This window comes from Mercenaria mercenaria, chromosome 2 (assembly GCF_021730395.1).
Source record: "Mercenaria mercenaria strain notata chromosome 2, MADL_Memer_1, whole genome shotgun sequence".
In the NCBI taxonomy this organism is placed as follows: domain Eukaryota; kingdom Metazoa; phylum Mollusca; class Bivalvia; order Venerida; family Veneridae; genus Mercenaria; species Mercenaria mercenaria.
The window spans coordinates 12,501,946-12,610,967 of record NC_069362.1 but is presented as its reverse complement, the minus strand read 5'-3'; the positions used below and the strand labels follow the sequence as shown (position 1 = coordinate 12,610,967).

Genomic DNA, 109,022 nt, shown 5'->3' with positions numbered 1-109,022 from the left:
TCAAGGTCACAACTCTAGGTCAAAGGTTTGAATTTCCATTTTATGTCTGCTCTGTATCTAACCCCTTGAAGGACTTTAATATGACTTGGCTGTAATATTCCCCTTATCAAGACAATGTGCAGAATTCAAAATTCACCCCAGCCAGCTCAATGTCAAGGTCACAACTCGAATGTTTAATGGTTCCACCCAATACCATCAACCCTTCCACTACCCATAACAGTGGCGGGGGATATAGCTGTCTTTCAGACTGCCTTGTCATTCTATCTTCACCAAACTTGCTGACAATGTTTGTGGTCATAATATCTCGGCCAAGAGCGATAACGACCCAAATCGCCTCAGGCACTCTTGGATTATGGCCCTTGAATTACTCGAAAACTGCGAATTCAGCCTTGTCCGCCCTCCAAGTCGAACAGTTTTCATCCGATCTTCACCAAACTTGGTGACAATATCTGTGGGCATGATATCTCGGCCAAGTTCGATAACCACCCAAATCGACCCAGGCACTCTTGGATTACGGCCCATGAATTACTCGAAATCTGCGAAATTAGCCTTGTCCATTCAGACAATTTTGCCCCTATTGTCAATTTCATCACGCATGGAACCTCACAAATACCTTGATTCCTTCTTACTCTTTTTTTTTGTGGTTTTAGAGATCAGTATATGAAAGGTCAGTCACTTTTACACTAATGGTTTACAATCGGTAATGGTGAAAGCTTTGGCGAAGACTGACGAACTGAATTCTATGATTGCCTTTAGCCAGGAAATGACCCATATTGTTCTTGGCGTCGGAAGATCAAATTTACAGTCCAATTAATAATCAAATATGCTTTGGCCCAGTATGATCAGAAGTTCATCGAATGGTTGCCTAAATACTGAAGCCCCCCTGATATTTTGGTGACGAGTCACCTTTAAGGCCAATTCTGTAAAATTCTAAGCATGCTAGTCCGATAATCAGTAAAATACCTTAATTATAATGGGATCAAGGTCACAGTATACTTTTCATGACTGAAATTTCACACCCAAGTTGGCTCCGACATGACTTCAATAGGTGCATGCAGCTTTGTTGATGCATTAACTGTAATTCGTGCGATGCCAAATACTTATGACCTACTTTGAAGAACAACGAGAATGCAGTTGTGCACGTGTCCGTCTGCATGTCCGTGAAATCGGTAGACTATTTGGTCTGCGGGTCAAAGGTCAAGGTCACTAACAATGAGACTGAAAACAATTTCCATCAATAGATTGCAAAAGGCTTTTGTCACAAATTGACATACGGGCCTTATTTTATCTGTATTGTAAATGCAGGTATTGCATCATCTTTTTGTAAATTTTTGAGTTACTGAGGTAAATGTCAGATTTCACGCATAAAATACCTCTCATGTTTTTCTGTATTTCATAACTTAAATTTTCATGTAAATTTCATTAAATTCGGTTCAGTAATAAGAAAGTTGATATTTTATAAACTTCAGTAATTTATGTTTTTATCCCCAAAACCACTATAATGGGCCTCAAATTGTCAATTTCAATCCGCGCCAAAGTAGTTAGATTTCCCGGCTATATCGTGAATCCCGTGGAAACACAAATAGTCGGAGTCCACGGCTTAGCCGTGAATCCCATGAAATTTAGTATTTGGCGGGACATTACCCTTTAAATAGACCTTCCGACATTATAGACGAATCTATGTCTGAATTATTTTCTTGCTAGAAATTTATGCTCGATCGAGGTAAGAAATTTATTTGTTAGATTTTTGTATGATTTTTGCATTACGATTTTTTTTTTGGTAAATTTTTGGTGCATTCTACAGAAGTCTGTAACATTTACTTTTCGGCATATGATTTTGGCTTGTTTCGGTATATCATGATAATTTATTAAATTTTTCAGACTTTTGTAAATTATTTAGAAAGAGGAGTCTAAACATTTCGTTTATATAAGATGTTAGATTTATACTGAAATTTGTATCGTGATAATTGTAAAGCACTGTTTCAAAAACTTATGTCAAACATTTTGTTAATTATGGAACGCCATTACTGCATTGTATTGTTATGTATAAATTGTATATGGCAAGTCTAGCACCATGTATGTAATATATTATTGTAATTTGTAATTGTGTACCAGTCTATTGCATATACATACAATGTTCGTTTTAGTGTATGGCATTAGATATTATATAGATGCCAACTATGATATAACGTTTGATTTATATTGAATTTTGTTAATTTGTAGTTGTAAATAATAGCTGCAGTTTATCATTTCCGTATCTATAATGTTTCATCATAAAAGTTTCATATCTTTTTCATACTTTAACTTTAGTCTTTTAAGTAAGTAATTTTTGTAATAATGGAAGTAATTAGTGACGTATTTGAATCACGTGACGTATGAACTTAGTAGCACATATGTTTTGTATAAGTAGCACGTATTATTTATGGGGGCCTACGGAGGTATTGTGTACCCAAAGGAGCAGTTTTATGCCCTGACTTATTTGTTTTGCTATGGTGCTTACCATATGTTATATATTTTAGCTTCTTCCGCCAGACGATTTTCCTGGTGATGTCATAACCCGGAAGTACAATGCCCGAGGTTCACTTGTCTTCATTCGCCTGGATGTGATATTCCCAGCGCAGAGCTTTCGTCCCATGGTTGTGCCGTAAACCGCAAAGACGATGATTTTTGTTATCCTCTGAAGTCAGCTCAGGGATGCAATCACCTACCACCATAGGGAGCCAATACGGAATCAACGTATTCACGGTTTAAAGGGACTTTATTTCAAGATACGTTTTGAAATTGTTTGTGCTACTTAAAGTTCGCAATTAAATTAAAGAACTGTACCACGTCACATTAGAATGGAACTATACGAACTTTGTATCTGGTGATACTGAACTTTTATTTTTTTTTCTTATAATCAGTTTTTTTTTTCTTCATATCATCTATTCATTGTAAATAATCATCTTATGTTAATAAATTTGTAAATATTGTAAAGGGTGTTGATTTGTTCTGATGGTTACCGTCGCCGGTACGGCCTTTCCTGTCACAGCTTTCCTATACTACTGTAACACTGTAAAATTTATACTTCATTAAATGATAATGTGTGATAAAAACGCATTATGTTTAGACTTCTCGAAGTTCCCACGAACAGATCGGCGAGTATTTCAGTACTTAAGTGGCTAAATTATGAAATGCATGGCTAGCCGCATGTTACGGACACAGTATATGATACAGGGGACGGGGGCAACCCTAGTACATTTAGGGGAAAATGACATTGAAACCTTGGATTCTCTAATGTCCTAAGGTGTGGCTGTCCATGTTAAATATGGATGTCCAACTTCACTGTCATAACTTTGTGTCTCTGTTTCCAGTCTCGACAGGAAAAGCGCATTGCCTTGAATGCAATCACCAATCGATAAACTATTACCGTAGGAACATGACTCTCTTTAAAACAAATAGGCACGTAGCCTTTAAACACTCAACTTAGAAGAGCTGCAATATCGACCAACGCAACTGAAGGCCATACATGTCTTGCTTGGACTGGAATTATCATTTACATCTACATTTCGCAATCCAAAATACGGATACAGTAATGTAAATTTGTAAAATAATACAATGTATATAGAAAAGTGCTAAAGCATTAGTTGCGGTAGAAATGATATGCAAAAGGTACTTTTATTATATATTTTTAAACATTCCAACTTCAAACTTCAACGCGATTGATTTATAATTTTAGATAAAATTAAAATTATTTTGGTGATGCAAGCTTGTACACTGCAAGAACCGTGTCCGTAATTACACGTTTTATGTACTTCTCTCCGTGGATACCGTACTGGGTGTTTTCGATTTTTTTTTTTTTTTTTTTTTTTTTTGTAATCAATTTCGTGCGGAAACAAGAGACTTGGAAATTTTACCAGAACCCTGAACAGTAGGAATCGTACAGATCACAGGCTACCGAGATAAGAATCTTGTGACGCTATACGGCTAAATGCCAAAGTGCTTTCCAGTGAAGTAGATTTCAGCCAAAAGTTATCTATGACTGGTTGTGTAGGTTTTTTTATTGTGACCTTGGCCTAATAAAACAATCTTCTGGGCATATAGAAGCACTCTATCAAGTTCGGTGACCGCAGACCCAAATGCTCTCGAGCCATTCATCGAGCATCGACTCAAAAGATAATATAACCTAATGACTAGACACACCCTACTCAGTCGACAATCAGGCCCAAACACACTCTTATATCGACATGAAACCACTTTTGTGCCCCCCCCCCCCCCCCCCCCCCCCCCAATGAGTGGTGGGGGCATATAGATTTGGTCTTGTCCGTCCGTCCGTCCGAAGTTCGTGACACGCCTAGCTCGAAAAGTATTTGATATAGATTCATGAAACCTTGCATGAGTCTTTATCATGATATGAACTTGCGCACCTCCTATTTTTCGTCTGGCTCCGCCCCCTATTTTCAGAGTTATGGCCCCTGAAATAGTCAAAAATGCACATTTTTACCTTGTGACAGGCCTAGCTCAAAAAGTATTTGATATAGATTCATGAAACCTTGCATGAGTCTTAATCATGATATGAACTTGCGCACCTCCTATTTTGCATTTAAAAGTATTTGATATAGATTCATGAAACCTTGCATGAGTCTTAATCATGATATAAACTTGCGCACCTCCTATTTTTCATTTGGGTCCACCCCCCAATTTCAGAGTTATGGCCCCTGAAATAGTCAAAAATGCACATTTTCACCTTGTGACATGCCTAGCTCAAAAAGTATTTGATTTAGATTCATGAAACTTTGCACGAGTCTTAATCATGATATAAACTTGCGCACCTCCTATTTTTCATCTGGCTCCGCCCCTTTTTTTCAGAGTTATGGCCCCTGAAATAGTCAAAAATGCACATTTTCATCTTGTGACATGCCTAGCTCAAAAAGTATTTGATATAGATTTATGAAACCTTGCATGAGTCTTAATCATGATATGAACTTGCGCACCTACTATTTTTCATTTGGGTCCGCCCCCTATTTTTAGAGTTATGGCCCCTGAAATAGTAAAAAATGTACATTTTCACCTTGTGACGCACCTAGCTCAAAAAGTATTTAATATAAATGGTTGAAAACTTGCATAAGTCTTTATCATGATAAAAACTTGCACACCTCTATTTTTTTTTTGGCTGGTTCCACCCCCAATTTTTAAAGTTATGGCCCCTGAATTAGTAAAAATATGCACTTTTTCACCTAATTATGTGCCTAGCCTAGATGTAAATTCAGGAAACCTTGCAGGAGTCTTTATCATGATGTGGCCTTGCACACTTGGCATTCTTCTTGAGAATCTTACTCTTATTACAGGGTTATGGCCCTTGAAATAGCCAAAATAGTAGATTTTTTGTTTGTGATGCTCATAGCTCAAAAAGTATAGGGCCTAGAATAATGAACCCTTTTCATATAATGTTTGTTGAGGCTATACCCCATTAAGACTGCAAACATTTGAATTATTGCCCCTTATTTGTGACAAATGTACCAGTGGGGGGCACACCCTGTGTTCTACAGACACATTCTAGTTTAATATATTAATGCAAATATGATCTTGGCCTTTTCCTTACACCTTACAATAACATATAGGGAGCATCTATTGATCTGAGGTAAATAAGCATCCTTTGAAGTCTCAAGTATATTTCATTTCTTGTCCATAACCTATATTTTATCGCACACTACAATTCGAGGGTTGAACGCAATACTGTCGTAACTCCTTTATTTAATAGGAGTTACGGCAGCATTGCGCGCAACCCTCGTATTGTTTACTGATCAAAGGCTATCACTCATCATAGTCCAAGTGTTATTCAATTATTGCTTGGAAACTATTTTCAGCGATGACTTTCGAACAAATAAAGGCTTCTACATGTATCTACAGGTAGCCATGCATTGAAGGTCGATAACCAGTAGCCCGTACAAGCCTTCTTCAGATACTGAAATCATTTTCTGTCTCGATCGAGGTCACTCATGTGGTCTTGACCATTGTCTTACTGGCCCCGCGTAGACATAGGGTCATCTACTGACCAAATGTAATCATCCTAAGACTTGCATTCTCCAGAAACCATATTCAATATAAGGTTTTGTGACTTAATTACACCTACTGATCAAGAAAAAAAAAACAAGGCAGTCTGAAAGACAGCTATAACCCCGGCCGCTGTTGTGGAAAGTGAAAGGGTTGATGGCATTGGGTGGAAGCATTGACGTTGTTAAGTATATTTTATAGTCCATGTATATGGACATCAATGAATTTGAAAATCTTTCAAGGGGTTTAGGAGATACAGAGCAGACACAAAATAGAAGTCTCAAACCTTTGACCTCGAGTCGACATTGCAGACTATGAGTTCTGCACATCGTCTTGATGAAGTGACCATTTGACCAAAGTTTCATGAAAATCCTTCAAGGGGTTTAAGAGATACAGAGCGGACACAAAATGGAAGACTCAAAACCTTGACCTTGAGCCGACATGGCTGACTCGTAAGTTCTACACATAGTCTTGATGAGGTTATCAAGGGGTTAGAAGATACAGAGCGGACACAACATGGAAGGCTCAAACCTTTGAGCCGACATGGCTGACTCATGAGTTCTAATCATTTGACCAAAGTTTCATGAAAATCCTTCAAGGTTTTTAAGTTATATGGAGCGGACACAATTGTTACGGACAGAGACCATTCCTATTGTTAACCCCAAGGGATAGATAAGGTTATTTGTTTCAAATAATAACACCTTTCACACCCTATAAACGACTGTAGCCCCCCTCTTCCTCTTGCGAGTGATCAAAACAATAAACAGACACGCGAAAGGTAAGAATCGTCTTCAAATTCATTATTTTGCTTTACACTGTATGTGTATTAAAGTTTAACGATAAGTCTAACATAAATATGTGTATATGGTGATATAATAGATGAAACTGACAGGTAATGTTTACAAAATGTTGACTAATCACACTCATTGCATGAAAATTCACTCGACCAGTCACGAAAACTGATAAAGATTACGCCAAATTGATTTGTAATCCAATTATCCATGATGCTTTTGTAATATGTATGCATACTCCATAAATATATGTAATAAAATGTTTCGTATTTATTGCGTTTTTTGAATGAAATAATTTTTTATCTAGTCTGTGTAAAAACATTAACTGTATGCCGACTTGCCAATTTGATCTGAACGCGTATTTGCGAGTGATACTGTATTCCATCTTGCGAGTACAGTAGGCGATTTATGTCCTTTAAAGGCGTCAATGAAATTTTAAATGCAAACAAAATTGTCTCTTTTGATCAGTCGTCATGTTTATAATGTCATTTAATGTCTAACTCCTCGTGCGATACTTGTACTAATCCATTGGGGTGGGGATGGAGTGTCTGTGACTCGCTATCCTACTTAATTAAATAATTAATTGAATGCTTCAGCGTCGTTTACATGCAAGTATTCGGTGTTGGTTTTATACACATATGTCACAAACTGACATACGGGCCTCAATGTATCTGTAGTGAAAATACAGGTATTGCATCATCTTTTTGTAAATTTTTGAGTTGTTGAGGTAACTGTCAGATTTTACGCATAAAATACCTCTCATGTTTTTCTGTATTTCATAAGTTGAATTTCCATGTAAATTTTATTAAATTCGGTTCAGTAACAAGAAAGTTGGTATTTTATAAACTTCAGTAACTTATGTTTTTATCCCCAAAACCACTATAACGGGCCTTAAATAGTAACTTTCAATCCGCGCCAAAGTAGTCAGATTTCCCGGCTATAATGTGATTCCCGTGAAAATGCAAATAATCAGAGTACACGCATAAGCCTTGAGTCCCATGAAATTTAGTATTTGACGGGACATTACCCTACAAATAGACTGGACTAGATATGCCTAGTGCACACCACTTTCGACATTAGAAGAATTTACATCAAATTGATATTATATTCATGCTAGCTTTTGTATTACGTTTATTTCGCATTACATCGTATTAATTTGTGATTATAAATAATAGCTGCAGTTTATCATTTCCTTATCTATAATTTTTCATCATAAACTTTTCATATCTTTTCCATACTTTAACTTTAGACTTGTTAGTAATTTTAGAAATAATGGAAGTAATAAGTGACGTATTCTAATCACGTGACGTATGAACTTAGTAGCACATAATATTTTGTATAAGTAGCACGTATTATTTATGGGAGCCTATGGAGGTATGGTGTACCCAAAGGAGCAGTTTTATGCCCTTACTTATTTGTTTTGCTATGGTGCTTACCATATGTTATATATTTTAGCTTCTTCCACCAGACAACTTTTACCTGGTGATGCTGTCACGACCCGGAAGTACACTACCCGAGGTTCATTTGTCTTCACTCGCCTGGATGTGATTTTCCCAGCGCAGAGCTTTTGTCCCATGGTTGTGCCGTAAACTGCAAAGACGATGATTTTTGTGATCCACTGAAGTCAGCTCAGGGATGCAATCACCTACCATCATAGGGAGCCAAAACGGAGTCAACGAATTCACGGTTTAAAGGTACTTTATTTGAAGATATTTTGTATTCTTGTGCTACTTAATGTTCCAAGTTAACGGAAACATCTGTGTCAACGAACAGTCAGTGTTAGAACTTTACACTTCACAAAAGAGTTACTGAGCTCAGATTTTTTTCTTTCTTTCTTATAATAAGATTTTTGTTTCACTTTTCATTTATTCATTGTAAATAATCATTTTCTGTAAATAAATTTGTAAATATTGTAATGGGTGTTGATTTGTTCTGATAGTTATTGTCCCCGGTACGTCCATCCTGTCACAGCATATACTATCATAAAATACGAATTAGAAACTGAAAGTATAAACAGGGTCCCTACTATTTCATGCAAGAAATAAACCGTCGATTCCCTACGAAAATCACGGTTATCTGACGATTTTAAAATAAATATGAGATGAGACAGGAGGGGACTATAGGTTGACTCCCGTCTGTCTGTCCGTCTGCAACAAAATGATCCTCTGATTTTTAAAAAGAAACTATTTCACCCGCAAGTATCCTGCGAATAAACGTATAAATAGAAAAGGATAACGAAAACATTACCGGGAAAGTCGATTAAGTCCTTATTAGTAATTCAGAGTTTACTTCATGGTAAACCAGTCAACATGATTCAAAAGTAGTACAACTATTTTGTCACGGATGGCCTAATGGTTTACCTACCCGAGTCCCCCTTCCTCAATAATAACATAAACATGTTATCGTTATAAATACCGTGCGCGAGTAGTACAGCCGTCGTGATTACTACCTGTCAAGATTTACTGCTATTTCTCAGGTTAGAAATAATTTACATTTGATAGTGATAACACGTCAGGAGTCTGTCCTTGCGGATTTGACCTGGTGACCTAGTTTTTTGAGCCCTGATTACCCAATATCAAACTCGTCTAAGATTCATTGATGCATTATGACCAAGTTTCATTAAGATTGGACCAAAAGTGTGACCTCCTCAGTGTTAACAGTCAAATTGTTGACGACGGACGAGTACGACGCACACAGGTGATCACAAAAGCTCACCTTGAGCACTTCTTGCTCAGGTTAGGTTTTCCTCTAGTGCACTTCTGCTTGTAAAATGGGAACTTATTTCATTCGCAGAATGTATTTTCAGTAAAATAAGACAAGTTTCATGTTAAAGTTCGTGTGTTTATGGCAAATACAAAGACAAAACTAAAATAAATGCTGTTTACTGTGCGACGCTATCAAAAAAGCGATTCACAAAGGATTAGTAGATTCAGTCTGTCGCCGTTTCACTCCAAATCACCCCATTCACTGTTCATATTTTCACATCTTATCAATTGTAGTTGCGATTATATACTGGTTTCAATGGTTTGAAATTCTAGAAAGTATAGAATTGTATGCGACACATTGTCTAATTATGGTCTCATGATGGTGAACATTTGTGCCAAGTTACTTCAAAATCCCTTAATGCATAAAGAAGTTACGGCACTGACACAAAAAAAAAAGCAGACCATGTTTCACCTTTAGGTGTTACTTTAAAAAGAAAAAGGAAAATAATAAGATGGACATTAAGTACATATTGCCGATGTTTGTACGTAATCTTTGAGAGAGGTAGGTGTAATAGCATTGAAGTAATTGCACAACCAAATATATGAGGACACATATACAAACAGACCGAACAGACAGACCGCATGTTGACTGCTATATTCCACCCTCCTTCAAACTTTGTTTGCGGGTTATAATTATGAAGAAGTACTACAGGACCATAGGAAACGCCGATATTTTATAAAGAAGTCACTCACAAACAGGCATACAGTCTTTTTACGAAACTCGCAAGGACTTGTACAGTATTTAAGCAAGCACGCATACAATCAGGAAATAACACCGAATCTTCTTTCATTGACGGTATGAACATATTGGAGAATTTATCAATGATTTTATTTTATTTTAAACCAAACTAGTATTGTTTCTTCATCCATGAAACAGTGAAATTTACATGTAGGTCAGTCTTCAAGCAAGAAAATAAGTACTTTTGACGCCGACAATGTATAATTCTGGACAAAATCAGTGATCAATCAAGTTTTTTGCTATAATTCTACCTGTCATCAGACTAACACATTATATACAGAAACAAATCATGTTCAGCTTCCAATAAAATGTAAATATACATATCTTCAAAGCAAATCAGTCACTTTAAAATGTTATTTTTTAACTTTTAGCTGTCAGTTTATTGTTTTGATCACTCGCAAGAGGAAGAGGGTGCTACAGTCGTTTATAGGGCGTGCCTTTGCACAAAATGTAATTTTCACAAGAAAATATAATTAATAACATTTGTTTTCAAATCAGATCACGTGCATCTTTGCACAAAAATATAACTAAATAACATTGTTTCAAATGAGATCAGGCGCACTTTACACAAAAAGTAATTTGCGCAAGAAATATAACTAATAACATTTGTTTTCAAATAAGATCACGTGCACTCTTGCACAAGAAATCTAACTAAAATATTTGTTTTCATTTACGATCACGTGCACTTTTGCACAAGAAATATATCTAAAATATTTGTTTTCAAATACGATCACGTGCACGTTGCACAAGAATTCTAACTAAAACATTTGTTTTCAAATATGATCGTGTGCACTTTTGCGCAAGAAATATAACTAAAATATTTGTTTTCAAATACGATCACGTGCACTTTGCACAAGAATTCTAACTAAAACATTTGTTTTCAAATATGATCGCGTGCACTTTTGCACAAGAAATATAACTAATAACAATTTTTTTTAAATAAGATTGCGTGCACCTTTATGCAAAATGTATAACTAATAACATTTGTTTTCAAATACGATCACGTGTACTTTGTATAAGAATTCTACGAAAAACGTTTGTTTTCAAATATGATCGCGTGTACTCTGCACAAGTAATATAACTACTAACATTGTTCTTAAACAGATCACGTGCACTTTTGCACAAGAAATATAACTATAATATTTGTTTTCAAATACGATCACGTGCACTTTGCACAAGAATTCTAACTAAATGAGATCAGGCGCACTTTACACAAAAAGTAATTTGCGCAAGAAATATAACTAATAACATTTGTTTTCAAATAAGATCACGTGCACTCTTGCACAAGAAATCTAACTAAAATATTTGTTTTCATTTACGATCACGTGCACTTTTGCACAAGAAATATATCTAAAATATTTGTTTTCAAATAAGATCACGTGCACTTTTGCACAAGAAATATAACTATTAACATTGTTCTTAAATAAGATCGCGTGCACATTTACGCAAGAAATATAACAAATAACATTTGTTTTCAAATAAGATCACGTGCATTTTCGCACAAGAAATATATCTAATAACATTTATGTTCAAACAAGATCACGTGCACTTTTGCACAAGAAATCTAACTGTTAACATTTATTTTCAAATAAGATCACGCGCACCTTTGCACAAAAATAAATTTGCACAAGAAATGTAACTAATAACATTTGTTTTCAAATACGATCACGTGTACTTTGTGTAAGAATTCTAAGAAAAACGTTTGTTTTCAAATATGATCGCGTGTACTCTGCACAAGTAATATAACTACTAACATTGTTCTTAAATAAGATCACGTGCACTTTTGTACAAGAAATCTAACTAAAACATTTGTTTTCAAAAACGATCACTTGCATTGTGCACAAGAATTCTTACTAAAACATTTGTTTTCAAATATGATCGTGTGCACTATGCACAAGAAATATAACTAATGACATTTGTTTTTAAATAAGATCACGTGCACTTTTGCACAAGAAATATAACTACTAAGATTTTTTTAAGATAAGATCGCGTGCACTTTTACTTAAGAAATATAACTAATAACATTTGTTTTCAAATAATGGCAAATGCACTTTTGCACAAAAATATAACTAATAACAATTGTCTTCAAATAAGATCACGTGCATTTTCGCACAAGAAATATATCTATTAACATTTGTTTTCAAACAAGATCACGTGCATCTTTGCACAAGAACTATAACTAATACAATTATCTTCAAATAAGATCTTGTGCTCCTTTGTATAAGAAATCTAACTTAACATTTCTTTTTAAATAAGATCACGTGCATCTTTTGCACAAGAAATATATCAACTAACATTTACTTTCAAAAACAAATCACGAAAACGTTCCCACAAGAAAATAGCTAATAACATTTGTTTTCAAACAAGATAACGAGCACCTTTGTACAAGAAATATAACTGATAACATTTGTTTTTTTTTTAATAAGATCATGCGCATCTTTGCACAATAACTATAGCTAATAACGTTTGTTTTCAAACAAGATCACGTGCATCTTTGCACAAGACATGTAACTACTAGCATTTGTTCTCAAATAAAATTGTGTGTACCTTTGCATATAAAAAATAAAACTGTTATTAAATAAAAACACGTGCTCCTTTGTACAAGAAATCTAGCTAAAACATTTGTTTTCAAACAAGATCACGTGCACTTTTTGCACAAGAAATATATCTAATAACATTTGTTTTCATACAAGATCACGAGCACCTTTGTACAAGAAATATAACTATTAACATTTATTTTCAAATAAGATCACGTGCATTATTGCACAAGAAATGATAGGATCACGAAAACCATTGTACAAAATAATTAAGCAATGTTTGCCCCAAACAAAAGCAGGTATATATCAGTGCACTTGAAATTTGTTTTCAGAAAAGAAATGAACACGTACATCATAGCACAAGAAATTATGATCAGGCTCATCTTTGCCCAAGAAATGTAACTGAAAAACATTTGTATGAAAGTAAGATCACATGCAACACTGCACAATAAATTTGAAATTGATTTTTGTTGTTTTTGTTGTTTCGCAGATATGGCCACGTGCATCACTGCACAAAAAATTTCATGTGTACCATTACCCAAGAAATTTGCTACTACGGAATTAATTCGTATCTTCCTTTCTATGCAAACAGCTCTCCCTGAGTTATGTCATTAAGCTTTGATTTACTTGACCCTTGTTTGTTTATGCAAGTGGCTGTGACTGTATTATCTGTAAATATCAAGCATATCTTTACAAAAAGACTGTAATGCTATTAAAAACTGCCCTAAGCTCTAGGTGGTTCCTGTTTATATCCCATTGACCAATTCATTTACAGTACTCCAACCCTCTAGGGAAGATTCTGTGAAAAGTATGGGGTACTGCAGGGACAGCAAATGTTTCAGCAAAAACCCAACTCTTTTCTGCATTGTTCCGCCACATTTACGCTTTAATAAGCATCTTTAAGATTGCAGCTTTGCTAAGTATAAACATGGTTTCATCAGTAAAATAGCAGATTTGAGCGTTTCCATTTTAAAATGTTTCGAATCAATATATTCATTTAATCTTTAAGATCAATAGAACTAAACCGTCTTTTTTATGCCTGATAAACACATCTGAATATCTAAAATCCGGAGTTCTTTTGTTTTTTGTTTTTTTAATACATGATCATGTGCATCATTTCGCCAATATTCTGTCATTGATATACTTTTCCCTGCCAAATAAGATCTCATTGCACGAAAAAATATGATCACGTGCATTCTTGCACAAGAAATTTATAACTGAAAAACATCATTTTCCAAACGTGACCACACGTATAACTCACAAACATTAGTTCAGAAAGTTTATCTATTTCTTTTTTTATTTTCAAAAATTTCATCACGTGCGTAATTGCACAAAACATATGCTATTGAAATTTTATTCCTTTTAATACTTCCTATCACGTGTTTCCATGCTGACAAAACCATGCCACGGGATTTAATTGGTTTATTTTATCCTTTGCACCCATAACATAATATTTTTGGTATTTTGGCATCTTAGCACACAAAAAACTACAACAACACAACAAGCACTGTCAACAGTTTTGAGTCCTCAACAAAACACCTAAATGCACATGTCCCTACATCACTTTTACTTGAATATCCTTCACTTGCAACTGTAACACCGTCTTTCAGGCAAAGATTCAATTAAATACGTAAATCACCTCAGACTGCCAATAACATTATATACCACCAGTTACACGTGCGACAACACAAATAAACTTCACGGTTTTGATCGCCACATAGCATTCTTTATATTTCGTTGTTAAAAAAAATAATTAAAAAAAACCATCTACTTTCTGTACATAATAATACCATTTACCTGTGCCAGTAGCACTACCAACGTTCGTTACTCAAAACCTAATTCTAGTAGCATACTCTAGTAACATTTTGAACAATTTCTACTAGTTGCAGTGTACATTCAGACTATTTTCTAACATATAACAAATAATTTCTCAATTTGTTTATATTTCAGTAACAAAACAATGGCTACGCTTCCAGTAAATATAACAGAAACTATGAGGGAAAAACTCAAGTTGACAGTCTATCATGGCAACAGACTCTTTTTAATACATTGATCTACCAGTTATATGTGCTAGTTCATGAAATTGAATATACACGTATATTATATACATTATAACTTACATTCCCTACAACTGTGATTAAATCTCGTCGACACATTTTGTGCATTAGACTACTTTCAAAACACCAACTGAAAAACCAAACAATTTAGTTCTGACAAATAAAAGAAATATTTGATATCAGACCTCTCGTCAGTCACTTTACTCTCATATATTACAATTTTTAATCACTAATCTTTAGCATCTCATATTAGTCTAGTTGCAATAATGAAGAAAATAAACATACCGGTTCGATCCACTTTTCCTTATTCCTATCACCTGTCATCGTCTACCTTACCTTTTACTTTTCCATAGATATTTAATACATACATATTTAATTTCATCACTATGTTTATATTAGCCGGGGAGCCAAGGCATGAAATAATGGATTTACCTGTCCGGTCATGCTATAGTCAGTTTTTATACATAGTATGAAAGTACAAAGTCTCGCGGATCAGAAAAATTGGGCCTGCAAAACAAAAGTTCTTGCAAAATTTGAGAATATCAAGGGGAGATAACTCTGTATATTTGCAGTTTTTTAAGATTCAAATCGTGTTTTTACTAACAAAACATAGCACCATGTTTCTAAAATCAGTTCAGATATATATCTTTTAACATTGCTTTTACGCATAAGGCTTATGCTTGAAAAATACGCAAAATGTACTCATTTTATATACATTTTATTATAAGATTTGGCACCTAAAATACCAGAGAATAAAATGAAAACATTTAACCTAAAATTTACAGTAAGAAGAAGTAACCTTTAAAATGGTCTTATTTCTCAAAGTCATTTATTAATACCGCTGCGAAACAGTCTGCTAGAACAGAAAATCATCTAAATATTCTAGTTCAGGTCTGGCTAAGAAATACACAAATCCGGGGTATTTTATGTACCCCACCCACTTTATATAAGGCAAAAAATGTATAATAAAAATATTCGACCAACAACCAAGAATATATATTTTTGACCATATAAAGCTGGAAGAGGGGTATTTAAAAGATTTTAAACAGAAAAAGGGGGTAGAAAAAGCTAAGTATTTTACAACCGATAATTAGAATAAACAACCCGTTATTAAATAAGAGCAACACCAATGAAAGGCGATGAAACCTTTTCTTGTAAACTATTCATTTAGAAAGTAATTTATTTAAATACTCTTTCGTGCAATCTAGTTCGGGTTTGGCTAAGAAATACGCTTATACGGGGTTGTTTATGTACCCCACCCACTTTATATAATGCAAAAAATGTATGATAAAAATATTCGACCAACAACTAAGAAGATATATTCTTTTATAACGTATACAATATAATTTATATTTTTGACCATATAAAGCTGGATGAGGGGTATTTAAAAGATTTTAAATAGAAAAAGGGGGCAGGAAAACCTATGTATTTTACAACCAATAATTAGAATTAACAACCCGTTATTAAATAAGAGCAACACTAATTAAAGGCGATGAAACCTTTACTTACAAACTGTTCAGTTGGAAAGTACTTTAATTAAATACTCTTTCGTGCAATCTATATGTATATCCATTGCTACTCCTTTGAAATCAAGAAAAGAGAGACAAGGTATTATTGCCAAAGACAATTGTTATGTCTAACATTAACTTGTATCAGCTACATTTAAACGATGCTGCTGCACGCATGTCCAGTAAACAACCGACCAAGTGGCTTATCATAATCGGGACACATAGAGGGCACTTGAAATAGTTATACATGTATAAGTGACCGGTCAGTTTTATAACAGTGGTTCAGGTAGTTATTTAAGTACATGTACATGTCTGTATAGTTCTGTTATAAGTGATGGTAGATATTTATGTGCTGTATAACATTAATACCAAGAAAAGGCAGTCATCAATGCCGTAGGGTTAGTTCTTGCTTGGGATAAGTACCAGTGGCACAGATAACATTTGAGCCGCGCCATGAGAAAACCAACATAGTGCATAGAGCATAGCGCAGACTAGTCGGGATCCATAATGTTCGCTAACGGTTGGTCTAATTCCAATAGGCTTTGAAAGCGAACAGCTTGGATCCTGACCAGACTGCACCGATGCGCAGGCTGGTCTGGATCCATGCTAATCGCAAAGCCACTATTTTGGTTTTCTCATGGCACGGCTCATTTGGCTTAAACATATAATAAAATGTATCCGAAATGGCAGTTCTTTGTGGGGCTTGCCTAAGGAAGCGGTATTGGAAAAAGTTAAATCGGGATAAGCCTGACAACAACCAATATAAAGATAATGTTGTCTAATCAGGGCTGAAGTTGTTAGCAAAACACATTCAAAATGCAGGTCGCTGCATAAAAAATCCACCTGAAACTCGGCTGGACCTTTTAGTTCGTTTTCGCGTCTAGCCGTATTTATATATGCCATCTGCATTGAAAGCGACTTGACACATCACTTTCGTGGCATCACACTGAATGTGAAACCGTCACTGATATGACCTGCCATGAAGCTACTGTTCTTGACCTATGCATCACAGGCATATCAATGCCAAGCGTTATTTCTGTTGGATAGACTATAGTCAGGATCAGAGTAACTGCTGTGCACAGTGGAAATATTGCCTATTTTTTGTGGTATTTAGGCCTAGTCAGCCGCAAAGAACAGTCTTCAATTCATTTTTCACAGAAGGAAGAACATGAAGTGATGAATGCGTGTGACATTTAGTATGTGTCTAAAAGAAATAAATATAAACGCACAGAAGAAGATGAAAAAATAAAGAAATGAAAAGTATATTAAAAATACAAAAAATAATAAAAACAAAAAGGAAAACAAATTACATCCTCATCGCTAGTGGCATGCAGATTACCTGGTGTGTCGCAAGTATGTTAAAGCACATACTTGCCAATCTACTGCAACAAACAACCAGGATAAGCCAATAAATTAACCCAACGAATAATAATGAATTCACAGTATTTAGTTCTCTCACTACTATAAATGTATAACATGCTTATATGTACCCTTTCAAACATTTGTATAGTATCTGAGTTACAAACAGATGTAAAAATATGTGACTATCAATTTATTAAAAATGAATATAAAAAATATTGGTTACTTTACATTTGGGAACACCCTGTAGTTATATTTTTTGTTTAAAAGTACTGTTCCACCCCTTGCATCAACACAAAAGTCACAGAAAATGTGTATAATTAATATCTACATATGCTGGTCAAATATGGTTTTGATGCACGGGTGGGAACAATGTTTTATAAAGCAAAACACTTTTTATATCTATGTAACAGGGTACGTAATTCTATTTAGAATAAAAATCACCGTTTTATGAAACAAATATTGAAAATTTGACTTTAAGAAATAATCTCAAATATGTATTTTGATGCCATATATAATTAAATACTTATTACTTACTAGTAGTGGTTTATTTTTCACTCTTGGAGTAGGCACATTCATATAGAAAGTGTCTGAAGTCCTTTCACCATATGTTTTTCTAGCAGGACATTCGTCAGTAATGCCATGTGTTCATGAGCACGTGCAAAATATGCAATATTGGTCAAAACGCCTAAAGAGGTTACTTTGGCCGCGAGTCGGCCAAAAATAAATTTATAATTAGCTGCAGTACCTATTCAAATGTCGGTATGTGAAATTGCTTGTGAATACATGTATTATTAACAAAATAGTAATACAATATAAACTGACCGATTAGGAATTTAGTTGAATGTATATGTTCGGGCTTTCCACAATTTGACCCTATCTTGGCCAAGATTAAATAAAGACAATCATTTTCACCACGCCACGTTTGGTGTAACGTGGGTAAAAGATGTGGCCTAGCTGATACTGCTGAAAATGACTGCTTAAAGCCATGTAGGGAAAACGAGCTCCGCCCCTCGAGACCATGATTTTTTAACAAAACAGAAAAAAAATGAAGGAATTTGGAATGGGGTCAATAAAATCCCATTCACATGTTGGATAATATTCCTACATGGTTTCATGACTGTGTAAATTTATTTTGTCGGGTTTAACGTCGCACCGACACAATTATAGTTTAAGAGTCAGCGCCCTTAAACACTCGGCCACGATTATTTGGCACTGCAACTGAAACACAACCATCAATTTTACGTATGTGTAGCTAACTTTTCTGGATTCTGTACCAGTACTTATATATGTGTAGTGAATTGTGGCCTTTGATCAGCGATGGAAGGGGTCGCCGACAGGCAGAAGTAACGTCACCGAAGCAGCACGCGGGGATTCCAGCCAACCAGCGTCAGTCGAGTCCCAGCATTCATACTGTCTAGACGTATTTCTGTATATTCCGGCATCGATCTGCTCCAGCCTCGAGAATATCGGCTGTAAGTAGTGGTTTCTGTGTTTGTACTGTCCATCCTTGGTACCTGATAAGCTTTAAAGCCAGATATCATTGTATTCTTGTATTATCGGCATCCTGTATAGTGAAAAATCACTATATTGATGTCAGAGTGGTTTTCGGGCCCACGTAGCAATACGTCAACTTTCCAAAGTTTTTGGGTGAGAGTAGGGTATTAGCGGCTCGAAACACATCGCCGCTATTGTCCAAAAATCCCCATTTCCCTAGGAATTGTCGTGCTTAATGTGTTTTCAACCACTTAGGTTATTTTACCCCCGGACCTTACGGGCCCGGGGCACTACCAGCTATAAACTTATAGCGTACCGGGAGGTCATCCCGGTGTGGGGAATTTAATAGGGGAGGTTGAAATAGGTTTCTTTAATATTTCTGTTTTGTATTTGTGACTTTTTGGTATAAAATAAGTCTATAAATTTGGGCAGGGAAACCGCTGCGCAGAACAGCTGCGCGCGGGACGCTGCGTGGTCCCGGCTTCCGGTTTCTTTGCGCAACCATATTGCGCATAGCTACCGTTCGCCTTCCGCAATATTATATTGTCCGCTGTTTGTTTTTGTATTAAATTGTTAAAATAATTGCTTTGTGACTTGTTTTGTATATTGTGTATCTACCATGGACCATCACACTCAAACGTCGGGTAGTACCGACCCGATCTTTATAAATTTTACCGAGCTACACCACATGAGGTCGATGATCCCGGGAGGGGGCAAAGGCAATCGCCGTGCATAGAAAAATGTACGGCAACATAGAGTATGATATGTTCGTGCAATTGCCTAACCTCAGCATTGGGGAGGATATTATCAAGAGGATAATGTTTACTGACAATTATGATTTGGGTGGTTCATTTGAGTGGGAAGAGGAGGAATTTGATATTTAGGGGGAAGAGGAAGGGTTAGAAATTTTAGACTGTGGTGAAGACACTACAATCAAAGACAAATACTTACAAAATTCTACCCTCGTAATTAGGGCTACACCCTTCCCCAGGGAGCAAACAAAAAAGAACACCCCTTGTGAAACGCCAGGGGAGTTGAAGGCTCAATGTTCTCTTTTCAAGATTAATTGTTTTAATCATGAAAATCCCGGTCGACCTGGGTATGGGGATCTAGGGAACAATACTCAGAGTTTATGGTGCTAAAGCGTCCAATATTCAGGGGCTTTGTCAAAGCAGAGTTGGCCAGGATGCCCCACCTACACACGGGGAGGGCACTTGGGCTTGCCAACCTTTGTTCACTAAAACTGGTACATACCCAGGTACCTTGGGACACAGCGGTCAGGTCCTGTCTGGAGCACCAGTATATCAGTTGGTGGGTACAACACCTACTACACCCCCACCTCGGATATCCCAGACCGGGGCACCGCCCACGGGGTCAACTGAAACTACTTCACCAGGGTACCCACCAGTTCCGGCACCTTGGCGGCTTTCACCAGCAAATCCAGCCTATAAGAGACCAAAGACAAGCTTCCCAGACGCCTGGCAACCTCTTAGTTCAATGCCATCAGTGGGGGGTCCACCTGGGACTACTCAAAATGCATGGTGTTTATCTACAGTGACAGCCGTGCGTGGAGGCTTACCCGCTGCCACTGCTCCTCCTTGGCACCCTCCACCTGCAGCACAAACAGTGGGGGACGCCCCCGCACTACCCCCTTTACCTTTACCTTGGAATCAGGTTAGTGGGGGTCCACCCCAGGTAATCCAATCCAGTTTGGGACTACCCCCGGGATGCCGGGGGCAACCGCCCATGTAGATAACCAATACCACCCAAGCCCTCATACACCATGTCAATCAGGTCCGGTTTAGAAATCCTACCAGATGGTATATGCCACTTTGGTGTGGGGATAACCCTCATAAGCAGCGTCACTTTGATTCTCATGGGGTTCCTCACACAGGGACTCTGCCCCCGAGGTCCGAGGGCAGCTCCAATACACCAAACAATATAAGCCCAGATGGGAACAGTTTCATGTGGACTATGTCGCCCGGAAATGGGGACAACGCCCATTCACAAAGTTACGTAGTCCAAGATCAGAATCCTAGCATGCGCGATATTTCAGAGCAGAGTGGGGAAAACCCCCATTTGCAAAGTAACTCCGATTCATATATACCCCAGACTGTTGATACCGCATGGTCTAATTCGTCACAGCTTTTGCAGAACAGTGACTGGGTCTGGGAACTAATTTTAGATCAGGGGAATTTTGGGGACCCCAATTCATCTCATAGTTTGTATGGTCCCCAACAACCGAGGTCACCAGGTTGTTTTACAAAGCCAACCCAACGTCAGGCTTCTCTTGAGAAATGCTATTCCCGGCAATGCCCTATGACCTCAACCCCTATGAAAACGGCGATAATCAGTACATTAAGCAAGTTGGCCAAAACATTAAGCCCTGTAAAACAGAGCAAAAGATTGTGCAAGACAGATTATGATAATTTACACAAGTTATTTATCGAACCGGGTCAACATGCTGTACATAGGCCTATTAAAAATTAGTCCCAAGATAAATCTGAAGATTCCTTATTGGAAGCCTTGGTAGAAAGTGCTTTATATATTGAATGTCAAACCCAAAAGGTAGAAGCCGAGAGCAAATCCGCTCGTACCGAAGTTGAGGGAATTAATGCTAAACGGTCCCACTATACTAAGGAAAGGTGTCAGACCAGTAATGCAGAGTCCCTTGACCCGTTTCCAAATGCTAAAGTTGAAGGTCAGACCCTACATAACGAGGCTAAGGGTCAGTCCCTAAATACAAAGGTCGAGGGTCAGTCTTGTACTAAGGTAAAGGATCAGACTACCTATACAGAGGCAAAGGGTCAGCCCTCGTGTTATGTTGGGGCTCAGTTCGTTAACAGTGAGAAAGAGCCCTTGTATAACAGCGTGGGTCAGAACATTAAAAGTGAAGTTGAGCCCTTGTACACTGTCGAGGGTCAGTACACTAAAACTGAGGTTAAGCCCTTGTATAATCACATGGAGGGCCAGTATGATAAAACTGAAGTGGAATCCTTTTATACTGTTGAGGGTCAGTCAATTATTACTGAGGCTGAGGGCCAGTCTGATAAAACTGTGGTCAGTGGTCAGTCCCCAATAAGTTTGGTCAAAGATCTGTCCCAAGAGACTGAGGGCAAAGAGGAACAGTGTCAAGATAGGAATGGTTACCGGCTTGATAAACCTATTCTTTCGAATGATGACCTAGAACAGTTTTTTCAGTATCTGGATGAGAAACATCTGGAACTCTCACTAGAGGCTAATAATGCATCACCCGAATGTTCACCCTGTGGAAATGTGACCCACAGGGAGGATAATACCCTACATGTAATGGGGGTGGAGTAAGTCCCCAACTTAATTTACCACAGGGTACCGGGCCTAACACCTACTCCGAAAGCACGACATGCCCAGATATTCAGCCTAATCAAGGTGGAGAAAGTCTTTGTAAATTAGGTAAGGGAGAGGATAGTGCTGTTAAATGGCCGGATTGTCAAGGTGACCTTGCTTTATTGACAGAATCACACTGTGAAACTGTGACCAGTAGGGATGGGGATATTCTGCTGACAGAATCACCCTGTGGAACTGTGACCCACAGGGTGCGGAATATTCTGTTGTCGGAATCACCCTGTAGAACTGTGACAGACAAGGAGGGGAAGGCCTAATTGACAGAATCACACTGTGAAACTGTAACCAATAGGGATGGGGAAATTCTGCTGACAGAATCACCCTGTGGAACTGTGACCCACCGGGTGGGGAATAACCTATTGACAGAATCACCCTGCAGAACGGTGACCCAGAGGGAGTGGAATGCCCCATTGACCGAATCACCCTGTATAACGGTGACCCGCAGAGAGAGATATGGTCTGGCCATTTCCTCAGCAGTTGTTATGGGGACTCGTACAGCACCTTGTGGTACTGTGACCCACAGGGAGGGGAATGCCCAATTAACAGAATCTCCCTGTGGAAATGTGACCTACAGGGAGGACAATATTCTATCGTCAGAACCACCTTGTGAATCAATAACACACAGGGAGGGTAGGGCCTACTGATAGAATCACCCTGTGGAACTGTGTCCCATAGGGAGGGGAATATTCTATCGACAGATTCACCCTGTGAATCAAGGACACGCATGGAAGGGGAGGCTCTATTGACAGTATCACCCTGTGTAACTGTGACAGACAGGGAGGGGAATTTCCTATTGACAGAATCACCCTGTGTAACTGTGACACACAGGGAGGGGAATGCCCTATTGACGGAATCACCCTGTGTAACCGTGACACAGAGGGAGGGGAATGCCATATTGACAGAATCACCCTGTGTAACTTTGACACAAAGGGAAGGGAATGCCCTATTGACAGAATCGCCCTGTATAAGAGTGACTTGCTGGGAGGGAAATGTTATCACCATTTCTTTAGCAGATGTTATGAAAACACTTACATCATGGGCAGTACTTCTAGCAGGGAATACAGGGGCAATACCTCCCGCGGATGTAGCAGAGTCACCTTTAGAACTGCCCTGTGGAAGTATGACCCACAGGGAGGGGAGTATTCCAATCATTCCCTCAAAAAATGTTACGGGGACGGCACTGGCCTCTGGAATAGCGGCTGACAGGGGAGGAAACATAACTGCAACACCTTTGGCAGAGGTAGTGGGGCCATATGGGGATTTACTCTGTGGAATTGTGACCCACAGGGAAGGGAATATATTGAAAATACCTCCGGCAGCTTTGGTGGAATCTGGGGAATCATCCTTCAAAGCTGTCCAGGCCAGGCTAGTTTCCCAAGCGGATAATGGTCATGTGGACACGCCTAGGACTGTTGTGGGGAGTAGAGCAAGGGATACCTGTGACACAGAAAGCCAAGTGATAAGACAGCGCTCGTATCAAGTAATTGCGGGTTATTTACCCTTAGGTTCAAATACGGGTTTCAATCAGGGTTTGGTCGGCAAGGGTGACCTACCCGGTTGCCAAGAAACCTCACTTGTCTCACCCATGCCACAATATCATGTAGGGCCAAACCTACGGTTGTCTATGTTAGTGGCCTTTCACAGCTGGAGGCCTCCAGCTGTTGAGGCTATATTGGAGTGTTCTGTAGGACTGGAGCCTGGTACAACACTAGATGGGCAGAACCGGGTACCAGAACCTACAGACCAGTCCCGGTCGTCTGGTAAGTAGGGCTGGGTTGGTACCAGCCATTTGGGTGGGGGGAAGTCAGGGATCACCCTGATACGTATATATAAAATGGTTTCACTGGTTGTCGGGGATCACCCCCGATGTAATGTATATGATCAAGTGCACATATTAAATGCATTCTGTCTGAAGAGGTAAATCGGGGATCACCCTGATACGTATATATATATAAAATGGTTACCCTTGGTATCTTGAATCATCCTGATATAAATCAGGGATCACCCTGGTACATATAAAATGGGTACTCTGGTTGTCCCAATGTATTATGTATAAAATATATATGCAGTCTATCTAAAAGGGGTACTCCAGTGTGTCAAAGCCAAATATTTCTTACTCTGGCATAGACGTACAGGGATGTACTTTTAGATTGAAGTTGAAACCTTTCCATATGAGTGAGGGTCAGAAGAACCCAGTTTTGACCAAGGTTAGTAATTTGCCCTGTAGAACCCTGGGACTTCATCTCCATTGGAAAAGTAGGTCTAAGACTTTGGCCTGTTTATTTGGGCTAATGATTTTCCCTTTAACTCAGTGCCAGACCTTGGCCCCATGCATTCTACAATAATGCAGTGTAGATTGCTTCTGACAACTCGCCAGGATTAATAAATTCCAGGGGAGGATTGGATGGTACCCTCCTAGGGAATTTAGGTCCTGTATGCCCGGGGTGCCCCCCGGGACATATGAAATACAGATTAAGACTACTGGCAATATGCTGAAGAGCTCGTATTTCCCATATCCTAAATATATATCTGTCTGCACTGCTTTCAGGGACCCACTGATCTCGTTAGCCATGCAGTGGCTGCATACCTACCCGTACCACTCTTTCAGCATAAACAATGAGGCAGGAAATTACGACACCGACCAGTTAGACTGGTTAATCTATAGAGTATTCCACGGGTCGTTACTGTGTGAATCAAACCTTTCACATTTGCCCGTCGTGGAATATTTGTTTAATGTCTTATCCCTTTGGCATCATTGCTGTTGATGCCACACCTCCTGGGGTTTCCCCCAGGATCCCTAATGACCAGCCTATAGGGTATTCTAGGGGTCGTTACTGTGTGAATCAAACCTTTCACGTTTGCCCTTTGTGGAATACTTGTCTAATGTCCCATCCCTTTGGCATCATTGTTGTTGATGCCACACCGCCTGGGGTTCCCCCCAGGATCCCTAATAACCAGAAGCTGTGGAAATGCTAACAGGTTGATTTCCTGAAATGAAACAAAGTCAGATCATGGTGCTCTACCTTTCAGTTATTTAATTATTATGTCACCCGTTTTATTTATGTTGTTCAAGAAGTCATTACACTTCTGGGGGGGGGGGGGGGGGGGGGGGGGGGGGGGGGGGGGAGGGTTGCTTTATCTTATTCTCGTATGCAGGCTGGGTCAAACACTTAAAACATGCTGGAGTTATGATGTATTCTAGAAACCTAACGCCGTTTGATTGTTAAAGATTAATTGCAGAGTTGTCCCTGTTGTTTTCTTTGGGACACTTGTTACTTTAGGTATACCCTTCTTTATCCACCGGGGCAATAGATACCCCTGGGGGTTACTCTTAATGAGGCAGTTCATGCATTCTCGCCTGAAACCCAAACTTGGCTTGAATTTTTGGTTAGCTAGGCTCTTGCCTACACCTGTTAGTAGGTCACAGTGCTTCACTGTAACACACTTAAAAGCTAGGGTTAATCCCTGACATCAGCCTTACCCCCGGGGAGTCACTAATATTCAACCCCGGGGACCTGGTTTATAAGAAAGGAAGGAGTGTAGTGAATTGTGGCCTTTGATCAGCGATGGAAGGGGTCGCCGACCTGCAGAAGTGACGTCACCGAAGCAGCACGCGGGGATTCCAGCCAACCAGCGTCAGTCGAGTCCCAGCATTCATACTGTCTAGACGTATTTCTGTATATTCCGGCATCGATCTGCTCCAGCCTCGAGAATATCGGCTGTAAGTAGTGGTTTCTGTGTTTGTACTGTCCATCCTTGGTACCTGTTAAGCTTTAAAGCCAGATATCATTGTATTCTTGTATTATCGGCATCCTGTATAGTGAAAAATCACTATATATGTATTCCAGAAGTAGATGACGAATGATTTCAGACACATCTTTATCAAATCGTATTCTGTTGCATTTCCATGATGGTAATTAATTATACACGATTTGCATAAACAAGAGGGCCATGAAGGCCCTGTATCGCTCACCTGACCTATTGTCCTAAAGATCGCCAGGATCAACATTTTGACCAAGTTTCATTAAGATATGGTCATAGATGTTTACAAGTTTGTTTTGGGTTTAACGCCGTTTTTCAACAGTATTTCAGTCATGTAACGGCGGGCAGTTAACCTAACCAGTGTTCCTGGATCCTGCACCAGTACAAACCTGTTCTGCCTAACTACCAACTTCCCCACGTGAATTATCAGAAGTGGAGGACGAATGATTTCAGACACAATGTCTTATCAAATCGTCACGGAGAACATACGCCCCGCCCGGGGATCGAACTCGCGATCTTAGACCAACGCTCTCCCTGATCATAGATGTGGCCTCTAGTGTTAACTAGTTACTTCTTGAATTTGACCTAGTTTTTGACCCCAGATTCGAACTTTGCCTATTTAAAAATTAAAGATCATCAAGATTAACATTCTGACGAAGTTTCATGAAGATAGTCATAAATTTGACCTCTAGATTGTCAAACAAGCTTAACTTTGATTTGACTTGGTGACCTAGTTTTTGACACCACCTGATACTTTACCTTAAGATCGTCAACATTAACATTTTGACAAAGTTTCATTAAGATATGGTCATAAATGTGGCCTCTAGTGTTAACTAAGCTTTTCCTTTGATTTGACCTTGTGACACAGATTTAAACTTGACCTAAAGATCATCAAGATTAACATTCTTACAATTTCATTGAGATACGGTCATAGATGTGGCTTATAGTGTAAACTAGCTTTTCCTTTGATTTGACCTGGTGACCTAGTTTCTGACTCCCACTTAACCTAGATCTAAAGACCATCAAGATTAACATTCTGACCAACGTTCATAGTGATATTATCAAAAATGGCCTCTAGTGTTAACCAGTTTTACATTTGATTTGACCTGGTGATCTGGTTTTTGACCCCAGATGACCCTATATCGAACACGTCCAAGATTTTAGCGAGGGTAACATTCTGACCAAGTTTCATTAAGATTGGGCCAAAATTGTGACCTCTAGAGTGTTAACAGTCAAATTGCTGACGACGGACGGACGACGAACACAAAAGCTCACCCTGTAGGACACGGGGTGTGCCCCCACCGATCCATTCGTCACAAAGGGCAACTACAAGATGATTTTGTAGAAAAATGCACGTATCCCCTAATGCAGTCGTATAAACAAGAAGTCAATAGGGGGCAGGAACGAGTCAGAGACACTGATGGTTGGCTGCAACAGGGATCATCTACTTGGCATATCCAATCATCCCACTAAATTTCAACATTCTGGGCCTAGTGGTTTTCAAGTAATGAACTGGAAACAGTTTACCATGTTCAAAAGCGACCCGGACCTTTGGTCGAGTGACCCCATAATCAGTAGGGATCATCTACTCTGCATGTCCAACTAGAAAATGCTTTTGTAAAAAAGCACATGTCTCCCCCAATGCAAAGTCCTATCGGCAAGAAGTCAATAGAGGTCAGGAGTGAAAGTCAAAGAGACTCTGATGGTTGGCTGCAATAGGGATCATCTACTTGGCATGTCCAGCCATCCCGCTAAATTTCAACACTCTTGGCCTAGTGGTTCTCAAGCCACTGTTCAGGCTCCTGTGACCTTGACCTTTGATCAAGTGACCTCAAAATAAATAGGGGTCATCTACTCTGCATGTCCAATCATCCTATTAAGTTTCAACATTGTAGATCAAGTGGTTCTAAAGTCATTTCCAAAAAATGATTTTACATGAACAGGCCACTGTGACTTTGACCTTTAAATTAATAGACTGACCCCAAACTCAATAGGGGTCATCTACTCTGCATGTTCAATCATCCTATGAAGTTTCAACATTCTGGGTAAAGTGGTTCTCAAGTTATTGATCGGAACTGGTTATCAATGTTCAGGCCCCTGTGACCTTGACCTTTAACAGTGACCCCAAAAACAATAGGGGTCATTTACTCTGCATGAACAATCATCCTATGAAGTTTCAACATTCTGGGTAGAGAGGTTCTTAAGTTATTGATTGGAAATGGTTTTCCATGTTCAGGCCCCTGTGACCTTGACCTTTAACAGAGTGACCCTAAAATCGTTAGGGGTCATCTACTCTGCATGATCAATCACCCTATGAAGTTTCATCATTCTGGGTCGTGGTTCTCTAGTTATTGATTGGAAATGGTTTTCAATGTTCAGACCCCTGTGACCTTGACCTTTGATGGAGTGACCCCAAAATCAATAGGGGTCATCTACTCTTCATGACCAATCATCCTATCAAGTTTCAACATTCTGGGTCAAGTGGTTCTCTAGTTATTGATCATAAATGGTTTTCAATGTTCAGGCCCCTGTGACCTTGACCTTTGATCCCAAAAACAATAGGGGTCATCTACTTTGCATGTACAGTCATCCTATGGAGTTTCAACATTCTGGGTCAAGTGGTTCTCTAGTTTTTGATCAGAAATGGTTTTCAATGTTCAGGCCCCTGTGACCTTGACCTTTGACGGAGTGACCCCAAAATCAGTAGGGGTCATCTATTCTTCATGACCAATCATCCTATGGAGTTTCAACATTCTGGGTCAAGCGGTTCTCTAGTTATTGATCGGAAATGGTTTTCAATGTTCAGGCCCCTGTGACCTTGACCTTTGACGGAGTGACCCCAAAAACAATAGAGGTCGTCTACTCCAGCAGCCCTACAATCCCATGAAGTTTGAAGGTTCTAGGTCAAATGGTTCTCCGGGGGGGGGGGGGGGGGGGGGGGGCGGCGGGACATAATCAAGTGGTTCTCGATTGGAAAGCGTTTTCCATGTTCAGGTCCCTAAAGCTGAAAATGTGCATTTTTGACTATTTCAAGGGCCATAACTGGAAATTGGGGGCAGAGCCACGCGAAAAATTGGAGGTGCACAAGTTCATACCATGATATAACTCGTGCAAGGTTTCATAAATTTATATGTAATACTTTTTTAGCTGGGCGCGTCAAACTTCGGACGGGACCAAATCTGTATGGATTTTAAAAGGAGCCAAGTACTCCCATTTATAATGATGCTTCAAAGTGTGATGAAGATACAGCAAGCAGTTTGTGAGAAGAAATTGTGTAAAGGTATCTCTATTTTTAGCTTTAGCGGCCCCGCAAAGGGGCCAAGCGCCCCTATTCAAATAAACTTGATGGAAGACCTCACCAGGATGCCACAGATCAACTTTGGCGTTATTCTGGCCAGTAGTTTAAGATTAACATTCTAAGTTTCATGAAGATAGTCATAAATGTGGCCTCTGGAGTGTTAACAAGCTTTTTCTTTGATTTTACCTAGTTTTTGAGCCCACCTGACCCAGATGTGAATGACCTATAGATCATCAAGATTAACCTTCTGACCAAGTTTCATTAAGATATGTTCATAAATGTGGCATCTACAGTGTAAACTAGCTTCTCCTTTGATTTGACCTGGTGACCCAGTTTTTGATCCTACATAACCCAGATTCAAACTGGACCTTCAGAACATTCAAGATCAACATTCTGACCAATTTTCATGAAGAGATAGTCATAAATCTGGCCTCTACAGTGTTAACAAGCTTTTCCTTTGATTTGACCTGGTGAAAAAGTTTTTGACCCTGGATGACTCAATTATATCACACTCGTCCAAGACTTTATTGAGGGTAACATTCTGACCAAGTTTCATTAAGTTTGGGCCAAAATTGTGACCTCTATAGAGTGTTTACAGTCAAACTGTTGACAACGGACACAGGGTGATTACAAAAGCTCACGGTGAGCTAAAAATATGGTCTTGCTCTATGCAAGGTTTTTAACCATTAACAAGACCACGTCTCCAGCAATGCTTTGGCATCATGGAAAACATATACCTCATCTGGTGATCAAACTCAAACCGGTGATATGGTTCACATATCTCTTTCCCTATTGAACTACACCTATGCCTCAGTGAAAACCATCGTCATGAAAACTGGTATGTTGAAACAAGTTGTATTCTGCTCACTCAAGCCAGCTGTGATACAAAAATTACATTACTGCATCAACAGTTGGTTCGGTGGCACAAACAACACAAATCCTTCCCTCTGAATGTGGCGGCTCACTAAAATCCCTTGTTTTAGGCATCTACTCATGTCCTTCCCAAGATGTTTCTAGTCAATAATAAGCTCATCAAAGCAGGCTGTGATATGGTAATTATCAACACATCAACAGCCACTTTGATGGCCTAAATATTTGACTAATTTCTTCTTTCAACCAAGGTAGTTTTTCCTCTTCCTGTCCTCTGCATGTTTCCTAGACATCTCCGACTTTTCCATTTAGGTTTTTATCCCCTTCAGACTAAATGGTGTAACTGATACATCACAAGAAACAACAAATAGGTTTACTATTTCATTTGTACTGCTATTACATCAATACATGCACATTTCAATAACAGTCATCAGTGTTTAATTTTTCATCAATGTAACAAGTATGATTAGCACTATTAAGTTAGAAAGCATCTTGTTATGCAGTCTTCAAAATGCTATTTGAAACAATGATTAAATAAAATCGTCAGCACTAGTTAGACTGGTTATCAGACAATTTCGCTATCCAATAGAATATAACCAGTCATATACCATGATCTTCAATTGGGGACCTGATGTATAAAAAGCATCATTTAAACAGGTATTAATCACAGTCTATGGCACTAGCTTCTTTGTTCAATCATCAGCATCTTCCATTTTGGGGGCCAGATAGTAGCGTAGATATCCCATATCAGCAACTTTGTATTCCACAACTGTAAAAAATCAAAATATTGTTATCAATTTGGCAGATTTATTAAAACAGGCAAAAGCACTACTTCCTTTCCTTCTTTCGGAACCTACTGGTATTGTAATAAGATTTATATAGTAATACCTACAGACGAGGAATACCAGCTTTTGGCTTTCAGGTCACACTTGTGTCCTAAGCTGGCATTCCAACAAAATTATAAACTAGAATGTGTCTGTAGGACACAGGGTGTGTGCCCACCCCCCTCCCACTAGTACATTGGTCACAAATAAGGGGAAATAATTCAAATGTTTGCAGTCTTAATGGGTATAGCCTCCAAAAAAAAATATGAAAAGGATTCGTTATTCTATACCATATACTTTTAGAGCTATGAGCATCAAACAAACAAGAGCTGTCCGTAAGACAGCCAAGCTCGACTATTCGAAATATTGTCCCAGAAGCAGGAAAATATTACCCAAAAGGGTTAAATATCAAAAGAGTTTTAAGTTCAAAAGGGGGAATAATTTGACCAAAATGCATATCAGTTATGGGACTTGCTGCTATCAACTAGTTTTATAACCCCGAAGGCACATGTGAAGTTTCAATTCAATATCTGTATTAGTTTTGGAGATAGAAACTTGCATGTAAAACTTTAACCAGAATTTTCTAAGTCTAAAAGGGGGCATAATTTGCTCAAAATACATGTCAGAGTTATGGGTCTTGACCCAGTGAGGTTGGTAATTGATCTAGAAAAAGAAAAAATAAGTTTCAAATCTATATGCCTTTTAGTAATAGCTGTATGTACTTGCACGCAAACTTTAACTAGAATTTGCAAAGTCCAAAAGGGGACATAATTTGGCCAAAATGAAGGTCAGAGTTATGGGTCTTGCTGCTATCAACTAGTTTTATAACCCCGAAGGCACATGTGAAGTTTCAAATCAATATCTGCATTAGTTTGGAGATAATAACTTGCATGTAAAACTTTAACCAAAATTTTCTAAGTCTAAAAGGGGGCATAATTTGCTCAAAAAACATGTCAGAGTTATGGGACTTGACCCAGTGAGGTTGGTAATTGATCTAGAAAAAGAAAAAATAAGTTTCAAATCTATATGCCTTTTAGAAATAGCTGTATGTACTTGCACGCAAAACTTTAACCAGAATTTTCTAAGTCCAAAAGGGGGCATAATTTGGCCAAAATGAAGGTCAGAGTTACGGGACTTGCTGCTATCAACTAGATTTATAACCCCGAAGACACATGTGAAGTTTCAAATCAATATCTGCATTAGTTTTGGAGATAGTAACTTGCATGTAAAACTTTAACCAAAATTTTCTAAGTCTAAAAGGGGGCATAATTTGCTCAAAATACATGTCAGAGTTATGGGCCTTGACCCAGTGAGGTTGGTAATTGATCTAGAAAAAGAAAAAATAAGTTTCAAATCTATATGCCTTTTAGAAATAGCTGTATGTACTTGCACGCAAAACTTTAACTAGAATTTTCTAAGTCCAAAAGGGGACATAATTTGGCCAAAATGAAAGTCAGAGTTATGGGACTTGCTGCTATCAACTAGTTTTATAACCCCGAAGACACATGTGAAGTTTCAAATCAATATCTGCATTAGTTTTGGAGATAGTAACTTGCGTGTAAAACTTTAACCAAAATTTTCTAAGTCCAAAAGGGGGCATAATTTGCTCAAAATACATGTCAGAGTTATGGGACTTGACCCAGAGAGGTTGGTAATTGACCTAGAAAAAGAAAAAATAAGTTTCAAAGCTATATGCCTTTAATTGATGGCTGTATGTACTTGCATGCAAAAACTTAACCAAGGTGTGACGCCGACGCCGACGCCAGGGTGAGTAGAATAGCTAGACTATTCTTCGAATAGTCGAGCTAAAAATCAACTATTTTGGCTATTTCAAGGGCCATAACTCTGTAATAAACGCTAAAATTCTCAAGAAGAATGCCAAGTGTGCAAGGTCACATTACAATAAAGACTCGAGCAAAGTAAACCAATTTTAACTTTGCTATACAACAAGAGCACTCCATAAAATAGCCAAGCCTCGGCTATTCAAATTGTTGTCCCAGAAGCAGGAATATCGTCCTAAATGTTGAAATACCCATTTAGTTTCAATCCAGTCTGCATTACAACAAGTTACCATTTGTATCTAAGATAAAAGTTGTCCATTTCAGCCTTTTTCAGACTAGATTTTAGACTTCCAGGTGGTAAAGTCCTCTTGGCATGGTGTGGTCAGGTATCTGGGTAGAACAATCTGACCAGCATATTGAGTGTCATGTTGAAAAAGGAGTCCCTAACAACTTGGCCACAGATTCATACAAATTGGTGCCTAATCACTACTTCAGTTCTTATTTATTAATTGTGCAAGCTTTTATTAATGAAGATTTTGCCTACCTAAAGGTACGTCTGCTGACATAGACAGGGTGACCTGCTGTGAGATTGGAGTAGCTTTTGTGAAGTAGTTGAGGTATCGTAAAGCAAAGGTCAAAGTTACAGCCTGGTTCATTTCAATAATAACAGCCTCTTCTTCCTTGTCAGCACTGCAGTTTTGGGCAAGCTTGATATTGCCTGAAATAGGTTGGTAAAATTCATATTTATACTATCTGACGCGGAAAATACCGATTAATGCCAGCACTATACCGAACTTATTTAAAACAGGGTTAGATGCTTACTTTTTTTTCTAACAATCCTGGCGGGATTCCTCCTTACAAATTCAGCTGTCCCTCCCTGATTTCAGGAATCCCTCCCATTTTCAGTGATTTTATCGATTGTTAACACTATTTAAAAAGATTCAATAAACATATATAACCAAAGCAAATACATCTTTCTTTTATTTATATTTATTGAACATAAAGAATCGATACATTAACATTTGTAGTCCTTCAGCCATGAACTTTGAAAATAACGCGGAACCAGTCTACGTACATGTATGTATTCGAGAGTAAACATCCGGACTGTGGTTAGAACAGATGAGTCTGAGATGTCGACTTCGAAAATCGTTTCAAAGCAAGGTTTTTCTGTCATTTTGGTATTTTTGATAAGTTTTTTTAGCTATAGATATTGAACTGAAAACTTACTGTCCCGACGGGACAGCCAGCTTCCAAGTTCAGGAGGTCCTCCGCTAAAATAGGTGTCCTCGGGATCGCGGGACTGCGTTAAGATCGAACCCTGTAAAATCCTTCACAATTAAACCAATATGCATCAGGATAAACTGCACAGCACCTGATAAACTCAGAATTAACTGGTTATCCTTTTGTTTCCAAAATGCTTTTAATATTATATCTGGTTTTTCAAATCAATATTCCAAAACTTCGCCATCAATTGTTTATGCAATGTTAAAATAATAAAACTTGAATAGCGTAAAACATTCTGCCAAATTTGTTTCGCATCTGTGGGATTGATGTATTTAGTTAATAACATTTTGTAGTTGCCTTTAAACTTTTAGGAATATTTGCAATTAGCTGCAAAAACGTGGAAAAATAATGGGTAAAACTAACTGGACAAAAATGTCTAGTTAATTTGCAAATGACTAAATATTGCATCAGGTTAAAACTGTCTATAGGACATTGATGACCGACCCCCTTCCAGTCGTTGTACATGGTTTCAGGACCCTTGGTGAAACAAGTCTTTGTATGAAACGTAAGCTTTTAAGCACTTCATGTGTATATTTAATTCTGTCAATGACCATAACTCTGGTCTGTCTGAGTAAAATCCATAACAGCTGGTGCACAATTCCACATGCTGTACTTAATAACCCTCTAATGTTTAGTCAACCTTTTTTTTTCACGGGGACCCACTGGTTAAAATCACCAACTTTCAATAACTTGGCCCTCACTTTTGTGTATTCGTGACTCCAAAGGCGGTCTAATTCTTCATGTGAAAAAGCCATCCCATTACTATTTTTCAGCCAAAATTGTTAGGGGGCCTGGGATTTGTCATTTTGTGAAAAACTGCACATGTGCCAAATCTGTGCATAATTCTACAAAAATTGTGAATATAAATCTTAAACTAGAAAATGCTTTTGTAAAAAAGCGCATGTCTCCCCCAATGCAAAGTCCTATAGGCAAGAGGTCAATAGGGGTCAGGAGCGGAAGTCAAAGAGACTCTGATGGTTGGCTGCAATCGGGATCATCTACTTGGCATGTCCAGTCATCCTGCTAAATTTCAACACTCGTGGCCTAGTGGTTCTCAAGTCACTGTTCAGGCTCCTGTGACCTTGACCTTTGATCAAGTGACCTCAAAAAAATAGGGGTCATCTACTCTGCATGTCCAATCATCCTATTAAGTTTCAACATTGTAGGTCAAGTGGTTCTCAAGTTATTTCCAAAAAATGATTTTACATGAACAGGTCACTGTGACCTTGACCTTTAACAGACTGACCCCAAAATCAATAGGGGTCATCTACTATGCATGTTCAATCATCCTATGAAGTTTCAACATTCTGGGTCAAGTGGTTCTCAAGTTATTGATCGGAACTGGTTATCAATGTTCAGGCCCCTGAGACCTTGACCTTTAACGGAGTGACCCCAAAAACAATAAGGGTCATTTATTCTGCATGAACAATCATCCTATGAAGTTTCAACATTCTAGGTCGAGAAGTTCTCAAGTTATTGATTGGAAATGGTTTTCCATGTTCAGGCCCCTGTGGCCTTGACCTTTAAACAGAGTGACCCCAAAACCGTTAGGGGTCATCTACTCTTTATGATCAATCATCCTATTAAGTTTCAACATTCTGGGTCAAGTGGTTCTCAAGTTACTGACCGGAAATGGTTTTCAATGTTCAGGTCCCTGTGACCTTGACCTTTGATGGAGTGACCCCAAAATCGATAGGGGTCATCTACTTTGCATGTACAATCATCCTATGAAGTTTCAACATTCTGGGTCAAGTGGTTCTCTAGTTATTGATCAGAAATGGTTTTCAATGTTCAGGCCCCTGTGACCTTGACCTTTGACAGAGTGATCCCATAATCAATAAGGGTCATCTACTCTTTATGACCAATCATCCTATCAAGTTTCAACATTCTGGGTCAGGTGGTTCTCAAGTTATTGATTGGAAATGGTTTTCAATGTTCAGGCCCCTGTGACCTTGACCTTTGACGGAGTGACCCCAAAACAAATAGGGGTCATCTATTCTTCATGACCAATCATCCTATGAAGTTTCAACATTCTGGGTCAAGTGGTTCTCTAGTTATTGATCGGAAATGGTTTTCAATGATCAGGCCCCTGTGACCTTGACCTTTGACAGACTGATCCCAAAATCAATAGGGGTCATCTACTCTTCATGACCAATCATCCTATGAAGTTTCAACATTCTGGGTCAAGTGGTTCTCTAGTTATTGATCGGAAATGGTTTTCAATGTTCTGGCCCCTGTGACCTTGACCTTTGACGGAGTGACCCCAAAATCAATAGGGGTCATCTACTCTTCATGACCAATCATCCTATGAAGTTTCAACATTCTGGGTCAAGTGGTTCTCTAGTTATTGATCGGAAATGGTTTTCAATGTTTTGGCCCCTGTGACCTTGACCTTTGACGGAGTGACCCCAAAATCAATAGGGGTCATCTACTCTTCATGACCAATCATCCTATGAAGTTTCAACATTCTGGGTCATGTGGTTCTCTAGTTATTGATCGGAAATGGTTTTCAATGTTCAGGCCCCTGTGACCTTGACCTTTGACGGAGTGACCCCAAAAACAATAGGGGTCGTCTACTCCAGCAGCCCTACAACCCTATGAAGTTTGAAGGTTCTAGGTCAAATGGTTCTCCAGTTATTGCTCGGTAATGAAGTGTGACGTACGGACAGGGCAAAAACAATGTCTCCTGGGGGAGACATAATTATTAACAAGAGAGGTTGGAGGGCAGCAACGCTAGGCTATTCAACAGCCTTGTCAACTGAATGAATACAAGTCTAAAAGGGGCATAATTTTGTAGAAGTACAAAAAAGGGTTATGGAATCTGCACAATACTTATCAGCTTATGACAGTGGACAAGTGTGTGAAGTTTCAATCCATTCCGCTTAGTGGATACTGAGATACCAGCTTACATACACAAACTTATTAACCAAAAGCTGCTAAGTGGGGAAAGGGAAATAATTCTGGAAAGAAAAAACACAACAACAACAAAGTAGAGTTATGGGACCTGCTTAGTGCATGTCAGATCATAACTGAACAAGTGTGTGAAGTTTCAATCCATACCCATTTGTGAGTACTGAGATACCAGCTAACATATGAAAGTTTAACAAAAAAATTTCCAAGTCAAAAAATGGGCATAATTTTGTAAAAAAAAATCAAAATAGAGTTATGGAACATGTGCAATGCAAGTCAGTTTATCACAGTGAATAAGTGTGTGCAGTTTCAATCCATTCCAACAAGTGGTTACTGAGATACCAGCTTACATACAAAAACTTAACCAAATCGGGACGCCGATGCACAGGCGAGTCCAATAGCTCTACTATTCTATAAATAGTCCAGCTTAAAAAGCCTCAACCCTCAACTCTTGAGCAAATCGTTTTTAGTGAATGGAAATAATGCAAATTTATACTGAAACACTATCATCGTGCCTGGTTTACTTACTTTATTAACTGATATTTTGGGAAAAATTGTGTCTCAATTTCTGGATTTTTCTTAATCTTTAGTCCGCTATCTGCAAGATTCTGCCAGGGCAGACCATGATAAACAAGCGAATGAAGTATTGCCATGCAATACAAAGTCCCCTACTGGAAGGCACCTAATTTTCTCTACTGCAGTATAACATAATGAACTGATATCTGTCAATGATGTATAAACAATATTGTACTACATATATATATAATATGTTATAACAACACACTTGGATTAAAATGTGCATATATAAAAACCCAGTTGTTTTCATATTGAATTTTTTTGGCTGATTATAAAAATGTTATCATGTAAGTTATTTATAGTAACAACAAAGGGAAATTAATCTTAAAAAAAACAAACAAACAAAAAAAAAAAACAACACAAGAGCTGTCTCCGTAGGATGACACATGCCCCCGATGGCACTTTAAATGAATAGTTATGGCCGATGTTAGAGTTTAGGACCTTTGACCTACGGAGCTGGGTCTTGCGCGCGACACATCGTCTTACTGTGTCACACATTCATGCATAGTTATTTTAAAATCCATGCATGAATGACAAAGATATGGACCGGACATGCTTATCAATGCACTATCATGAAAAATGATCTTTAACGTCTACGTGTGACCTTGACCTTTGAGCTACGGACCTGGGTCTTGCATGTGACACGTCGTCTTACTGTGGTACACATTCATGCCAAGTTATTTGAAAATCCATCCATCGATGACAAAGATATGGACCGGACACGCCCATCAATGCACTATCCTTTAACGCCTAAGTGTGACCTTGACCTTTGAGCTACGGACCTGGGTCTTGCGCACTGCACGTCTTACTGTGGTACACATTCATGCCAAGTTATTTGAAAATCCATCCATCGATGACAAAGATATGGACCGGACACGCCCATCAATGCACTATCCTTTAACGTCTAAGTGTGACCATGACCTTTGAGCTACGGACCTGGGTCTTGCGCACTGCACGTCGTCTTACTGTGGTACACATTCATCCATCCATCCATCGATAACAAAGATATGGACCGGACACGAAAATTGCGGACAGACCGACAGACGGTTCAAAAACTATATGCCTCCCTTCGGGGGCATAAAAAAACAAGAGCACCGCCTTGCGGGTGCTGACGCTCATCTGATTTTTTTTTGTGTAATAGAAATATTGTCCTACCCATGATTTTCTAAGTCTAAAAAGGGCCATCATTCTTGCAAAAAGCAGGATAGAGTTATGTTTCTTGATGTACAGTGTCCACTTATGATGGTGAAAAACTGTTGCAAGTTTTAAAGCAATAGCTTTGATAGTTTATGAGAAAAGTTGACTTAAACATAATACTCAACCAAGAAAATGATTTTCTAAGTCCAAAAGGGGCAATAATTATTGCAAAAAGCAGGATGGAGTTATGTTGCTTGCTGTACAGGGTCAGCTTATGATGGTGAACAAGTGTTGCAAGTTTCAAAGCAATAGCTTTGATAGTTTAAGAGAAAAAGTTGACCTAAACATAAAACTTAACCAAGAAATCTGATATTTTCTAAGTACAAAAGGGGCCATAAATCTTGCAAAAAGCAGGACGGAGTTATGTTTCTTGCTGTACAGGGTCAACTTATGATGGTGAACAAGTGTTGCAAGTTTTAAAGCAATAGCTTTGATAGTTTAGGATAAAAGCTGACCTAAACATAAAACTTAACCAAGAAAACTGATTTTCTAAGTCCAAAAGGGGCAATAAATCCTGCAAAAAGCAAGATGGAGTTATGTTTCTTGATGTACAGGGTCAGCTTATGATGGTGAACAAGTATTCCAAGTTTCAAAGCAATAGCTTTGATAGTTTAGGAGAAAAGTTGACCTAAACATAAAACTTAACCAAGAAATCTGATATTTTCTAAGTACAAAAGGGGCCATAAATCTTGCAAAAAGCAAGATGGAGTTATGTTTTTTGCTATACAGGGTCAGCTTATGATGGTGAACAAGTATTCCAAGTTTCAAAGCAATAGCTTTGACAGTTTAGGAGAAAAGCTGACCTAAACATAAAACTTAACCAGGCAACGCCGACGCAGACGCCGACAACCGCTCAAGTGATGACAATAACTCATCATTTTTTTTCAAAAAATCAGATGAGCTAATAAGTACACAAGAAACTCTTTGCCAGGTAGAGATAGGTCAAAATACACCTAAATATTGGATGTAACATGCATGCTGTACCACAGAAAAGTGGTCTCGATTTTTCTCTACCGCCAGTAATAAAACAGTTGCAATAAAATCTATTTATAGTAAAAACAAAGGGACTTAATTCTAAAAACAAGGGTGCCTCATGGTGGTGAACATTTGGTCCAAGTTACATCAAAATCCCTCCATGCATGAAGAAGAAATGTTCTGTACAAAGTCATTCTTGAATTTGACCTTTGACCTCTAAATATGACCTTGACCTTAGACCTAGGGACCTGGTTCTTGTGCATGACATGTTGTTTCATCCAGGGGAATATTTGTGTCAACTGATATCGAAATCCTGCTTTGCAAGACAAAGTTATAGACCGGACAGGAAAAAAATCCTCTTGATGGGTGTTGTCTCATCATGGGAAACATTTGTGCCAAGTAATATTAAAATCCCTTCATGGATGGCAGAGTTATGGACGGGACAGGAAAAAAAACTCGTTGACCTTTGACCCCCAATTGTGACCTTGACCTTTGAGCTAGGGGTCCGGGATTTGCGCATGACACGTCGTCTCATCATGGGGAACACTTGTGCTAAGTGATATTAAAATCCCTTAATGAAGACCTTGTTCATGCTATGTTAACATCTGACTGCTAAGTGTGACCTTGACCTTTGAGCTAGGGGTCTGAAAGTTGTGCATGACACATCGTCTTATTATGAGGTACATTTGTGCCAAGTAATATTAAAATCCCTTCATAGATGGGAGAGTTATGGACCGGACAGGAAAAAAGCCTTGTTGACCTTTGACCTCCAATTGTGACCTTGACCTTTAAGCTAGGGGTCAAGGTTTTGCGCATGACACATCGTCTCCTCATGGGGAACATTTGTGCCAAGTAATATTAAAATCTCTTCATGGATGGGAGAGTTATGGACCGGACAGGAAAAAAGCCCTGTTGACCTCCAATTGTGACCTTGACCTTTGAGCTAGGGGTCCGGGATTTCACATGACACAACATCTCATCATGGGGAACATTTGTGCCAAGTAATACTAAAATCCCTTCAAGGATGGGAGAGTTGTGGACCGGACACGAAATTGCGGACGGACGGAATGACGGAAAAGTGCATTCCTAGTCCCCGAAACTGGTTTTCAACCAGTAGGGGACTAATAATATTCCTATTCAGTTCGAAAACCTTTTACATGTTAATTGTTTACCAAGAATATACATCTTATCTGTTACTGATGTGTATCTCTTATATAATCGTACCTGTCCCCAAGTCTCCACTGGCTGAAAATTTTACTCCTTCCTTTGTACAACAGATGACTACTGATTCTCCAATCTGACTCAAATCTCTACAAATCCTCTGGAACTCCCCTGATGGCATTTTTACTACACAACTGTATTCAGTTTCCTACAAATATTGCAAGTAAATGATACACTCACAACCATATATAGAATACAACTTTCAAAGATATATATACATGTTGCTAGTGATTAGGCTAGAGATTGATAAAAAAATCAAAAACCATGAAAATCCACATTCTCAAGTTTGAAATCTTTTACAATTCTGTTATACAAGTAAATTCTGGCATTCAAAAGCCAGATTCTTGACCAGTCCTGATCAAATGTTTTTGGAAAGGACAACTTCTAAAATACAAGGAACAGAAATTATCTGGTCACTGTACACAAATGTTCTACTGGTCTGGGTCAATGTGACCTTGACCTCAAAATCATTAGGGGTCATCTATTGGTCATGATTAACCTATCAACTTTCACAATCCTAGGCCCAAGCATTCTCAAGATATCGTTTGGAAACGGTTTAACTGTTCTGGGTCACTGTGATCTTGACCACTGGTTTCAAAATCAATAGGGGTCATCTGCTGGTCATGACCAACCTCCCTATCAACTTTAACTAGAGAAGCTTTTGAGAAAAGTGCATGTCTCCCACAACTGCCCCTATGAAAAATGTTAGTTTCTCTAGATGTTTTAGACGAGTTGATCCAATTAGATGGTCTAGATGAATGGATCCAATCAGTAATTCAAGGGCCATAAATCCAAAGTGCCTGGGCGGATTTGGCTAGTTATCAAACCTGGGTCAGGTCTTATGGCCAAACACATTTTGTTCAAGTTTGGTGAACATCGGATGAGAAATGTTCGACTTAGAGAGCGGACAAGAGTAAAAAGGCCGATTTTTCGATAATTCAAGGGCCGTAACTCTAAAATGCATGGACCGATTTGGCAAGTTATCGAACTTGGCCGAGGTCTCATGGTCAAACACATTTTGTTTAAGTTTGGTGAAGATTGGATGAGAAATATTCGAATTAGAGTGAGGACAAGAGTAAAAAGACCGATTTTTGGTAATTCAAGGGCCATAACTCTAAGACGCCTGGACCGATTTGGCTAGTTATCGAACTTGGCCGAGGTCTTATGGTCAAACACATTTTGTTTAAGTTTGGTTAAAATCGGATGAGAAATGTTCGACAGAGTGCAGACAAGCTTTGTGACAGACAGACACACACACACACACAGACTGGAGTAAATCAATATGTCTCCCACACCACTGTGTGGTGGGAGACATAATGATCCTACGCCCAAGTGTTCTTGTTATCGTCTGGAAACCGTTTAACTGTCCCGGGTCATTGATCTTGACCTTTGACCTACTGACCTCAAAATGAACAGGGGCCATCTGATGATCGTAACTTCCCTATCAAGTTTCGTGATCTTAGGCCCAAGCGGTTCAACTGTTCCAGGTCACTGTGACCTTGACCTACTTATCCCAAAATCAATAGGGGTCATGTTAGTCAATATAAACCTCACTATCAACTTTCGTGATCTTAGGCCTAAGCATTCTTGAGTTATCATCCGAAAACTGTTTAACTGTTCTGGGTCACTGACCTTGACTTTGACCTACTGATCTCAAAATCACTAGGGGTCATCTGCAGGTTATGACCAACTCCCTATGAACTTTCATGATCCTAGGCCAAAGCGTTCTTAAGTTATCATCCAGAAACGGATCGGTCTATATATCGAACATCTGCAAAACACTATAACCCTCCTTCGAAGGGGGGCATAAAAATAATTTTTTTTTACACAAGACTGGCTACAACTATTTTTAATACAAGGATGCTATGTACAGTTTGACAAACTGTTGAAACATGTTTAATGGCACTAGCCGCCCCAATAAGGAAATCCACCCACACCAATTGAACAGGAAAATGTTATTGAAGTAATGTAGTAGAGTGGTGGAACCTATGCTCGCGGTATTCCTATGCTCGCGGTATTTCGATGAATACGCTCTCTGCAGAAGCACAGATAAAAATATTTCATCATGCTATGTTCAACACCGACCAGTGTTGAAATGCCTTTACAACAAACGTAGCGATAGCCGCGCGTGCCGCTCACGTGACGTATACAGCAGCCGATACATTTTACGCAATCTGTATCCGTCGCACAAATCTCAGACAAATATGTCAAAATAACCCAACTAAATTTAGTTTTTTAGAAATCATGCATTACAGTCAGATGTAAGATACATTTAAGAGCAAGATGTGATGAATGTGACGCCTGGCTACACTACGAGTGCCTGTCGAACCATGAAAAGATCGATGTTGAGCTTAGTATTTTGACAAAGTCCAAATGGCTTTTTCTGAGATGTAGGGAGGAGTAATTTTCCTACACACAAAAGAAGTGTCGGAAACATTAGTGAGTTATTCACGGTCGTTGTTTGAATCATTAATACTTGAACATTCTGTTTTTATATAACATTATTATACGTTTATAAGCTTTTTCCTAATAGTGACTCCATTTCTGTAAGGGAAATATACACATAGAGGCACATACTAAATTTTATCCTCATTTCTTTTGTTTTTCATATAATAAATGAGTAATGTTCTAAATATTATATTCGCATATGCTTGTTTGTTCATTTTTAGCCTGCTGAATGTTTTTTTTCGCCCTTAGTTTAATAGATAAAACATACCGCCAGCATAGGTTCCCTTCAGGGCGAATTTTCACTTTTTCACTTATGCCGTGTCGATAGCTCACGAGACGACTAAGTCACGTGATGACGCACATCAACAATATGTTTCGATAATAGGAGGATAACTTTATGTTTTTGTATAGGCAAATCGAAATAATAATTTTTTCTTGTTTCTTAAAAAGATAATATATGTACAAAATACCGCGAGCATAGGTTCCACCACTCTACAGCAGAAACATTAAAGTTAACACTATTCTATTTGCTTTGTGAATGCCTTAACCAGAGGTAGCTTAATATGGAAAGCCCTAGGCTAGAACCTCCAAACAGCAATAAATGGAACATGATTAGTACATGGAGTTAAAACACACAAGACATTATGCAGTCACTAAGTAATCCAGACCTCAACAACCAAAACAACTTGGGGTTATTTAACTTACCGGAATTCCTAAATGCTCTGCATCAATATCCAAGAGCCTGATTTCATAATCTGATACCTTCTCATGGTCTGGAAAAAAAACAACAACAAAAAGAAACATTACTTTTAATATTAGTGTTGAACAAATTTACTAATTATATCACATCTGCCAGTCTTTCAGTGCTCAGAGGATAAACAAGAGGACCATGATGGTCCTGAATCGCTCACCTGTCCCCACATGAACTGAGTATGACGTCGTTTTTTTTCTATTATTTGACATAGTGACCTAGTTTTAGAGCTCATGTGACCTAGTTCTGAACTTGACCTAGATATCATCAAGATAAAAATTCTGACCAATTTTCATGAAGATCCATTGAAAAATATGGCCTCTAGAGAGGTCACAAGGTTTTTCTATTATTTGACATAATGAATTAGAAGGCATGTGACCCAGTTTTGTACTTGACCTAGATATCATCAAGGTGAACATTCTCACCAATTTTCATCAAGATCCATTGAAAAATATGGCCTCTATAGAGGTCACAAGGTTTTTCTATGTTTAGACCTAGTGACGTAGTTTCTGACCACAGTTGACCCAGTTTCAAACTTGACCTAGATATCATCAAGATGAACATTCAGACCAATTTTCATAAAGGTCCCATGAAAAATATGACCTCTAGAGAGGTCACAAGGTTTTTCTATTATTTGACCTACTGACCTAGTTTTTGACCGCAGTTGACCCAGTTTCAAACTTGACCTAGATATCATCAAGGTGAACATTCTCACCAATTTTCATGAAGATCCACTGAAAAATATGGCCTCTAGGGAGGTTACAAGGATTTTCTATTTTTAGACCTACTGACCTAGTTTTGGAACACAGTTGACCCAGTTTCTAACTTGGCCTATATATCATCAAGGTGAACATTCTGACCGATTTTCATGCAGATCCCACGAAATATATGGCCTCTAGAGAGGTAACAAGGATTTTCTATTATTTGACCTACTGACCTAGTTTTTGACCGCAGTTGACCCAGTTTCAAACTTGACCTAGATATCATGAAGATAAACATTCTGACCAATTTTCATGCAGATCCCATGAAAAATAGGGCCTCTACAGAGGTCACAAGGTTTTTCTATTATTTGACCTACTGACCTAGTTTTGGATTGGACGTGACCCAGTTTCGAACTTAAGCTAGATATCATCAAGATGAACATTCTAATTTTCATGCAGATCCCATGAAAAATATGACCTCTAGAGAGGTCACAAGGATTTTCTAATATCTGACCTACTGACCTAGTTTTTGACCGCAGTTGACCCAGTTTCGAACTTGACCTAGATATCATCAAGATGAACACTGACCAATTTTCATGAAGATCCATTGAAAAATATGGCCTCTAGCGAGGTCACAAGGTTTTTCTATTTTTAGACCGCACATGACCCAGTTTCGAACTTGACCTAGATATCATCAAGGTGAACATTCTGACCAACTTTCATAAAGATCCCATGAAAAATGTGACCTCTAGAGTGGTCACAAGCAAAAAGTTTACGCACGGACGGACTACGGACGCTGCGCGATCACAAAAGCTCACCTTGTCACTTTGTGACAGGTGAGCTAAAAATGGGGCCATTAATACTAGTGTACATTGTTTTGAAAAAAGTCGTTTTTAATAGAACATAATATTGCAACTGTGATGAATAATAAGACTAAAGGCTTTGTTTTAAGTTACTTACTTGGGGACTCGAACATAAAGGTCACAGTATCATCTGAATCTCCAGTTTTCAATGTGATAACATCATCATTTCCAGCGCATCTGATGATCTTTGCCATACTGGAATGAAACCATGATAAACTAGAAGATGCTTTTGCAAAAAAGCGCATGTCTCCCCCAATGCAAAGTGGTATAGGCAAGAAGTCAGTAGGGGTCAGGAGCGAAAGTCAAAGAGACACTGATGGTTGGCTGCAATAGGGATCATCTACTTGGCATGTCCAGTCATCCAGCTAAGTTTCAACACTCTTGGCCTAGTGGTTCTCAAGTCACTGTTCAGGCTCTTGTGACCTTGACCTTTGATCAAGTGATCCCAAAATAAATAGGGGTCATCTACTCTGCATGTCCAATCATCCTATTAAGTTTCAACATTCTAGGTCAAGTGGTTCTCAAGTTATATTCCGGAAATGATTTCACATGACCAGGCCCCTGTGACCTTGACTTTTAATAGAGTGACCCCAAAATTAATTGCGGTCATTTACTCTGCATGTCCAATTATCCTATAAAGTTTTAACATTCTGGGTCAAGAGGTTCTCAAGTTATTGATCAGAAACTGTTTTCCATGTTCAGGCCCCTGTGACCTTGACCTTTGACGGAGTGACCCCAAAAACAATAGGGGTCATCTACTCTTCATGACCAATCATCCTATGAAGTTTCAACATTCTGGGTCAAGTGGTTCTCTAGTTATTGATCGGAAATGGTTTTCTATGTTCAGGCCCCTGTGACCTTGACCTTTGACGGAGTGACCCCAAAAACAATACGGGTCGTCTACTCCAGCAGCCCTACAACCCCAGAGTTCTGCCGAGGATTTCAGCATGATGGGCCCATGGCCCATCTACCCTGAAAACATGGGGCCATTCTTTTTCTTTTCGGGCCATTCAAAAAGAACCAATTTTACATTAAAAAGACTTTTCTTATGCATTTAAGAAGTGTATTTTTTTTTTTAAATGTAAAACTATACACAAAGTTCATGCAATTTATTCTCTTTTCCTTATAACTTAACCATGTATACTCAACCAATAACTTCTTCTGAAAGCTCTGTTGGTCAGATGTTTTACTCTTACTTTTTCGCTCTACTCAAATTACTTGACTGGGTGGGGGTCGGATCACTCTGTGATTCTGGGGTTGTTGTTTAATGTTCAGCGACATATGTAGTTGAATCGTCGCTTTTGTTCAATGTATCATTTCTATTTGTATCTTTCCCCAGCGTAACTAAAGTCTGGTTTATTTTCTTAGAGGCAGGAGGACTGAATAATTTGTGCAAAATCGCTTTTCCTTTCGGTGCGGCCGCCATTTTGATACAATCATGGTGCAATTATCACAACACATTATTTTTTCAAATCCGTCACAGTGATCTCACCTGGAAGTATGTCTATCTACCGTGCAAGACCTGCAAACTAGCGATTGTTATCGGGTTCGAGTTTCAGATTTTCTGGCGCGCCAAAGGCCCACAGACGCGAAATTTGCTGCGCCATTCATATTTTTTTCGCGCCAATGGCGCAAAAACGCAGCCTCAGCAGAACTCTGCAACCTTATGAAGTTTGAAGGCTCTAGGTCAAATGGTTCTCCAGTTATTGCTCGGAAATGACAGGACGGACAGGGCAAAAACAATGTCTCCCCCAGAGGGGGGGTGGGGGGGACATAATAAGAATGCTTTTTATAATAGCTTCCATATTGATGTGCAACAATACCATCAGTCTAGAACAAGGTAAAATTTATTCAAGTGGAATGATACCTATAGTTTGGTGAAAATGGCCTTAAAATAAGGCTGACTGAGTATTATCCACAGGAACAGGGCTGTACAAAAATGCAGTTAATTGCTGGTTGATGTAGCTGTGGCTGCCCTCCTCACAAAACATGGTATAACCCAGAGTAGACAAACTAATTTGACGCAAGCCTAGGAAATACAGAGAATTTTTTTCATACGGGCAATATCCCCACTCACGTCAAACACTCTAAAACTGTTAAAGTTTGGATGAGAACTTTCGAGTGCGGACAAGGTTTGTGACAGACAGGCACAGACTGGAGTAAATCAATATGTCTCCCACACCACTGTGTGGTGGGAGACACAACTAGCGGCGGTTTTGCCAATGACTGTTCCAAGGCGGTGCCCCACTGTGTTCCTGTCTTTCTTTGTTTTGTGTATGTGTTGCTTGTGTGTGCCTTTGTGGAGGCTGCGTTTTTGGAGCGTGTTGAATGTTCTTCCTTGTTTTTGTTTTTTTACATTATCGAAAGGGGATTCAATTCCTCATTGATTTGTGTAAAAATTGTCAAGTATTTGAAGTCATATTTAAAATTTTGCTTTTTCTGGTGATTTAAACCAGTGTATGTACTGTACACGATCAACGTTTCAACGTTTACCGTGTCTACACGCAATACAACCAGTAACATTACCTGACTGCGTATTCTATTATTTTGGTCCTCCAAAGTTTTGACATTTAGATTGCCTGTCACAAATGTAAAACAATCTAACGTCAAATTATTTTGCCTAAACCCAGAGTGAGTATCAAATCAAGATTAAATAAAGAAAATTCCCAGAAACATTTCCACACTAAAACATCAACAACACTCGTGATCTAAGTATGTTTGTGACTTTTTTTTTTGAAAAAATAAAGGTGCCTGTGCCCGCTGAATCTGGAAAGCAAGCACGATAATTCCCATAGAAATATGTTTAATTTCCATACGAAGTGATATAAATCTGTATATTTCCTAATTGAATGTTGTTTGAAGAGTTTATATTTTTTCAAAACCACTTTTGGGATTTAAAATCGTTAAATTTTTGGGTGATAAAATAAATTTTTCAAAAACTAGGAGAGATATTGTCATTTTTCATTACCATAAATGATTAACTGACATAATGGAACGTATTTTAAACACAGAGGTCGCGAAAGCCGTCGGACATTTCCGGTAAATTTTGATCCGGTCCGGCATGATATATCAAGTTCACAAGACCGAGTGTCCGATAAAAATTGCAGGTCAATATGATAAAATAAGAAGAAAGTCCTCCACGATTTCGCGAAAGTTCGACTTTCATCATTAAACTGTAAAATGGAATCCCGAGAAATTGATGTCAAACTATATTTTAGTAAGCGCCTGTTTCATTGGTACTTAAAATTGAAACAGTGAAAACCCCTCACGACAATTCTAAGAAAGCACGTTATCATTGGATGCGTACTAATCGTGGATGGTACTCGATTTATGTAGGTGGGAACCAGACGGGAATTTCCAGAAATTCTCTTTATGTTAACATCAACGTGACTTGTGCAAACAAATACACTTGTGCAGGGGTCCTGAAATATTTTCAGAGTCTACTTGTCCACGGACAAGTTGGGCCCACAAATCCACCTGTCCGTACCTAAGAAGAACTTGTCCGTACTTTTTAGTTTAAAAAGGAAAGGATCAGCATTATCGTTACTAAATAAACAAATAATACAAACATACACTTCTGTTGACTTCTATTTTAACTTATATAAAGTTTTTATGTTATGACTAGAACCATCCTTTTGAAAATATGTTATAACTAGCAAGCTAAGTGACTAGAACATCCACTTGAAAATATGTTATGACTAGCAAGTTTAGTGAGTAGAGAATAATTAAGAACACTTGAACACATGCAATTGACAAAAATAATCTCAGTACATGTATGTATGCCTAGAATTTCTACCCTGGTCCCATTACATTCAATGAATACTGCACTGGTCTTTCAGGGGTCCTGAAATAAGCTGTCCGAGTTGTTAAATGTCAAAACAATTGACTCGAAAAATTAAGCCACAAATTTTGGCTACTAAACTTTTTTACATAGCGTCAACCTAGCTAATCGTTTTTCTGAAAATCAAAAATGAAAGTAGATAACGGGAATCCCCAGACTGGCACTCATTTTCAACTTCACGGTTTAATTTTCCAATAATGATCATTAAATGTAGTAAACCAGTCCACGTGTCTATAAATGGCTGCATACATTTTGGTTTTGATAAATTTAAGGGTCATAAATGATCACAAATAGATTAGATATTGCCTTTAGGCATGCGGAAATAACAGATGTCGCCGATTAGTTTCATTTTCATAAAATATTTACCACGGAAATTTTACTTGTCCCCGGACAAGCCAGCTTCTAAAAACTGCTTGTCCGGACCGAGGAATCCACGAATCGGACAACTCGGACAGCTTATTTCAGGACCCCTGTTGTGGGGTAAAAAACAGCGATGATATAGCAAATGAATATGAATAAAATCTGTAAAATTACTAAAAGATCCTTTGGAAGCAAAGAATGCAACCAAGAAGAATAACAACAGACTCGTTGACTGAGTCTGTTCGCGAGAGGTAATGAAATGTGCCACATCTCTCAAGCCCCCTAGCAACGGCTTAAGCGGGACTCTAGATCTATTACACATGTCAGGGTTTTTTTTTACGACTGGGGGAAGAGGCCCCAGCCTGTCATTGGGGGAAGAAAATAGCGCGTGACGAGCAGTTTTGGGGGATTTTTTCACTCAGGGGGGAATTTACAATTATGCATAATAAACACTTTAAACTATGTTTTTATTACATATTCTTGCAACTTTTAGCAACTATACACACTGTCACTTAGCAATAGATGGACTTGCACTCATGTTCACTTATCATTGTAACAAGGTGGGTGGAGAGAGTTGAAATGCTCAAATCATTGAATATTTAAAGGTCACATGCTTTTATTCACAAAAAAATACTTTAAAATAAGAGTTGCTTTTGCAAGAGTCATCATATTATTATTAAATGCATACTTTTGTTGGCTTTTTATTTCAATTGTACTAAAAATCTTGTAAGAAAGGATAAAAAAGTCCGAAAATCACGATCGCGAAAACGTGTGACAAATATGAAAAAACGAAAGCAAACATTAAAAATTCTTGATAAAATACCCGTTTTAAATTTCATCTTTTCATCAGAACCATTCCATACTTATAATATCTGATTGCTTAAAACATTTACATTTTATTTTGCTCTAGCAAAATACCTCGGCAAAGATAATAAATTTGCGTAACGGCCGACCGGCTTATTTAATCGAATCAAGCACATAAAATAATTACTTTAAATTAACAACACATATTACACAATACAGCATAAGCTGTTACCGCTAATTAACAAGAGGTACAAACACGATAATCTGACGCTGCATTGTTTATCAATCATCTAAATTACATACTGATGATAACCACGTGTCAGTCGGCGCGTGGCGTGATTGACATCTGTCAGTAGCTAATTAACATACGACGCTCCGCCTACTGTCATACTTACGCTGGTGTCGACAAACAGTATGAAGTTTACTGGGATTTTGATTGACAAGGGGCAGAGCTTTCGAACTCGTTACGCAACAAAGAGTATTAACGCGAGACAAGCAGACGCCAACGGCATATTATGTGCGGGTGAGATACGAGTTTTTATCGATTTTCGCTGGTCAAAACCGGAACCTCGGGTCCACTGAACGCTCTTCTAACATTTTTATACTATTTCTAAAGGTTTTCACGCCCATTGAAAGTTGTGAAAGACCGTCTGCAATTGTGAACGGGTCCGATATTCGGTCGGGAAAATCGCTGGGAGTAATCTCCATTGCTTTGTTTACGATTCTGGAGAGGGGAATTTCGGACGTAGGGGAATTTCGACTGCGGTAGGGGAAATACTTGGCTGTCGGGGAAATCCTCGGCTGGGGGACGAGGCCGATATTCGGCCTCTGCTATAGAATAAAAAAAAAACCCTGTATGTTGAATGGACTCCATGGTCCCAAAGGACCAGAAAATATAACACTGAATCCAAGTACAGGGAGATTTTTTACAGCCTGAAAACTTAATGTCTGAAATCTGTTTCAATTAATATGACGTGGAAACAAACTTAAAGGATGTAATTTGTGTAATGCTGTCTATATAGACTATGTATAATACCAGTTTTAAAGATCAGATATCAAATTTATTAAAAAGAAATCAGTCTGGTATAATATTATCCGGTCCTGTAAAAAAATCATGTTTACCAGACCGACTGTCCTGTGAATTTTCAGGGTCTTTCGTGAACACTGTAAACAGACTGTTTTTCTCCATATTTCTCTTGAAAATCGGCAATGCTGTGTTTGTCACGTTTTCAAATACATCATTGAGCCAATGAGGTGTCTAGGTGAATTTACAAATTATGACAAACATTCTAGCTAAAATAATTAAGCTTCAGAGATGTTATATCCCGTTGATCTCTTGAGCTGAAACGAACCCCATACTGAAACCCAACAAGACACCGTGCTAGAAGTCTGTTACGCTATAATTCTATAAAAACAAATGCCACAATCTTCTATTTGTTTCGCCATTACTGTCAGCTGAAATTTTAGCCAGATTTTCTACTTGCATTTTTTCGCAAGTGGTATTTTTTTAACTTGAGAAATGAAAAGACAACTTGCATTTTCCGCGACCTGTCACTTTATTAGAACATTAACAGAAACATCCATGTGACAAGTCCAGCCAATCGTATTTGTGCTATATAAACAGTTACCAAAAAACACCGGATGCAGTAAACGTCATCAAAATTGGCAGGTACTTGTCAACAGTTGAAAAGACATGCGCACAGGACATGTATCGAGTGTAAACTTCCGTTTACGACGAAAGATGAAAGAGTGCTCCGAAATTCGTTCTGCAAATGACAATGCGCTGCAATGACCGCGAGTTGTTAAAGAAAGAACAATGTAAGATCGGGATGACCGTTAGAAATGCACATTATTCGGCCAAAAATTTTCACTCACAAAAAAATGCTGGTGTCTGAAATCTCACCTCGCAGTTTGAAATTTGCACTCGCATTTCGCGAGTATGCGAGCTTAAATTCGAACCCTGATGTAACAGTCTTGCATTTTTGTATCATTATAAGTTGTTGCTGGTTATTTCAGGTTCGTAATGTTAATCCTCGGCCCTGACTCGCGAATCGTATCGCCACTTGTCAGATGGTCCACAGCCCTCCTTTGGTATACATGACTTGTATTCACATAAAATTTTGCTTGCAGATACGTATTGATATCTCTAGTAAAGATATCGACATATCAGTAAATAACAGGTTAAAATATATTTAAACTTGTTTGTTAAGAAATCGATTACCGGACAGCTAGAACGCAGGGAAGGCATCCAGTTAAGACACTTCCTTTTAGAAATTTAGCAGACTTAAGGTTAGCCAGTTTTATTTGTAACATTTAGTTGGCCCAATATACACTATAACAGGCTGGTAACATTGCCCGATCAGGCTTATGACACAAAAAGAAATATTTCTTGAAAAATATTGAATATATTTCTTTCAAACTCGGTCCATTTATTAAGCATAAGAAATGATACAAATTAGAATAAAAATAACTTGGTTGCCTTCATCTTTGGCAGAATTGTTTCCCCTTTTCAGATTTTTATGACGCATAAACTTTGAAGTCCAAAAAAATAATGTTCTAATGCTAAGTTTAAAACAAAAAAGGGTTAAATGGCTTTCTAATACTCTAAATTATTGCGCTAGTATATGAATGTATACATTTTACTCTGCTTTCACTTACAACATTATAGAGAAATGTTAGTCCTAAAAAAATTGCTCATACATCTGCACTAGAAACAAAGTATTTACACTAAATATATAGAATAAAGGTACTGGCGCACAAGTTTGGAGCAAAAGAAAGCCATTGAACCCTTTTGTTTTAAACATTGCATTAAAACATATTATTTTTGGACTTTTAAAAATTATGCAACATAAAAATCTGAAAAAGGGAAGTAATTCGAACTAAACTAAAGGCAACAAAGTTACTTCTATCTTGATAAGCATTATATGTCATGCTTAATAAATGGACCAAGTTTGAAAGAAATATCTTCATTATTTGTCAAGAAATATTAATTTTTGTGTTGTAAGCCCGATCGGGCAATGTTACCAGCCTGTATAACGAGCAAGGCCTGCTTGTCAACAGCTGAACTAATATCGTTTAAGCTCCAAGGGAGGTGCAACTCCAGTTTCCTTCAGTCGAACAGTACTGTACAACCCACTCATCTCACCACTCGTCAAAAGCAGTGGGAACACTTACGAACAACACAAGACTTAAGACAAGTGTAATCTCGGAACACTAAACCTCAACAAATGTGTAACCTACTTTTGTTTAAGGAAAACAAATATGGCGGGAAATAAATGTTATACCTTCCCAAATTTATTCCCATGGATAAATTTCTGTCGCATCTGTAAGAATCGAATCCTTCACTACGCATATTTAACGACACTAAACTAACGTGTGAACTGTCCATAGCTTGTAAAGTTATTCCACTGGTGTTGCAGTCCCATTTCGCTTCGTTCAGTAAGTCTTTGATGGCATCAATAATCTTCTTCCACAAAGAACCCGTCACTAATCTTGCCTCAAACATGATGTTTTAAATAAATAAAATAATGCACACGACAAATAAAAATTTCTTAACGTATAACAATGTTCAGATTGCCTAAAAAAAGTAAATATCAGCCGATGACACCAGATTCTCCGCTTCCCTTTCTTTCCCAATTTGCTGACATCCGCGCAATATACTTTCCCGCCAGTATATTCGGCGCAAATCGATCGATAGCGTGTTTTGATTGGTCAAATATTACACATATGTTTCACGCGAGAACTCACGAGATGCATTCGGAGTTCTTCGTAAGTCAAGGAAACAACAGCAACAACAACAACATCTGCAGCAGTATTCGGTAATCAAACAAGTCCATATAGGGATATTTTTTTGGACTTTAAAGCTATTGATATGGATATCGTATGTTGAAGCTAAGAGTTCTCTTTAATTGTATGCAATTACATTCCAGGCAATGCTGAACTTTTCACGACTGTACGTACCCAAGTCAACTCGTACCCTTGGACGAATTATTTTATAGCCCCTATTTATACGGAGAAATTAAATCTTCCCCTATTTATAGTTATACAGTGTGTGTAGGGGTGGGGGGTAGGGTGAATTCCAGATGTTTCACCCCACAAGGCTTTTCCTCCCAAGACTTTTCACCCCCAATTTCACAAACCCTAGACTTTTCACCCCCAATTTTTAAGTTATATGCTGTGTTCTCGTAATTCCGTGGCTCTTAATTGCCAAAAGTGCACGTGCGCATTTGATGTTAGGTATTCACATGTTGTTTTTTAACCAAAAGTAGCTGCAACCTTTCAATATAACCATGCTAGGTCAAAAAATCAACACGATATGACAGAAGATGAAAAATCTCACCTCATGTATGTTGACCTACATTGGTCTGGATCAGCTGGCAGCTTCTCGTTGAATCCGTGGCTCTGATTGGCTAATTGATGGTCGCTATGGTTAAGGGTACCTTGACAAATAACACTGCTTAGAATTTAGTTAGGGGACCAGGCCTCGATCTTAACCTACTTTTGCTGGTAGCCAGCAGGGCTACCAACTTGTGAAATCAAGTAGCCCGACCAGGTTTCTGGTAGTCCCGTTTTGGAAAAGAAAAAAAAATATATTACAGTCTTCACCTTAATTTTTTTTCAGCAATAAATTGTCCTTTCCGGCAAGTAAGTTAAGAAAACCATTTGCCAGAAAACATTTTTAATTGCCCGAAATCATTTTGTTTATAAATATGATGTATTTTAGTTTATGCTTGATTCAACATTCAGTTATTTGAATTGTAGGCAACAAACCTACCCACACTATCCATGGGCAGGCTAAGCCAACGTAAGTGGATAACCATGTTACAATATTCAAGTAACTAGCAGACAGAAATTATGGGAGAAAACTGTAGAAAAAAGTAAGACCTATACCAGTATCTAGTTATATGCCAGGCGTGGGGTGCAAATTTGCACTACCCTTCTAAAACTTACTTTTTTAGCCAGGGCCTTTAAAATATAGTGTAACTGTTCAAATTTAACTGCAATAATGGATCAGCCTGGTTAGCCCCCCCCCCCCCCCCCCCCCACAAAAAAAAAATGTGTTTCTGGTGGCATGGCCAAAAAAAGTAGGGTCGGTATTTGTTTTTTTTTTTGCATTATGATCAAGTAAATGTAGCCTATTATCACAGTCCGGGGCGACGTGGACACAATAATCATCATCAACCCACCCGTGTTTAAAGCGAAAAAAAAAAACATTAACAATTATCGGTAATTATTCTGTTGATAACAAGTAATTGGCCTTGTTTTCATCATCAATTAAAACCCCCTCAAAGAGCTAAAAGAAGTGTGTCGGTATCATGGCATCTAAAGTGGAGATCAAAGGGGGTTTAGTTGCCCGAGATTGTCATGGCATTGTGTCATCTTTTCGCGCCATTTGACACATCACTGTCTGATCGTACGGCCTCGGTTCTTTAAATTGCTGAGAAGAAATCAGTAAAAAAGTATCTTCTTTAATTTTTTTTAAAAGCGAATGCGCAATATCCCGTATAAACTGACAGGTAAATGTGTCAAACGATAATAGTAGATATCCTACCTCTGTGACCTATTTGCCCTCAAGGAATTTACATTATTGTTTGAAAAGAATATCTGACATAGTGTCGAGTCAAAAAAGACATGTACAAAGATTCATTTACTTATTAAACGTATTAAAAACCACAGCGACATCATACTGCTTTATTTTAAAACAATCGTTGTTTTTATTTACGTTCACGAGGTCCCGTAACCTATTCATCCGCACTTGCAGAAATCTGTTTACCAAAAATCGTTTTACTCGATGTATTTAAATTGCTGCCGCTTTTTTCATTATTTAAGATTTTTTAATTCTGTTTTTTGTACTTTCTTGTCAAAAGTCTGAATTTTATGACCATAGTATGTATTATTTATTTACTTTTAGAAATAAATAAATAATTAAGATCGCGCTGTTTGAAATTTTACAAATAATTGTATGAAACTTCGATCGTTTTTATAGAATTTTGCCTACATTTCTGTCGACATCTTATTAAAATCGTTATAGAATTCAAACTGTATTATTTCTAAAGCGGTGCTGAAAATTTGAAGCGATTATATTAAAAAATGAATGCACTACAAGTGTTTTTTTTTGTATACGTGTCGATAAACATTTAAGTAACAGCGATACGATAGGTCGCACGTGCTCGTGGAATGGAAAATTACTGGCATGACGTTTTGATATCTTTACGATTCGCGGGTAAATTCCAGTCAATCCAGGTAATTTTTAGGGATGTAATATCTGAATTTTGTAAAGTTACTTTATATATTGCAAATCTGAAGTCATCAATTCATGCATAAATATATGAAAGCTAGTATTTAGGATGTCCATTTCAGATTCATGAAGTTCTTTTTGTAATTATTGTGAAAATTAAGGGATTTAAATTTCGGAAAAATGGCCGACTGGTGTTATGCCGACCGAAAATATCGTTGTCATTTAAAAGGAAACATCAGATAAATCGGTGAAATTTCACGCTTTTATTATCAACATGTTTGAAAACTTAGTAGCCCAACAGACTACCCAGCTTGGGAAATTCGGTAGTCCGTCTGAAAAACTGGTAGCCTCGGGCTACCGGGCTACCGTCAAGATCGAGGCCTGGGGACTGCTTAATGTGTTGCTACATTTTTGTCATAATCGGTTTGCATGTTTGTATTTTAATAAAAGTTTTTGTATGCCACCATCTTTTTCCTTAGCACTGAAAAGTTTTTTTTTCAACATTTCCATATTTTTAAGTAAATAAGCTATACTAACCTGTTTATTGCGCATTTTAGATGCTCACAAAATCTTTGTTTACTTTTCTGAGAAACTTGCATGAACTTTGGACATGCGCGGCAGTGGCACAAGTGTAATTTTGAGAGCCACGGAATGAACGAGAAACCACGGAATATCGAGAATTAGGTATACTGTAAATATTGTGAAACATTTTGTTATTTGAGATTTAAAATTATATTTATTTTATTTCTTATAGGTTGTTGGGGGCATTTATGAAAATGACTGTTACTTTCTTGACCATAATTCTATAAGGAAGTGTCTAGGGGTACGGATCCGTACCTCTAGAATCGGATTCACACACAGGCCTTTTTTTGTGCTGATTTTAGGTCCGAAATTCGGCCCTATTCCCTAATCTAAAAAATATACTTTTTTCCCCACCTTGGCCAAAAATTCCCCATGCAAAAAAAAAAAATGAAATTAGTTTTGATTTTCAGTCCTGATTTTAACAACTTTTCAGCAAATATATTCCCCCAAACAATGATTTCGCAACGTAAATTTCCCCTCCAAAAGGGACCTGGTACCCTTCCCCAAATTTACAAAAAAAGGGCTGACACATTTTGGTAGCCGTTATGATAGAGATACATGGGACGTTTTCACAAACAGTTTCTATTACTTAATGTCCCTTACTTGATTATTAAACAATCAGTTCCATGCCGATTATCATTATTACATTTGGCTTACCTTGTTAAATAACAAAATAAATTGGTGCATATTATATATAATGCCTAATTTATTTATTTTTTTTTTGCTGAATAATAGAATTCATTTAAGGGATAGAATTATTAATCTAGCTGTTATCAACAGTTTATTTAACAACAAACTAATCGGCACGGAACAGTGTATTCACTTGGAGTTCCTCGGTTATTTAGGTTCTGAAAGAGAAGATAAACAATCGGGTGAACGCTGGTATCTTTAAACCAATTAGATCCAAGTTTTAAGTGAAGATTGGTTAAGACTTATTTGTTATTTCATTTTCAACAAAATTTAAGATATAAATAACCCTAAATCTCCAGAAAAAGGGGGTCTGTATCCCTAGAAAACCCCTAACAGGTGTGTCTGGAGGTACGGATCCGTACCTCTAGAATCAGATTCTAGAGGTACGGATCCGTACCCCTAGAATCAGATTCTAGAGGTACGGATCCGTACCCCTAATTAATCATGGTCACATGTTATGATGTATAACAGGAATCCGCCTATAAACTGGAATACACTTTCCATAACCTGAATACACCTGTATTTCTTTAATTAATGGTATTTTTGAAGGGTTTTTGACAGAATTCAATCATATATAACATAGATAATAACACATACGAAAGGAAAGTAAAATACGTTCGCGCAAAACAGTTTTATATGAGATGGAAATTTGGTGAGCCCGCAGGAAATTCCCATAACCGAATTGCAGCCATGTTTTTTAAATAAATGGTATGTATTTTTGTAGAGTTTATGACAGAATTCATTCATATATAACATGAATAATTAATTTACAATAGGAAATAAATAATTACGTTCGCCCAAAACATTCCAGCGAGCACACACAAATTTTGCGCATTCATGAATGAATTTCCATGAGCTAAACTTCTCTAATGTAAACAAGTTTTTATCATTTTTGTATGATGTACAACCATGTTCAATCAGATTTAACATAAATGAATAAAGTTGAGAGAAGTTTATGAAAAGTTATTTCTGTAAATATGAGATTATAACTAAAGTTATGGTCTTATGGTGAATGCCCGAAATAAGAGTAGATATCTCCAAGAAATAAATGTTTATTTATTTATGATCATCATCTTGTAAAGTCGGGTTTATTTTGAAAGATTTTTAATACCTGTCACATGCTTTTTCATTAAATAATAAACTTTATGTATTGATATTAGCTACAAGACCGATTTAAGGCATACATTGTATTCTTTGAAAGGTTCGAAGCATTGATGTTTTTATTCTAAAATCATTTTTATTATGTTTTAAATATTAAATAATTGTTATAAATTGTAAAAGTTGGCGCATTTTTAATTTCATTTACTCTATTTTACGCATCTGCAAGTATTAACTGATATACTTTCGATACAGGGCATACAACCGGGTGAACCCCTCAAAATTAATTATAGGTTAAAATTATGAAATATTAAAAGTATGTTTTGGTGTATTACCTAGGAGAGTTCATTTCCATTACAATTACAGATGCATTTCTTGAAACTGAAAATTCTTCATAAGTTAAAATTATAGTACAGAATAATATATGTGCTACTGACATGTTTAAGGAAGTGAAATTGCAGGGCCCGTGTTCAAATTGCACATTAACCTTTACTCCTTTACTAAAAAAAAGAAACAAAAACAACAACACATTTTAATAAGACTACATGCATACCAACTTGCAAATGATACGCATGTTACTTGAAAGACTGAATGTCGTGACATATTTGTTACTAAATTGATACAAGTTGATACAATTTTTCTCAAAAGATATCAACACTGTACCAAAGAGCTGTATTTTGTACTATACCAACTTTTAAAAGATACACATATTTCATTGGATGTTTGAAATATAATTTTAACATTTTAATAATAATAATAATTATTATATATGCAACTATGCATTGAACGAGAAAATGATTTAGCTGTATAATTATGTGAAATATTATTTTTACTGGAATATAACCATGCATACTTAAATACATGTATTGAATGTTGTATGTTTTTCAGAGTATATTAACACTATATCGACTTTCAAAAAAGAAACGCATATAATGCGAAATACATGATTTGTAAGTCAGTATATTTTTATTGAAATATAACCTTGCATAGTTAGTGTTGATATTTAGATAAAATGTGTTTAATTTCTCAAAAAAGCTTAAACATGCAGAAGTTACATCTTATAACAGAACAGATATATTATTTTACCCGTGTAATTTTCAGCTACAGTATCATTATACTGGACAAATTTGTTGATGATCAAGGTTTTTGTTTGTTGCATCTTCATAATTTGAACATAAAGAAAAAAATTAAAGAGTTGAAGATAATTAACTAATCATATTCATCAAAGTCACATTTTCAATCATTGAAAAAAACAAATGGATTAAAAATACCTTGTAAATAACAGTATTCTTGTTATGTTACAAGTTTATGGTCATAACTAGATCTACTAATGAATAACAATAAAATAAATTCATTTTTCTTTTAAATGTAATACTATGTAAAACTCATTATAATACATTTAAAATTATTCATAATTATACATTTTCCCCCCAAAATATCAATAATTTCATATTTAATAATAAAAACATATCGGGGTGAAAAGTCTTCATATGCTATAAAACAACAGAATTTTCACTCCCATTTTTGGGGTGAAAAGTCTTGGGGTGAAAAGTCTGCCAACCGGGTAGGGTAGAGTAGGATAGGATATTAAGCAATGATGGTGGATTTGCAACATTCTTTTGGACCGTTTTTATAGACAGGTAGTCACAGTATCTTTAGTAACTTTTATATATACCTGGATTAGCCCCTGGCTTGCAGATGTTTACCTAAAAAAATTTCAGCTCAGATATATGCTGTTGCAGATCTCTGAGCTGAAACGAATCCCGTACTGAAACCTAACTAGGAATCGTGCCAGAAGTCTGTCACGCTATAATTTCATCAAATGAAATGGACTCACCATTTACTTAAAAATATTTCTAAATCCATTTTTCTTTTGATCTGGTATAAAATTATCCATGCAACATAATTTGATCGCAAGTTATACACACAAGTTTCAAATTGGTACCCCTCCCTTACAGAAGAAAAAGGCCTGCTGCGTACTCTTGCTGTGTACATACAGCGTATATGATGCGTACATGATGTGTACTGAAATCAAGGGCTTTAAATAGTACGCAGGATATACACCGCACATACACCGATAGTACGTTTGTAGTACACTTTTGACATGCAAATGAGCTCTGCCGCGTACTACTTGCTGCGTACATGCTGTGGACTAATAGTACACAGGATGTACACTGGAGGAATTTAGTATGCGGGAAATAGTGTGCAGCATGTACGCGGCACATACACTTTTCACATGCAAATGAGCCTGCGGTGTACTACCCCTGCGGCGTACATGCTGTGTACTCCTGGCCCGAGTCCTGCGGCGTACATGCTGTGTACTCTTGTGGCGAAACTGCTGTGATAATGTAAATTCCTTACCCCACCAACTTTCGTATGCAAATGCTGATCATTTGGACAGAAAAAAACAGAAAAAAGATAAGTGACATGCATCAATAAGTATTTACCCTTACCAAAATAATGTAGATTGATGTTATCAAATAAATTAGTATGCTTTTCTTCATCCACTTTTCAATGAAATAAATCAATTTTGTAGCATGTAATTTGGTAAACATTTGAAGAAAATGGCGTAACTGCATCAAGGGGAAACAACTTTAATGCAACTAAATATAAATGTTATGATTTATTATAGACGATGTGTGCGTAGTATGTATTTATATTGATTAAAATCCATCTGAGAACAATCTAGGACTGGAATTATATAAACATTTATACACTTTTACGTCCGTAAAAAGTAGCGCACCAAAACATTATGGATTGATTTTTTCCAATGGGGCGAGGGCAATTAGCCAAAAACTTTCTGAAAATATACGAGCAGCAAATCCGATGAACAACTTTTTAATTTGGTGAGGCCTTAATGAGTTAACATAATGAGCATTAAAGCCTTTATAAAACATGATAGAATGGTGTTTTGCTTAAGAGTATTCAAATAACAGTGAGAGCTATTAATTCTTCTCATTTGGGCGCTGTTGAGGCATTAGCTTGGTAATTATTTCATGTATTACAAAATGTAATGCAACGAAGTTCAAATAAGGCTTTTCAATTATCCAAGTTAGAAAGCTCCAGGATTAATTCAAAATGAAAAAGAATATATTTTTACACTGCATGCAAGGTGCAGCTCAGAAATCACTAAGATGTAAGCTTCACAAATGAACATTGCAAATAGTTTGGCAAATTTTCATTGTTCAGAATACCGGTAATCTGAACTATTCTATGCTATTAAGATAAAAGTTACTCGGAAATCAAGTTCTTGCTTCCAAAAAAAAAAAATGTACAAATCCTTCTTGCATGAAGTGTACTTTAGACTTTTACTTATAAAAAAAACAACTAAGTATAAATGCCAAAAGAAATTGTACAAGTCTTTCCCGCGTATATGAAGTGTACTGCACAAATTTCAAAGTATCTGCGGTGTACATGCAGTGTACTATTTTCTTGTACAAGTCCCTCCTGCGTACATGCAGTGTACTCCTTAAATTTTCAGAGTCTGTGCTGCGTACTTGAAGTGTACTAGTGACCTCCTGCGTACATGCTGTGTACTCGTCGAAATAGTACGTGGCATGTACGCAGCATGCGGTGTATGTAAAATGTACTCCTCTGGCGTACTACTGTGTTCGCGGCATATACACAGCAAATACGCAGCATGTACGCCACAGAGGCTTGCTTCTGTAAGGGCTGTCTGCAATATTTTGTCCCCCATTGCAGTTGTCACCTGATCAGGGTACTCTTCATTTTGAAAAACAGTAGGCGGTATAGAATCGTTATTTATTGACCCTAACTTAAACCTCCTAAGATACGTTTTTTATGAATTTTATAGAAAATGGTAATGTTTATGATTAAATTAAATTCATAAATTGATAAAATTTTGATCTTGATTTTCAAAACTAACCACATGCTCTGAACTGTTGCATGACGTCATCAGTTTCTCACGAGAGACTGTGCGAGATGTTGTAGTTTGATACTGGTTAGTTTACCAAATGGGGTTTTGCCATAACATCAGAAAATAAAAACTGCATTAGTTAAGTTATGGTAGCCAGAACTAGCAGATGTTATAAAATTAATTGCAATAAAGTATTTTGTGAACTCTCAAACTGTTAAAACGTTAAAATAACACTTCATTAAACAATGCTTTCGTCACGGTATAGGACTTGAATATTAAAATAGGGAGAAAGTGTGTAGACGGCCTGGTAGCTCAGTCGATAGAGCATCGGAATGGTATTCCGAGGCCTCAAGTTCGAGTCTCGGTCTGGCTGCTCTTTTTTTTTCGCCCTATGACATTTGGCGCCCAATGTGGGGCCGTGACTGAATATACTCCGAGACCATGTTTACCGTGTTCTCTATCCCATTACAAATTTGAGGACGAATTTCATATAGCGGGGCAGTACCGGTATGTCACAGTAAAGGACTTGAATATTAAAATGGGGAGAAAGTGTGTAGGCAGCCGGGTAGCTCAGACGGTAGAGCATCGGAACAGTATTCCCAATAACTCTAATTTGTGTTCTTGACAAAATTATGCCCCTTGGTGTATCTTCCTTTCAAAGTAGAGGTGTCTTATTGAGACATATATTCATTTTACTGTCAAATCACCGAATAGTGGAGCACGCTGTTTTACAGACAGCTCTTGTTTCCTTATACAAGTGGTACCAAGTATTGGACCCATTCACAATTGCAACGGTCTTTCACAATTTTCAAACTGGGTCCGCCGGACCGATTCGCAATTGCTGTGAATACCTCTAAAAATAGTAGAAAAACGTAAAAAATGCATTATTTCATGGAGGCTGCCATGTTTGCAATGCCTACTGGTAGTAATGGTACCGCACATGTGCATTGGAAAACACTGTTACTAAGATTAGAGTATGATATGGGGTACCCAAGAGGGCGAAATCTTTCCGCCGCTCGTGAGATAGGGCTAAAAATCTGTAAGGCAGATTGATCCATCTATAGCTCAGAAAGTGTTGTCAACTTTTGCGAGGAAATCAAGATTTTTTACGTTCGTCAACCTATATTATCGAACCTTGAACATTAATTCATAGTGCATTTAGGTACGAATCAGGTACAGATCATTTAAATGGTGTCCTCATTTGTTCTGGAATAAATTTAATGAATGTAAGATTTAGATACCTAACTTTCTGCACCCATATATTCATATTCAATCATTAAACATTTTTATTCACAAAGTATTAAAAAAAAATCACACAAGGGGGAAAAATTAACAATTTTGAGGAAAACAACGCTAATTTACACAATTTTCTGGTACCGGACCCATTCACAATTTTGAGAAAAAAATCACTGGTCACAAAGCTTGTCCGCACTCTCAAGTCGAACATTTCTCATCCGATCTTCACCAAACTTGAACAAAATGTGTTTGACCATAAGTCCTCAGACAAATTCGATAACTAGCCAAATCGGCCCAGGCACTTCAGAATTATGGCCCATGAATTACCGGAAAACGCTCAGATTTTAGGCGTATTCCTGAAGGCACCCTATACTACTGATGAGAAGTATAGGAGTCCTTTTGGCTTCAGGAATGTGCAAGCCATGCACTCTAGTAGTACATGAGTAGTATAGGGCTCCTTTTGGCTAGATGAATGTGCATGCGCTCTAGTAGTATAGGAGTCCAAGTTAGATAACTAGCCAAATCGGCCTAGGCACTTCAGAATTATGGCCCTTGAATTACCCAAAATCAGCCTTTTTACTCTTCAAAGGTATATTTGTAGTGAGTAAACAGTATATAAAGACTGACTTACTATTAAGATGATTAGGCAGTTGTGGGAGACATGCGCTTTTCTCAAAAGCAGCTCTAGTTGAATATTTACTAGAAAAGTATATTGGGTCATTCATGTAGACATGTCCAGTTACTCTAGTGTAGTGCATGGCACTCAATGACAAGGACAGAAGAAAGTGTTCTTTTCTCTCAGTCTGACCAATGCATGGTTGCTTTCTTTATGACATACACAAAATTTAGAGTTTTACAAACAAGACACTTCCCTGTACTGTCCTAGAATCCTGGTACAGATTAATTGAAAGAAATTATAGTGCATAATGCTCATTGTCTTCAGATTTGGATTCTTTCCAATTAATCGGATCAGAGAGAGAGAGATCAGAATCGGACCAATTAATCGATTCCACTTCAGCCATCCAATTCTTATCACTAATGACAATCATATTTCATTAAGTAAAAAAGTTAGCACAAACTTGAGTTGTCAGCCTTATTGAAAAATAAGAAGTTGAATTTATACAGTTATGTTGTAAAAAGGTTTATGTTTATTTTGTAGAATGTCTGGTACTAAAGAAGATATTAAATAAAATGGCTATGGCTGGGATAGAGAAGACGCGATTTCTGCTTCTGCCTAGAAATCTGTCAGCTGTGGCTCTTCACCCATGTAAACGCTTGTTTTTCACATCTATTTCTGCCAGTTCCAATCAGGTCAGACTTAACTACCGTGAAAATGGAATATACAAGCATGTTTGCTTCAGAGCACCTGCAAGTTTATGTATAAGTTTACGACAACACATGAGTGTAACAAGGAACAGTGCTAGGTACACAGATTTTGGACACAAAAGGAGACCTTTCAAATGGAAGACGTTTTTAATAGTCTGTTTGATGTGTGTCATTGCACTTGCAACTTTAGTAGAGAAAGCGTAAGTACATTTTTGACTTTCACTAGCTCTGTCTTCTTTAGATATTATTTCACTTAAGACACCTTCAATCATTTTCCTTCTGTATTATGGCAGAAAACAACTGCAAAACTTTCATTTTCTGATTTCATTGAGCACAGTTTAAGCAAAATGTGAAACAAACAAGTGTCTTTTTATTTCATGTTTTCTGTAGGGGTTTTAACAAAATTTTACCGTTTTGTTGATTCCTGCAAGTGAGTTGGAACCTGGAAGTACTAGATTATATATGATACATTGCCTAATTCACTGAATAACATTAACCTTTACCTTGCTTCATATACATGTTCACCACGGATGTGCAAGCTATGTTGGTCTACACTGGTCGCAAAGGCAGAATCACTTGCCGCCAGCAGGCTAAAGGTTAATAAAACACGTCTTACTTGTTTTGAAAAGTGTATATATAATTCCATCTTCATGTCTCAATTTTGTGGTGACAAAAAAGTTTTCTGCCACATATAAATTTATGAAGTTAATAATTTACTCTATTAAGCGGAGTAAGTCTTTGTTTGACATGACAGGAAATTCAGTTCTTCAAGTAGTCCAATATATAGAGGAGCGCAAATCAAAAGATTGCAGGCTCAGGAGTTCAGTCCTTGGGTGAGGGATATGTTCTCCATGACGATTTGGTTAGACATTGTGTCTGAAATCATTCGTCCTCCGTCTCTGATTCATGTGGAGAAGTTGGCAGTTACTAGTGGAGAACAGTTTTATTACTGGTAAAGAATCCTGGGGAACAAGGATTCAGTTACATTGTAATTGCCTGCTATTTCATAAATGAAAATCTGTTAAAAAAGTTGCTTTACCCAAAAACCTGCTATTTCATAACTGAAAGTCTGTTAAAAACATTGCTGAACCAAAAAAAAAAAGAAACAAACAAATAAAACAGTTTGAGATTTGTGCTTTTCCAAATATGAAACCAGCCATCTTTATGTAGTTTTTACTATATAGATATAAAGAATGGATGCTTTTGTTGAGAGATAAGATGTCATTTCTACACCTGTGACTTTAAATCAAGGTCCCTTTTAAGTCGTTCACATCTTGCTTGTTGAAGAACCCATCAAATTTCCTGAAATAGCAAATTGTCCTGTATCTTGTGAGCTATTCTCCAGAAACTTAAAATCAGTCAGTACTTGTTTTATTTGACAGAGATGTTTTAAGCAAACAAAACTGTAGACTATATGCAAATTTTAATTCAAATATTTTGTGTTGTAATGTATTGTATATATATAAGACAATATGTATACATCATGGACAGATATCAGATGCTATTAGGTTATACTGCAGTTGAGAGAATTGGAGTCACCTTCCAGTGGGGGACTTTGTATTGCATTGCAATTATAACTTCATTCATTTGTTTGATTTAGAATTTGTCACATAGTGACAGTCAGGCACGCTGTCCTACAAACTGCACTTGTTTATTCTAGAGATGCTGCATCATCTGAGGTGGAAGGAGATCAAAGTGTAGAACAGGGGGAGAAAGATGGGGATGGGGAACCAGAGAAAGAAGGAAAGAAAAAGAAGAGGATAGGATTTCATGATAAAAGAGTATATCATTCTATATATTTTTATCTTCGTCAGGGCCTAGGACCTTTTGGAGTTTATCTTTATCTTTTAGAATTTTGAAAGTACTTAGAATGAAGTGATTCAGCAATTTACATATATCATAGTTACAAGACATAAATGAAATCTTTAGGTTCCACTTTAATGTCAAGTGCTTTCAAACTTACTAAGCTCTTTTATTGAATGGGCAGTATGTTTATAACCTAAAGCAAAACATTTATTTACATTTATGCTAAAATTTGAAATTCTTATGAATAAATCTTTTCTGTTGATTTGTTGGTTATAATCACCTTGGTGCAAAAAGTGGATAATTTCATACTTTTTTGCTTTCTGTGTTGAGGTGACGAATTTTCATACATTGTAGATGATTGAGTATGAAAACAGAATACGAGCCTACTCCACCCCTGATAAGATATTTCGTTACTTTGCGACGCTCAAAGTTCACAGCAGTGGGGAATGGGAAGTGTTTATGACACCTGAAGATTTTGTCAGGTCTATCACACCTGGGATGCTTCAACCTGAAGGTAAACCTTTGAAACGTTTATTGTCATGGCCTTTCTGTTATAAGGTAGTTCTGACAAAAACGTAAATCTTAACCCTCCATCAAAAGTATAAATTTCAGTAACTAAGACCAATTCTAGTTCTTTTACTGCTTGTGACAATATTGGTGAATAGTAGAGAAGGCCATGTTTTAGTTACTTTTTTAGACTACTGAAACAGAATTTAAAGGGCAGTTATATTTAATTTCCCTTTTCCAGTTAGCATTGCAGCATTGTGCATAATGGATTGCATTTAACATAAATTTGCCTCCAGCTATTTAAAAGATATGAAATAAAGTGACTGTATACAGTGGAACCTAGCTAATCCGTACTCTTGTAATCCGGAAACCTGTCTAAACTGAACGATTCTCGCGGTCCCGTATTTTTTTCTTCTTAATTTAATACAAATATACATTTGAAATCCAGACCCTTGCTACTCTGAAAACCGGAAAAGTTTTGTGGTCCAGTTTCATATAAAATAGTTGAAATTTACCTTTCTGATCTGAACACCAACCGGGCCCCAAAATTTTGACCATACACAAAGATTCAATGAGGTGCGAAGTGTCATAAAATACCGACAAATGTTATAAAAGCAGTGCAAACGTTTGTTTACAATATGCGAGTCGGTGAACGTGTGTGATTAACACAAGTGTGAAAAATACGAATATGGAGAGGCATTGCCGACTAATTATGTCATAATTATGTAATCATCCTTTATTGCTCATCAAATCAAAGGAATACATTAAAGAGATGGGTCATTAACGTACGTTTGCAATAATTGGGTGTTAAAAATAATTTCTATTGATGTCTTTTTGTTAATATTTTAATGCATTGCCAAAATCGTGTGATCCATACTTGAAGTCTTGCTGTCAAAAGAACATGAGTAACACACAACAATGAATGTTTGTTGCATTTGTTTCAGCTTTTTATTTGATTAAAAATGATTGAAGATAAATCTTTGAAAATTGAAAGATAATTGTTTTCGATATTTGAGTTATTTTTCAAACTGTATAAAATGTTGAATTCAGAAAACCTTTATAATCTGAACACCTTTGTAATCCGAACAATTCTTCTGGTCCGAACAGGTTCGGATTAGACAGGTTCCACTGTGTTTGTTTCACATGAAAGATCGACTTGCTTGTAATTTTTAGCTCATCTGATTTTTTGAAAAAAAATGATGAGTTATTGTCATCACTTGAGCGGTTGTCGGCGTCGGCGTCGGCGTCTGCGTCGGGCGTTGCTGGTTAAGTATTATGTTTAGGTCAGCTTTTCTCCTAAACTATCAAAAAATATTGCTAATTTAAACTTGGAATACTTGTTCATTTATTCATGCTTGACCTGTTTTTAGAAGAAACATAACTCCTCTTGCTTTTGCAAGATTTATGGCCCTTTGTACTTTAAAATATCAGAATTTCTTGGTTAAGTTTATATGTTTAGGATCAACTTTTCTCCTAAACTATCAAGTTTTGCTTGAAACTTGGAATACTTGTTCACCAATAAGCAGACCTGTCATCAAGAAACAAATCCATTGCTTTTGCAAGAATTATTGCCCTTTGGCTTAGAAAATCAGTTTCTTGGTTAAGTTTTATGTTTAGGTCATTATCCAACTATCAAAGCTTTCCATTAAAAACTGAACACTTGTTCAGCTTCATATAAATGACCTGACAGAAACAAATGAATCATCTGTTTTCATCATGAGTTTTCCACCTTTAAAATGGATTAGAAATTTATCAGATCTTGAAAACTTTCCTATATGCTATGTAACAATTTTCCATCATAGCTGACCTGTCCGCAACAACTTCCGTTTTGAATGTTGCCTTTTCTCACTGGTGTTATGTTTAATCACTTTCCATAAATCAAGATCTTGAACTTGAAGTTTTTCATTTGACACTTTCAGCATTAGTTGCAAGAGGTGGCCTCGCAGGGGAAATTTTATTAAAAAAGGTGGGGTGTCTTGAGAAAGATATTGCTGGTTTAAACATTTACCTGAACTCGACCATAAGTCGAGGGCAATTTTTTAAGATATTTGTAGGTGTATAAGTATGTTCAATGCTCATGTAGAGGGATAAAAAAATCTTCATAATTATATAAACAACATTATAACAAAGTATTCAATTATTAATTTTATTTTTATATTAAAAATATTATCCTTTATTGTTTGAAAAGCATATATCTTTAATTTATTAATAAGATATTTCATTCCTAACATTTAAAACATGTTACATGTATCAAAGTTACAATAAACATAAGTATCTGTAACTGATATTTCACTGTATGTTCAAACACAAAGTGTCAATTTAAAATCCCTCAAAGTCACTCTTGTCATCACTGTTAAACAGTTCGTTGGCTAACTCCTCAGTTACAGCAGGGTCATACACATAGTCATCACACTCAACATCATCATCATCAACAACACTGTCAGTTACACTGCACGAGGAGGTGAATTCCTCGAACAATGCATCGTCCTGTGTTCCATCCATCGAGTTAGAAATTCCACACTTCAGAAATGATTTCATAACCATTTCTGATGGTATCTGATTCCAAGCATTAACAATCCATTCACACACTGTGCTAAGACTTGGCCGTTTAAGGTTGCCAGCCTTAGTTGTCTCACGGGGACCGTTTACCATCCACTCATTCCAACTGTGACGAACATGAGACTTGAACGGTTTATTCAATGACACATCCAAAGGTTGCAAGACAGAGGTGCAGCCTCCAGGAATATTTTTCTTAGAGATTTTGCATTTTACATTTAAAGGATCCCCAGTGATATACTCTGTATGCAATATTTATTTTGATGTTTTCATTTACAGGCCTTGGTCTTGACCAGTTCAAAAAGTTTGATCCACAGGTTTGTATATGTTATAACTTGTTCACATCCAGGGCATTTTTACCTGATTTTTAAAGAAAAAAAAATTGCATATTTTAGTCAAATGAACATTTGAAACTCGAGGCAATGTGCGCATTTAGGAGGTAATGCAACCCAGTTTCCAATTTGACTAAAATTGTGTTGATATTTCCCTAAACTTTAGGCTAGGGCTTCTTCCCTTTTTCAGGAAAAAAAGCCCTGGGTCAGCTCTTCATGTCTTGGTTTGGGTCTGTAAGCATGCTTGTATTTAAGGCAAAATAGTGAAATAGTAATCCCATGTACTCAGAATTGGTTGTAATATTATCACTGTTGGAATATATGGTGTATATATGCTTGATCTGACATTATGTAGTTACTCTTGGTAAATATATGAACTACTGGTATTATCTGGAATGGTTTTATACGGTTGATATTTTATCTTCAGACTAACTCAAACATTAAACAAACTATTTTTAGCTCACCTGTCACAAAATCACAAGGTGAGCTTTTGTGAACGTGCGGCGTCCGTAGTCCGTTCGTTCATCCGTGTGTTTGTAAACTTTTGCTTGTGACCACTCTAGAGGTCACATTTTTTGTGGGATCTTTATGAAAGTTGGTCAGATTGTTCATCTTGATGATATCTAGGTCAAGTTCGAAAATGGGTCACGTGCCATCAGATAATAGAAAAACATTGTGACCTCTCTAGAGGCCATATTTTTCATGGGATCTATATGAAAATTGGTCTGAATGTTCATCTTGATGATATCTAGGTCAAGTTCAAAAATGGGTCACGTGCCATCAAAAACTAGGTCAGTAGGTCAAATAATAGAAAAATCTTGTGACCTCTTTAAAGGCCATATTTTTCATGGGATCTGTATGAAAGTTGGTCTGAATGTTCATCTTGATGATATCTAGATCAAGTTCGAAAATGGGTCACATGCCATCAAAAACTAGGTCAGTAGGTCAAATAATAGAAAAACCTTGAGACCTCTCTAAAGGCCATATTTTTCATTGGATCTGTATGAAAGTTGGTCTGAATGTTCATCTTGATGATATCTAGGTCAAGTTCGAAACAGGGTCATGTGCGGTCAAAAACTAGGTCAGTAGGTCTAAAAATAGAAAACGTTGTGACCTAGCTAGAGGCCATACTTGTGAATGGATCTCCATAAAAATTGGTCAGAATGTTCATCTTGATGATATCTAGATCAGGTTCGAAAGTGGGTCACATGCCTTCAAAAAGTAGGTCAGTAGGTCTAAAAATAGAAAAACCTTGTGACCTCTCTAGAGGCCATGTTTTTCATGGGATCTGTATGAAAGTTGGTCTGAATGTTTATCTTGATGATATATAGGTCAAGTTTGAAACTGGGTCAACTGCGATCAAAAACTAGGTCAGTAGGTCTTGAAATAGAATTACCTTGTGACCTTTCTAGAGGCCATACCCTTGAATGGATCTTCATGAAAATTGATCAGAATGTTCACCTTGATGATATCTAGGTCAAGTTTGAAACTGGGTCACGTGCCTTAAAAAACTAGGTCAGTAGGTCAAATAATAAAAAAAACCTTGTGACCTCTCTAGAGGCCATACTTTTCATGGGATCTGTATGAAAGTTGGTCTGAATGTTCATCTTGATGATATCTAGGTCAAGTTTGAAACTGGGTCAACTGCAGTCAAAAACTAGGTCAGTAGGACTAAAATTAGAAAAATCTTTTGACCTCTCTAGAGGCCATATTTTTCAATGGATCTTCCTGAAAATTGATCTGAATGTTCACCTTGATGATATCTAGGTCGGTTTCGAAACTGGGTCACGTGCGGTCAAAAACTAGGCCAGTAGGTATAAAAATAGAAAAATCTTGTGACCTCTCTAGAGGCCATATTTTTCATGAGATCTTCATGAAAATTAGTGAGAATGTTCACCTTGATGATATCTAGGTAAAATTCAAAACACGGTCACGTACCTTCGAAAACTAGGTCAATAGGTCAAATAATAGAAAAACCTTGTGACCTCTCTAGAGACCATATTTTTCAATGGATCTTCATGAAAATTGGTCAGAATTTTTATCTTGATAATATCTAGGTCAAGTTCAAAACTGGGTCACATGAGCTCAAAAACTAGGTCACTGTGTCAAATAATAGAAAAAGACGTCATACTCAAAACTGGGTCATGTGGGAAGAGGTGAGCGATTCAGGACCATCATGGTTCTCTTGTTAAAACATGTCATTTGTGTATGCAGTTTGCTTTTGAAATTCAGTTTCTACATGATTTAGCTGTGGGAATTTCTGCTTATTAAACCTTCTATTAATAGATAGTAAGTGCTGTTTGTGTTGGTCTGCTGGTAGGAAAATTAGTGCCAACTATTTTCTGAAATGAAAAATTGAATTATTTTAACAAAATTTACAAACGAGAAGAATGAAGCAATACATAATTGATTGGATGTGTCCTGCTGTTATGGTACAATCTTTGTAGTTGGTCTCTGAATACTATTTTAATAAGGTTTTCAAAGAAAATACTTGTTTGTAGTTAGATTAATTTCTGTGGTTGTTTGACTGCACAGTAAACTTGTAGTATCTCTCAGATATCTTACAATAGTATACAGGTATATACAGTATACAGATTCAGTTTTATTGTTTATAGGCAGTATAGAAAGGAAATTTGTTTTGATTCTTCGTGATCAAGGTCAAAGTATTGGTTACTAAAAGTAGAATTTCCATTTCAAGTAATTAACTTGTTACAGTGACAGTGTTTCCATGTATTACAGTAAACGGAACAGGAATGTATTAAATGGAACACTGTGATCAGCGATTGAAATGACACATTAATTTTGATTGTGCTGAAAAAAGTTTCAGACTAGTAAATGGATTGCGATCAAGGTCATGGTCTCTGTGTTACAAAAAATGTATGTTAATTTTCGATTGATAGTTACAGAAAAGATGCTGCTGAATGACAGTTTGGAATTGTTATAAGGCTTTCAGTGATCTAGGTCAAGGTCATTTACTTAAATATAATTTTGGTTCTTTGCTCATAACAATACTTCATTTGTAAATGAATTGAGGTCAAGGTCAAGGTAGCTGTTTCTGATAAGTAGAATTTCATATTCCATTTGGTAGCCAAAGTTGTGCTGAAAGTTTTGAAGTGAAAACTTGCATATAAATGGACTTCCAAGAAATTTGTTTTGGCTTAATTTAAAGATCAAGTGTATTGTCATTGGAAAAAGAATTATGTTTTGCGGGCATCAATTGATGTGGTGGTGACAATGGGAAACTTGGTACTTACTGGATCTTAGAGTCGTTAATAAGGTCTTTAATACTAAGAATAAGTCTTGTGATCAAGGTCATGGTTCATGAAAAAATTCATGGCAGTTTAAGTGAATCATGGTGTAAAAAGTTGAAGATAGGTTATAGCTGAAGAAAGATTAGGCCGTATGAAGATTATAACACACACAAAAAAAAACAGTGGAAAACTAGTTTTCTGAAGTATCTGCCTGTTAAAATACTGTCCGTCACTATCAGTTACAATATTATCAGGGCTTTTTTGTCCAAGTTTTGTGTTATGCAGTTGATGTATTTATTCACAAGTACATGTTCTGTTTAAAGGAATGCTTAGTTTTGGTTAACGGTGTTCAAGTTTCCACTGTGTATAATGTTGTGTAGTTTGACACAATACATCTCCAGGAGGTGAAAATTTCCATATGGGCCGCGCCATGAGAAAACCAACATAGTGCGTTTGCAACCAGCACGGATCCAGACCAGCCTGCGCATCCGCCCAGTCTGGTCAGGATCCATGCTGTCCGCTAATGGTTTCTCTAATTGCAATAGGGTTTGAAAGTGAACAGCATGGATACTGACCAGACTGCCCGGAAGGTCTGGATCCATGCTGGTCACAGATGCAATGTTGGTTTTCTCATGATGCGGCTCATTTAGGTTTTGTTAAACTAGATGCGGGCGTGTAGATCGTTCAAGGAAAAGTGTTTTCATAGTGTGTCACTGCTAAAAAAATATTTTGTTACGTGTTTCCAGTTAATTATTGAAATATGATTGGTAATTTCACAGTGAAAACTATCAGATGTATTTGCACTAAGTAAAAAATTGCAAATATACAGAAGTTGGCTAAAAACCATTGGAAAACATGAAAGAAAAAGAATATTAAATTTTGCCAAATATCTTTCACTTTTGAAAAACATATCAAAGTTTTCACTTGAGGAAATGTCGTATTTTGTGTTAACTTTGTCAAAGATATTGCCATATTCCACAGAAACAAACAAGATTCCTCTTTATACATGTATGTAAACATTGTGTGTCTACTATTATTGTTTTTCTGGAGGTGGTATCCTTGAAGTAGAGATTTGCTTTAGTGAATCACACTACACTGTTGGCAGTTTTGATGTAAAATGTGTAACTTTTGTTTCTCATAAGAACATAAAATATTCATAGCAATTAGGAGTAATGTTTCAGATGCAAAAAGTTCTATGTTTTTGCCAGAATGAGAAACAAAATTTATTGATAGTTAAGTGTTGTAATTAAGAATTCAGCTTCTGTGATATTAATTATTATGTATGTTCAAACCATTTAATAGTTTTAGTTCAGATTGAACGGAATTTTAACACCAATTTTTGGAACTGATGTAAATTTGCATTATCTTGAGAAAATTTCATTTTAAAATTCAACCAAAAAAGACATAGCATAATTATGTATGTGAGATGTTTAAATTTACAATTCTTTTACATATGAAAAATATCACATAATGAATTTCTGCTGTAAACTGTGTTCACTTAAAACTAAATATTCACTTCACATTTGCTACATAGAAGGAAAGTGTTGCGGAATTGGTAAGTGGTGCTTGCATCAGTGTCTTTTTATCCACATTTCTTACAAGCAAGTATTTTGGCAGATCCTCACCTGAAAATAATTTTCTTTGTATAATATTTTAGATAATATTTCAAGAATATTTAATATTGACTCTTGTCTGGAAAAAAATGAAATACAGGTAGACTGTAGCTGGGCTCTTTTCATAAAACACTGTGCTATCCTGATCGCATTATCAGTACACGGAAATGTGCCGTGATGTTTCGGTCGGGGCTATTTGACATGACATGCAGGTGTATGGAATTGATGCACATGCAACTAGCCCGACTGAAACTACTGGTAGTACAAATCGAAAATGGGGAATACAATCCAGCCTGCCTTGTATTTTCTGTAACAAAAGTAAGAGCGTTAAGAATGCATCCCTGACCAGTGACCAGTAATTTGTTGCACTACAGTATGTGCTGGACTAATAGTATATTCCTGGACTGCTGATGATTTAACAGATAAATATTGTATTTTATCTTTGTTGTAAGAATAACCTTCCAGTGCACACACATTGCATGCTTCCAATCCATATGCAGAAATGTTACCCAGAATGCACAGGGTATCTGGCATATTTGTAACTGTAGATATGTGCTTATGTTACAGCACAGATTTTGTTTAGTATCCTAATTTCCAGTATTTCATGCATATAAGGTTACCATAGTGAGACCGTAATGGTAATTTGCAGTGTTGTTTGTTATTATGGCACTTTTAGCCATTACAAGCACATGTTGTTGTTTTTTACCAGCAGAGGAATGCTGAAAAGAATTTAAGAAGTATGTAATAGAAAATAAAACAAAATATAATGTGAAATTGAAAGGAAATTGCCAGTTGCCATTATAGGTTCACTACATTAAGTCCAAGACAGTAGATAAAAGGATATATATTCAAATTGAATTTAATAGTATCTACATTATCACATAACTGATTTTTAAAGACATTTCTACTACAAAGAAACATAATCTAAAATCTGTTATTGCAGACCAAACTATGAGAATTCTTCTGATTAAGTGCTGAATGATGGCCTTAAAAAGTGAAAGAATTTGCTTTACAAACGATTTGCTCTGATAAGGGATCTGCTAGATTTCTTGCATTTAAATCATTTAGTGATAACATGTAAATCTTAACTGCTTTTGTATATTTTTATTAAGGTGTACTCAGTTTTGAAACTAATGTACTAAATGATAACTAGTGTCACTATAGGCTATTGTATTAATAATATATGTAAATTGGAAATCTTCATGTATATCATATACATTATTGTATACTCTTAGACTAGTGGAACACACTCATTTGATTGGTTGAGAGTGCAGCATACAAAGATCTGCAATTATTCGAGATGTTACACATTCAAAGTGTCTCATAGATCATATCAGTTTTGTAAATTAACATTGTGGGTATATAATATACAGTAACTGTTGTAGATGTAGTCCTAGGTCAGTATTGTTTTCAGCCAGATCAACAAAGCTACATAATGATATAACTGTAACTATAGTATTTAAAGTCGTTACTGGTATTTGTGAAGCCTTCTAGCAGACTAGTATTGTAGTGTCATGTCAAAGCTACGTAGTGTTAGGAAGAAAGCGTCTAACACTGATCATATCTAACTGTATTCAAAGTTTGCACATAACATTTACGAGTATGTGATTATGTTTAATGGGTTTTGTGTAATTGTTAGGTTAACTGATTGTATGTTAATGTTTTCACATAGCACTTTAAGTATATGTAACACTTATGTATTTGATATTGTATCATTGTGTTATATTTATACATTTGATCATGAAGGTTTTTGTTTCTTGAACATTGTCTCTCCTGTCAATGGTTTCAAGACACTTTGTCGTCTCTCCTGTCAATGGTTTCGAGAAAATAAATTAATAACAACTTTCGCTACAGGCTTGTTAAATCGCTAACCAGTATATAAAATTAGACAGAGCTCTATAAATTTTGGTTTGTTAGTTTGATCTCAGAAAAAGGCAACTTGGTAGAAGACATTATGTACGAAATGATTCGTTCTCCAGCTGTGATTATAGTGAATAAGTTACTTACTACTTTGGAGAACAAGTTAGGAGTAGTACAGACTCCAGGAATGCTGTTAAGGTTTACTACCTGCAGTTACTTTACAGAAATACTGTTGAAATAAAAAAACAAACTTAATTTAAAACAAACAGTATAAAATCTGAATCAATAAGTGAGATTAAGTGAGAGCGTAAATGTACATGCATCATTAATGTAGAAATGAATCTGGTGTTTGTTGTTTGCATTTGATTTTAAAGTACATAGGCATGTTTAAAGTTCATGTGAATACTACAAACACAAAACGTTGTTTAAACTAAGCGTAAGTTTTTAAAAACCAACTTATTTATTTCAGTAAAATATACCAAAAAATTGTTTAGAATTGTGTTTGTTTGTCTCTGCATCTTTGCATGTTTGTACATCTTGCCCAAAGGTTATAAAAGTGAGATTGAAAACCAGTCTCTGAGTTAAGTCTTGTCATTGGTCAGTTACAGAAGTAAATACTAGAGACTGGTCATCATTTATAACTGCTGACCAGTGAAGTGCCATTAGACGTTTTCAATCTTTTACCCCATCAAAATAAGTGGCAGACATATCCATCAATTTGGCCTTATGCATAAAAATATTAAAGTTTCGAAAATATTGTGTCCAATACATTCCTGGTTTTAATGATCATTTGTCTTGGAAGTTTGAATTGCAGTATTACAGCACCTTTGGCATGTTTTAAGGTTCAGGTGAAATTAGAACTAAATTTTTGTATTTGAACAAATGTATTAATTAACAAGTTTTTCTACATTTTCAGAAGCGTCAGATGGTAGGTTTAATTACGGGTGGTTTGGCTTTAACTTGTTATGATAGATTAACTTGACTGCTCATTTTAAGCTCACCTGAGCATGCAGTGCTCAAAGTGAGCTGTTGTGATTACCCAGGTCCGCCACTGTCGATAGTTTTGTTGTTAACACTTTAGAAGTCAAAATTTTGGCCCAATCTCTTAATAAAACTAGGTCAGAATGATCACCTCATTAAAATCTTTTGACAGGTTTGGTACGGGGCCATCTGTGGTAGAAAAGAAGGTCACTTTGTCAAATGATAGAAAATCCTTTTCAACATGGTAAAGGTCACATTTGTTTTTATTAGGTCTACATTATGATTGATACTTTGTCATGTGAGGTAAAAAACGAGGTTATTTTTATAAATCATAAGAAGATCATACGTTTACATTATACAGCCTAAAGTTTGTACCTGACCTTTTGGAAACATAGAATGTTTGCCTCAGTCAAATCTGAGATGTGCTTGGTCCTGGGTCAAAATCAGGCCAATAGGTTGAGGAAAAAAAGAGCTTGTTAATTCTCTACCAACATTAAGCAGTAAGAATAGACTCCCTGGAAAAATGTTTAACAAAATGAGATGTGGGTCAAGGTTATCTGGAATAAAAAAAGTAAGTCAGGTGAGTGATACATGGCCTTTGTGGCCCTCTTGTTTGTTTTATGTTTCCTTTAATAGTTAGACTGCTAATAACTGTTGTCCCGAATGCTCATAAAAATAATTTGAGGCTAAAAATTTAATTATAGGCTGTTGTGACTTAAATCAAGTTTTTAAATTTTATTTTTTATATGTCTAAATAACATTTGTTATACCAGTGTTATAAAGAGCAAGAAATATTTGTGTTGCAGATATTGGCATATAACTGTGACATGGTCCTTTATTTTTTAAGTTTTTAGAGAACACTAATCTTTCTGTATATTTTGTAGTCTGAAAATGAGTCATCTCTTGGGACGTTTGACATCATTTTGATCTACTTTGCATCAGACCTTATATATAATAATCAAATTATAGCAGCTGAAACCTTAATCAGTTCTGTTTGTAGTTTTGTAATTAATTTTTGTACCTGTTATTGAAATTCATCTGTAAGGGTATCACATCTGAAAGCATGAAAATGAAAATTGGTCAGTTTAGTATTAGAAGTCAACCCCTTTGGTGGCCTCTTTAATACAAGGTTGAATGCATTGTAACAAAAATTTAATTTCAGTAATTACTATGATGCTTACCCTTTACAATTTCCTTTTTCCATGTTGTTCTTTTATTTACCCTTCCCTGTTCAACTTGTTGTTTTCATGTCTTTAACTATATTGTATTAATTTCAAATTTACCTAGCAACTTGTTGCTGCATTCTTGTTTCTTTGCAGTTATTTATGCTAACTGTATTAGCCGTATACTTACTATTGTGGGTTTGGTGCAAAATTATTGTAACTGTATATAAATAAAGAACAAGATACAGTAGTTTTGCGCTAAGCCCTCGTAAATATGAATTATTAAAGACAGACTATGCTTATCTTTCACAAAAATATTTAATCATCAGATATGGACTTTAAATGTAGAAAATCCTTACCAAATTTATTTGACTAAATATAAAAAGTAACTGTGCATGTTGAGCAGCATTTACTATTTTATGTCATGTATTAACAGTCTTGTAAAAAAAAGGCTACCAGCTGTTTTAATGAAATGGTACATCAAGGTTCTCCATTGCATAGTTAATAGAGTCGCTGCAGCTATGTTTGAAAAAAAAGCTTGAACATTTGCTGGGGGGGGGGGAAGCTTAGAGAAGCAAATTCAGAACAGAAGCCTTTGTGACAGAATGGTTAAGTTTGCTTACTTCAGATACCCATCCAGATGCCATATTATTGGCCTGAAGGATTGTGGTTTTACAGTGGGGCTTTCCATTGCCTGAAGTAATGCTGAGAGATGCACTTTGCGTTTTCCTTCGCAATGAAAAGCGGGAAATTTGCCATTTGGCCTGTATTTGTGTTGGTGTGACATTAAACCCAACAAAAGTGAATGCAAATTCTTAGCAGTGCTAACTAGTTTTGCAACTACACCAAATGCGCAATACTACATGTGTTTCTGTTTTGTTTTAGGGGATTGTAAAAGCACGTACATGATATATTATGTAATTCCCATCTAGCCTGAAAATATTAACAGAAATTGTTTATAGTAGCTGTACAGTACTGGTAAAGCTTGTCAACCTGTCTATAGAATGGTTATGAAACATTTTAGGATTGCTTGTAATAAAATGTTAGAATAAAGACAAAGCTAAGCTTTATTTACTTTATTTTTCCTAGTTTGACAAGATAGAGCTGGATATAGAACCAGACAGTATCTTCAACAAACTGGGAGAGTGTGGACTAATTGGCTTCTCCGATTATGTGTTCTTACTTACAGTACTCTCAAGTAAGTCTTAGTTCTTGTATTGTGAAAAACAGGAATTCAGTAAGGCTGCTATGTCATCTTATATAATAAGTCAGTGGTAATATATTGGGACAACAGCTTTGTATAGCAGAGAATGTTCTAAAGTTAGTGCTGAGTACCTGTAAGGTTTTATAGGAAGATCTGAAAACCAGGTAGCAAGGCATCTGTGGCCAAGTAGTTAATGTCTCAGACTTGGAATCACTTGCATCTCACTGCTGTTAGTTCGAAACTTTGCTTGAGGTGTTGAGTTGTGGGTGCATGTAAATGAAGAATCATCGCAAACTCTCCCTGGGGCTGACCTATTTTTAGCTCACCTGAGCCAAAGGCTCATGGATGGTGAGCTTTTGTGACCACTCAATGTCCGTCAGTCGTCCGTCGTCCGTCCGTCAACATTTTCTAAAAAAATCTTCTTGAAAACCACTGGGCAGAATTACACCAAACTTCACAGGAATGATCCTTGGGTGGTCCCCTTTCAAAATTGTTCAAAGAATTTAATTCCATGCAGAACTCTGGTTGCCATTGCAACCGAAAGGAAAACTTTAAATATCTTCTTGTCTAAAACCGCAAGGTTTAGAGCCTTCATATTTGGCATGTGACATCATCTTATGGTCCTCTATCAAGATTGTTCAAATTGTGCCCCTGGGGTGAAAAGATGCCCTGCCCCGGGGGTCACACGTTTTACATAGACTTATATAGGAAAAAATTTAAAAAATCTTCTTGTCTAAAACCACATGACCTAGGCCTTTGATATTTTGTATGTAGCATTGCCTTGTGGTCCTCTACCAAAATTATTCAAATTATGCCCCTGGGGTGAAAAGAGGCCCTGCCCTGGGGGGTCTCATGTTTTACATAGACTTATATAGGAAAAAAACTTTAAAAATCTTCTTGCCTGAAACTGCAAGGCCTAGGCTTTTGATATTAAGTATGTTGCCTTTCCTAGTGTTTCTCTACCAAAATTGTTCAAATTATGTCCCTAGGGTGTAAAGAGGCCCTGCCCAGGGGTACCAAGTTTAACATAGACTTATATAGAAAAAAAATTAAAGATCTTCTTGTCTGAAAGTTCAAGGCCTAAGCATTTGATATTTGGTGTGTAACATTGCCTGGTGGATCTCTAACAAGTTTGTTTAAATTATGCCCCTGGGACGAAAAGAGGCCCCGCCCTCGGGGTCACTTGTTATAATTATGAGTTATATAGAAAAAAATACTTCAAAAATTATCAGGTCATATTTCCTAGACTGTTTAATTATAATTTCCTAAGGGATTAGGGATCACTTGACTGTGACCTTGACCTACTGACCTACTTTCTTGTTTTTTAAGATACAGCCTTGAAATTTGGATGACATGTACAGTTTTGCACATCAATCTTAAAACTGTCTTTCAGTGACCATGAATATGACCAACTGACCTACTTTCTAATATTTTAGCATCAGTTTGCCTTTTGAAACATGTGGCTCATATTACTCAGGTGAGCGATTCAGGGTCATCATGACCCTCGTTTTTTTTGGCATACAATTTTTAGCTCACCTGTCACAAAGTGACAAGGTGAGCTTTTGTGATCGCGCGGCGTCCGTCGTCCGTCCGTGCGTCCGTAAACTTTTGCTTGTGACCACTCTAGAGGTCACATTTTTCATGGGATCTTTATGAAAGTTGGTCAAAATGTTCACCTTGATGATATCTAGGTCAAGTTCGAAACTGGGTCACGTGCCATCAAAAACTAGGTCAGTAGGTCTAAAAATAGAAAAACCTTGTGACCTCTCTAGAGGCCATATATTTCACAAGATCTTCATGAAAATTGGTCAGAATGTTCACCTTGATGATATCTAGGTCAAGTTCGAAACTGGGTCACGTGGGGTCAAAAACTAGGTCAGTAGGTCTAAAAATAGAAAAAACCTTGTGACCTCTCTAGAGGCCATATTTTTCATGAGATCTTCATGAATATTGTTTAGAATGTTCACCTTGATGATATCTAGGTCAAGTTCGAAACTGGGTCAGGTGGGGTCAAAAACTAGGTCATTAGGTCTAAAAATAGAAAAACCTTTTGACCTCTCTAGAGGCCATATTTCTCAATGGATCTTAATGAAAATTGGTCAGAATGTTCACCTTGATGATATCTAGGTCAAGTTCGAAACTGGGTCACGTGGGGGTAAAAACTAGGTCAGTAGATCTAAAAATAGAAAAACCTTGTGACCTCTCTAGAGGCCATATTTTTCATGAGATCTTCATGAATGTTGGTCAGAATGTTCACCTTAATGATATCTAGGTCAAGTTCAATACTGGGTCATGTTGGATCAAAAACTAGGTCAGTAGGTCTAAAAATAGAAAAACCTTGTGACCTCTCTAGAGGCCATATTTCTCAATGGATCTTCATGAAAATTGGTCAGAATGTTCACCTTGATGATATCTAGGTCAAGTTCGAAACTGGGTCACATGCGATCAAAAACTAGGTCAGTAGGTCTAAAAATAGAAAAACCTTGTGACCTCTCTAGAGGCCATATTTTTCAATGGATCTTCAGGAAAATTGGTCAGAATGTTTACCTTGATGATATCTAGATCAAGTTCGAAACTGGGTCACGTGGGGTTAAAAACTAGGTCAGTAGATCTAAAAATAGAAAAACCTTGTGACCTCTCTAGAGGCCATATTTTTCATGAGATCTTCATGAATATTGGTCAGAATGTTCACCTTGATGATATCTAGGTCAGGTTCGAAACTGGGTCACGTGGGGTCAAAAACTAGGTCAGTAGGTCTAAAAATAGAAAAACCTTGTGACCTCTCTAGAGGCCATATTTCTCAATGGATCTTCATGAAAACTGGTGAGAATATTCACCTTGATGATATCTAGGTCAGGTTCGAAACTGGGTCACGTGGGGTCAAAAACTAGGTCAGTAGGTCGAAAAATAGAAAAACCTTGTGACCTCTCTAGAGGCCATATTTTTCATGAGATCTTCTTGAAAATTGGTGAGAATGTTCATCTTGATGATATCTAGGTCAAGTTTAAAAGTGGGTCACGTGCCTTCAAAAACTAGGTCAGTAGGTCAAATAATAGAAAAAGCTTGTGACCTCTCTAGAGGCCATATTTTTCAATTGATCTTCATGAAAATTGGTCAGAATTTTTTATCTTGATGATATCTAGGTCACATGTGCTCAAAAACTAGGTCACTATGTCAAATAATAGAAATAACGACGTCATACTCAGTTCAACACTGGGTCTTGTGGGGATAGGTGAGCGATTCAGGACCATCATGGTCCTCTTGTTAGCTTTTGTGATCACCCTTCGTCCGTCGTCTGTGCGTGCGTGCGTCAACAATTTCTTGTCTGCACGATAGTGGTTTCATTTATGATTTTATTTTAACCAAACTTGCACACAACTTGTATCACCATAAGGTCTCGGTTCCTTTCTTGAACTGGCCAGATCCCATTATGGGTTCCAGAGTTATGGCCCCTGAAAGAGCCAGAATTAGCTATTTTGACCTTGTCTGCACTATAGCAACTTCATTTATGATTTTATTTTAACCAAACTTGCACACAACTTGTATCACCATAAGATCTTGGTTCCTTTCTTGAACTGGCAAATTCCATTATGGGTCCCAGAGTTATGGCCCCTGATATGGCCAGAATTAGCTATTTTGACCTGGTCTGCACAATAGCAGCTTCATTTATGATTTTATTTTAACCAAACTTGCACACAACTTGTATCACCATAAGATCTTGGTTCCTTTCTTGAACCGGCCAGATCCCTTAATGGGTTCCAGAGTTATGGCCCCTGAAAGGGACAAAATTAGCTATTTTGACCTTGTCTGCACAATAGCAGCTTCATTTATGATTTGATTTTAACCAAACTTGCACACAACTTGTATCACCACAAGATCTTGCTTCCTTTCTTGAACTGGCGAGATACCATCATGGCTTCCAGAGTTATGGCCCCTTAAAGGTCCAAAATTGGCTATTTTGGCTTTTGCAGCCATATAGAGACTTCATTTATGGTTTTAATTTGATACAAACTTCCAAAATATCTTCAACAACAACAAATCTTGGATTCCATGACAAATCAGATCCAATCATAGGTTCCTGAGTTATTTTATATCTGATTACCTCCCCTGATTGTAATCAAAATGGATTTATATCAGTAAGTACTTAGAGGACTTATTTGAAATTTCATTATTGTTTTTAGTTGGACTGAGACAATCAGGTATACTTATATATAAACATAGATAACTATGGACTGATTTTATTTCAAATTATCTCCCTTTATTTTAAATTAAAATGGGTATATCTCCATAACTAATGAAGATACTGATCTGAAATTTCATTTATGTCAACAGATTTATTTGGCAGATCCTTCTTTTGTTCACTTACAATATTTTTTTTTTAATCACTTCCCTTTTAAGTTATTATAAATAGCTTATTTTTAGTAACTTTTTTATTATTGGCCGTGGGGAAAAAACGAGACCACTTTTCAGTGGTACAACATGGTACCTACAATTTTTAGGTGTATTTTGACATATCTATACCTTGTAAGATTTTTCTTTTTCTTTTTGGTTAAATTTCTTCCCTTTGTTGTTCCTGTCCTTTCAACATATATTTTTTCTGAGGACCTTCTTGTCCTCAAGTGCAGTGATAACAGGTGAGCGATATAGGGCCATCATCATGGGGACATATGTTTTTAGACTTTTAAGTTTTAAGGAAATAAAAATTAATGGACATATTTGTTCGTGGCAATTTGATTTCTTGGATTGACAGTGAGGAAATCCATGAAATTCAGCACGAATACATGTACAATGTATGTGTTACAGTTATTTTATCCTTTGATGTGACTGTCCTTTAGACATTTATTCTTCCCCTTTAGACAGTTCTAATTCCTTGTGAAGGCATGATTTGGCATAATAATGGATATGTCCATATCATAGGCCTTTATCAATTAATTGCTTAATCATTCAAGTTTTTCTGATCACAGGGGAGGAGGGAATTTTATTTTTGTTTTATAATTTCTAAAAATTGATAGTATAAAGTCACATGAGATAACAAGCTAAAAATGCAGTGAGTTGATGTTGAATAAACAGGTAACAACACAAATATTTACTGAAATACAAATATGATGATTATATATTCAAAACATAAAAGAAGAAAATAAAAAGATTCTAGGTGGTATGAAACATTGAGGGCAGACAGATGATAATCTGGCAGTTAATTTATTATGGCCTTAAATGTATTTATTACACACTGCGTTATGTCCTGAAATTACTCTCTGTTTTTTGTACCCCCCGACAACAAAGTTGTAAGGGGGGGTATACTGGTTTCAGGTTGTCTGTCTGTCGGTCTGTCTGTCCATAGACACAATCTTGTGCGCACCATCTCTCCACAGCCCCTTGACACAATTTAATGAAACTTCACACAAGTGATCAGTAACAACAGTAGTTGTGCATGGGGTATGTTAGGTTCTTTCAGAAAAAAAAATTGCAGAGTTACGGGACTTTGTTTTTTGTTACTATACTATATACATAGACACAATCTTGTGTGCACCATCTCTTCTCATCCCCTTGACACAATTTAATGAAACATCACACAAGTGATCAGTAACAACAGTAGTTGTGCATGGGGTATGTTAGGTTCTTTCAGAAAAAAAGATTGCAGAGTTACGGGACTTTGTTTTTTGTTACTATACTATATACATGGACACAATCTTGTGCGCACTATCTCTCCTCATCCCCTTGACACAATTTAATGAAACTTCACACAAGTGATCAGTAACTTCAGTAGTTGTGCATGGGGCATGTTAGGTTCTTTCAGAAAAAAAATTTGCAGAGTTACGGGACTTTGTTTTTTGTTACTACACTATATACATGGACACAATCTTGTGCGCACCATCTCTCCTCATCCCCTTGACACAATTTAATGAAACTTCACACAAGTGATCAGTACCAACTCTAGTTGTGCATGGTGCATGTAAGATTCTTTCAGAAAAAAAAAAATTGCAGAGTTACGGGACTTTGTTTTTGTTACTATACTATATACATGGACACAATCTTGTGCACACCATCTCTCCTCATCCCCTTGACACAATTTAATGAAACTTCACACAAGTGATCAGTAACAACAGTAGTTGTGCATGGGGCATGTTAGGTTCTTTCAACAACAAAAATTGCAGAGTTATGGGACTTTGTTTCTTGTTAACATACTATGTACATACAGTCTGCTTATGCAATCTTGCGTGTGCCTAATCTTCCGAACCCTTACACACAATTTAATGAAACTTCACACAAGTGAGCAGTACCAACCCTTGTTGTGCATGGTGTATGTTACGTTCTTTTGGATAAATATTCTGCATAGTTATGGGACTTTGTTTTTTGTTACTATACTGTATACATACAGTCTATATACATACAGTCCACATAATTATGTAATCTTATGTGCGTCAAATTGCAATGTACTGTGTCAGTGCATGCGGGGGGTACATTCATCACCTTTAGTGATAGCTCTAGTATGTATTGGCGTAGCAGTTAATAGAGGATAAGGCCAAATTAATTCATTGTCATGTTGAAGTTACCAGTATATAAAATTGCATTTTACTCTTAAGTTTGAAGAATGTTTTATTTTAATGAGAAGAGAACTAAGTACATGTACTGGTGCATATAATTATGTCTATTTTCACTTTCCTGTGTAACTATTTCATAAGGTAGTTTATATGATTTTTTCAGCTCCTCCACGAAACTTTGAGATAGCATTTCGTATGTTTGATATAAATGGTGATGGTGAGGTGGATCATGCGGAATTTGCAAGGGTGAGTTTAACTCTGACCTTGTTTACTTTCATCTAGTAAGCTCAGTATAGTTGATTTCAGCAAGAAGTTTTCCATAAGCAGAGACATTTATGTGCCTTTTGGCACAGATAATAACCAATTAACATAATCTATTAGCACAAAAGACAGTAAAAGGTATAGGTTTCTTATTTAAAGGGAATAACAGAGTCCTCATCCTGAGCTGATGGAACAACTTATTCCAAGCTGAGTCCACAGTAGGTGTTGTATTTATCTCTCCAGCTCTCCAGCCTGAAAACAATACCAAATTTAGCGTACCACTCAGCACTGAACGCTAGTCTGGATACCAGTTGAAACCCAGGATCAAGCTCAGGTTAAAGGCAATGTGTTCAGTCTGCTAACAACTGTGCAACTGTCTCCCTCTTGCACCAATAACTTTCATCTCCATATATGGTCACAACGAGAACAGCTTAATGGCAACAGCTTCTGACAACCAGTCAAGGCTATGAAACCAGTTTTGCCATTTGTTACAGTGCTCAAGATTGCGTTGGAATGGAAAAAATTCGTTACTTACCCAAGCTTTTGAGCGATCCAAACAAACAAAAAATAATAAGAATGGCTGTGAATTACATGCATTGCTGAAGTGACACCAAGTGCTTGAGCTGTTGATTTTCATGCAAGCAGTGATTCACTGTATTTGAAAAGTCTTTATTTAAAACTAGAAGTATCAAGTTACTCTATTTTAAATATTTCCCAACAGATAAGTGATATACTACGTAACCAGACAAGTGTAGGAAAACGCCACAGAGATCACGCTGTGACTGGAAACGTGGTTAAAGATATTGGGTCTGCATTGACGACCTACTTCTTTGGTTCTGATGGCAAAAAGAAACTGACAGTGCAGGAGTTTATACAGTTTCAGAAGGAGTTGCAGAATGAAGTTTTAAGGCTAGAGGTAATTGTCTTGGTTTGATTAATAAACCTGGTTCATATTTAAATCAAATAGTATGTAAATAGAATTAAATATACAGTTGTTAAATAAAAGTAAGGCATACCTTTAAAAAATGCAGGAATACCAGAAGTACAGGAATATTAGTTTGGCTTGTGACATATTATTGATGGTCCTAAATTCATGTTGACATACTGTTGATGGTAAATATTAATGTTGAAATCATACTCATGGTACACACTTAATATTGACATATTATTGATGATCCACATCAGGGCTCCGGAAATTTTGATAACTCAATCGGTCCGAAACGAAAATCCTGACATCTGCGCTACCCCATCAACCGCAATTTCCCAATATTACATATTTTGTAAAACGTGATAGGGTAAAGAAATAAGCATGTCATGCATTAAAACTGAGTTACCAGTCACCGCGCGTTACCATACAATGAAGACAGTTATTCAGTGTTATGTGTGATCGTTTCTTTGTTTAAATTTCGAAGTTTTTCCGAGATAATACGAGGCATTGACACCGTGTGCGTAACTAGTCTAAAAGCCAACGCACGTGACTTCAATACCGTATACACGGCAGATACTTTGTGATGTTTCCTCATTCTTTGACGGAATTCTATAAAATACAATGCGTCAAAGTGAGTTACACGACACATATTCTCTGCTAAACAGCCTCAGTATTTAAAGAATACTCTGCCGCGGACCGAATGTGTACGTTATTTGAACGCTGAGATCGAATTTCCCGCATGTATAGTACCAAAACGTCACGCGGGTTGGCCACGGATATTTCATTTCACTTACGTTGTACTTCAGTAAGCAACTACATTTTATAAAGTTATATGTTCTCTTCTGATGTAAACAAAATTTCATTTTGAAACGTTTTTTAAAAGACCGATTTGACAAACAGTGCCACTCCGGTTTTCTTTATCATTCGTGGTTGCCCGTCCATTTTTTTCTTTTTTGTACAGTCGGGTTGCAAAGACGATTTTCTGCATTTATTTCAACTGGAGCCCCAACAAATGAATCATGTAATTTTTTCAAATCAAGTAATTATAAAAATTATTTTTATCGGTTTTCCGTGTGATGTCTCATTAAATCAAAGACCTATAATGTACAATTATAGCTCTTTGATTAAATGCAGTGACCATTTGTTTGTTACCGTGATCAAACATAGCCTTTTGAAATAAACCATCCGTCAGATTCTAAATAAAAGAAGTGGATCCCCGTCGAAATGATTTGGATCCAGTCAGAAACGTTAGGAAACCAGTCAAAAATGTTTAATACACCGCAGTCAGCTGTCTGCAAACATTAAAAGATGTGCCGCGTGAGCACTGATTGCGTCACGCGCTAATTACGGACCGATTATCAAAGTGACAATCAGACCGATTGACATGTTTATTGATTATCTGAAGGTGCGACCAACAAATTCCTACTTGGCAGGTGATAGTGTATTGAGATATAAGACCGAAATTTATACTTTTCTCCATTTTTACGGGACCGAATTTTTTCGTGTTTTCACTTCACGAATCAGTCTGAAGTCAAAAATCGGTCCAAAACCGACAAACTGGCAAATTTCCGAAGCCCTGATTCACATTTCTTGTTGACATACTATTACAAATTTCATGTTGACATTTATAGTACACAGTTCATGTTTACATTTATAGTACACATTTCATGTTGACATTTATAGCACACATTTTATGTTGAAATTTTGGGGTAACCCGGTCAAAGGTCAAGGTCACAGGGGCGAACGTTAACTTTTTGCATAAATGCCTTTTACTTGCGAACCACTGCACCCAGGACCTTCAAACTTCACATGCTGATAGTACATATTGAGTATACCACTCCTACTGATTTGGGGTCACCAGGTCAAAGGTCAAGGTCACAGGGGCCAACGTTAACTTTTTGCATGAAGGCACTTTACTCGCCAACCACTTCACCCAGGACCTTCAAACTTTACATGCTGATAGTACTTTATGAGTACACCAACCCTACTGACTTTAGGGTCACCAGGTCAAAGGTCAAGGTCACAGGGGCCAACGTTAACTTTTTGCATGAAGGCATTTTACTCGCGAACCACTTCACCCAGGACCTTCAAACTTCACATGCTGATAGTACTTATTGAGTACACCACCCCTACTGACTTTGGGGTCACCAGTTCAAAGGTCAAGGTGCTGCGGGGGCATTAGTCACCATTAGTGACAGCTCTTGTTTCTTCACAGTTCAATCGTTACGAGCCAGAGGATGGAAAGATCTCGGAGAGAGATTTTGCAAAAATGTTGCTCACTTATGCCGGTTTTCCTGACAAGAAAAAGGCGCTGATGATACGCAGGGTAAAGAAAGCTTACAAAGAAGAGGAAGATGCAAAGGTAAAGCTTTGACTAACACCTGAACCTTTACCCTGCTTAATTTCTAAAAAGGACTGGTCCATCATTCAGTTTTGGCAGTACAACTAATCATAGGGGTGTTCAATGAAAATTTAATGACTGAATAGGGAACAGTGCAACCATGATAAGCCTGCACTGATCACATTGCCACCGGCAGGCTAAAGGTTAAAAAAAGAAGACTGAAGGTAACTTCTGTTGTTTTCCCAGTTTATCTTGAAAAAGGGCTGTGTCAAAGCCTTGTTAAACTTCAGGGTTTCAGAAATCCCATGTCCGGAGCCCGGGGGCTACCAGAAAATTCTGTCGGGCTACTAAATTTTTTCAGAGCATGCCCGCCGGGCTACCTTGAAACTCCGTATCGAGTAGCCCGGAAATCAATAATTTCAAATATAATTTTGATAGTTTTCTGTAATCCCCTTGTTTATCAAGAGATACACGCCCGAGGCTTTAATTATCTTACCACCTACTTACCACCTACTGTCACAATCGGCAAACAATTAACAGTTACCCGCAGGCAAATGTTACAAAAACGTGCATTTTAGACTGGTCCAATAACATTGATATCGGTGATCGGTTTTGTTTAAAACAATATGCAAACCAGTCTTAAAATTACGTCATTTTAGCGCCACCTGCCAAAGTGTACTTTCGGTTTCGCTGACCTCAATATTTATCGAGTGATCAGAAAGAACAGATATTTGATTTTGAGGCAGTTTTGGGCTTACACTGATTGTTTATGCTTTTCAATTTAAGTACTTGCCTAACATGCAAAAAAAAATCGACCATGATTTAGCAAAATATCAGAAAGTATACATAATTTTGGACAAACATAAATTCGGATAAGGGAATACACAGTGCCAAGAAACTGAGAGACATTATATACGCGGTTCTAGTCCATTTTATTAAACTAACAGATGTATAGATTCAGACAGAATTATTAAGTCAACTTTAAGTAATTTTGAGATAAATTACAATTCATACAGCTCTAAGGAATTTGCAAGTTTATAAGAATTGATTTTGTATTGCCTTGTTGCAATAACTATCTGGAGTACTCCTGATAATATTTCTCAGTTTAAATACATGTAGTTTTATTTTTTAAAATGAGAAAAAGGAGTAATGATAATTGCTATTTAAGACAACAAAATTTATAACAATGTGCACATGGCTAAAATTATGAAACCTCTAATGATTTAATCATTCCATCCACTGTAGTATAGAAAATAAACCAAAATGGCCATTGCCAAATAAACTTAAATGTTCGGGCTACCAGATTAAAATTTTGGTAGCCCAATGGGCTACCACTAAATTTGCAGATTTCTGAAACCCTGTAAACTTAAATATAAAATTATTGTTAAAAAGCATGTTTCAGTTATGTAATAGTGACAGTTAACCTAACCAGTGTTCCTTGATTCTGAACCAGTACTAACCTGTTCTTCACAATTAACTTCCAACTTCCCCACTTGAACCAGAGGTGGCAGATGAAGTGACTTCAAACACAGTGCTGTTTATCAAATTGTCACTGAGAACATGCGCCTCACCCAGGGATTGAATTTGTGACCATGAGATTGGTAGATCTGCTCTCTGCCTATTGAGTTAAGTGGGTGGGCTACTCTGTTGCAGTGGGCTTTTAAAATGTTTAAGCTGACATAGTTATGTGATAAACACTTCTGGTTTGTTAATTCCCCGCCGTGGCGGAGGGATTATAGGAATGGTCTGCGTCCGTCCTTCCGTCCGTAACAAAATCGTGTCCGGTCCATATCTCCTAAACCCCTTGAAGGATTTTCATGAAACTTGGGTCAAATGATCAACTCATCAAGACGATGTGCAGAACCCATGAGTCAACCTTGTCGGTTCAAGGTCAAGGTCACAACTGAAGGTCAAAGGTTTGAGCCTGCCATTTTGTGTCCGCTCTATATCTCCTAAACCCCTTGAAGGAATTTTATAAAACTTGGGTCAAATGATCACCTCATCAAGACGATGTGCAGAACCCATGAGTCAGCCATGCCGGCTCAAGGTCAAGGTCACAACTTAGGGTCAAAGGTTTGAGCCTTCCATTTTGTGTCGTTCTATATCTCTTAAACCCCTTGAAGGAATTTTATAAAACTTGGGTCAAATGATCACCTGATCAAGACGATTTGCAGAACCCATGAGTCAGTCATGCCGGCTCAAGGCCAAGGTCACAACTAAGGGTCAAAGGTTTGAGCCTTCCATTTTGTGTCCGCTCTATATCTCCTAAACCCCTTGAAGGATTTTCATCAAACTTAAGTCAAACGATCACCTCATCAAGGCGATGTGCAGAACTTATGAGTCAGCCATGTCGGCTCAAGGTCAAGGTCACAACTGAAGGTCAAAGGTTTGAGCCTTCCATTTCGTGTCCGCTCTATATCTCCTAAACCTCTTGAAGAAATTTTATAAAACTTGGGTCAAATGATTACCTTATCAGAACGATGTACAGAAATTATGAGTCAACCATGCCAGCTCAAGGTCAAGGTCACAACTAAGGGTCGAAGGTTTGAGCCTTCCATTTGGTGTCCACTCTGTATCTCCTTAACCCCTTGAAGGATTTTCATCAAACTTGGGTCAAATGATCACCTCATCAAGAACTCATGAATCAGCCATGTCAACTCAAGGTCAAGGTCACAACTGAAGGTCAAAGGTTTCAGCTCTGTATCTCCTAAACCCCTTGAAGGATTTTCATGTAACTTTGGTCAAATGATCACCTCATCAAGACGTTGTGCAGAATTCATGAGTCAGCCATGTCAGTTCAAGGTCAAGGTCACAGCTAAAATCAAAGGTTTACCCTTTCACTATCCATAGCAGTGGCGGGGGATTTAGCTGTCTTTCAGACTGCCTTGTTAAAATTGTAAAAGTCAGTGTTTTATACAAATTTCAGACTGTTTAATATTACAGATCTGATTATTATTCTTATAAATTATTTTTTAGCTCACCTGAGCCAAATGCTCATGGTGAGCTTTTCTGACCCGTCAATGTCCGTCGTCCGTCTGTCAACATTATCTAAAAAAATCTTCTTGAAAACCACTGGACAGAATTACACCAAACTTCACAGGAATGATCCCTGGGTGGCCCCCTGTCAAAATTGTTCAAAGAATTGAATTCTATGCAGAACTCTGGTTGCCATGGCAACCGAAAGGAAAAACTTTAAAAATCTTCTTGTCCAAAACCACAGGGCCTAGGGCTTTGATATCTGGTGTGTAGCATCATCTAGTGGTCCTCTACCAAGAATGTTCAAATTATCTCCCTAGGGTCAAATAGGGCCCTGCCCTGGGGGTCAAATAGTTTATATAGACTTATATAGGGAAAACTTTGAAAATCTTCCTGTACAAAACCACATGGCCTAGGGCTTTGATATTTAGTATGTAGCATCATCTAGTGGTCCTCTACCAAGATTGTTCAAATTATCCCCCTAGGTATAAATATGGCCCCGCCCCAGGGGTCCAAAGTTTTACATAGACTTATATAGGGAAAAAAGTTTAAAAATCTTCTTGTCTGAAACCACATGACTTAGGCCTTTGATATTTTGTTTGTAGCATTGTCTTATGGTCCTCAACCAAAAATGTTCAAATTGTACCCCTGGGGTGAAAAGAGGCCCTGCCTTGGGGGTCCCATGTTTTATATAGACTTATATCATGTATATGGGAAAAAACTTTTAAAATCTTCTTGTCTGAAACCACACGACCTAGGCTTTTGATACATGGTATGATGCAATGCCTAGTAGTACTCTACCAAAATTGTTCAAATTATGTCCCTTGGGTTAAAAGAGGCCCCGCCCCGGGGTCACTTAATTATTATATGAGTTACAGTGAAACACCGCTCGCTCGAGCATCGATGACTCGAGCACCCGGGCTCGCTCTAGCAATTCATGTGGTCCCGGCCGATTTCCTTCTATTTTCTATGTGATGTTACCATGGCTGGGTCGAGCATCGATAACTCGATCGCTCGAGCATGAGACCTGGTCCCTGTGTATTAATTTACTCTTTGTTGCTTCTGGCTAACTCGAGCAGAGGTGTCAAAATTTTTCTCACCTTCGGCGGTCAGAATATATCAGTTAATTAAACATTTTCACACACCATGAGAATCGCGTAGTCTATTCCCAGACTATCTTAAATGTTTGTTTGTCGGTATATTTGATCTTATGATGAGATTAGTTATTGATAAAAGCTTAAAGAAAAGTTTTATTGATCAAATATCGATCAATTACTGATTAATTAAAGCATCTTTTCTGCGGTATCGAGAAGATAGTTATGAGATCTTAGTATTTTAATCAGCAGTTGTTTGCATGCAAATGAAGGAAATAATATAGCCGTTTCATAAAATTGAGACGATAATTATGGTATGCACTTGTTGATGAATAAAAATTTAAAAAATCTTAGTTGTTTCTTCACATGTGCCATTTACAAATTACATATTGAAACATCTATCAATAGATAACGTTTGTAATACGTTTGTTTTTGAAAATGTCACAGGTATGTTATTATAACACATCACCGTTTACTCTGCAAACTTGGTAAAACAAACTTTAGTTTTCTTCGTATGTTGGTCAATGTTTGGGTCGCTCGAAACCATGGATAACTCGAGCATTTTGCTTATCCCCTTGGGACTTCGAGCGAGCGGTGTTTTACTGTATATATGAAAAAATACTTGAAAAATTATCTGATCCTATTTCCAAGACTATTTGATAATAATTACCAGATGACCCTAAGTAATATGATGTCACTTGACTGTGACCTTGACCTGCTGACCTACTTTCTTGTTTTTTAAGATACAGCCTTGAAATTTGGATGACATGTTCAAATTTGCACACCGATCGTAAAACTGAATTGCATTGACCATGAATGTGCCCATCGTAAAACTGAATTGCATTGACCATGAATGTGACCTACTGACTTTCTTAATATTTTAGCATCAGTTTGACATTTGAAACATGTTGCTCATATTACTCAGGTGATCATCATGACCCTCTTGTTTTACTGTTTTCAGGGTGTATCTTTTGAAGAATATGAGAACTTTTGGAAGTTTCTTCAAAATATTGCAGATGTTGACACAGCTCTTAGTTTTTACCACTTAGCTGGTGTATCAATAGATCAAGGTACTAAGGCTTTTTCACAACAATTTCTAATAATTTTAGTTGGGACTAATTTGTTTATGTATAATTATAGCCCCACCAAACATGTTTGGAGGGGGGGCGCTATATACATGTAGGAATCAGTTTTGTCCCATCCCATCGCGAAATCTATTATCTCAGTTATTACTTAATTGATTTGATTCAGACTTAAAATTGATGTTCCACCTTATCACCCGCATCATGTGACACAAGGTGTATAACTCTGACACCAATTTTTCATGAATTATGCCCCCTTTTACTTAGAATTTAACGTTAATTTTGATGCATTTTCACTATATCTCAGTTATTACTAAATGGATTTGATTCAAACTTAAAATAGACATTCCACCTTATCACCCACATCATGTGACACAAGGTGCATAACTCTGACACCAATATTTCATGAATTATGCCCCCTTTTACTTAGAATTTAAGGTTAATTTTGATGCATTTTCACTATATAAGATTAAATATTAAATATAAAATTTCTTATGGTTGCCATTTTTCTGTGGGGGTATAAGTCACTCCTGTGACAGTTCTAGTTGTTATATGAAAATGCCTTCAAACAGTTGTATTTAGAGCATTGTAAAAGTGTTAGAAATTTCAATAATCAATTAGTTTGCTTCGTACGTTATTGGTGAAATATTGGAGAAAGTTAGAATATAAAGAATATGTCTGTTATTTCATTATTTTAGAATACCTGAAACAAATATAGAAATTTATGTTTGTTTCTTTCAGAAACATTGAAACATGTAGCTAAGACTGTGGTACATGTGGATCTGTCTGACCATGTGGTGGAAGTTGTCTTCACTCTCTTTGATGAAAATGGTAACATCACATGTGTTGTTAATCTAATTAGTATGCTACCTGTAGGAAGGTATAATTATATGTAATGAGAAGTTAGTGGAGCCCTCTTTTTACCTGGTGGTTAGGGTTGCTAACATTGAGTCATATGCCTTTTACCATTACGTTGTCAAATCACGCCAGTCTTAATGACCTGTCCTGTCTGGGCTTTTCATTTACAGATAGAGCATTTCTTTTTAATATTTATAAATGATTGTCATAGGGTTAGAAAAATGTGAAGCCAGATCTGGACTTGAACCAGGAGCCTTAGAATACTGTTTTGATGCTTTTCTCACATGGCTATCATTTTCTTACCAATTTTATAATAAAGTTTTATACAGGCACAGAGTGCTTATAGAAAAAATGTTCAAGGCAGAGTGGTTATGGTCACTGACTTAAGATCACTTGTCTCTCATGACCTCACTTGGGTTGTAAAATTCTTACGTGTGAGGTAGCCAACTATGATTATGGAAGGTCAGTGTTTCTACCCACGTGTGCCCATCTGTGCCTATAAGAATGCCTCTGGGGCACACATGGTTTTCCTCCATCATCAGAAGCTGGTGAGTTGCCATGTGTCCCTACAGTTGTGTCAGTGAGACATTGCCTGTACAGATATCCCCCTTTCTCACCCCGCACCCAGAACACACACACAAACACACACAAACAAGAGAAAAGTGCAGATGCTGTTCTTGAACAGCAGCATACAGATAAGAGCAGTTGGAATCAAATACCCTTAAAAGTAGCAGTTAAATGTGATCTATCTTACTAAAGCTGTTGCAAGGCGTCTGGAATAGATTGATCTATCTCATCAAATTGATAGAATAAACAGCTTTGATAATTATGTAATTATTGATCACTTAAGGGAGAGCTTTTGAATAAAGAATGATTTTTGCAAATTCATAGAAATCCAACAGAAAAGATAATGAAAAATCTTCTGAAACACTTGTTTACAAACATGACAAACAAATTTTCTTTTTTGTGCAGAGGATGGACAGCTCAGTAACCGAGAATTTGTATCTGTGATGAAACGACGACTGATGCGTGGTCTTGAAAAACCAAAGGACACTGGATTCACAAAATTAGTCAATTCTGTCTGGACTTGTACCAAATCACAAACGAGATCCTATTTTGAATAGCTTTATTTAATACATATATAGACTTTAGTTTTTGAAATTTGAGCTGCATCATAACAAAAGATACTTTGGTAGGAAAATAATGTTAATTAAGCCAGAAACGGAGGTTTAGCAATTTGGAAAGCTGTTCAGTTTTGACCAAAACTTACAAGCTAGGTAGATGGGGAAAATATATTTTGATACTTGACCTTTAATAAATCATTTATTACCATTGATTTTTATATATTGTGAAAAGTTTAAGACTAATTTTTAAAAACCTTCTTTTTTCAAAATTATTTGTGAAGTTAAAAATTTGTCTAAATCTAGTGTAAATGTCATTTGGGTTTTTTTTCTCAAAAATTGTACCAATATAGTAAGGGTCCCAATAAAAATAGCTATGATACCAATATTTCTAGAGCTTTATAATGAAGTTCATATTACTTGAAGATATGAGAGAAAATTTATATCTTATTACTATCTCATCCAGTAGAAATGTCCCATCAGGGAGACAAAATAGCGCAAGAAAAAAAACCCCAACTAACCCCAACTGCTGGAGTCCTGACAACTATGTTATTGTCATTTACTTACCTTGTTTGAATTGTGGTAGTGTGCAGTTGATATGGGCATCTTGTGTATAGACATTATCAAGACTGGGTTTAACTCCTTGAACAAAAATTGTGAAAAAGTGATATTTATATGTATGTCTGGTCGCAGCCAGTAGCAAAGACATTTGTAAACTACTGGTTCATAGACAAAACACGACATTAGATAAATCAGATAATTACGCAAGTATCATTTACAATGTTTTGTCTTGATGCAGTTCATAGGTCATAAATTAGGGATGAAGAGTTCAGCAAAAATTATGTATTTTTCTGTCATACATTGTTATGAATTAATTCTCAGTTATGGAAATATTTGTTGTTACTGTTATTTCATACTAAAGGGCATTCTGTGTATGCTTGAAAATACTGAAAATGGTTGGAGATAAATAAAATTTTGTTGATCTGACTTTTTGCTTCAGGAAGTTTTAAATCATATGTAAGGTGTATTGAAGTATGCAAATATAAACTGGAACTAACTACTTAGATTTTAGAATGATAAAGGGTGCTCTAGTATGAAAATGTACAAACATGTATACATGGGGTCTGTTTTATGCCATGTTATTTTGTTATTTAAGCAAAAGTAAAGCATTGACAAAGTTGACAGTTTGTAGAAACGTAGTGTATGTTAAAAAATATCTATATGGTTTATCTATTTACAGGTAGTCTCTCATTTGGGCATTGTCATTGAAGAATGTAAATTTTGTCTTGCATGTTAACATCGCAAATACATTTAATATGTTAAGTATTGAAAGTCAGTTGTTTATCTCCATGCTTTTTTTTTGCTTGACACATACTTGTTACCATTTTTTTGTAAGTAAATCACAATGCATAAAGAAACATCTTTTGCAAATGAATTTATTTCCATATTTTTATGTATTCCAGCTCTTTAATATTTGTTTCCATATAGAATGTGATGCATAAGTGGGTTTCCATGTAATCATCCATAAGCAATTCCTACCATACAACTTTTTGCAGAGTTGATCACTTACACAGAAAGCTTTTGTACGAATTGCTCCTACCTTTCTTTATATTTCCATTGCATAGTTTTGAAATAGCACAAACTATCGCATTGATATAGACTATTATCTCCCTTTACTAATTACCTCTTCAATTATAAATTCATGATTATTTACAGATCAGCTATTTGCAATGATCAGATAATAACTTACAGTGATCATGTGGTAACCTGCAGTGATCATGTGATAACTTGTAGTGATCATATAATAATTTGCAGTGATCATGATATAACTTGCAGCGAACATGTAATCACTTGCAGCGATCATATAATAACTTAAAGTGATCATGTGGTAATTTGCAGTGATCATGAAATAACTTGTAGTAAGCATGTAATAACATGTAGTGCCCATATAATAACTTGCAGTGATCATGTGGTAACTTGCAGTGATCATGAAATAATTTGCTGTGATCATATTACTTGCAGTGGTAATGTGATTACTTGTAGTGATCATTTAATAACTTGCAGTGATCATGTGGTAACTAAGTAAGCTGATGATCACTGCAAGTTATTCATGATCATATGATTACTTACTGTTATTCAGGGCCAGTGATAGTTTCTGGTTGTTTATGCTTACCAATAAGGAATGTTACATACCTGTAATTGGGAAGAATATTCACACCTTATAGTATTTTACTTATGCAAATTTCTATGAGAAATGTAGCCTTAGTAGTAGAAATCGTACAGTCTCACAATAATATGACGACTGAAATAAATACAGGACTTTATAGTTTTATATTTTGAATAGTTCTTCTTTGTAGGTAAAGAATGTTGTAGAGCAGTGGGGAAAAGACATCTAGTTATAGTTTCTGATAAAATATGGATTTTTGATGTAATTTAGATTTTATTGATTTTTAGTTTTTGTTACTAAGGGTATTGTTGATATAAGAGCAGAGTCTCACAACATATCAAAAACAATTGAAATGATGTTTGTTTACAATGTTCATACATGTTTAAAAAATTTGAATGGGCCATTGATATGTGATTACAGATTCTTGTAAATAATATGTTTGCTCCTTTTATGTTTAGATTTGAGATATAGGGTGTAACTATTATTACTTAAATTTTATCATCTATCCCTAAAAAAAAACTACCATTTCTTTTCTTTTTATCCATAGCCCTTGAATAAAGTTACGATTATTTCACAATTGTTTACATAGCCCTTAAAAAAGAGCTACTAAATATTACTTTACAATTTTGTCAAATATAGTAAGACAAACTTACCGTCCATGTTTTTGGGAATAGGAGTATTTACAACAGTGTGTCCATTTATTAAAGGTCTGCTTGCATACACTTGATGTTACAGTTGTAAAGATGCAGTTTGAAACAGATGTTTTACTTTTAACTCCAGTGTACCATAAAAATGAGATCAAGTTACATTAATGGATTCAATTAATTTAATTATTTGTATTTTGTGGCTTGTTAAAACTGGGTTGAGGTATGAGAATATAAAAAAAGGTTACACAATTGCATCATTTGATTTTGCTGCTGTTTCTGCCTTTGCGACTAGTGTAGATCATGATCAGCCTGCTCATCTGTGCAGTCTGATCATGATCTGCACTTTTCACCATTCAGACAGCATCTTTTTGGTAAGCACCCCTTTTAAAAGTTAATGGTACTGTCCAAATTGAATAATGAACAAGTTCATTATAGAAATTTAGTAGGGTAAGGGTAAAGATTCAGTTTGTTTGATTCAACCTGTTGACTGATAAGCTGTTATACTAATTCTCTAACATGAATGGTATTGTACCTATGGAATTCAATATGGTTGAATATAATAAATGTCTAAAGTCTTATTCATAACAAAAATTTGATGTAAAATGGATTCTTTTTCAGTTCAAATAAAATAAAATTAATAAATAATTGTTTGTATGAAAAATGATGATAGTATTTGATATATATCAAGGCAAGATCAACATCATCTTAAGGTATTGGACCCGTAATAGAGTATCTCCTTTTTGAAGAGTATTCAATTCCTACCATAAACCTACTTTGACTGCAGTTTTCAGGGGGGCGTAGGTTCAAACCCCACCGGGACCAAATTTTTTTTTCCATGTTTTCTTCTTTTCTAGTAAGTTTTTACTTTTTCAAGACTAATCATGGATGAATTGTAAAAAAGTGGAAAATTTTCATTTTAAAAGCGATTTTTTGCTGTTCAATGTGAATTTACCTCTGAATCAGGAGGGGTAGACTTAGACATCTTTAAAAAATACTGAGTTACGTGCGGTAAAAGTTCTCTATTTTGCCTTCATTCTTTAGACTACATATTGTGGAAGAAATGCAGGTAGGTTTTATTATTGCCCCAAGGTTATTTTTGAATGAAGTGAGCAAAATTCAAAACAGACCCACAGGATTCGACCTTAATTATTCAATGTTGGAGTTAGAATTTTGTCTCATTAAATCTGTTTACTTGAGGCACCCTAGACAAAAATGATTTTTACAGTTTTATTTTGTGTTTTATAATTGTTTAACAATAGTTTGATGTTTCTGTTATCAAAATTAATGCTGTAATGAATTCTCTGCAAACGTTTTAGATAGTGGCCATCACATTGAATTTTGTCTCCTCTTCAGCGTGAGGAAATACCATAAATTATACAAAATTTACAAAAAAGGGCATGGTAAAAGTTGTTTAAAATTTGCAACACAGTGTGAAACATGGTCAACTTTAAGAATATACCAAGCAAATGCCATTTCTTAAACATTACTATTAGGGGTCCAATACCTTAATATTTTATAAATTTGTACAGTAATGTAACAAAGCCTTCTTTGTGGTTTTAGTTGAAGAAACTACAAGAGCTCCGTAATACAATCTAAGAGCTTCAAATCATCTTGAAGAAATATACAGTTCTAAGTGGGGCAGTTGTTAATGATTTATTCAAATGTAGTATAATTTATTTAGATGTTTTTTACAGTCATATCCTTTATTTACCTATGATCTGTTTCTATTAAAAGCTACAACAAAACATGCTTGTGTTTGATTTTTATATGAAATTTTGTCCTTCTAAAGATGTCTACATCTCAGATGCATTTGCTTTGAGGAACTGTTATTAATCAAAACGTATTTCAATTCATGATGAATTGCAATGATTAAAGCCGTTGCATTTCAGAGGTCACAATAGTCAAATGTCACTTGAACCAGTGAGATGTGTGCGTTTTACTGGACTGCATTATGTTGGTCAATTAGCAGCTTATCACTACCCTCCTGTTTTATAACATTTTGTCCATGACGAATGTTTACAGTCCATATGCATTGTTTTTGAGAAACTCTTAGGCACTTACTATATTTCAATTCCAAAATGAATTACATTTACAACAAAGGCAGAGCGTTTCAGAGGGCACAGTTACTGTAGTCGTATGTCATTTGGTCCTGTGTAGAGCATTTCTGAGGTCACAATTGGTCGTAACCATCTTGGTAGCCTAGTGGTAGAGTGCCTGCTTCGAGTGCGGGAGATCATGGCGGCCAGTTACCTCATTGGCAATGTCATTCCAAGGGCGCTCTGCATTAAAATAATAATATTAAGACTGGTCAGTCCAGTGTTGGTATAATGTGACTGGGTGGGGTATCATCACATGTCTACTGTGTGATACTCCAGTAAGGCAGCACTATGAAGTTTGGCATTGTGCCGAATGCTACAAGCAGACACCGTTGTATATATGACTGGAAAAAGCCGCTTAACCCAAACACACCCTCAATTTGTCATGTAAGAGAATTTCGGGTCATAATAGTCGTATGTGCAGAGCATTTCAGTATTTGTATGTCATTTGGTCATGCGCAGAGCATTGCAGAAGTCAGAGTAGTCGTATTTCACTGTGTATTAAATTGCAGAACATTTCAGAGGTCACAGTAGTTACATGTCGCTTGGTCATGTGCAGAGCATTTCAGAGGTCACAGTAGTCGTATTTCACTCTATATTAAATGTGCAGAGCATTTCAGAGGTCACAGTAGTTGTATGTCACTTGGTCATTCAGAGGTCACAGAAGTCGTATTTTACTGGGTATTAAATGTGCGAAGCATTTTAGAAGTCACAGTAGTCGTATTTTACTGTATATTAAATGTGCAGAACATTTCAGAGGTCACAGTAGTTGTATGTCACTTGGTCATTCAGAGGTCACAGAAGTCGTATTTTACTGGGTATTAAATGTGCGAAGCATTTTAGAAGTCACAGTAGTCGTATTTTACTGTATATTAAATGTGCAGAGCATCTCAGAGGTCACAATAGTTGTATGTCACTTGGTCATTCAGAGGTCACAGAAGTCGTATTTTACTGGGTATTAAATGTGCGAAGCATTTTAGAAGTCACAGTAGTCGTATTTTACTGTATATTAAATGTGCAGAGGTCACAGTAGTCGTATTTCAGTGTATATCAAAATTAATGTGCTGAGCATTTTAGAGGTCACAGTAGTTGCTTGTTACTTTGTCATGTGCAGAGTATTTCGGAGGTCGTATTTTCACTGTTTATTAAATGTGCAGAGCATTTCAGAGGTCACAGTAGTCGTATTTCACTGGGTATTAAATGTGCAGAGCATGTCACAGTAGTCGTATTTCACTGTGTTTTAACTGTGCAGAGCATTTCGGAGGTCTCAGTAGTTGTGTGTTCCTTGGTCATGTGCAGAGGATTTCAGAAGGCATGGTGGTCGTATTTCACTGTGTATTAAATGTGTGGAGCATATCAGAAGCCACAGTAGTTGCATGTCAGTTGGTTATGTGCATAGCATTTCAGAGGTCACACTTGTCGTTTTTCACTGTACATGTGTATAAAATGTGAATGTCACAATAGTTGTATGTCATTTGGTCATGTGTAGAGTATTTCAGAGGACCGTCAGAGTAGTTGTATTTCACTTGGTATTTAATGTTCAGTGATCTCAATAGTCGTATTTTACTGTATATTAAATGTGCAGAGCATTTCAGTGGTCACAGTAGCTGTATGTCAACTGGTCAAATGCAGAGCATTTCAGAGGTCACCGTAGTTGTATTTCACTTGGTATTTAATATTCAGAGCAATTCCGAGGTCAGAGTAGTTTTATTTCGTTGGTTATTAAATGTGCAGAGCATTTCAGAGGTCACAGTAGTCGTATTTCACTGTATATTGAATCTACAGAGCATTTCAGAGGTCACGATAGTTATATGTCGATTTGTCATGTGCAGAGCACTTCAGAGGTCACAGTAGTTACATTGCACTGTGTATTTAATGTTCAGAGCATTTCAGATATCACAGTAGTCGTATTTTACTGGGTATTAAATGTGCAGAGCATTTCAGAGATCACAGTAGTTGTACGTCAATTGGTCATATGCAGAGCATATCAGAGGTCACAGTAGTTCTACTTCACTGGGTGTAAAAAGTGCAAAGCATTTCAGATGTCACAGTAGTCGTATTTCATTGTATATTAAATGCTCATAGCATTTCAAAGGTCACAGTAGTTGTACGTCAATTGGTCATATGCAGAGCAAATCAGAGGTCACAGTAGTTCTATTTCACTGGGTGTAAAAAGTACAAAGCATTTCAGATGTCACAGTAGTCGTATTTCACTGGGTATTTCAGAAATCATGCAGTAGTTGCATGTCGTATGTCAACTGGTCATGTACACAGCATTTCAGTGGCCACAGTAGGTATTTAATGTGCAGATAATTTCAGAGACCGCAGTAGTGATATGTCACTGTGTCATGTCCAGAGAATTTTAGATGCCACAGTTTTGGTATTTCACTGGGACTTGTGCAGAGCGTATCAGAGGCCAGATAGTCTCTGCAGTGGAAATAAAAAATATAATACAAGGAGGCACAACTTCTTTGAGATATATGTATAGTTAACTTTATCAAAGTGCTCAGTCTGAAAAATAAAGGAAGTATCATTTTCTGAAAAACAAAGGTTCATTTTAGCTGAAAATCTCGGGTGAAATATTTTAACAAATGGAGAAAACTCCGCTAACACTTTATTGTAGGCTTAGATGACTAGGTATCAATTATCTCCTGCAAACCATTCACTTTTACCTCTAGGCATGAAAAGACATGCACAATTACTACAGTGGCCAGTGATTTGATAAGAACATTATGTAAAGATTAAATGAAGAAATGCCCTGGGGAAAGTGTGACATTTTAGTACTGATATTTGTCAACAAACAGACAAATGTATTTAAAAAGTTAAAACCCATAGAATTTCACAGGTTAAAATATTGAGAAAGCTACTGCTGGAAAGAGAAAAAGTTCTGATACCTATATGTATGCGTCAACGTATCGGAAATTATCTAGAAATATGACAGATTCAAAGAAAACAATTTCAGGATTGTTGGATACATGATTCCTGTTTACATGTAATATAGATTACTTTTCTATTTCAGGATTAGGATCGACAAACGGTTTTCATTGAACTAATTCACTCAATAAACAATTTTTCCGTTTCTACATAGTTATATATCGCTGGGTCATGTGTGCAGAGCGTTTTAGGTGCCATAGTAGTTGTATATTATGTAATAAAGTCACGTGCAGAACATTTCAGAGGTAATAGTAATTGTATGTCATTAGGTCATGAACAGGGCATTTCAGAGGCCACAATAGATGTATGTTTCTTGATCATGTGTAGAGCATTTCAGAGGTCATTGAAGTCATATCTCAATAGACCATATGCAGATTTTTTCGGAGGCTACAACAGTCATATGTCACTAGGTCATGTACATTCAATTTCAGCTAGAGGTCATCGTAGTCGTATGTCACTAGGTCATGATCAGAGCATTTCATGAACAGAGTTTTTGAGCTACCCTATTTTAAGAACAGTTAAAACCAATTATACCTTACCCCCAGCAATTTGCTGGCACCCATTTAAGGCTTGGTGACTGAGGAAATTGTTATAAAGTGCTGTGTCCAAGAACACACCGCAATGGGAGTAGCCAGGAATCGAACCCGGGGCCTTCAACTCAGTAGGAAAGCGTCTTAGCCCTCTCGAAGAATGCGCCCATTCAATTTTATGTCTTGATGGTATTATAAGTTTAATGAAAATCTGATAAAGTAAAATGTCTAGACAATGCTACATATTGACGCATTAATCCCGAGAGCTAAGACTTCCTAAGGAAGTTGATTCCTGGCTACTCCCATTGTGGTTTGTCCTTAGGCAAGGTATTTGTCACAATTGACACAGTCGACCTAGCTGTAAATGCATACCAACAAGTTGTTTGGGGTGTGTGTGTGGGGGCTCATGTTCATTGTATAGATAAAATTTTCCTTTACCTTAAATAAATATTAACCAGTAAGTGTTTTTTACAGGAACAATGGTGCAAAATATGTAATGAAGCAGCACTTCGGATGATGGCGGAAAGAAAAAATCCTCATTTTTTCCCTGTTAAAGTGACATTTCATGTTTTATGTAAGCCAGTTTCTGTTTTTATTTAATTGTCGACATATATTTGACATTTTAATAACATTTTCAAGGAGATTTTATTGCATTTATAAAAATGTAAACAAACCTTATTACTCATGTGATCATACCCACATTTTAGCTGTCAATTTGGAAGATATTCCATATAGATTTGATTTTTCAGGCAAGAAATCTTTCTTTCTTAGAAGATACATGACCCCTACTTTTCTTGGTACTTTTTATGTGGTTTATAGGTCATTTAAGAATCTATCTATCTATCTTCCGTAGACGTCAAACCCCTTACGGGAACGTAGACGTTTTGCGCGTCAAAATCATAAAGAGAAAGAATATAGTGATAAAAATTTAGAGTGGAAGAAACTAAAAAATAACTTTGGTGATATAAAAAGGTTAAAACTTGAGTTTGCAGGATAACTACGGCGAGGCGTGTTCAAGGCTGCAAACTGCGGCACTGAACTGCTCTAGGGTAGAGGTGGGCGACACTGCGGGGGGGGGGGGGGGGGGGAGTTGGTTCCAATGGTACACTGTTCTCGGAAAATAAGAAAACTTGTAATAGTCAGTGGTTGCAGTAATTAACCTATAACTTAGGGAATGGCCATAGCGGACACATCGGGTCATTGGGGTAAGGTAATCTACGATTGGGATAGCAACCAGATCATGATGAATCTTATAGAAGAGTGATAACCTAGAATCTATACGCCTTAAATCCAGTCGACGAAGGTTCAGGGAGTGTAGCATATCTGTTACACTAGAAGTACGGCCGTAGTCAGTCTTGATCCAACGGGCGGCTCTCCTTTGGACGCTTTCAATTTGGTCGATCTGGGTTTGGGTGTGGGGCGACCATACCTAGGAGGCATATTCGAGCTGGGGTCGGACTAGAGTCTGATAAGCAATGGTCTTAATGGGTTGGGATTTGACCTTAATGTTTCTTCGTAAGAACCCTAGGGTTTGGTTAGCTTTTTTGGTTGACCTATTTATGTGATTGTCCCATGATAGGTCATTTGAGATATCCACGCCTAGGTATTTAGCTGAGCTGACCGATTCAAGTTGGACTCCATGTAGATAATACTGGGTAGGGATAGGATGTTTCCTTCTAGTGGCGTGGATCACTTGACACTTGGAGGGGTTGAACTCCATATCCCACTCCAACTCCCACTTTTCTAGAAGTTTAGGTCATTTTGGAGAGTGACAGATTGGTCTGCAGATGACAATGTTAGATATATTGCCATGTCATCTGCAAACAGACAGACTTTGGAACTGATCATGTTTTGTGGGAGGTCATTTATGTAAGCTAGGAAGAGCAGGGGACCAAGTACAGACCCCTGCGGGACACCTGATGATACTGGGATGGCATCAGAGGTAGTGCCATTTAGGACTACTGATTGGATCCTATCATCTAAGAAGCC

The 109,022-nt window shown here is 36.9% G+C and overlaps 2 protein-coding genes across 6 annotated transcripts; one reads left to right on the top strand and one right to left on the bottom strand.

Moving 5' to 3' along the window:
* Positions 1 to 30,968: 30,968 nt before the first annotated feature.
* On the bottom strand, positions 30,969 to 54,813 carry LOC123563210 (proliferating cell nuclear antigen-like). The gene is made up of 6 exons (XM_045355884.2): positions 54,421 to 54,813; positions 46,229 to 46,326; positions 44,522 to 44,589; positions 41,372 to 41,516; positions 33,750 to 33,923; positions 30,969 to 31,369 (listed from the first exon to the last, which is right to left on the bottom strand). The coding sequence occupies exons 1-6, from the start codon at positions 54,639 to 54,641 to the stop codon at positions 31,293 to 31,295; spliced, it is 783 nt and encodes a 260-aa protein (XP_045211819.1). The 5' UTR covers positions 54,642 to 54,813; the 3' UTR covers positions 30,969 to 31,292.
* Positions 54,814 to 54,872: 59 nt separating this feature from the next.
* Positions 54,873 to 103,220, top strand: LOC123561969 (calcium uptake protein 1, mitochondrial-like). Of its 5 annotated transcripts, none has more exons than XM_053530046.1 (13): positions 54,873 to 54,954; positions 66,017 to 66,383; positions 67,844 to 67,964; positions 68,344 to 68,503; positions 71,332 to 71,369; positions 76,170 to 76,190; positions 81,342 to 81,450; positions 88,162 to 88,244; positions 88,981 to 89,175; positions 91,403 to 91,549; positions 96,560 to 96,668; positions 97,422 to 97,511; positions 98,511 to 103,220. In XM_053530046.1, the coding sequence occupies exons 2-13, from the start codon at positions 66,049 to 66,051 to the stop codon at positions 98,660 to 98,662; spliced, it is 1,560 nt and encodes a 519-aa protein (XP_053386021.1). In that variant the 5' UTR covers positions 54,873 to 54,954; positions 66,017 to 66,048; the 3' UTR covers positions 98,663 to 103,220. The 5 variants fall into 5 exon arrangements, with proteins under 5 accessions (XP_053386021.1, XP_053386026.1, XP_053386033.1 ...); XM_053530051.1 differs by having other exon boundaries at positions 54,904 to 55,016; XM_053530058.1 differs by lacking the exon at positions 54,873 to 54,954 and adding an exon at positions 55,067 to 55,088.
* Positions 103,221 to 109,022: the final 5,802 nt, after the last annotated feature.

What these genes read in the sequence shown, in the direction of transcription:
- LOC123561969 (XM_053530046.1), top strand. Translation starts at nt 66,049, where the DNA reads ATGGCTATGGCTGGGATAGAGAAGACGCGATTTCTGCTTCTGCCTAGA. An exon ending in TCAAAAAGTTTGATCCACAG is followed by an intron (nt 71,370 to 76,169) that starts GTTTGTATATGT and finishes TTTGCTACATAG; the next exon opens with AAGGAAAGTGTTGCGGAATT. An exon ending in ATGAAGTTTTAAGGCTAGAG is followed by an intron (nt 89,176 to 91,402) that starts GTAATTGTCTTG and finishes GTTTCTTCACAG; the next exon opens with TTCAATCGTTACGAGCCAGA.
- LOC123563210 (XM_045355884.2), bottom strand. Translation starts at nt 54,641, where the DNA reads ATGTTTGAGGCAAGATTAGTGACGGGTTCTTTGTGGAAGAAGATTATT. An exon ending in CTTTATGTTCGAGTCCCCAA is followed by an intron (nt 44,590 to 46,228) that starts GTAAGTAACTTA and finishes TTTTTTTTCCAG; the next exon opens with ACCATGAGAAGGTATCAGAT. An exon ending in CAGTGGAGACTTGGGGACAG is followed by an intron (nt 33,924 to 41,371) that starts GTACGATTATAT and finishes AACCTATTTCAG; the next exon opens with GCAATATCAAGCTTGCCCAA.